At 45.6% G+C, this 131,194-nt stretch overlaps 2 protein-coding genes and 1 long non-coding RNA gene across 3 annotated transcripts; all 3 read left to right on the top strand.

Moving 5' to 3' along the window:
- The first annotated feature begins 9,776 nt into the window (after nt 1–9,776).
- Nucleotides 9,777–83,369, top strand: C3 (complement C3). The gene is made up of 40 exons (XM_060269008.2): nt 9,777–9,863; nt 15,306–15,498; nt 19,371–19,533; nt 20,823–20,893; nt 22,084–22,169; nt 24,446–24,528; nt 24,904–24,994; nt 27,932–28,034; nt 28,385–28,505; nt 31,200–31,315; nt 31,502–31,648; nt 33,152–33,364; nt 34,442–34,636; nt 35,921–36,082; nt 36,201–36,330; nt 36,859–36,930; nt 39,623–39,823; nt 43,861–43,972; nt 45,805–45,890; nt 46,037–46,176; nt 47,401–47,613; nt 53,336–53,402; nt 54,168–54,254; nt 55,310–55,513; nt 56,495–56,570; nt 59,529–59,691; nt 60,174–60,269; nt 62,022–62,172; nt 63,491–63,654; nt 65,593–65,751; nt 67,765–67,915; nt 69,490–69,544; nt 70,539–70,626; nt 71,245–71,334; nt 72,288–72,393; nt 74,237–74,326; nt 76,002–76,088; nt 78,534–78,617; nt 80,784–80,919; nt 83,071–83,369. The coding sequence occupies exons 1-40, from the start codon at nt 9,793–9,795 to the stop codon at nt 83,210–83,212; spliced, it is 4,965 nt and encodes a 1,654-aa protein (XP_060124991.2). The 5' UTR covers nt 9,777–9,792; the 3' UTR covers nt 83,213–83,369.
- Nucleotides 83,370–84,277: 908 nt separating this feature from the next.
- On the top strand, nt 84,278–87,523 carry LOC148683361 (uncharacterized). The gene is made up of 2 exons (XR_015947227.1): nt 84,278–86,310; nt 86,922–87,523. It is a non-coding gene; the product is annotated as an uncharacterized LOC148683361 (long non-coding RNA).
- A 3,187-nt stretch (nt 87,524–90,710) lies between these two features.
- On the top strand, nt 90,711–106,009 carry TNFSF14 (TNF superfamily member 14). Its single transcript, XM_035141229.3, has 4 exons — nt 90,711–91,006; nt 94,473–94,509; nt 101,700–101,744; nt 103,883–106,009. Exons 1-4 carry the CDS (start codon nt 90,794–90,796, stop codon nt 104,302–104,304), a joined length of 717 nt encoding a protein of 238 aa, XP_034997120.3. The 5' UTR covers nt 90,711–90,793; the 3' UTR covers nt 104,305–106,009.
- Nucleotides 106,010–131,194: the final 25,185 nt, after the last annotated feature.

The following is a 131,194-nucleotide window of genomic DNA, read 5'->3' as shown; positions in this document are numbered from 1 at the left end:
CAAGGCTACTTGCCCTACTCACATGAATGGGTTAGTCTACTGACAAGAGTTTGGAACAGAGGGGCCTTCTGTAAAGTAATACACGTGCCAGGGCCGATCCTTCAGAAAGTTTACAAAGCTTTCTTAAGTATAGGTCTGTAATATAACTCCAGAAGAGAGCAACGTCATGGGGGCGGGATGTTTTCTAGTACAACACCCCCCTCCACCCCACCCTGAGAAGGCTTATAAAACGGTGCAGGAGTGGGATTGCGAGGGATTTTTCTGGGAACGAGGTGAAACTGTAAAGCTCCTGTTAAATAGACATAGCAGACAACACAGTGATTTCTCCAAGCAGCACTTTATTAGTAAGCTGGAGCAGAACTGCCTGAACAGCTCAGCCGGCCTGCTTTTATAGGCAGCCTGGTGACAACATTTTAACAGCAGCCCAGGGTTTCCCGCCTAAATTAACTGACGTGGGCCTGAGTGAAAACTATATACTGTAATGTACACACTATACCCCTGCTGGCCAGGGTGAGAAGCTGAACTTCAATACATAGCAGCTTCCTTGTTATTTTTGCTGTCAGATGCTGGATGTTGTTTATAACATTGCTATATTTATAAAATAGGGACCCAGGTGGCGCTGTGGTTAAACCACTGAGCCTAGGGCTTGCTGATCAGAAGGTCGGCGGTTCGAATCCCTGTGACGGGGTGAGCTCCCGTTGCTTGGTCCCAGCTCCTGCCAACCTAGCAGTTCGAAAGCACGTCAAAATGCAAGTAGATAAATAGGAACCGCTACAGCGGGAAGGTAAACGGCGTTTCCATGTGCTGCTCTGGTTTGCCAGAAGTGGCTTTGTCATGCTGGCCACATGACCTGGAAGCTATACGCCGGCTCCCTCGGCCAATAATGCGAGATGAGCGCGCAACCCCAGAGTCGGTCACGACTGGACCTAATGGTCAGGGGTCCCTTTACCTTTACCTTTATATTTATAATACCGAAGTGTTTTTTTTAATGTTATTATATTTGCTATTGTGTTGTTTTGCCGTGTTTTTATGAAATGGATTTAGCACTGTTTGGTTTCGAAATGCATTCCTGTTTCCTTTGTCGTAGTAAGCCACTTTGGGCTGCAATCTTTTTTGTTGCTGTGGTAGAAAAGTGGCATGCAAAAAAACACACACGAAGGAATGCATTATCACCTCAAAAGAGCCAACCCCCCCCCCCCCCGGTAAGATTCTTACACCCAGAGTTTGAAAATACTTAACAGCACAACTGAGAGAGTACAATGTCTTCTGTCTCATGGTGACTAATCTGCGTCACGGGGTTTGCAAGAATGGACGCTGCTGTCAACGAAGGCTCAAGTCGAAAAGGTTACAGAGCATGTGTACTTATGTGAGAAGGAAATGTTGTGTTTCCCCCCAGTTTGGTAATTTATGAGGGGATTTCCCTGTAATCTGTATGGGCTCACTGTTCCCTCCCACCCCCTTTCTGTTGATTAGAATTGTTTGTTTAGCTTTTCTCTGGAAACACTCTCGGCCTTGTTCTCTGGAATTTTAGAAGAAGCTGGCATTTCCCTTCCCTGCGATGTATGGATAAGAAAAAGCATTTTTCTTAAAAGAGAAGGAAAAGTGGGCCAACCGCTTATGCAAATGGGGGACCTAGTTTGCAAATGACCAGAGGAGATGCGGAGGGCATGGGAAGCGATAGCTAGGCATGGTGGTAAATGTAAGGATATTCATGTATGAATAAACTAAAGGTAAAGGTAAAGGGACCCCTGACCATTTGGTCCAGTCGTGTCCGACTCTGGGGTTGCGGCGCTCATCTCGCTTTATAGGCCGAGGGAGCCAGCGTTTGTCCGCAGACAGCTTCCAGGTCATGGGGCCAGCATGACAAAGCCGCTTCTGGCAAACCAGAGCAGCACATGGAAACACCGTTTACCTTCCCGCTATAGCGGTTCCTATTTATCTACTTGCATTTTGACGTGCTTTCGAACTGCTAGGTTGGCAGGAGCTGGGACCAAGCAACAGGAGCTCACCCTGTCACAGGGATTCGAACCGCCGACCTTCTGATCAGCGAGCCCTAGACTCAGTGGTTTAACCACAGCGCCACCTGGGTCCCACCCATGAATAAACTAACCTGCAGCAAATGGTCTACACCAGGGGTGTCAAACTCAAATTCATCGGGGGCCGCATCAGCAGTTTGGTCACCCTCAAAGGGCCGGTTGTATCTGTAGGACTATGTGCCCACTCTTTATTATCATGAATTATTGTCACTGCATTCAATTATTTCTGTTTTTTGTAATAATGTAAGTAATAACTAGCTCTGAAAGCAGAAACATAGTCAGAATAATGGCAAGTAGATATTCAAATGTACAATTATTGTACAATTTATTGAAAAATGATGTTTGGTAACTGCACTGGGTGGTGGAGGCTCGCTAGGGTTTCATGCAGGAGCTTTGCAGAGCTACTGGTACCTGGAGATGCTGGGGTCCTTCTGCATGCAGGACAGATGTTCTGCCAGTGAGCCACCACCCTTCACCAAAGGGACTGGCTGAGGTTGACTCACTGGAGCTGCTCTCCTGGTTCCAGGGTTTAAGGGCCAGAAGTATAGAGCAGCATCCTACCGGTATGTTTCTGAGGAGAGGGAGGGGAGGGAGGGAGGAAGGGAGGAAGTAAAGAGGGAGTGGGAGGGAGAGAGGAAGGAAGGAAGGAAAGAGGGGAGAGAAAGAAGAGTAGGAAATAAGGAAGGGAATAAAGAAGGAAAGAAAAAGAAAGAGGGAGAGAAGATGGAAAGGGAGAAAGAAGGAAGGAAGTAGAGGGAAAGAAAGAATAAGAATGAGGTAGATGAAGAAAGATGGGAAGGACGGAAGGAAGAAAGAAAGAAAGAAAAGAGGGAGCAGGAGGGAGAGAGGAAGGAAAGAGGTGAGAGAAAGAAGAGTAGGAAAGAAGGAATAAAGAAGGAAAGAAAAAGAAAGAGGGAGAGAAGACAGAGATAAAGAAGGAAGGAGAGGGAAAGAAAGAATAAGAACGAGAGAGAGGAAGAAAGAAAGGGAAGGGGGGTCGCCGCCTTGATTCAGCGCCAGAAAAAAGCGCGAAGGGACCCAGGGGCAAAAAGCATTTCCCGTGCAGCGTGAGGCAGCGGGTGTCCGTTTTAGGAGAAGTGCGTAAAGCCTCAGAGTTGCATGTTCGTGAGGCTGAGCCGCTGCTGAGCTCACGTTCAGGAGGAGGAGGAGGTGAGGCAAGAGGAGGAGGAGGCAGCGGCTTGCTGGGTCGGTGCCCGGCAGCGCCGTGTGGAGAGTCCCGAGCCTCTGGGACGCAGCAGTGCTCTGTAGCACTTTGAATCCTCCTCCTCCTCCACGCGGCGCTGCTGGGTGCTTTGTCTGTGCTTCAGCAGCAGCAGCAGCCGTTTCCAGGCGCCGAGCCGTGGCAGGAGGAGGAGGATTCAAAGTGCTACAGAGCACTGCTGCGTCGCAGAGGCTCGGGACTCTCCGTGCGGCACTGCCGGGCACTGACCCGGCAAGCTGCCTCCTCCTTCTCCTGCTGTGGCTCGGGGTGCTCCACGCAGCGCTGCTCCGGCCGCCTTTCTACACCCCCCCGGCCCCAGCTGTTTGTCGGCGCTTTGTCAGCACGGCACTTCAGCAGCAAGGTCCCACTGCTGGGTCCCGCTGGCTGGGGTGCTCGGCGGGCCACATGACGAGGTCTGGCGGGCCGGATTTGGCCCCCGGGCCTTGTGTTTGACACCCGTGGTCTACACCATGGGTAGGCAAACTAAGGTCCAGGGGCCGGATCCGGCCCAATCGCCTTCTAAATGCGGCCTGCCGACGGTCCAGGAATCAGCGTGTTTTTACATGAGTAGAATGTGTCTTTTTATTTAAAATGTACCTCTGGGTTATTTGTGGGGTCTGCCTGGTGTTTTTACATAAGTAGAATGTGTCCTTTTATTTAAAATGCATCTCTGGGTTGTTTGTGGGGCATTCGTTCATATTTTTTTTCAAAATGTAGTTCGGCCCCCCACAAGGTCTGAGGGACAGTGGACCAGCCCACGGCTGAAAAAGTTTGCTGACCCCGGTCTACACATAATTCATAAACATGCAGATATGCCAACACCAGTCACGTGAAGGGTGCTGACCTGGACTGCTTCTTTTTTTCTAAAAGGTGCAAGTTCCCCTGCTATTTTTTTTTTGCAAAATGCAATAAGCTGTTCTCTGATGTCCCCTCTCCTTTCTCCAGCTCTAATCAAAAGCACAGCCATCTCCTTTTAGCGATCAAAGGTCACTTGCTCGTGACTTTATCGCGATGTCAGTGCGTATTTGCTATGGCACTCTGATTTGCATCTGCTTTAGAAATCTCTCTTTCCCCTTCCCATATTGGGAAGGCTAACAAAGGACAGGTTTATGCTTCCAGTCCATGACCCGGTTCCGGGAATCTCCAAGCTAGAATGCCCACTGCAATATTGTGCAAGCTGCATAAACAACTCCAGGGCCACCTCATTTCAACAAACAGTGTCTTTGCAGGGAATTCAGTGTAGCCTTATGGCAATTGTTCCGTCAGTGCAAACATTTCAGCTTCCCAGACAGAACAACTGTCCTCTTCTCCCAAACCTGCCTCCCCCCAGCCCGTTGGAGGGTGCCAGGGGAGGAATGGGGATGGGAAAACCCCTTTGGGCTAGCAGAAATCCTTGTGCGGGCCTCTGCTAACAGCTGAATCCTACCCTGAGTGCTATGGTGTAACCCGTTACAACATTTTATGTTGTATGCTTTTATGTTACATGCTTTTATACATGTTCAGTTGAGGTGTTGTTGTTTTTTAAGTCAGGCCTCCAGAGGAACTTGCAGCCAAGAACTGGTGCAAAGGCAAATAGCATGTAACAATCGCACAACCTGGATTGCTCTGCTGGTTAGAACGTGGTGCTGATAACACCATGGTTGCAGGTTTGATCCCTAAATGGGACAGCTGCATATTCCTGCATTGCAGGGGGTTGGACTAGATGACCCACAGGGTCCCTTCCAACTCTGCAATTCAGTAATTCTATGATCAGTCAATAACTTGCCTTGATTATACAAATGTATGTGGATTTTACAAAAATGCAATGTAATAAAACAATCAAAGATGTCTGTTTTTAACTTTTTATAGTTTTATTGTGTGGCTTTATTGCTGCAATCTGCTTTGTTGTTGTTGTTTTAATGATATAGCCATATACAAATACTTTTTGTGCTAAGATTCTGTCTTCCAGATTTTTGCCACAGAATCTCTTTTACTCGGGGCTCATCCACACTCCCACTTGGCCCGTGCATAGAAACCCAAAACACTTGGACCTGTGCTTAGAAATGAAGTGCAAAAGGTAAGTGTGGATAAACCCTTGGTTAGCTCCATAAGATGCCTTCAACTACAGCTCCTCAAGAGAAGCACCTATACGGAAGGAATTTAAAACTCTAATCATTAATGACATTGGCTCATGTAAAATCAGTGCTATTTTTCTAGAAAAAGAGGTGCTGAAACTGAGTTTCCAGCGAGTTCCGGCTTGGGGGGCAGGGGGAAAGCCCTGTGTAAAAGCCCACTAAAATATAATTCTGTCACACCCTTCTGTGTTGGTTCATTATAACAAAATTGATGAGGATTCACACTGCATACATATTTCCCCTTAATATTTTTTTTTTGGCTCATCTGGAGTCCAGCATTTGTGCAACTTGAAAACACTCATCCTCCTCTGTGAAAAATGACGGGCCTTGATAAAGGTATTTATTGCTGTCTCCACCAATAAAAACAAAACAAAACACAATGCAGCAAGGTCAGGAAGCTGGATCTGAATTCATTGAATGCTGCACCTCCTTTGAGGAATTAGAGCTGTCTTGAAATGCCCTTGGGGTCTCCTGCCTCTCACCTGCAGCACCTAGAGCCATAGATCACTTCTCACTCCCCGTATCAGGACACTTGCTTTAGAGCAAGCTGTACTGAATGTTTGGCTGAAGTAAACATGCAGACATGTTGCGACAGAATGTCTTTGGAGATTGTCCAAGCTCCATTTCTGTACAAATACCGTTGCTAAGAAAATAAACCTGTTACTGGAATCCAGCTGATGACTAGAATTTCCTGATTAACTCTTGATTGATTTGCGTGGATAATTTGTAAATTGCTGGTTTTTTGACATCTTTTTTATCTAGGAACGTTATCTGCTAAGAGCATAGCTGCCAAGTTTTCCCTTTTCTCGCGAGGAAGCCTATTCAGCATAAGGGAAAATCCCTTTAAAAAAAGGATAACTTGGCAGCTATGGCTAAGAGTCATCATAACCCATGCCATTTATTCCTTTTGCCTGCAAAACATTCTTAAGGAAAGGCATAAAGAAGCAGTTGTTGTTGTTGTTTAGTCGTTTAGTCGTGTCTGACTCTTCGTGACCCCATGGACCATAGCACGCCAGGCACTCCTGTCTTCCACTGCCTCCCGCAGTTTGGTCAAACTCATGTTCGTAGCTTCGAGAACACTCATCCTCTGTCGTCCTCTTCTCTTTGTGCCCTCAATCTTTCCCAACATCAGGGTCTTTTCCAGGGAGTCTTCTCTTCTCATGAGGTGGCCAAAGTATTGGAGCCTCAGCTTCAGGATTTGTCCTTCCAGTGAGCACTCAGGGCTGATTTCCTTCAGAATAGATAGGTTTGATCTTCTTGCAGTCCATGGGACTCTCAAGAGCACCATAATTCAAAAGCATCAATTCTTCGGTGATCAGCCTTCTTTATGGTCCAGCTCTCACTTCCATACATCACTACTGGGAAAACCATAGCTTTAACTATATGGACCTTTGTCGGAAAGGTGATGTCTCTGCTTTTTAAGATGCTGTCTAGGTTTGTCATTGCTTTTCTCCCAAGAAGCAGGCGTATTTTAATTTCGTGACTGCTGTCACCATCTGCAGTGATCAAGGAGCCCAAGAAAGTAAAATCTCTCACTGCCTCCATTTCTTCCCCTTCTATTTGCCAGGAGGTGATGGGACCAGTGGCCATGATCTTGGTTTTTTTGATGTTGAGCTTCAGACCATATTTTGCGCTCTCCTCTTTCACCCTCATTAAAAGGTTCTTTAATTCCTCCTCACTTTCTGCCATCAAGGTTGTGTCATCTGCATATCTGAGGTTGTTGATATTTCTTCCGGCAATCTTAATTCCGTCTTGGGATTCATCTAGTCCAGCCTTTCGCATGATGAATTCTGCATATAAGTTAAATAAGCAGGGAGACAATATACAACCTTGTCGTACTCCTTTCCCAATTTTGAACCAATCAGTTGTTCCATATCCAGTTCTAACTGTAGCTTCTTGTCCCACATAGAGATTTCTCAGGAGACAGATGAGGTGGTCAGGCACTCCCATTTCTTTAAGAACTTGCCATAGTTTGCTGTGGTCGACACAGTCAAAGGCTTTTGCATAGTCAATGAAGCAGAAGTAGACGTTTTTCTGGAACTCTCTAGCTTTCTCCATAATCCAGCGCATGTTTGCTATTTGGTCTCTGGTTCCTCTGCCCCTTCGAAATCCAGCTTGCACTTCTGGGAGTTCTCGGTCCACATACTGCCTAAGCCTGCCTTGTAGAATTTTAAGCATAACCTTGCTAGCGTGTGAAATGAGCGCAATTGTGCGGTAGTTGGAGCATTCTTTGGCACTGCCCTTCTTTGGAATTAGGATGTAGACTGCTCTTCTCCAATCCTCTGGCTATTGCTGAGTTTTCCAAACTTGCTGGCATATTGGGTGTAGCACCTTAATAGCATCATCTTTTAAAATTTTAAATAGTAAAGAAGCAGTTAGAGCATACCAGAAGATGCTGGTCTTTGTAACTTGCAAAGAGCCAGCTGCAAGCCTTCCACCTGCGAACTTCAGCAGAAGAGCCAAAATGTGTTTGAAAAACACATCTGACCATTCACAAATTGTGATTATGCAGTTCCCATTTGCACTTTTAAGGAAATGGATGTACATGGAATTTTTGGAGGACCCCCCCCAATTGTTCCCTAACCATGGCTCTTTGCAGACATGATTTTCCATATGGGATTGTATTTAGGGGCAATTTGGGGACTCACTTTGGACTTGCAGGACATTTGTGCACTCCCTTCCAGGTTATTTATTTAATAACTTTACATACTGCACCTCCAACTCCCTAGAGTTTCCATGGAGAGCAAACTGTAAACCCCGTTGTTTTTTTAAAAAATTAACAAATTAAAAGCAGAATATTCCTTGGCCATGTACGAGTAAACCCTATTAAAGAGATTGCCATCTCTACAGCTGTGTGTAAGTGGTCTCTCAAAAATTTCCAATGGGGTGACTAGACATTGTCCTTACCTGGTACACTTTTTGTTGGAATGCCTTCCGCATGAACACCTGAGGATCTGATATCGTGAGCCCCTTGTTGCTGTGGGATTAGTGACAACTCTCCTTTAAGCAAACATTTTGTTCATATTGGCTGGGAAATATTGTTCTGTGTCATATAGGACTGACTTGAGGGAAACAGAAGTCGCTTACCATGTTATTATATGTTGGTATCTGTAGATGAGTTACTGAAATGGCATAATCTTTAATCATATTTTTGTATGGTTTAATGTATTCTAGCTCCGAGGGCCTCCTGGCGGTTCCCTCACAGTGAGAAGTGAAGTCACCAGACAGAGGGCCTTCTGAATAGTGGCACCCACCCTGTGGGACACCTACCTGTCAGATGTCAAGGAGATAAACAACTATATGACTTTCAGAAGACACGTGAAAGCAGCCCTGTATAGGGAAGTTTTAAATGCTTGATGTTTCATTATGCTTTTATATTTGTTGGAAGCCACCCACAGACCCTGATTTAGAGAAGCCATCCCGGTTTCTGATTTGATCCTGGAATGTACCGCTTTTCCTTAAGATGTCCCTATTTTGATTGAAGAAATGTTGGAGGGTATGGAGTTATCCAATCCCCAAGCCATCAGAAGGCAATCCTGTATAGGGGAGGTGTTTTTTTTAAGGTTTTTAAAAAATGTTTTCTTATGCTTTTATATCTGTTGGAAGCCGGCCAGAGTGGCTGGGCAACCCAAAAAGATGTGTGGGGCATAAATAGTAAAATTATCATTATGGAATGGGAAGTCCTTATTTTCTTTGGAGGTATGTTGGAGGGTATGCACCCAGAGTGGCTGGGGGAACCTAGTCTGATGGGTGGGGTACAGGGAGGATGATGACGATGTTTGTATCATCTGGTAGACCTGTTGTCCCTTCCGCACACTTGAACTTTTCTCCTTACTAGTAGTGAGATAAGTGGGGGAGGAGAGGGGAGGCAATGGGTGAGCCCAAGACCCACTCACAGTCTCTCCCAGGTAGATAAGTAAATAATTGTGTGTAATAAGTAAAAAAAATACAAGTGCCTCAAGCCAGGATGCCAAGAAGTTCAAAGCAATTGGAAAGACCTCTTGTTGCCATTGACCATGCAAGGCTTCCTTCTTAGGGGATAGATACTGGTTGGGAAGCTGAGCCCCAGGACTGGACTCTTCAGCGGGGTGTGTGTGTGCGTGTCAAGAGAAAGTTTTCAGTCAGCCTTTTGAACCTAGGATTGGCCCAGATCAATGTTTGCATAGTATGCCAACCCCCACCAAGTTTATCAAGAGCAGGCTGCACAAACATACTGTTTAGCTGTTGCTGTAAAAAAAGGGGAGGAAAAAGAAAAACCACTGTCATTTTTGACAGCCTTGCTAATTTCTTTTGAAATTCCCAGGTTGCTCAAACTCCTCCCCATTTACTGATTAAACACAGATTGCAAAAGGGCTTGGACAGGGGCTCAGAGGATAAATACTGAGACGGTAACCTGCCTCTCCTGTTCCCCCAGATCACCATGGAGGGGACAGCTTTCTACCTGGTGGCTGTCCTCTTGGTCTCTTTCCCGACTTCTTCTCACAGCCAACTGTAAGTACAAGTCAGATGTCAGCAGTTCACAGCAGCACCGCATTTCTTAATCAAGGGGAGTTTTCTGCACAGGGAAGCATTTCCTGCTGCTTTCTCTTATGTGCTGAGGAGATCCATCAAATTCAGGAATCCTTTTAGGGGTGATTTAAAATTGCTTCAGATGTAGTGTGAAGAGGTTTTTTTGCTTAGGGGGGGGGGAATTGCCTGCAGCAGAAAATCCAAATATCACTCTCCCCCGGCCCCTCACCACCATAGTGATGGAAATATCATTTAAAATAATCATGAACTGGCTGCTTCCAACCATACTCCTAAGTCTGCTGCCTGAAGCAAGCCACTTCACTGCCTGGTGGCAGCGCCGGCTCTGAATTTGTGACATGCAGAAATGTTCTTTGTACAAGAAGTGTGGAAGCCATGGAAGAACAGAAGAATCCTGCTTTAGCAGTGTGTCTCTGGGTCCATCTGATCTCGCATTCTGCCTCCCTGGAGTGGCCCACCTTTGGAAAACTCTCCATTAGGGCATGAAGGCAACAGCCCTCCCCTGTTGCTCGTCTCCAGTTTCTGATCACCTCTGAGCATGACGTTTCAATTTAGCCATCCTGATTTAGGCTTCATGGCATGTCTGACAATTACATGTGTGTGTGTTCTGTTGCGTGTACATGTGTTGGAGTGCTAGTCAGCTGTGGTGTAAAATGACTAATTACCAAGACATTTTATTTACCAAGATGTTTATTATGTTTTTATATGTGTTGGAAGCCGCCCATAGTGGATAATAATAATATAATAATAATATAATACAACATATATAATATGTATTATATGTATAATATAATACAACAACAACAATTCTACCTGAGGCAAAGGGCAAGGCAGCATCCCCTATAGCTCTGTGTAGAGAAGCTTGCCAAATTGCCAGGATTAATCTTATTTTTTACACTAGTGACTGGACCTCCATTGCGCCGAGGGGCAGCAGCAGGCTAGTTTAGGGGTTACACACAGCTCTGTCTTCCAACATTTTGCCATTGGCACTCGCCCCCTGCCATCTGTCTCCAGAGATGGCCACTTCACTCTGCCTAATGATAGGACCAGTCCTGCATTTACGCACAATCAAAAAAGAGAAAACGCATCACCTTAAAAGAGGACACTGATTTTTCATACAATCTGTATATGCTGCTGTCTATATAGAGATGCACCTTTAGCAGTGATTACTACAAATTATTTAGAAATAAAATACCTCTCACCATAAGGTGGGAGAGGAAAGTATGACAAGGTGAACTCTGTGCCTGTTTCCTGTGCTATTGATGGGCAATCTTTGCAAGGTCCTTGCTCTCCCTTGTTAGGTTCATTATCATTAAGACAAACTTTGACCAGATAGCTCAGGGGTCAGCAACCTTTTTCAGCCATGGGCTGGTCCACCGTCCCTCAGACCATGTAGGGGGCTGGACTATATTTTGAAAAAAAGAAGTACAAATTCCTATGCCCCACAAATAACCCAGAGATGCATTTTAAATAAAAGGACACATTCTACTCATGTAAAAACACGCTGATTCCTGGACCGTCCGTGGGCTGGATTGAGAAGGCGATTGGGCCGCATCCAGCCCCCGGGCCTTAGGTTGCCTACTCCTGAGATAGCTCTTTGTATAGAGAACTCATTCAAATAATAGAGGGTTGTCCTCCAACAGCCCTTCAAACAGGGAAGTGTCCTTGGCACACTGACACCCTATGATAGAGCATGAGACTCTGAAGCTTAAGGTTGTGGGTTCAAGCCTTTCGTTGGGCAAAAAGATTCCTGCATTGCTACCACATTGCAGGGGACTTGGGCTAGAGGAGCCTTGCGGTCCCTTCCAACTCTGCAATTCTATAATTCTGTTGTATGCACAGCTACATGTTGTTGATGCCACCTGTGATCAACTCAGCATTTACGTGAGCTGACTTTTGTCAGATGCCATCACTCTGTGTCAGCCGTGATGGGATGTGGGGAGGGTATGGAGTAAATGTGGAAATGTCCTCATCAGGCATAAATCAAAAGTTAGTACAGCCCAAAAGGAAAAGTTACAATCAAAAAGTCGCTGAACCTGAACTCAGATTTATTGGTTTAGAGAGGGTTTTTTGAAAGTGAAGTAGAATTTAATCCAAACCTAAAATATTTTTGTTGCCTTAGACCTGAATAGGAACCCAACCTCTAATTCTAAAAAAAAAGGTACACGAGAGCACTCACATTAGGGAGCCAGACCCTTTTCCTTTTCTTTGCTGACCTCCTTATGTTTGGCTAACATTGGAAGGAGTCAGGGATTTCATGAAGGGACCCCAACCTTATGTTTATATACCGCGCTTAAAGGCAAAACCTTCTCAAAGCAATTTATAAAACATAAAACAATAAAATATGCATCATATACAATCAACTAAAACAGCAGCATTATCCAGAGTGCTAGTAATTTGTAACCAGGTGGTTACAAATTACAAACATAAGAGGAAAAAGCAAAGTGCAAAATCTAATTTCAAGACTTATGCATTGAATGACAGCTGGTGTCCACGTCCAGATTACTGTTCTGCGATTCCGGGACAAATTGTGGTGTGATCTCATAGGAGGAAGTCAGATGTTGATTTCACATTATGGCTGAGGTTAGAAAATAATGATTGACGAGGGCCCTACCGTCTTCCTTGCATAGGAGCCAACTCCTAGGGGCCAATGTTCTGCCGCCGCGCCCCCCCCCCCCAGTTGATGGGCATTGCCATTCAAGTGGTGTGTGTGCCATGTCTTGTGATCAATTATGTGGGATGGGACGTACTTCCTCCCCCCCCCTGGATTTTATTGAAGTTGGCACCCCTGATTCCTTGGAATCTTTAAAAGATATCGTATACATGCCTTGGAGGTCACATGGGCAGCATCCTCTTCTGTGAGTAATTTTGCTGTAATACTAATTCAGCCATTCTGTGGCTTGTTTTCCTACTCAATGCAAGTGGACAGAGGATTGCAGGCAACATATATCATTCACCAATATAAAACCACAGCAATTACCCCAGTGTAATATGAACTTCATGGCTGTGTGAGGTTTTGAAGCCAGGATTGGACTCCCAGGCGCTAGCCCAACAATCTTATCTCTGCAATTTCAACAGAAGCCTCCAGAATTCGTTCATCTCTCCCACATGCCACCATTTCTCACAACCACTTAAGTAAAGGAAGAAAAACTGGGTTGCTGTATGAACTTCCATTATGCAGTTTTCTCACCCTAATTTTACAACAAAAGCAAAAACAATAGAACAAAAATAAAAACCCCTTTCCTCATTCTTTTTTTAAATGATATTTATTCATTTTGCACATAAAAAGAAATAACACAAAATACAAAATAAAAAAGGAGCACACAAAAAAGAAGAAAAAAAGGACCTCCCTACCCCCAAAAATAAAAATAAAAATATAACAACAACAATAAAAAAGAAGGAAAAAATAGATCTAATAATCTTATATCATTTTCATAACATTGAGACTTCCCCGGTTCCCCCCTCATTGATTCCCTAATTTACTTCCTCGTAGAGCAATTTTCACATTATACCAAATAATTTTTAATTAATTAACATTTCCTCATTCATTATCACCATTTAATTATATCTATAAACTCAATTTTTAAATACTTATGTTCTAATATATCTCCCCAACTTAAATTTTTTACCAGCAATTAAACTGCATTTTAATGCTTCATTCTCCCCCCCTTCCCCTGGACCCAGATTCCCTGGATACCTCAGCAAATTCCATATTTCGTACCAGTGTCAGACTTTTCCAATCAAACCAGCCTAAAATCACATGATTAAACATTTTATTCCACTCCCACCCTTTCCAAAAGCTTCCAGCAATATTTTTTAAAACCACTCTGCTGTTTCCACACTTTTCTTGCTGCTTCCCAGCACCCCCCTTCTTCCTTCCCCTCGACCCAGAGCTTTCCCTGCACACCCTCTCTCACTGGGTGTGCAGAGACCCCCCCCGGTTCTCCGTTGAAGAGTTCTTTTTTTAAATCCAAAACTTGTCCCACATCTCCCACTTGTGGGGCATTTTGACAATCTTCTTCCTCTTCTCCTTTACAGTTTTGAAGTTCTTCTAAGTTATTACTGTCTATCGTTTTTATTTCGTCCTCCGTGTCATCTGAGCAGGTCACTTCTCTTCCTGAGTCCTTATCCATATCTCCCCTCGTGATCTCAAGTCTTTTGTTAATTTGTCGCCAGTGTTCATTGTTCTTGACCAGCTCTTCCTTAATGTATAAAAGTTCCAAATAGATCTTTTGGTAATATGAATCTTGTGCTGATGTTGAGACTGCCATCGTCCTTGCTCTCAAATCCCGTGGGAAAACAGCAGATAATAAAACCGGATGTGACAGGTGTCAAATTCCCAGATGGAGTCCATTTTAAGTCCAGTTCTGGCTATTCCATAAATCCAAATATCAATAGCATAGTCTTTTCTTAATAACAACAAAATATCAATCCATTCACAGATCTCTCCAGGGACCTAGTTCCAGTCTCCTGGAGGGGTTTGAGAGTCTGATTCCTGGTAAATTGGTTACTTCCTCTCTCTTCCCTTGCTGGGGATCAAATTACTGCTTCACAAAACAATCAAAGTGGGAGACCGACTTCCGTTTTTGTAGTCACCTACCGTGTCAGAATTTTAAAAGAATGTTGCCAATCACGCTTTTTTACTCACACTGAGTTTTTTTCCTGATCGTTGCCTTTTGCGGAAGGAATCCATCGCTCTCTGGGTGAAGGCTCGGGATGTTGCTTCTGGAGGTAATGCTGGTGCCCAAAATGGCTCCCGCGACTGCCACTCCGCTGGCTCTCGGGGGCTCTGCCGAGCTTCCCGGGCAGGGGAGGAGTCACGTCGGGAGCTCCGCAGGGCAAATTTAGCCCCCAGGAAGCTCAACCCGGGGTTCTGTGGGGATCCGCGTGCCCCTGCGGTATTCCCCCCCCTCCGCGAATGCCAGAAGCCTCAGAGCTCGAGGCTTCTGCGTCCTCCCACCAGCGCGATAGACCGGAAGTCCCCCTTTCCTCATTCTTACCTCCATCAAGAAATGTGCCTGGACAAAAATCCTCCCTCCTCATTCTTTCTTAAACTGTTTTCTCTTGATGGGGACAGAGGAGGGATCTTCTGCTAGTGGTTTTTATGACTGGCTAAGCGGAGAAGATGGGTGGAAGCCTCTCTGTCACTGGAAATGTATTGATATTATTCTAGGTGACAGGACAAAGACTGGACCGTGGCTTTGGAGGTTTTTTGGGGGGGTTTCAGAATCTTGACAGGGTGATGCCTATAAATGAGGGCCTCTTAAACCATTTGTTTCTTGAATTTCCCAAAGCAAGAGGAGTTGGCAAAGGAGCATGGAGCATACCAAAGCATGGAGGAGCTGTGGTAAAGGTATTTAGATGCAACAAACAGACTCACTGCAATGAACTTTTTCTCCTTTGTAGCTACTCCCTCATCACCCCAAGTGTCCTGCGAGTAGAGACCGATGAGACGATTGTGGTGGAGGCTCATGGAAGCAACTTTGACACACAGGTCACCATCTCTGTGCATGACTTCCCACAGAAGAGAAACACCTTGTATATGGTCCAAGTTCCCATGAACCCAGCAAATGGCATGATGGTGACACCAGCCATAAAGGTGGGTGCAGAGCGAAGATTAGGGACGGTGCCATAGTGTATGTGCAAAAATCAAGCTCCAGACTTGTGCACACTCAACCTAGAAGCAAGTCGCATTGAACACAGTGGGGCATACATACGATTGCGCAGTTTGTCTGTTACATTTGGGGTGGTTGGATTAGCATATAAAAAGAGAAACTCTGAGAGGGGTAAGGGAAGGGCAAATCATCTGTACTATCAAGCCCAATGATGGGAAATTTAAAGAAAGTACAATGCTGTCTGATCAGACCTGAATATAACACATCAGAAGATTCAGATTGTTATAGCTCCCAGACCAGCTTTAGTAAAATATATTTGTGAGGATTTGTGTGATCGTATGCAATGGTCCTATTTCAGTATCTGCTTTCTGGAAGGGTCAGCAGTAAATTTGGGCTGAAAAATGTTAGGGTTGACAACCTGGATAAAAACCAGTCTCACCCACCTTTGTGCCTTGATCTGCAGATATTCACCTGTGAAACTCATTCTTCGCACAGTCTAAACATGATAATTTGCCCATTGCAGATGTTCAAACTGCTATTAAAAGTGAAAACTGCAAGATTCTTTCAAATGACTGCACTGAGTATTCATGTATAGGGTTGCCCTACAGCTGATTGTAGGGCAGTGTTTCTCAAACTTGAGTCTCTAGCTGTTGTTGGATTACAACTCCCAACATCTCTAGCTGGCAGGACCAGTGGTCAGGAATGATGGGATTTGTAGTCCAACAGCAGCTGGAGACCCAAGTTTGAGAAACACTTTTATAGGGCGTTATTCCTAATGCTTAAGGAAGGATTCTAAGAAAAGTGGTTTACCATTTTGATGTTTCTTCTTAATGGATTTGACTTTGCTAGTGGCTGGATGCAGAGGAGTGGGGGGGGGGGGGTTGGAGGCACCAGCTGGGGAACCCGCAAGGTAAGAAGTCTCAGAGCCAGGGGACTGGTGGTGGGATGATGATGAGTGGCCAGAGGGAGAAGAGGGAGCAGACTGGGAAGAGGAGGTGTCGGAATATGAAGAGGTAGAGCTGGAAGAGGCTGTGGCAGAGAACAGTCCAGACTCAAAGGCAGAAGCGGAGGCTGGAGAGGAGGGGGGCTGATGAGGGAGCCAGGCTGTCTCCCCTTCCTGCAGTGACCAGCTCCCTTCTCCCCTGGTATTTCAGAACCCAAAGAGGCATGAAGAGGGTGGAGCAAAGATAGACAAGGTGTTGGAGTCTCAGATTGCTTGGGAAGAACCAGGGGGAAGAGAAGATTTAGGGAGCTGTGGGAAGCCAGGGACCTTCTGTCCTCACAACTGACTCATTTGGGCAAGATCTACCAGGAAGAGTTGCTGTGCTCACTAGGCCTGGCCTCCTGAGCTGTTTTGTTTCTTTGATTAAAGAGAACTAACTTCACCAACACTATATGAGTTATTTTAGACCTGATAACACATACCCTGACATAGTTATATCAAATTATAGTCCCAGCATTTAGGAAATATTAGTCATACTTTGGTTTTCGAATAGCTTAGTTCTCGAACGTTTACGTTACTCATGGATTTTAAAATGTTACAAACCTTCATGCATCTGGCCTCTTTTGAGAAGCTATCTTCCTCTCTTCCACTAGACTCCAGGGCTCACAAATATAACTTTGGGTGTCATTAAAAGGCAGGAAATTGTTATTTAACGTCTTGGTGTGTGTCCCCCCCCCCAACAGAGAAACCCAGCCAGATGGGTGGGGTATAAATAATAAATTATTATTATTATTACTTCTGATATTTTTCTACATCAAGTGCCAAGGATCTCAACCGGACTCGGATAGTAAGCACTTTGACTTGTTTGGGGGACTGGGGGAGATTTGATGTTCCACCTAAGGTAACAACGTGTTCCTATTTGTTTTATTTCTGTCGGCATCAGTGCTAGATTTACGTTTAAGATGAACAAGATATAGTGGTACCTCAGGTTGCGTACTCAATCCGTTTTGGGGTGCCGTTCACACCCCAAAATGTACGCAGCCCGAGTGGCGCTTTAGCGCATGCACGAAGTGCCAATAGAGCGCTTCTGTGCACGCACAAAGCGCGCAGAACGCTTCTGCACATGCGCGCGCGGCAGACCCTGGAAGCAAACACTTCCGGGTCCGCCGAGTATGCAACCTGAAAGTACGCAACCCACAGCGTATTCAGCCCGATGTATGACTGTATAGCTTAGCCCCCCCCCCCCCCAAAAAAAATTAAAAGGGGGGAAACTGGATGTACGTTTCCAAAATATAAGATAAAAAACAAATAAAATTAAACCTACATACAGCAACAGTGGCAAATGGCTTTAGATACCTATTAGGTCCATAAATGACCATATAGCATATATTCAACACAAGAAACAGCGACAATTTGTTGTTGACAAAGGACAGCCGGACCTATAAAGGGCCCCATTACCTTCAGTAGCTTAGGGCCTCATCCAACATAAATCCGGCCCTGGTTGGTATGGTGAGCAGCATGTATCTTGGTCTTTTATGAATATATACTTCAGGCCTTCTTCTATGATTAGTCACAATTTGGCTCTGTCTTATGGTTTCAGCTGAGGGAACCTGAAATATCTAAATTCTATTTTTAAAGTGCCTTTGGCAAGTTAATGTATTGTCTCTTTAGTCTGGAGTTAATGAAGTGTACAGCCACGTCTCTTGGCTTGTTTGCATTAAGAGCAAAAGAGAATGTCAGACTGTGGACAAACTCTGTTGTCAGCATGTCTATGGCCATTTATTTGAAGTGTTCAGTGAGCCTGTCATGCAAGAAGCACTCCGAGCTGCCATCCTCCACATGCTCTGGGAATCATCTGAATAATAAATTATAGCAACAACTTATTTTCTTAAGGTCATCCAGCTTACTTATGCGCTCCTTAGTTAAATCTCTTGCACACTTCAGTTTTATTTGCCAGTCAGCAGCCATATTTGATGCAGTGCCAACTGTTTGCTGAATGATCTGCATTTACCTTGTCAAGAAAAGGAGTTACTCTTCAATTGGGCTGATCTTAGGGATGTTACAGAATTCTGTCAGACACAGAAATGGGAACAGAAATTCCCACTATTTTCACGTTTGTCTGAGGTCAGGAATGAATATCATGCAATCATATGAGTAGTATTCACTATTGTGGTGCTTTTTTAGTGCGTAAACATTTTGTAAATAATGATGTTGTTTTGGGCAACGAAAAGAGCCAACCAAAGTGGTTAACCTTTTTTGGGGGATTGAAGTTGTTGAGCTTTTTTATTATTTTACCCCAAAGTTTTTGAGCTTTGTTTAGGATTGAAGTTGTTGAGGTTTTTTTTTTTAGGATTTGGTAGTTACACAAAGAAACTGTGAGTTCATCTCTTATGGAGACTGAACTCATGTGCTGCTGGCTGAGAGCCAGCAGACAGCAAAATTACATTTAGATAACAAAATGACTGCAGGAGAGCAGCATGGCAGCAAAAGATCATCAAAAGAGCAATAAGAAACAAGACGAACTGAGAAAATGGCTGCATGTCTCTTTTGTGGAGTCAGCTGGAGCCATGGCCATCTCCCAGGTCACATGCAGGGGGAGGAAGCTCCAGACGTCACACTGACTGGATGTAGTTGAAGCAAAATTCCAAGTATGTTCGGTACTTGGCCAATAAATGATTCCTCATCCTTCCTTCCTTATCCTTATGTCCACCTGCATGTGGCCACTCTAGGGAAATAAGGAATGTTGCATTTGACCGTACCAATGGTTTACATCCCACATAACAAAGTGTCAAGCAAACAGGAGAGTTAAACATCTGAATGAGTTTAGCTGCAGGGCAAGGAGGTCAGGGCATTCTATTCTGCCCCCCTCCAGCCCTTTGACCTAAACAAGTTTTCCTGATTCCCTTAACACAGGTTCCTGCCAAAGACCTGAAGAAGGATTCCAAGCAAAACCAGTATGTGGTTGTCCAGGCCAGCTGTCCTCAGTTCACATTGGAGAAGACGGTTCTGGTCTCCTTCCAGAGTGGATATCTCTTTGTTCAGACAGATAAAACCATCTACACCCCTGGATCTGCAGGTGAAGCCTTCTGCTAGCCCCACCTTATCTGGGACCACAGTAAGGGGTATAGAGTGGATCAGGCATCCCCAAACAGCGGCCCTCCAGATGTTTTGGCCTACAACTCCCATGATCCCTAGCTAACAGGACCAGTGGTCGGGGAAAGATGGGAACTGTAGTCCAAAACATCTGGAGGGCCGAAGTTTGGGGATGCCTGGAGTGGATAACCAGCTTGGGGTCAGCATTTGATTTATGTTTCAGATCTTTACTATTATTAGATGCACCCCTAGTTGCAACTAGAGTTAAACAAATATTAACACTCCTACCACACACACACACACACCTGACAACTCAAGTTGGTCTGAAAAAGTTCTGTGTATTCATCCCTCAGGTATTGTAGGTTTTTGTAGTCTTTAAGCAGAACCAGCAGCCTCTCTTCTGCAAGAGGCAACTGTAGGACAAAGCAAATGGATCTGCACACCATGGGATGTGAGAGTAACAGACAGCTTGTTGGGACTGTGGCACTCACCTGGCCTCCCTCCAGCTGAGTTGTAGCTGCATACTGTCCCAAAGAGGAGGAGAGGGGAGGCTGACACAGTACAGACTACCAGAAGGAGCACTGGATTGGCTTAGCCCCTGCTTCTCTCTGCTGCTATGCGGCAGTGACTCAGCCAGTGGGAGGTCGGGTGAGCAGTGCACCTTCAACATGCCATAGTCCACTACCAGAAATGGATTTGTTTTCTGGTATTTTTATCTTTAAACAATAAGGAAAAAACCCCTGCAAGATTTGTATATCTCAAAATACGGATAGTTACAGGTAGGTAGCCGTGTTGGTCTGAGTCGAAGCAAAATAAAAAAATTCCTTCAGTAGCACCTTAAAGACCAACTAAGTTTATATTTTGGTATGAGCTTTCGTGTGCATGCACACTTCTTCAGATACACTAGAAACAGAAGTGTCAGACCCTATATACTATATACAGAGGGTGGTGGGGGTGGGTGGGAATGGGTGATGGGCTGATGGGAGTGGTAAACCTGTAGATGGCTGTTAATGGCTGCTGATGGCTGCAATTAGTCCTGGGCTGAGGTGCTAAAGAAAGCTTGATCATGCATAATGAGATAAGAATCCGATGTCTCTATCCAAGGAGCAAAATACGGATGTGAGCGTGTGTGCGTGTGTGTGTGCTCCACCAGTACTCCCCCATGCCCCAAAATGACACACACACAGACCAAATGTGTAGGATGGATGTAGTTCATGTTTCCTTTTCTTTCTATTTCTTTTCAAACTCAAATACCTCTCTTTTATTTCTCAGTGCGCTACCGTGTCTTTTCTGTGGGCCACAACATGGAGCATTTGGAAAAGCCTGTGATTGTTGAGTTTGAGGTGAGAGGCACATCTGAAGGCAGCCCTGTTTAGGGAAGCTTTTAATGTTTAACAGACCATTGTATTTTAATATTTTGTTGGAAGCCGCCCAGAGTGGCTGGGGAAACCAGTGCAGCATTGGCCACCTGAAATTGCAGTTGGTGTTTCACTAAATGTTCTGTGGTGATTTCGCAGAAAGAGTGATGGCCATCTTAGGAAGCATATGGCATGGGCATTTTTCATAGCTCCTTAAATGCCATTTCAGACCTTGGCAGTGCTGGCCCATCCCAGCAGTGGTATTATGGGAAACTATCTCACCAAGACCTTGGGAAAATAACTATACTGGGATTTGGGGGGGGGGGGCATCAGGCTGTTTACTTTTTCCCTCTCAGTCACACAACCATTTATATCTCCTGCTCCTCCTTTTAAGGAGCCCAAAGTGGCAAGATGTCCTCCTTCCTCTTCTGTCCTCCTGCCTGTATCTTAAAAGCCAGTTCAGAGTGCCTGTTTTAGCGTCTGGTAGTAAAAGCAATTACTACTAAAGACTGGTGTGGCGAGCGCACAGAAACAAGGGGGAGAAAAGAAAGATTTACAACGGGAATAAGGGTGAAGTCCTATTTGCCAAGAGGTCACTGTACAGCGGTAAATCTGGCCTCCAAGGAGCATCCCACAGCTGTAGCTGCTTCTGTGGCAGCAGGTAATACATTCCTTGGAGACTGGATCTGCTGGTCCTATAGATCCTGCCTCCTGAGGCAATCACCTCACCTTGCCTCATGCGCCGGCCCTGTATTGTTTTTCAGCAGTGCTGGAATATGATTGCTGTAGAGATTAGGTTGCCCCCATCTCTTGTACTACAAGGATAGCTAATTGAAGCAAGGCTGGCGATTCTTAAATGTGTTATTGCTTATTGTTACTGGTTTTTTGTTTTCAAAGATTTGTACTTTTAAATACAGAAAGCCACTTTGTGGAGGAGTTCCTCAAAAAGAAGTGTGTGAATCTCCTAAACCAATTAATTAAATTAACTATCTTCACAACAGTTTAGGCCAGAGCCATCCTGGAAGCTTTGTGTCTAAGCCGAGATCAAGGACCTGGTAGACTAGAACTAAAGCTTTACCTATCTAGAGAATTTGGTTTTTCCACATTATGAATACTGAGTGCAATCATTTTTCATTCCTTCAGCAGCCATTGAAACATGTTTTTCTCCTTCACAGACACCAGATGGCATTATTGTCAGCCAGAGTTCCGTCAGCCCCAGTTCAACAAACATCCGGCCTTACAACTTACCTGAGATTGTCAGGTATTGGACCATGAATACTACCATGCAGCATATTTGTACAGAAAGTGAGCTGAAACAGCAACCTGAGAAGAAAACTCATCAATGTGCAAAGTGCCCTTTATCCTTCTTTTGGGGGTTTCATATGAAACAAAACAAAAAACACTCCAAGCTCTCATCAATATTAGTATATATTTACCATCCACAACCACCCTGTGACATACACATAGCTGGGGTGTGAGAGTGTGATCTCACCCTCCAAATATCCACATCTTAATATTTTTTTGGGTAGGCATTCTGCTTAACACCCAAGCTTAACAGCACAGTCCTTTGCATGTATTCCCCATTGAGCCTAATATGGCTTATCTCAGGGGTGTATGACTAGGAGTGTGGCTGGGCAGAGTAAGCCCAACCCTGACCAGGAAGCAGTGATGTGGCAGATCCAACACTGCACCCAAGGCCTGTCACTCACCCTGGCCAGGGCGGAGGATGGGGAGTGGGTTTTCACACATATTTTGCTGAGCCAGCTCTAGAATGGCGCAGCTGAGAGACCTGAGGATTGGACCCCTTGGGTGGTCCTTGGGGCTCTGGGTTCAAGAGGCCCAAAGTCACCAGTACTCCACCATGCCCCAAAATGGCACTTTGGGGTTCTTCACAGAGTACCACCAGCAAAGAGAGTTGCTGATGCGATCTTGCTGCCCACTTTAATAATACAGTAGTAATAATAAGGGCTTGCTGATCAGAAGGTCGGCGGTTCGAATCCCTGTGACGGGGTGAGCTCCCGTTGCTCGGTCCCAGCTCCTGCCAACCTAGCAGTTCGAAAGCACGTCAAAGTGCAAGTAGATAAATAGGGACCGCTCCGGCGGGAAGGTAAACGGCGTTTCCGTGCGCTGCTCTGGTTTGCCAGAAGCAGCTTTGTCATGCTGGCCACATGATCCGGAAGCTGTCTGCGGACAAACACTGGCTCCCTCGGCCTATAGAGCGAGATGAGCGCTGCAACCCCAGAGTCGGACACGACTGGACCTGATGGTCAGGGGGCCCTTTACCTTTACCTTATATGCTATATGGTAATTTATGGACCTAATACTAATAATAATTTATTATTTCTACCTCCCCATCTGGCTGGAACAAGCATGGGAGGAAAGCTCTACATTGAGAACAAGAAGGGGGAAATCAACTTAATAATAATAATAATAATAATAATAATTTTATTATTTATACCCCACCCATCTGGCTGGGTTTTTCCAGCCACTCTGGGCGGCTCCCAACAGAATATTAAAAACACGATAAAACACCAAACATTAAAAACTTCCCTAAACAGGCCTGCCTTCACTTGTCTTCTAAAAGTCAGAATGTTTATATCCTTGACATTTCATGGGAGGGCGTTCCACAGGGCGGGCGCCAATACCGAAAATGCCCTCTGCCTGGTTCCCTGTAACCTCGCTTCTCGTAGTGAAGGAACCACCAGAAGGCCCTTGGAGCTGGACCTCAGTGTCCGGGCTGAATGATGGGGGTAGAGACGCTCCTTCAGGTATGGGCCAAGGCTGTTTAGGGCAGGGGTCAGCAACTTTTTTTAGCTGTGGGCCAGTCCACCGTCCCTCAGACCATGTGGTGGAAAAAGAACCGATTCCTATGCCCCACAAATAACCCAGAGATGCATTTTAAATAAAAGCACACATTCTACTCATGTAAAAACACCAGGCAGGCCCCACAAATAACCCAGAGATGGATTTTAAATAAAAGGACACATTCTACTCATGTAGAAACATGCTGATTCCTGGATGGTCCATGGGCCGGATTGAAAAGGCAATTGGGCTGCATCCGGTTCCTGCGCGTTAGGTTGCCTACCCCTGGTTTAGGGCTTTAAAGGTCAGCACCAACACTTTGAATTGTGCTCAGAAACGTAATGGGAGCCAATGTAGGTCTTTCAAGTGACCACTCCCAGCCACCAGTCCAGCTGCTGCATTCTGGGTTAGTTGTAGTTTCCAGGTCACCTTCAAAGGTAGCCCCACATAGAGCGCATTGGCACTTGGGCAAGGCTGAGCCCTCCACTGTATCAGAATCTTCCCCCTCCCTCAGCCATGGTGTGTTTCTCTGCTGGCCTCCAGAGAGGACCATAAGCACCATTTTAATTCTGACCACCATCAGGTGGTGGTGGGGAATGAGCATCAAAGATCATAGACCATATCCTCACCTCACCCATGACGAGAATAGGCCCTGCAGCCCATTCTTATTTCACCTTTACTATCATGAGTTGACAAAGCAGAAGCAGTGAAGATCCCTTCCTTTTCCTTCTCTAGTTTGGGGACATGGAAGATTGTGGCCAAGTATCAAGACTCCCCACAGGAGACCTTCACCACGCAATTTGACGTCAAGGAATATGGTAAGGATGACCATCTCTGCTTAGCATTTCCCCTGACCCATCTTAGGCATTGTTTCCTCTTTAATCCCTTGGGTTGGATTCAACAGATGAATCTTGCCAGTGAAAGCCCTGCCCACTTGTGCAACGGGGTTTACCTCCTCTCCCTGCTCCTGAAGTTGGCTTGTGAAGGGGTCGCGAGAACCCCCAGAACAGTGCACTGAGAGGGATTGTTGAATTGACTGTTTCCCAGGGAATACTCCCATTGGTCTTCCACCATGACACTTGGAATTGCTCATACTATTGAAATTGCTGGCATTGACCTGAAAGCTCACTACGCTCAGATATTCTCATCTTTCCATGAATGTTTATATGTTCTTCCCTTATTTTTCCCTCTAGTACTGCCAAGCTTTGAAGTAATAGTGGAGCCATCGGATAAGTTTTATTACATTGATAGCAACAGGGATTTCAGAGTGTCTATCACTGCAAGGTGGGTGCCTGCAACTGTGGGAAGGTAAAGATGAGGTATTACCTGCATAAAATCAAATTATCATGTCCAGAAAAACAAGAATTCACAGAATGATTTTAAACGCGTTTATTTGGAACCTTTTAAACGGTTAGAAATATTAGAATGCAAAATACAAAGCAAAAGAGGAGATATAATAAAGGGGGAGATAATAAGATCATGTTTTCATTATATTACAGAAAAGAAAATATACGATTTAATACCTTCCTGAAACTTATTATTCCAGATTGTAACAATCAATAGTTATCTTTCAGTAGATTTGCTTGCCTAAAAGGGAGTTATAATTTTCCCACTTTGGCTGCTAAGAAACATATCATGTGTAGTTGGGTTGCTATGTGAACCCTTTAAAAACTGTAAATAGCAGCCACTGGGGGCCCCAATCCAGTTGTTTTTATCTCACTAAGAACTTCCCTCTTAGAGTTCAGAACAGCTGGAGAGGGGAGAGGAAAGATCTGTTGGGATCACAGGACAAAGGCTAAGAGTAAAAACCTTATCAACACTCTCCATGGTGCCTGTCCTGACCAGGAACTGCTATTTACGATTTTTAAAAGATTCACAGGGTCACAGCTACAGGCAATGTGTGTAGTGTCACATGTAGTTTGACCCTTAGGGCAAAAATAGATGTGAGAGGGACAGACACATTTGTTCATGCACAAATCTATCCCATTCTTTTATAAAGGGAAGAAGCAGGAAATTCTATTAAAATATAAGAGGCAGATAGGTAAGGGAATTGAACCCTTCCCCTTCCCCAAGTTGATCTCATTGTCATTCTTGTCATTGCTTTTGTAAACAGACTACATTTTCCACAGATAAATCTGTATTCAAAGTGGTACAGTACGTACAAAAAACAACAGCATTCTAAATACAGTACAGTCGTACCTCTGCTTACGTATCCCTCTGGATACGCAAACTTTAGGCTGCAAACGTGGCAAACCCAGAAGCACTCTACGTGCTCACGCATGAGCAGAAGCGCTCTATGGCGCCATGCACATGCGCAGAACAGGCGCCTCCAGTTGCCAACACTTCGGGATGCGTCCGGAGCTCCAGAACAGATCCTGTTTGCAACCGGAGGTACCACTGTATCAGAATAACCAAACATAAGACATATAATATCACTGCAACATAATGCTAATGCTAATGCTAATAATAATAATAAGCAATTGCAGTTCTTTTATTATATCTAAGCATACATCTGCCTATGGTTCTGGCACCGGTCTCCTGCTTTTCATAGTCCTCAGCTCCCTCACACACATACCCCCATTTGACGTCGAAAACAGATCTTTAATTTCCCAAGAAAATAAGATAATAGGTTAATGACACTGATATTGATATTGATAGTTTTGCTTTCTCATTTGGTGAACTAACCAGAAATTTTATGTTAGGAAGAAAAGCAGATGAACTTAGGACTATAAAATGTATGTTGGGTGTCTTACATTTGTCACAAAAAACACATACTCCACCTCTCCCAACAAATGAAAAGGAAATTCAGTATGTTTTAACTTTATTCTCTTCTTTGAGGTTCTTAGCATTAAGGAAATGTGGTATTAACAGAAATGTGTTTTACATGCATTGTGACTGATGTAACACCACCAGGGTGCGACTGACATAGCCCAGAAGAGGGGAAACAAGCCTAGGTTGCCCGGTCCCGTGACTGAGCTGAACATGCAAGTTACAGATAAATTCTGGAGTCTGCAAAACTGTTACATTTGTCTCAGCTTTTAAAATGCAATTACAGTGGAACTTCAGCTTATGTTACCCTCGGGTAACGTAAACTTTGGGTTGCGAAAGCGGCAAACCTGGAAGTATTCTTCCGGTTTCGCCACTTGAGCATGCACAGAAGCGGCATCTCTGGTTGCAGAAACCTTGGGATCCGACCGGAGCTCCCGAACAGATCCCGTCACAACCGGAGGTACCACTGTACAGGAAAGCATCTAAACTGTCAGTGATTTGTTTTTGTTTTTGTAGGAAAGATCAGGGCAGTTAACAAAACAGTATAAGTTGTACTTGGAAGTTGAATGGAATCCATTCTGGAAGTCTTTTTCAACTTCCAAAACGTTCGGAAACCAAAGTGCGGCTTCTGATTGGCTGCAGGAAGCTCCTGCAGCCAATCGGAAGCCACAGAAGCCCTGTCAGACATTCGGGTTCCAAAGAACGTTCGCAAACTGGAACACTCACTTCTGTGTTTATTGTGTTCGGGAGCCAAAACGTCCGAGTTCCAAGGCGTTCGGGATCCAAGGTATGACTCTAATGTTAATGGAAGTTAAATAATATCAGCTATTTACTGTATTATAAATATTATAAATAATATTATAAATAATATCAGCGCGGGTGGCGCTGTGGGTTAAACCACAGGGCTTGCCGATCAGAAGGTCGGCGGTTCGAATCCCCGCGACGGGGTGAGCTCCCGTTGCTTGGTCCCTGCTCCTGCCAACCTACCAGTTTGAAAGCATGTCAAAGTGCAAGTAGATAAATAGGTACTGCTCCAGCAGGAAGGTAAATGGCGTTTCTGTGTGTTGCTCTGGTTTGCCAGAAGCAGCGTTGTCATGCTGGCCACATGACCCGGAAGCTGTATGCCGGCTCTCTCGGCCAATAACTTGAGATGAGCGCTGTAACCCCAGAGTCGGTCACGACTGGACCTAATGGTCAGGGGCCCCTTTACCTTTACCTTTTAATATCAGCTAAAACACAAAACGTTAAGTAAAAAAGCTTGCAAGAGTTACATTGGTCACTACAAAATCACCCAAGAGCAGTCTCCCCAGTTGTGATTCCCAGCAACTGGTAGTCATCTTCATGCTGCCTCTGAAAGTGGAAGTAGAACACAGCTTTCATGGCTAGTACTGTAGCTATTGATAGCCATGTCCTCTGTAAATTGACCCTTGCAATTTATTTTTGTTCTTTTAGGTTTCTCTATGGGAAGAATGTGGAGGGTGTGGCCTTTGTGCTCTTTGGAGTGAAAACAGATGATGTCAAACAGAGTATTCCAGATTCACTCAAGAGAATTGAAGTAAGATAGGTGCCTGTGCAGGGGCGTCTTACCCATAGAGGCTAGGGGCCCCAGGGCGCCAAGTTCTGGAGGGTGCCAGGGAAGAGGCGGAGGCTGGACACAGCGCCTCCCGGAATCAGCTCGCCACCCTCCGCCATGCTGTGCCAAAGCAGTGCCCGGCTCCTGCAGCCCCACTGGCAGCGTCGTCCTCCCTAAAAAACTCTGGGAAATGGGGGGGAGGGTGCCAGAGGGAGCTTTGCATCACGGCGCCGGATATGCTTAAAGATGGCCCTGTGCCTGTGGGTGTGTTCTGTTGTGCACACAAGCAAATGTACCACTTTGGTTACAGTCTTGTTTTCCTTTCTTTTCAGATTACAGAAGGGGAAGGGGAAGCTGTGCTGACAAGAGCAATGCTACAGAAGCGATTTCACAACCTCAACGAGCTGGTTGGGCACTCCCTCTATGTCTCTGTGACAGTGATGACTGAGTCAGGTGAGCTATGATGCGAACAGGGCCGGATTTAGGTTTGATGAGGCCCTAAGCTACTGAAGGTAATGGGGCCCTTCATATGATCAACGCCCAATACTCTCTCAAGAGGCAGCAGCTCAGGTAGCTGCAGAAGGAGCAGGCACAGCGCAAAACTCTGCCAGTCCTGACTGAACACAGAATCTCATGAAGGCAGCCTTCCCCGACCTGGTGAGCTTGAGATAATTTTGACTTCCATCCCGCTTGACCAAAGGCCATGCCGCCTGGGGCTGTTGGAAGTTGTGCCCAGGGCTGGATTTAGGTATGATGAAGCCCTAAGCTACTGAAGGTAATGGGGCCCTTTATATGTCCAGATGTCCTTTGTCAACAACAAATTGTCACTGTTTTTTGTGTTGAATACCATGGACCTAATAGGTATCTAAAGCCATTTGCACATGTTGCCACGCAACCAGTCCATGCAGAATGTAGGCACCCTATATATAGAAATGAGCAAACCAGTGATATTTTAGGGAGCCAGCTAGCAGGCAGGGCCTGTGACTTACATCATAGAAGCCTACACAACACAAAACACTGTTGCTGCATGTAGGTTTTATTTTATTTGTTTTTTATCTTATATTTTGGAAATGTACATCCAGGTTTTTTTTCCTTTAATTTTTTTGTGGGCCCCCAGGAGAGTGGAGCCCTAAGCCATAGCTTGTTTAGCTTATATGTAAATCTGGTACTGGATGTGAACGTCATGATACAGTAAGTGGTTCACACATGGCACACTGGATTCTGGCTTACTTGGTGCAGTTCATAACATTGGTGTAAACAGCTTTGAGATTTTTCTAAAAAATATAAAGCGGTATAGAAATGAAAGAATACTAATAGTAGTAGTAGTAGTAGTAGTAGTGATAATAGCTTTGGGCTATTAAGCCCCTTCTTGGATTGTTAAGAATTCAGAAGTGAAAGCAGAACTCATTTACACTGCAAGGAATTTTGATTAGCATAGAAACTACATTATATATATATATGTGTGTGTGTGTGTGTATACACACTGTGTGTGTGTGTGTGTGTGTGTGTGTGTGTGTGTGTGTATATACTGTATATATATATATAAACATTGTTCATACCATGCTACAGACAGATATTTTATCCTGTAACATTATAATCCAGAAATACTTAGTCTTTAAGTTAAAATTTTTAGCCAGTTCCTGGAAATAAAAATACATTGGTAACTTGGTTCTCGAACTTAATCTGTTCCGGGAGTCCATTCGACTCCCAAAACCGTTCGAAAACCAAGACGCTGCTTCCGATTGGCTGCAGGAGCTTCCTGCACTCAAGCGGAAGCCGTGTTGGATGTTCGGCTTCCGAAAAACATTCACAAACTGGAACACTCACTTCTGGGTTTTCGGCATTCGGGAGCCGATTTGTTTGGGAGCCAAGGTACCACTGTATTGTTATCTGTATATGAATCAGGAAACCTAACCACAATGAATTTATTATTGTTTTTAGTATTCTTTGGCCATAACATGTTCAAACTTGTTTATGTAACTACAAAATCTAGACATTTTTCCTTATTTAAAAAGAAACCTAAAGTTCAAAGGATTCTAGCTAGAATCTATGGGCCCCACTCCCAAGTGTTTTGTAGTGTAAAATATCCTGATCATTGGGTCTACTTGTTGCTTCCACAACAGCTGCTGCACAAGTCCGCTCATCATTCACCAGGCTGTGCTAGGTCTAATATATTTTGCAGTCTGAGGTGAGAAAGGTCAATTGAAGCCAATCAAAATGGCAGTTGAATCCTATTTCAACCCTGGTAGCGAGGCAGCATTCTACATTGCAGCCAGCTAGATTAGGCTAGCTCACCATGGCATACAAAGTGAAGGAGCTCCTGTGCCCCACAAATGAACGGATGTGATCCAAAGATCCATAGGACTCTGGTGAACTTAAGAAGAGATATGGGATCAGGCTGTATCTCCATCATAGTTCAACATCCATTTTTGCTGTGGCAAACCAGAAGCTTATAGGAAGCCTGCCACCTTTGTTCTGGCAAAGTACAGGACATGAGGGGAAGGGATTGGGGGCGATATCCCCCCCAACTGCTGCTGAAATGACTTAACTCATGTCAAAGCTGCAGGGAACTAGAAGTGATGACATGAAAGCCTTGTCCTGGTTTGCTGCTCCTTGGGGGCAGGATAAGGAAAGGGAGCAAGGAGGGAAAAAAGGAAAAGAAAAAAGTGAGACAGTTTCTCCAGCCAAGTTAGCAATCCCTTCCTTGTAGGAGCAGGGGCAGGTATTTGGAAAAAATCCCAAACATGGCAGAGAACGAAACAGAGACAGAGCATGCAGCAGGGTAGAAATACAGGACAAACTGTGCCCTGTATTGAATCAACACAGGACATTGCATTCTACACTGAAATACAGGACGATTCTGTACTGTATTATATGGGACAGGTGGCAACCCTACTGCCAGTACATAGAGCATTGTGTATGGAGGGGCTGACCTGTTCTTTGGCAAGGATCCTATGGCCAATCCGATGCACAGGGATTCCTCGGCAGTCAAGCAGGTGTGTAAAGGATCATTTGAAAGCCACTTGTGTACTGGAGGTATTCCATTTGGAGCAAATGCTGAGAGCCTGGCTCTGAAACACTGTGAATATTTTTCTCTCCCCACTTGGCTTAATTTCTTCTCTGCATCCCCTCTTCTCCTTTCTGCAGGCAGCGACATGGTGGTGACTGAGCGATCTGGCATCAGCCTTGTGACATCACCCTATCAGATCCACTTCACGAAAACCCCCAAGTACTTCAAGCCAGGGATGCCCTTTGAATTGATGGTAATGTTCACCTGCGTCTCTCTTCCTTTCATGGCCCAGTCCCAGGCTCTTAGAAATCGACAGTGGTGAACCTAAGGAGCTGTGGGAAATCTGTTAAATCCATGGATGTCTTGGGAAAAGTGGTGTTGGCTCTGCAGAGGCGGCTGCATCTCAAACTCATTCACCTCTTCCTTCTCAACTGCTTAGGTGTTTGTCACCAATCCTGATGGCTCCCCAGCTTCCCGTGTACCTGTGGTGACAGAGCCAATTGCAGCTGAAGGAACCACTCAGAATGATGGGACAGCCAAGCTGATCCTGAACACCCCAGCAAACAGCCAAGAGCTCAGAATCACAGTGAGTCCCCCCCGAGGCCATGCCAAGTTCCCTTCAAATGCATGAATTGTGCTACTGGCAGTTACTGTGTGTATCTTCCGCACACAGAACCAAAGCAACTGAATTATGATTTTTTTTAGGGAGTGGGAATCTGTATCTCAGTGGGAGAGAACATGCTTTGCATAGAGGTCCCAGTTTCAGTCCATTTTTGATGGATATGCTCTGTTTCCATAGTCAAAGGCTATATGCTTCTGAATACCAGTTGCTGGAAACTGCAGGAAAGGAGGGTGCTCTTGTTTTACGTCGGTGGCGCTGTGGTCTAAACCACCAAGCCTCTTCGGCTTGCCGATCAGAAGGTCGGTGGTTCGAATCCCTGTGATGGGGTGAGCTCCCATTGCTCTGTCCCAGTCCTGCCAGCCTAGCAGTTTGAAAGCACAGCAGTGCAAGTAGATAAATAGGTACCACTGTGGTGGGAAGGTAAATAGCATTTCTGGGTGCTCTGGCTTTTGTCATGGTGTTCCATTGTGCCAGAAGTGGTTTAGTCTTGCTGGCCACATGACCCGGAAAGCTGCCTGTGGACAAACGCCGGCTCCCTCAGCCTGAAAAGTGATATGAGCGCCGCAGCTCCATAGTCACCTTTGACTGGACTTAACCGTCCAGGGGGCCTTTACCTACTTGTGAACTTCCCACAGGCATCTGATAGGCCACTGTGAACAGGATTGTGGATTAAATGGTGGACTTGATTCAGCAGGCTCTTCTTATGTTCCCCTTGAGACCAACAGTCTGACTTGGTTCATGTGGTTTATGGGGGCTTCAGTAGCAATGTTTACTCTTCAACTTTAGATCCCGATAAACTATATTCTAATTTTCTTGTTTCTTTTGATGGCAGTTCACCAATTCCATCTCACCTGCACCTTTGGTATGTTGTTCAGCCATCATTCACACTGCTGACTGGAGTTCACAAGTTACCAGTACTTAAGATGGCTTTCCCCGAAGAGCCAAGATAACTTGTGCTTTAAGGGAGTTTATAATGTGAATCTTCATTGGTCTGAATAGGGTTGAGAGACCACACGGTTCTCTTTTTATCCTGAGGTACTGAAGAGACCCACCATTCTGACCCATTTATGCCAGGCACAGTGCAGAACCCGACCTGAGCTTGTGTGGGACCTGGTAGCTGGGAACGCAGTGATATTATATATATATAATTTTTCCTCCACAACTGCCACATCCTATATTTGAGGAAGGGTGTCCTGAATTTCAGTTACTTCAAACATTCATATTAAAGTGGAGTTATTTCTGAAGATACAGGTTACGTAACAGAGGTGTTTCATAGATCTTCATAGGCCCAAGATTCTATACAATTCCTCCCCACTTGGACATTGCCACCCTGGGCAGGATATAAATATGAATATAATAATAAAAAATACTCAACTGTGCTCCGTGTGTACCTTCTCTCACAATGTAGGGTGTTAAAAGGACTAAAGGGCTAATAGTGTTCTGATCAACACTTTCAATTTTCTGTAGGTAAAAACCAAAGATCCCCAACTTTTAAATGAACGTCAGGCAACCAAGACCATGATAGCTACAGCATACCAGACCCAAGGAGGATCCGGAAATTATCTCCATTTGGCAGTCACAGCTACGGAGCTCAAGGCTGGAGACAACTTGCCTATCAACTTCAACGTGAAGAGCAACAACCAACAAGTATCGAATCAGATCCAATATTTCACCTATATAGTAAGTACTGGGCAGAATGGAAGCCTGAGGGCCAAGTCTCTATACAACTGTTACTATTGAAGGTGTTGGTGAGAGAAGGAAGAGGGAAGTCTTCAGCCATGTGCCTGGTCCTCATTGAAAAGCAGGGAGGTGATATATAATGAAATTGGGGGGGGGGGGTGTATTTAAAGCAGGCATCCCCAAACTTCGGCCCTCCAGATGTTTTGGACTACAATTCCCATCATGCCTGACCACTGGTCCTGTTAGCTAGGGATCATGGGAGTTGTAGGCCAAAACATCTGGAGGGCCGCAGTTTGGGGATGCCTGATTTAAAGGGTATTTTGTAAAAAGACCAGAAGCCTTTCTTTTAGGAATAATAGGGTCAGATGTACCCAGAGATCAAAAGAACTTGTTTCTCTATGCAACTATGGCAGCCTGAACGATATATGCTCATAAATGGAGGGAGGGAACAGTACCAACGAGGGAGAAGTGGTAGCTGAAATTTGTGGAGTATGTAGAATTGGCAAGCTTTAACTAAAAAGAGACCAGGAAGAAAGAGTTTTAAGGAAAATTGGAAAGTGTTTGTAGCATATCTGAAGAATCATTGTAAGCAGGTTAAGGCATTAATGGGATTAGAGTAAATTCAGCAGTATAAATTAAGTAGAGAAATAATGAGAAAAAAATGGGAGTAATTAGAATATTCAGTAGTAATTGATGACTAAAATGAACCATGTTGAGGGGGGAAGGGAGGTCAGTGATCAATGTATTGTTGTATTGGTTAATGTATGAATGTGGAAAATCTAACAGAAAAAATATTTTAAAAAATTAAAGGAAAAGCAGGGTTCAGCAATCTTTCCTACCCCTTTGTGGGTTGAGGACAGTTTCATGTTATTATGGCACTTATACGGAGCCCACAAAAATAAGTAAACTTCCATGTCACAGTTCTGCATGAGGAGGAGAAAAACATTTGTATGGCACTTCTTATGTGAGTTAGTCCAATTGCATGGAGCTTCTCCATGGCAGCATCACATTGTTCAAACAAATCAGTGCTTCTTAACTCCCTTCATGTTAAACAACAATGGCTTCTTCAACCATCAGATCATGACTAAGGGGAAGGTGTTCAGGGTTGGAAGGCAGCCCAAAGCAGCAGAACAAAATCTGGTGACCATTTCCTTGCCCATCACCCCGGATCTCATCCCTTCCTTCCGGATTGTGTCTTACTACCAAGTGGGGAACAATGAGATTGTGGCCGATTCCGTCTGGGTGGATGTAAAGGATACCTGCATGGGAACGGTATGTTGCTCTTCTCATCGATTCCTACAATGTCAGTGCAAGCCTTCCTCTTCCTACAGCCATATCAAAGGTGTAAAGTAACTCTTCCCCTACTCAAAGCTTTTCAGGGAATATGAATTGAGAGTTCCCCCCACAAAACTGTTTCGTTTCTGGCTGGAAAATGAGTAGAACCTAACAACGTGCATGCAAATATATTCAACTTTAATAACTTGTAAATAATCTGACACTAGGGAAGGGAGATGAATTCAGTTCTTAATTTAATGCAAACTTGCTGAATTTGCACTTCCTAACACGATACGAGAACCAAAATGCAGCTATCCTTGGAAATGCACATTTCTCTGAATTTTGTGAGGGAGTTCTCTTTTTAGAAACATAAATTTTATTAGAATTTAGAAAGAAAAATACAAAGATTATTGTCAAATATCTTTTTTTTGGTCCAAACTAAAACATTAATCCAGAGGCAAAAAGAAGAGAGAGATAGAGGAAGAAGTGGTGTAGCGTGGGTGGCTGGAGGGGCCGTGGCCCCAGGCACATTTTTTTGAGGGGGCGCAATGAGGCGCCCCCATGACTGGCTCCTTCATCAAGGCCAGAGCTGTGGGAAGGGAAGCTGTGCCCAAGTCAGGCCTTCAGGGGCTGTCTCCGGCACACAGAGGAGCTGCAGAAGCAGCTTCCTCATGCAGGAGTCAGGCCTGACCCGGGGGCAGAAGTACCAAAGAAGCACCCCAAGTTTTCTTGATTTATTTCTTAACTATCCCATCCCAATGCCTGGGTAAGGGAAAGAATGACAAGTTTATACTGAACTGTGGAATCCAGTTACAAAAGTGGCTGCAATCCTAGCCTCACTTAAGTTGGAGTAAGTCTCACTAAATGCAATAGGACTTACTTCCTTTGTAGACATTGTTAGGTTTGCAGCCATATATGGTTCTGTGATTGGGCCCATAGCCACTTAATAAACTTTGTCTGTGGTGTGCAAGGCTCTTGTAGTTGGAAAATACTAAAAGGGCTATTCCTTTGGGAATTCATTTATTTGGGGATGTGCAGGGAAAGTAATTGATTTGTAAATAACAGTTGATGACTGAGATATGCATGTTTATTGTGTGCTACATATGAAATACCGTAGTTCAAAGTATGTATATTTCCACATCAGCAGAATACAAAACCGAACACAGATTTGTGCAAAATATACTAATTGCAGCTGAGCGGAAAATCCCAGGTGGAAATGGGAATGAATATCTCAGTGGATATGTATGGAACTAAATCACCTGGTTGTCTTTGTCCAAACAGCTGGTTGTGAAAGGTGCAACTGAGGCAGACAACCGGATTCACCAGCCAGGATCTCAAATGAAAATCAAACTGGAAGGCGATCCAAATGCTCGGGTTGGTCTTGTGGCCGTGGACAAAGGTGTCTATGTGCTAAACAAGAAGCACAAGCTTACCCAAACGAAGGTGAGGCAAGAAATTCCTTGGGATGGGAGCACTGGGATTTTGATCCTCCCCTACAACTGGAAACATGCTGGGCATATACATTTATTTTTTCTATCACTGTGTGCCTCCTCCATACCAGATATGGGACTCAGTGGAAAAGAGTGACATTGGATGTACAGCTGGCAGTGGCAGGAACAATCTGGGTGTGTTTGAAGATGCTGGACTTGCCCTGGTGACCAGCAATAAGCTTTCCACGCAACAGAGATCAGGTATTATTGGGGAGGGTGTTGGTGCTGGTGAGATGGCAAAGGAGTTCCAGTGTGAGAAAGACCTTTCACCTAAGAGCAGGGCCTAGACTCTTTTCTGGCTCAAGCGCTATCATAGCATTGTCTGCAGATTATGCCTCACACTGCCAGGCAGAGGGTGTGTGTGTGTGCAGGTTCTTGGACTGAACTGTCCCACTACCCCCCACTGTGTGGTATGGAAATACACGTGACGAATCTCCGAAGACTGCTGTTTCTAAGAAACAGCTTCAACAATCAGGACAATCAGCAATACTCCACATTGCACCCCCTGCAAGATGTCTTAATGAGAAATGGCAGCTATCAGGAGTTCATTGTCAGATGTGTAACATGTAGTTAAGCCTTACATGGGAGTAAGCGCTGTTGGACTCGGTGGGAACCACTTTTACGTAAACACGCATAAAGTCAGTATCCATAGGAATTAGAATTCAGTGGCACTAACATTTTATTTCAGTTCCAAACACTTAGTTTTTGTTCCTCCCTTTTCTACTCCAGATCCAAAGTGTCTTCAGCCTGCAAGACGCCGGCGCCGCTCTGTACAGCTCATTGAATCTAAAGCAAGTAAAGGTATGTAGTGCATGGCAAAGGCTCCATTTACCCCGTGAAATCAAAATAATTTGAGCCAGAGTGAAAAGATAACATCTAATGGGCACAAGAGTGGAAGAATATTGTGTCTGTTCAGCTTTAGCACTGGGGATTGATTGTTGATACTCATGCATGGTCCCCACTGTGAATGGGTTTTCTTCTCCCTTTGTGGTGGCTTCCAGTTCCTGCTCTCTCAAGGAACAGGCTAGTGTCTGACAGAGAAAGATCAATCCATTAAGCCAGTATTTCATTATACCTCAGTATCAACAACAAGAGGAAAGGCCAAGTTCTCCTGTAGAAATTATTGTGGAAGACCTCATTGTGTAGTGAAGGAGCACACACACTGCATGCGGAAAGGAATCAGGCTCAATCCCCAGTAACCCCCGTTTAAAAATATCTCTGTAAGGCTAGGAAAGACCTTGAAGAGGAGCTGCCAGTCAGAGTTGACAGTGCTGGACTGGTGGCCTGACTCTCATTCTCTCTAATATCCACTGCCTATTGGTTTGGAAGTGAACTGGGCAACACACACACACCTCAATGGTAGTTGTTGTTGTTTAGTCGTTTAGTCGTGTCCGACTCTTCGTGACCCCATGGACCATAGCACGCCAGGCACTCCTGTCTTGCACTGCCTCCCGCAGATTGGTCAAACTCATGTTCGTAGCTTCGAGAACACTGTCCAACCATCTCGTCCTCTGTCGTCCCCTTCTCCTAGTGCCCCCAATCTTTCCCAACATCAGGGTCTTTTCCAAGGATTCTTCTCTTCTCATGAGGTGGCCAAAGTATTGGAGCCTCAGCTTCACGATCTGTCCTTCCAATGAGCACTCAGGGCTGATTTCCTTAAGAATGGATAGGTTTGATCTTCTAGCAGTCCATGGGACTCTCAAGAGTCTCCTCCAGCACCATAATTCAAAAGCATCAATTCTTCGGCGATCAGCCTTCTTTATGGTCCACCTCTCACTTCCATACATCACTACTGGGAAAACCATAGCTTTAACTATACGGACCTTTTTCGGAAAGGTGATGTCTCTGCTTTTTAAGATGCTGTCTAGGTTTATCATTGCTTTTCTCCCAAGAAGCAGGTGTCTTTTAATTTCGTGACTGCTGTCACCATCTGCAGTGATCAAGGAGCCCAAGAAAGTAAAATCTCTCACTGCCTCCATTTCTTCCCCTTCTATTTGCCAGGAGGTGATGGGACCAGTGGCCATGATCTTGGTTTTTTGATGTTGAGCTTCAGACCATATTTTGCGCTCTCCACTTTCACCCTCATTAAAAGGTTCTTTAATTCCTCCTCACTTTCTGCCATCAAGGTTGTGTCATCTGCATATCTGAGGTTGTTGATATTTCTTCCAGCAATCTTAATTCCGGCTTGGGATTCATCTAGTCCAGCCTTTCGCATGATGAATTCTGCATATAAGTTAAATAAGCAGGGAGACAATATACAACCTTGGTTACAGGTAGGTAGCCGTGTTGGTCTGGATCGAAGTAAAATAAAAAAATTCCTTCAGTAGCACCTTAAAGACCAACTAAGTTTTTATTTTGGTATGAGCTTTCGTGTGCATGCACACTTCTTCCTTGTCGTACTCCTTTCCCAAATTTGAACCAATCAGTTGTTCCATATCCAGTTCTAACTGTAGCTTCTTGTCCCACATAGAGATTTCTCAGGAGACAGATGAGGTGATCAGGCACTCCCATTTCTTTAAGAACTTGCCATAGTTTGCTGTGGTCGACACAGTCAAAGGCTTTTGCATAGTCAATGAAGCAGAATTAGACGTTTTTCTGGAACTCTCTACCTTTCTCCATAATCCAGCGCATGTTTGCTATTTGGTCTCTGGTGCCTCTGCCCCTTCGAAATCCAGCTTGCAGTTCTGGGAGTTCTCGGTCCACATACTGCCTAAGCCTGCCTTGTAGAATTTTAAGCATAACCTTGCTAGCGTGTGAAATGAGGGCAATTGTGCGGTAGTTGGAGCATTCTTTGGCACTGCCCTTCTTTGGAATTGGGATGTAGACTGCTCTTCTCCAATCCTCTGGCCATTGCTGAGTTTTCCAAACTTGCTGGCATATTTGGTGTAGCACCTTAACAGCATCATCTTTTAATATTTTAAATAGTTCAGCTGGAATATCATCACTTCCACTGGCCTTGTTATTAGCAGTGCTTTCTAAGGCCCGTTTGACTTCACTCTCCAAGATGTCTGGCTCAAGGTGAGCCAGACCTCAATGGTAGTAATTTCTGCTTACTTGGGGGACTCCCTAGGTATGTAGAAGTATATTAGTTGGCACTTGAAAAGGAAATGCAAGTTTTAATTCCTACCTGCAAGATGGCTTATTAAGGACATATACGTAGTAACATTCAGGACTTATGGAAATTTGGAGGCTGTTGGAGTTGAGAGAAAGAGGCTGTGGAAAAGAAGGGAAGGGAATTAGCCTGCCAAGGACCCTGATGTAAACAATAAAGCAGTATCAAAAAATGGCAATCTATAAAAACTAGCAAAAATTCAAAGCACATTTCATATCTCCCTGGAAGCTGACCAGAATAGGACGTGGTGGTAATTTAGTAGCTTATTCATAGCATTTATCTGTATTTTAGCTTTCTTCTGACTCCTGTTATGAGTAGCAGAACAACACTGGTGTGGAGAACAGAAATTCTTTGATATTTCATTATGTTTGCATGTTGCAGCCGGCCAATATCAGGATCGGGTGCTAAGAAAGTGCTGTGAAGATGGAATGCACGACAACCCCATGGGCCACAGCTGTGAGAAGCGGGCACAATACATTGTGGATCAGAATGAGTGCCAGAATGTCTTCCTGGAATGTTGCCGCTACATCAGAACCATAAAGGATGCAAACAGACGGGAAGAAGAACTGCAGTTGGCGAGAAGCAAGTAGAATTTTTGTGAATATAAAAATTCAGGGGCGCAATATTGGGGAGATGGACAACTTGGTTAGTGATCTGTGAAATCCTTTCCTACGAGGGTGCCAATCTGGCTTGCAGTACTGAGACCTGGGCAGTGTTGAGCTGACCCACCTGCGCCCACCAGAATTCAAGTTCTGGGTCCATTTTTGTCACCTCTTCAAGTGACATAGCTTGATCAAGTTGTCATAGCTTGGTTACATAAGGACACAGGTGGCACTGTGATCTAAACTACTGAGCCTCTTGGGCTTACCAATCGGAAGGTTGGCGGTTCGAATCCCCGCAACGGAGTGAGCTCCCATTGCTCTGTCCCACCTTCTGCCAACCTAGCAGTTTGAAAGCATGCCAGTGCAAGTTGATAAATAGGCACTGCTGTGATGGGAAGGTACCGTGTTTCTCATATTTTAAGGCATCCCCAAAAAATAAGCCATGACAGGATTTCTAAGGGTTAGTGAAAAATAAGACATACCCCGAAAATAAGCCATGTCGTGTAGCCCCGACCGAGCGAGAGGCGAAGGCGCGGGACCCAGCAGGAGCTCCCTGCCTGCTTCCCCGAGCCGTCGCGCATCGGGGGACAGAGCCGAAGATCGGCGGGCGCTCCTTGCTGGGCTTGACAAGCCCGGGAAACAGCGCCCGCCGATCTTCGGACCTGTCCTGTGTGACAGGCGGGGGTGGGGGGGGAAGCGGAGATCATGCTCCGCTCTCCCCCCACCCCCGCCTGTCACCGAAGATCGGCGGGCGCTGTTTGCTGGGCTTGACAAGCCCGGCAAACAGCGCCCGCCGATCTTCGGACCTGTCCTGTGTGACAGGCGGGGGTGGGGGGAAGCGGAGATCGTTCTCCGCTCTCCCCCCACCCCCGCCTGTCACCAAAGATCGGCGGGCGCTGTTTGCTGGGCTTGACAAGCCCGGCAAACAGCGCCCGCCGATCTTCGGACCTGTCCTGTGTGACAGGCGGGGGGGGAAGCGGAGATCGTTCTCCGCTCTCCCCCCACCCCCGCCTGTCACCAAAGATCGGCGGGCGCTCCTTGCTGGGCTTGACAAGCCCGGCAAACAGCGCCCGCCGATCTTCGGACCTGTCCTGTGTGACAGGCGGGGGTGGGTGGGGAAGCGGAGATCGTGCTCCGCTCTCCCCCCACCCCCGCCTGTCACCAAAGATCGGCGGGCGCTCCTTGCTGGGCTTGACAAGCCCGGCAAACAGCGCCCGCCGATCTTCGGCCCTGTGCTGTATGACGGGCGGGGGTGGGGGGAAGCGGAGATCGTGCTCCGCTCTCCCCCCACCCCCGCCTGTCACCAAAGATCGGCGGGCGCTCCTTGCTGGGCTTGACAAGCCCGGCAAACAGCGCCCGCCGATCTTCGGCCCTGTGCTGTATGACGGGCGGGGGTGGGGGGAAGCGGAGATCGTGCTCCGCTCTCCCCCCACCCCCGCCTGTCACCGAAGATCGGCGGGCGCTCCTTGCTGGGCTTGACAAGCCCGGCAAACAGCGCCCGCCGATCTTCGGACCTGTCCTGTGTGACAGGCGGGGGTGGGGGGGGAAGCGGAGATCGTGCTCCGCTCTCCCCCCACCCCCGCCTGTCACCAAAGATCGGCGGGCGCTCCTTGCTGGGCTTGACAAGCCCGGCAAACAGCGCCCGCCGATCTTCGGCCCTGTGCTGTATGACGGGCGGGGGTGGGGGGAAGCGGAGATCGTGCTCCGCTCTCCCCCCACCCCCGCCTGTCACCGAAGATCGGCGGGCGCTCCTTGCTGGGCTTGACAAGCCCGGCAAACAGCGCCCGCCGATCTTCGGACCTGTCCTGTGTGACAGGCGGGGGTGGGGGGGAAGCGGAGATCGTTCTCCGCTCTCCCCCCACCCCCGCCTGTCACCAAAGATCGGCGGGCGCTGTTTGCTGGGCTTGACAAGCCCGGCAAACAGCGCCCGCCGATCTTCGGCCCTGTGCTGTGTGACAGGCGGGGGTGGGGGAGAAGCGGAGATCGTGCTCCGCTCTCCCCCCACCCCCGCCTGTCACCGAAGATCGGCGGGCGCTCCTAGCTGGGCTTGACAAGCCCGGCAAACAGCGCCCGCCGACCTGTGCTGTGTGACAGGCGGGGGTGGGGGGGAAGCGGAGATCGTTCTCCGCTCTCCCCCCACCCCCGCCTGTCACCGAAGATCGGCGGGCGCTCCTTGCTGGGCTTGACAAGCCCGGCAAACAGCGCCCGCCGATCTTCCGACCTGTCCTGTGTGACAGGCGGGGGTGGGGGGGGGAAGCGGAGATCGTGCTCCGCTCTCCCCCCACCCCCGCCTGTCACCAAAGATCGGCGGGCGCTCCTTGCTGGGCTTGACAAGCCCGGCAAACAGCGCCCGCCGATCTTCGGCCCTGTGCTGTGTGACAGGCGGGGGTGGGGGAGAAGCGGAGATCGTTCTCCGCTCTCCCCCCATCCCCGCCTGTCACCGAAGATCGGCGGGCGCTCCTAGCTGGGCTTGACAAGCCCGGCAAACAGCGCCCGCCGACCTGTGCTGTGTGACAGGCGGGGGTGGGGGGGAAGCGGAGATCGTTCTCCGCTCTCCGCCCACCCCCGCCTGTCACCGAAGATCGGCGGGCGCTGTTTGCTGGGCTTGACAAGCCCGGCAAACAGCGCCCGCCGATCTTCGGCCCTGTGCTGTATGATGGGCGGGGTGGGGGGAAGTGGAGATCGTGCTCCGCTCTCCCCCCACCCCCGCCTGTCACCAAAGATCGGCGGGCGCTGTTTGCTGGGCTTGACAAGCCCGGCAAACAGCGCCCGCCGATCTTCGGCCCTGTGCTGTGTGACAGGCGGGGGTGGGGGAGAAGCGGAGATCGTTCTCCGCTCTCCCCCCACCCCCGCCTGTCACCAAAGATCGGCGGGCGCTCCTTGCTGGGCTTGACAAGCCCGGCAAACAGCGCCCGCCGATCTTCGGCCCTGTGCTGTGTGACAGGCGGGGGTGGGGGAGAAGCGGAGATCGTTCTCCGCTCTCCCCCCATCCCCGCCTGTCACCGAAGATCGGCGGGCGCTCCTAGCTGGGCTTGACAAGCCCGGCAAACAGCGCCCGCCGACCTTTGCTGTGTGACAGGCGGGGGTGGGGGGAAGCGGAGATCGTTCTCCGCTCTCCCCCCATCCCCGCCTGTCACCGAAGATCGGCGGGCGCTCCTAGCTGGGCTTGACAAGCCCGGCAAACAGCGCCCGCCGACCTGTGCTGTGTGACAGGCGGGGGTGGGGGGGAAGCGGAGATCGTTCTCCGCTCTCCGCCCACCCCCGCCTGTCACCGAAGATCGGCGGGCGCTGTTTGCTGGGCTTGACAAGCCCGGCAAACAGCGCCCGCGTGCACTTTATTAAAAAATAAGACATCCCTCAAAAATAAGCCATGTCGTGTTTTTTTGAAGAAAAAATTAATATAAGACATGACTTATAACATGAGAAACACGGTAAACAATGTTTCCATGCGCTCTGGTTTCTGTCACGGTGTTCTGTTGCACCAGAAGTGGTTTAGTCATGCTGGCCACATGACCTGGGAAGCTGTCTACGGACAAACACCGGCTCCCTCGGCCTAAAAGCGAGATGAGCACTGCAACCCCATTGTTGCCTTTGACTGGACTTAACTATCTGGGGGTCCTTTACCTTTAAAAAGGTAAAGGACCCCTGACAGTTAAGTCCAGTCGCGAACGACTCTGGGGTTGCGGCACTCATCTCGCTATACTGGCTGAGGGAGCCGGTGTTTGTCCACAGACAGATTTTCTGGGCCGCTTCTGGCGAAACCAGAGCAGCTCATGGAAATGCCATTTACCTTCCCGCCGGAGCGGTACCTATTTATCTACTTGCACTTTGACGTGCTTTCAAACTGCTAGGTGGGCAGGAGCTGGGACCGAACAACGGGAGCTCACCCCGTCGTGGGGATTCGAACCGTCGACCTTCTGATCGGCAAGCCCAAGGCTCAGTGATTTAGACCACAGCACCCCCTGCGTCCTCCCTTTACCTTTACCATAGATAAATCTGTGTCTCCTGTTTCCCCAGGTGACTTTGAAGATGAGTTCTTATCGGACGACGAGATTGTCTCTAGGACTGAGTTTCCAGAGAGCTGGTTGTGGCAAACAGAAATCCTGACTGCACCTCCGAACGATGAGGGGTATAAAGTTTTTTATGGCTGCATTCTCCTTTGGAGAACACTGTCTGCTCTATAGACTTAGGCAGCAATCCTATACTCCCTTATAGGAAGTAAATTCCATTTAGCACAATGGGAATTGCTTCTGGGTAGACATGTACAGGATTGTAATGTATACCTAGTTTGGAAATAATTCCTTCTTCCCAAAGACTAGGAATCTTGAAAAGAATAATAATCAGTGCCTTCACCGAACTACAATTCCCAGGATCCTTTAGAGAATGCTATAAGGGCTAAGATGGGATAAAGCTGATGTAAATGCATCATGTAAATTCAGCTTTCAGTTCATCAAAGAGCAGGAGCAAGGATGATGCAAAATTTAATTGCTCTGCTTTTGAGGCAAATTTCCCTGTCTCACACAATGTAAGCATGGGTGGGAAATCAGTCTTGTCTCTAGAGATGGCTCTGCTTCCAGGTTCCTCATCCTAGAAATGAAATGAAAAGATCCTGAGTTGAGCAAAGGTTTATTCTTCACTTCCCATAGAAGTGTGAATATGTTTGCTCAGTTCTGAGGGCAAAAACTGTCTGCCCCTCCTCCCTGACTACATGAAAGGGAAGGAAAGTTGCTGAAAGTATTGCTCCTGAGCTCTTGCCTGCTAGCCTGGACACCAAGCTTTGGAAAGGGTGGATTTCAGTTAAGTGTGGGGAAGAAATTTGGTTCAGTTTCAAATTAAAACCTACCTAATTTAGGGTTAGGGACGCGGGTGGCGCTGTGGGTTAAACCACAGAGCCTAAGGTTTGCCAATCAGAAGGTCGGCGGTTCGAATCCCCGTGACGGGGTGAGCTCCCGTTGCTCGGTCCCAGCTCCTGCCAACCTAGCAGTTTGAAAGCACATCAAAAGTGCAAGTAGATAAATAGGTACCGCTACAGCGGGAAGGTAAATGGCGTTTCTGTGCGCTGCTCTGGTTTGCCAGAAGCGGCTTAGTCATGCTGGCCACATGACCTGGAAGCTGTTTGCGGACAAATGCCGGCTCCCTCGACCTATATAGCGAGATGAATGCACAACCCCAGAGTCGTCCGTGACTGGACCTAATGGTCAGGGGTACCTTTACCTTTTAATTTAGGGTTGCCATATTTCAAGAGGTAATAACCCAGACACAATAAGTTATTGATCTTTTTTTAGGGCAATCACACCAGAACCACACGCAAGAAATTAAAAACTTCAAATCCAGGACGTTTCCTTTAAAATTCCCCCCAAATGGCAATGTAGGACCCCCCCCCCAAAGAGGACATGCCTGGGGATTCCCAGATGTATAGCAACCGTCCCTAATTCACACTTCCTGAAACAATATGGAAAGCAAAGAATAGCCATCCTTAGCAATTCACACTTCTCCAAATTATGCATTGTGGTTCTCTAAACAAGTAATGCGTACACGATGCACATGCTAGGTGAAGTATGCATAAAAATGCCTTTATGAGGGAAAATCGGTTGCAAAAATGTGTATATTAGGATAAGTTTGCATTAAAATGCTGATGAGTTTTTATGGTGACTTAAATGCGACAACAACAAAGAATGGTGTGGAAATGTGGCAACTGAGAGATACTGAAACTGGCCGATTTGCCCATCCCTAGCTTCTGCTTGCTGGTTAAAAGCCCCTGGGATCACAGGCCACCTGAGCCACTGTGTCCCTTCCAGCTGCCCTCCAGCTGGAGGGCACCTGAGAAGGACGCAGTCGTCCCCTGTCACACAGCGTGGTGTGCGCCCCTGCGGCTGCCCAGGCAGCTTCCCGTGTTCTTGTTCCCATCTTAGTCTTCAGCTGCACACAAATATGACGCAGCACCTTTCTCTCTGAATCTAGGGTCTCATCCAAGACAGTGTCTCTTTTCCTGAAGGATTCCATCACAACTTGGGAGGTGGTGGCTGTGAGCATTTCAAACACAAAAGGTAAGGAATTCTCGACAGCAGGTGGAAGATAGGGGCTGGGGAGATGAAAGCAGGCTATGTCCACCTCAGTAAACACCTTAGGTAGGTGTTGTTCAGCTTCTTTTCATTTTTCAACCTCCTTCCTTTCCTGTTGGCCCCCCTTGCAGGGATCTGTGTGGCTGACCCTTATGAGATAACCGTCATGAGGGACTTCTTCATGGATCTACGGCTACCCTATTCAGTAGTGAGGAATGAACAGGTGGAGATCCGAGCTATTCTCTACAACTATGGGAATAAAGAAATCAAAGTAAGTGATTACCTTTCAACCAGCAGGGTTATTTGATAGTGATGATTTTATGTTTTGTTTTGTTTTATGCAGTTTCTTTTGTGGTGTATTGTGTGTTTAGTTTTACACTGTTATCCGCTCTTGGGTTCTTAGTGAAAAGCGGCTTAGATATACTCTAAATAGGTAAGTTTGTACTACTTCTGATATTTGTGTTGGTGCCCCATCTAAATGTTCTTTTTTATTGTACATTCATGATTTGTGTTTATGATGCTAGCACAGCAGTCATATGTTAAAAAGTACTGTTTGCGCCTGCAAAGATTTCAGGGCAGTCACACTGATTCATTTCCAATCAGAGCCTGTTCTGTAACTTCTTCTTTTTTTTTACTTTATTCCCCCAAGCATTTGATGAAGTCAGTTAAGATCCTATAGAATATGAACTGAAGAAAAATATCTTGCTAGCTTTAAGCACGAAATGTGGAAAAGCCCATTCTTCCTCTTCCAGTGGTGAGGAAGTTAATAGTGCATACACTATCCCACCTTCTGCCAATCCCTAAAGGTTAAAAATGTAAAAAGTAAGATGAGCGCTTATGCATAATCACACTTACGTGGTGTGTCTCTGTTTTTACATCAGGCAGCACTCCTAGCAAAGACCTCAGAGGACTGACTCACTTGCTGATCCAGCATTCAGTTTGGTGGCAAGTGTGTTTGTATCACCAGCTGCGAAGTGGTGGTACAAACATGGTAGAGCTGATGCGGGTGGTGCTGTGGGTTCGAATCCCCGTGACGGGGTGAGCTCTCGTTGCTCTGTCCCAGCTCCTGCCGAATTAGCAGTTAGAAAGCATCCCAGTGCAAGTAGATGAATAGGCACTGCTGCAGCGGAAAGGTAAACGGTGTTTCCGTGTGCTCTGGTTTCCATCACGGTGCTCCATTGTGCCAGAAGCAGCTTAGTCATGCTGGCCACATGACCTGAAAAGCTGTCTGTGGACAAATGCCGGCTCCCTCGGCCTGAAAGCGAGATGAGCACCACAACCCCATAGTTGCCTTTGACTGGACTTAACCACCCAGGGGTCCTTTACCTTTACCTTTTACAAATGTGGTGATTCATGGTGCAGCAAAAGAACCTATAATGAAAACAATTTGGTTCACTAAGGGGAAAGCAAAGGAGACACAGAACTGATCCAAGAGGGAACACTGCCTTGGCAATGGACCTAGTAATGGATCACTGCCCTTTCTCTTTCTCCTCAGGTGCGGGTGGAGCTGATACACAACCCAGCCTTCTGCAGCGCCTCTACCGTCAAGGAAAGATACCGACAATTGCTCACTATTAAACCCCAGTCCTCCAGGGCAGTGCCATTTGTGGTTGTTCCGCTACATCTGGGACTGCATGACATCGAGGTCAAAGCAGCTGTCTGGGGACAGTTTGTGTCTGATGGTGTGAAGAAGAAGCTGAAAGTTGTGGTATGTAACATGTCCAGATCCTTCTTGGAGAAAAAAAGCCAGAGGACTAAGCTTCTGAATGCCAGCTGCTAAGAATCACAAGTGGGGCGAGTGCTGTTATGTTCATGTCCTCCTTGCACACTTTCATATGCATCTGTTTGGCTACTGGGACTAGATGGGCCTGTGGACTGAGCCAACAGGGATCATTTTAGGGAGGCAGTAGGATGGGAAACAATGGCTTTAAACATGTGAAAATAATTGGGGAAACATAGGTGGTGATTACAGACTTTTTTGCACCTTTACAAAAGTATCTGAACACCATGGAAATTCAGTAGAACTCTGGTTTGTACCATAGTGCATGAGCCCATGAGCTTATTCAATTCTAGGCAGCACATTCAAGCCATCACCTATTTTCCAATGCTTGTCATCTGTCAGTTGACCACATGAGGGCACACCTGCCTTTTCTTTTTTAATCCAAGGAAGTACGGTACGGCAGATTTTGCTAATGTTGGCTGGGGCAGTTTAAGTTTAACTGGATATTTTGGAGAGAAATTCTGTTTTTGTTCATTGTAGCCCTCCGTAATTCCATATCAATGCTACTTCCTCAGTGTTGTCACATTCTGTTATTAACTTTTTTTTTTAGTGCCATGCTGCTAATTTAACACACTATCCTCAATGGCCATGGAACCTTTGTCATCAGTCCATAAGCCGGGCGACACTCTGTTCTTTCACTGATTCCAGCAAAAATAAGTACACATGTGATCTGCTTGCTTCTCTTTCCCCCCACGTATTTCCCTGGCATTATTTGATTACTGCTGAACTTCGACTAAACATTGTTTCCATGTAGCTCAGAAGTTGTTGTTTAGTCGTGTCCGACTCTTTGTGACCCCATGGACCATAGCACGCCAGGCACTCCTGTCTTGCACTGCCTCCCGCAGTTTGGTCAAACTCATGTTTGTAGCTTCGAGAACACTGTCCAACCATCTCGTCCTCTGTCGTCCCCTTCTCCTAGTGCCCTCAATCTTTCCCAACATCAGGGTCTTTTCCAAGGATTCTTCTCTTCTCATGAGGTGGCCAAAGTATTGGAGCCTCAGCTTCACGATCTGTCCTTCCAGTGAGCACTCAGGGCTGATTTCCTGAAGAATGGATAGGTTTGATCTTCTTGCAGTCCATGGGACTCTCAAGAGTCTCCTCCAGCACCATAATTCAAAAGCATCAATTCTTTGGCGATCAGCCTTCTTTATGGTCCAGCTCTCACTTCCATACATCACTACTGGGAAAACCATAGCTTTAACTATACGGACCTTTGGCGGCAAGGTGATGTCTCTGCTTTTTAAGATGCTGTCTAGGTTTGTCATTGCTTTTCTCCCAAGAAGCAGGCGTCTTTTAATTTCGTGACTGCTGTCACCATCTGCAGTGATCAAGGAGCCCAAGAAAGTAAAATCTCTCACTGCCTCCATTTCTTCCTCTTTTATTTGCCAGGAGGTGATGGGACCAGTGGCCATGATCTTGGTTTTTTTGATGTTGAGCTTCAGACCATATTTTGCGCTCTCCTCTTTCACCCTCATTAAAAGGTTCTTTAATTCCTCCTCACTTTCTGCCATCAAGGTTGTGTCATCTGCATATCTGAGGTTGTTGATATTTCTTCCGGCAATCTTAATTCCGGTTTGGGATTCATCTAGTCCAGCCTTTCGCATGATGAATTCTGCATATAAGTTAAATAAGCAGGGAGACAATATACAACCTTGTCGTACTCCTTTCCCAATTTTGAACCAATCAGTTGTTCCATATCCAGTTCTAACTGTAGCTTCTTGTCCCACATAGAGATTTCTCAGGAGATAGATGAGGTGATCAGGCACTCCCATTTCTTTAAGAGCTTGCCATAGTTTGCTGTGATCGACACAGTCAAAGGCTTTTGCATAGTCAATGAAGCAGAAGTAGACGTTTTTCTGGAACTCTCTAGCTTTCTCCATAATCCAGTGCATGTTTGCTATTTGGTCTCTGGTTCCTCTGCCCCTTCGAAATCCAGCTTGCACTTCTGGGAGTTCTCGGTCCACATACTGCCTAAGCCTGCCTTGTAGAATTTTAAGCATAACCTTGCTAGCGTGTGAAATGAGTGCAATTGTGTGGTTGTTGGAGCATTCTTTGGCACTGCCCTTCTTTGGTATTGGGATGTAGACTGATCTTCTCCAATCCTCTGGCCATTGCTGAGTTTTCCAAACTTGCTGGCATATTGGGTGTAGCACCTTAACAGCATCATCTTTTAAAATTTTAAATAGTTCAGTTGGAATATCATCACTTCCACTGGCCTTGTTATTAGCAGTGCTTTCTAAGGCCCATTTGACTTCACTCTCCAAGATGTCTGGCTCAAGGTCAGCAACCACACTACCTGGGGTGTATGAGACCTCCATATCTTTCTGGTATAATTCTTCTGTGTATTCTTGCCACCTCTTCTTGATGTCTTCTGCTTCTGTTAGGTCCTTACCACTTTTGTCCTTTATTATAGTAATCTTTGTGCGAAATGTTCCTTTCATATCTCCAATTTTCTTGAACAGATCTCTGGTTTTGCCCATTCTATTGTTTTCCTCTATTTCTTTGCATTGCTCATTTAAGAAGACCCTCTTGTCTCTCCTTGCTATTTTTTGGAAATCTGCATTCAGTTTCCTGTATCTTTCCCTATCTCCCCTGCATATTGCTTGCCTCCTCTCCTCCGCTATTTGTAAGGCCTCGTTGGACAGCCATTTTGCTTTCTTGCATTTCCTTTTCCTTGGGATGGTTTTCGTTGCTGCCTCCTGTTACGAGCCTCCATCCATAGTTCTTCAGGCACTCTGTCCACCAAATCTAAATCCTTAAACCTGTTCCTCACTTCCACTGTAGGCATCACTAGGTGCACAGGGGCTTCCTTCCAGGTAAATCTACCCAGAGAAGAGAGTAAGTTGCCCCTGGGAATGAAGAGTAGCAACAATAAAAATGAAATGGGATGGGGCATTGTGCACTATGTGGCATCGTGGTGGGCACAGACAAGGAGCTGGGGGCATGAAAGCCCGGAAACCTGATATAATCCAAAAACTATGATATGCCAAATGCACACTACATGGCACAGTGGAATGTAATTGTTTTAGAAAACCTTTTTGCACTGCTATCAGTGACAGGCCTTAGCTCTAGGAAAACCGAAATTTCAGTAGGAAAGTGTAAACATTGTATGCAGGGCTTATGTTTTTAAATCCAGAACTCACCGTAACACAGTTCTCTCAGGTGGGTGCCATTGCCATTTTAAGAGAACAAGGGAGGCAGCCATGGCGAGTTTCGGCACCTCTTTTTCTAGAAAAATAACACTGAGTATGGTTCATACCCTAAAAACACAGGAACAAGCAACCTACAATGCAGGTTTTGAGACCTGGATAAGCCCAGGATGTGTGCACTGAACGTCAATACTGTGCATACTTAAGACAGTTTCTACTCACTCTGAGCCTTTGGGGTGGTATATCAACTTAATTAAGAAAATAAATAGGAAGAAAATAAATGGGAACAACTTTAGCTATTCAGGGTATTTAATGATAACTGCAACCTCCACTAGAATAGCTAGGTGTAGGAAAATGTTTGCAAAACATCCGATGACTTTCTGTGGGGTTTGCTCAGGATGAAATTCTGCTGCACTGAATACACTGTTAATTGGTGTGTGGGTGGGTGTTTTGCAGGGGGTGTAATTTGGATTTCCCAAATTTAGATTACTGCCATAGAGGATGATGCTTTTCACAAGTACCTCAGGGTCTGAAAAGAGCTCTACCTTCTCCTGGTGGGCTCTGTCAGCTTGCTAGGACACAGGTGGGCTTCCTAGGACATCAGGGCTGACCTAAGAGTTGACGGAATGGAATCTGTTACTATCCAGCTGTGGTGGCAAAGCACTATTAAGGACAGGTTGGTGCTGCCTATGGATGAGGGACTATTGACCCGTTAACTAAGGATTGCTACAGTGCCTTAGCTACTGGGGATCTATGGGGCTAACCTGAACCTCTTCCTGTGTTATATTCAGGTACAAACATGTGACTGAACCATACTGCATTTGCAACAGAAGCTAGATCTGTTGCATATGTTTGCCCTGTCCTGCTGCCTTTTTGAATTGCTCTTTGCGGCCATGTTAAGTAATATTTGCAGTAATTGTTATACTTATTTCAAGTAATTCCACTACCCATCAGGAAAATATGGTTTAAAACATGGAACAAGGCATTTAAAAATTGGATATTTGGGGGCAAAAGAGTGAGAACCCCAGACATAGTAAATTATGCACTGCAAGAAGAGATGGGATGGGGAATACCGAACTTAGAACTTTATTTTGAAACATTCCAATTAAAAAACTTAATAGATATTGGATATAAAGATGGGATTAAATGGATCAGGCTGGAGAACGAAATAAACGAAGGAATAGGAAGAGAAGGGAGATTTAATAGAGACATCAACATGGCTTGGAAGAAGACAATAGGCCCAAGAAAAACTGGGTTAGGAATTTGGAAAAAATGGAACATGAAATGGATGCCATTATATTCAAGGTGGATTCCGTTAAAATATATGCAGAAGGGCCAAAGGGAACCCAGATGGTGGAAGAAATTAGAAGACCAGGGATTTTACAAATTGAAAGATATATTTTATGAACAAGGGAATTTAATTACAAAAAAGCCCTTTTAGAAAAAATAGGAAAACAATTCTGGCTGAAAGTGGAAGGACTTTATGATTTAATAAAAACAGGAAGAGCAGAGGAGACAATGAGGACAGAAATGAAAATAGGTATGGTGTTAAACAAAAGACAAATAACAGAGAAAGGGATAGCAGGGCTGATATATAAACTGATCATAGGAGACAAAGACAGAATGACAAGGATAATCCAGATAAAATGGGAGCAGGAAGGTACAATACATTTAAATACGGTACAAGAAATGATGAAGAATATAAACAATATTAAAATAGAAAAGTATAAGGAATTAAGTAGAATTTTTTTTACTAAAATGGTATAGAACACCGGCACAAATGGCGTATATAGTGAAAGGGTTTAGCCCCAAATGCTGGCATTGCGGTCATGAAAAAGGACTATACTCACACATGTGGTGGGAATGCAACTTGTTTAAGGAATATTGGCAAAAGATCATAAAGGTAATTTCTGGACTATTCCAAATAAACATAGAAATTAATAGGGACTTGCTATTTTTGGGAATACTGGGAAATAATAAAGTAAAAAGTAATAACCAAGAGCTGTATAAGATCATGATTCTAGCTGGAATGGCAGTTATTGCTCTAGGATCGAAAGAAAAAACTAAATGGAATATGAAAAAATTGAACAACTATGTTTTTGAATACGTACAATCAGAAATATTTGCACAGATAATGGTAGAGGTTAGATGGGAAAATAAATGCCAAAAAATCACAAATAAGTGGGCATTTTACAGGAACTGGATAGAAAGGGGGGAAGCCAACCCGAATATACAAGCACAAATGAATAGACTGTGTACATGGCTAAAGATCTGAAGAAGGAAGGCCCGACCAGGGAAGAGGGTGGGAAGGGAGGGGGAAAGATTAGGGGAGAAAAATGGACTTTGTTATAGCCTTTGTTATGTAAGCCTTTACAGGAACTATATACAATAATGTTATATTGTTATGCATACTAGTATTCAAATTCAATTAAAAAAGAAAAGAAAAGAAAAAAAGTAATATTTACAGTGAGACTTGTTTTGTTCTGTTCTTCTTGCCCCAGCCTGAAGGGATGCAGAGAAAAATTGTGAACGTCATTGAGCTGGATCCTGCTACGCAAGGGAACAGCGGTAACACTCATTCTTCAGCTTCCCTTTTCCTTCTCTTTCTTCATCCTTGGAAAACTGGATTGACTGGAACCCAAGTCAATTCTAGACTTACCTTAAATTGTATATTTCTCTGCTGCTGCTTCCTCCCCTGTTTTCCCCTTCTTAAATAAATCTTTATTCATTAACATTTCTAAACAGTTTTTTTACTTTCATTTTAACCCAACTCTTAAAGTTTCAAGTTAGTGCCAATGTATTTTAAAAACTTAAATATTTATCCATAGTTAGACTACTTATATTTGTAATAGCTTAACAAAAACTAGTAACATTTCCAAAGAGCATAGCCCTATACAAGCCACACTGAACATCCTGGGACTTATTTCTGTGTGACCCAGAATGTGTATTACTATGACGGGCAATTGCCCAATTTATTAAAACAAGAAAACAGAACTGACTCTAGATCCAAAAATTCATTATATCCGTTGTTTGTTAATCAAAAAGCTTGAATTCTGTCATAGCAGCTTAGGGGTTACAGTACTGGTCACATATTCCTCTAGGTGAAGGAATGCTCTTTGAGTGGGTCAATCTCCATAGAACCATTGAATGTTAATAACTGCACATGCAGAAACAAGTCAACCAATCTAGTTCTTGGAAACATTAAGAGGGAACATGGGAAGATGAGGATTTCTGACCACATGGGGAGCCTCCACAGATGCAGTAGGCTCCCCACTGCAAAAGCAACTAATGTTTCTGTTTCATAATTTCCCTCCTTTTCCTCCCTTTCTTCAGATGGAGTCCAGGAACAACAGGTCCAAGGCAGAGATTTAAGTGATATCGTTCCCGGCACAGAGCCTGAGACCAAAATTACTGTGCAAGGCAAGAACCAGTTATTTTAACATACAGAAGACTAGGCTTGTAGAACTGAGAATGATCACAACCCCACCCTGCTCTACCTGTGCCAGCAGCCCACTGGCATAAGGAATACCCTTGGTGCCTGAACTGATCCATACAGCAGGCAGGGCCACCCAGGGGCGTAGCCAGGATGAAAATTAGGGCGATCGCGGAGGGGGAGGAGGGGATCAGAGCAGCCCGATTTCGGGCTGCTCCAACCCCCTCCTCCCACTCCTCAACCAGCAAGGGCGAGAGGGCGCCAGGATCAGCCCGAAATCGGGCTGCTCCGACTCCCTCTTCCCCTTCTGCGATCGGCAGGGGCGAGGGGGCGCCAGGATCAGCCCGAAATCGGGCTGCTCCGATGCCCTCCTCCCCCTCTGCGATCGCCGGGGCGGGTGGAGGGAAAGCCCCAGAGCCGCGCAAAGCGGTTGCCTGGCTTTCCCTCCGCCAGCCCCACAGCCAGCCGGCTAGAAGGGACGTCTCCCTTCTCCCTGGCTGGCTGTGGGGTGGGCGGAGGGAAAGCCAGGCAACCGCTTTGCGCGGTTTGCTAGAAGGGACGTCTCTCTTCTCCCTGGCTGGCTGTGGGGCGGGCGGAGGGAAAGCCAGGCAACCGCTTTGCGCAGCTGTGGGGCTTTCCCTCCACCCGCCCCATAGCCAGCCAGGGAGAAGGGAGATGGCACCGGGCGGGCAGCGGGGCAGGCTGGCCAGCGGCCCTGCTTCTAGGGGGGCAACTGCCCCCTCCTACCCCCCTGCCTACGCCCATGGGGCCACCTCTCTTGATCTCAGTGAGTGTGGCAGGTGGACAAAGTTTTAAAGGCTTTCAAGGGAATAGCCCTTGAATTAGTCCTGGAAGCTAACTGTACCAAGCTCCTGATGCAAAGGGACAAGGATGACAGAGAAGAAAACTAGCTGGAAGAAGGAGGCAAGAGCCGTCAAGAGCTGTCTGTGCTTAGGATCCAGCTAGGCTAAGATTGCAACCCACGCAAGTCCCTGCTGCATGCTTGTGTTCACATGTTTGCTATCATTCTTTTTGTGGCCAGGAGACCCCGTGGCTCAGATTGTTGAAGACTCAATTGATGGGGCCAATCTGAACCACCTCATTGTAACACCCTCTGGCTGTGGGGAGCAGAACATGATCACCATGACGCCATCGGTTATTGCCACCCACTACCTTGACATCACAGGGCAGTGGGAGAAGCTTGGGGTGGATCGCCGCTCTGTTGCAATCAATCAGATCATGCAAGGTAAGACAACTGGGTTTCTCCAGAGCTGTTCTTCCTCCAGCTCGTGCAAAGGTCTGTCCATGGCTTATTGAGTTGTTCATCAATAGAAACACTGAGTTCAGGATCCTCCTAGATCAAGAATGCCACAGAATTGCCTATGCCTCATAGTGGCGGTGCCTATTCTGCTCTGTGTTAAGGTGCTGATGGGGCAAAGTAACCCTGTTCCTCAACTGGTGTTCTGTTGAAGCTACAAAGAGACCAGAAGCGAAAGCTGAAAAGGACACAAGGAAAAAGGCATATGCAAAGGAAAAGCAGATGAGGCAGTGCAGCAATTAAATAAAAGGGGGATAGAGCAAAGTTTCTTTCTGTGCAGGGTGAATGCCACTTGCCTGTCTGGATGCATTCATCTAAGCCAAGCATGTCCAAAGTCCATTTCGGGGGTCTAATCTGGCCCACCAGCCGGTTTAATCCAGCCCCTGTGGCAGTTTATTTCCTGGGGTAAAATCCTAAAAAAACAAAACAAAACCACTTTAACAACTTCAATCCTAAAAAAAAGCTCTACAACTTTGGGGTAAAATCATAAAAAAGGTCAACAACTGCAATTCAAAAAAAAGGTCAACAACTTAGGTTGGCCACTCATTTCATCAAATCTGGCCCTCTTTGAAAAAAGTTTGGACATAACTGGTCTAAGCCATGGGTAGGCAAACTAAGGCCTGGGGCCGGATCCGACCCAATCACCTTCTAAATCTGGTCCACGAACAGTCTGGGAATCAGCGTGTTTTTACATGAGTAGAATGTGTCTTTTTATTTAAAATGCACCTCTGGGTTATTTGTGGGGCATAGAAATTCATTCCTATATTCCCCCCCCCAAAAAAAAATATAGTCCGGCCCCCCACAAGGTCTGAGGGACAGTGGACTGGTCCCCTGCTGAAAAAGTTTGCTGACCTCTCTAAGCAGCTGGAGCAGCATTACAGAGTTCTGTTTCTCCTCCTCTCTTTCTAGGTTATGCCCAGCAGATGGTGTACAAGAAAGCAGACCACTCCTATGCTGCTTTTAAAGACCGCAAGGCTAGCACTTGGTAAGGGCGCTATTTGTATGGCAGTATATTTTCAGATCACCAGTGGGCTTTGCAACAGCCAGGGCTGGCTCTAGGGGTAGGCTGGGTGGTGCGGGGCGCCAGGGCGCCGCCGGAGTGATCTCCGCGCCACGGCGCCACGGCGCCTGACATGCTTGAGACAGCCCTGGCAACAGCTTTCCCCCCTTGCATACTATTGACCTTCTAATATTTTCATTCTCTTGCTCCCACTAGCTAACTCTTCACCTTTTCCTTCCTTTTCACTCCTTTTGGCATGCTTTGTCCAAAATGCCAATTCCCTTTTCCCCAACTGTGCCGTTTTTTGTCTCGCTGCTCCCTACCATTGGAACAATCAAATATTTCATACCAAAATACCTAATAGAGCATCCATATTTCCAGCTACTCAGTGTTCCAAAGCCCTGCCCCAATGCTAGAGGTGGGGGACATATTTGTCTAGTTTGAATTTTAATGTGAACCTGCCAAATTTTCACTTCCCATTCCAATATGCATTGAAACAAAAGCTTTTCATGCTTTTCCAAGTTTTGCTACTGTTCCCCAACCAAGGAATGAGTAAAAAAGAACCTTGGAGAAAAGTGCATGTAACGGTGAATTGGGTTAGGGTACTACAGTGGTGCCTCGCTTAACGAATGCCCTGCTTAACGAAATTTCCGCTTAACGAAATGATTTTTCGAGCGGAGCTTGCCTCGCTAGACAAATGCATTTTACGAAAAATGCGTCTAGCGAATCGCGGTTTCCCATAGGAATGCATTGAAATTCAATTAATGTGTTCCTATGGGCAAAAAAAAATTCAAAAAAAAAATTCAATGCATTCCTATGGGATTTGCTAGACGAATTTTTTCGCTATAAGAAAAGACCCGTGGAACGAATTAATTTCGTCTAGCGAGGCACCACTGTACTTACAAAGATGTGTTCTATCCAGGGGAAACGGCTTGCAAAAAGCACATGCTAGGCAAAGTTCTCACCAAAATGTATACAAATATTAATGTAGACATCCTTAAAAAAGCAAATCACCAAACATTTGTGGAAATGGGTCAACAGAAACCAACAGATAAAAATACAGTAGAAAGGAGCTAAAAAACATTGTGGAATACCCCACAAATTACTCATGAATTTTAAAAATCCATGTTTTTTTTTAGAAGGGTCTGGTACCATCACAATTAAACTCACCCCTCTCCACTGAAATACTTTTTCTTTCTCTTTTTTTAAGGTTAGTCATGAGGTGGAGGGCAATCAGAGCTGATCATTTATTGACAATGTGATTTAAACACAGCACCTTTGTGGACTCAAGGCTGGCAATACTTAGCATTTATGTAGCATTTTTGAGTATTAAAAGCATTTCATGTATACATTATCTCAATTTTTTTTGCAACACTCTAGGGGCAGTCACTATTTTTAACTTCTGGATGCAGTTAGTAGCTGTGATTCCTGCACTGCAGGAAACTAGATGACCCTTGGGATCCCTTCCAACACTACGATGTTATGATTCTATGAATGTTACATTTAACATATATATGAAGCCATAGGGAGTGGCAATTAGGAGAACAGGGGTGCAGTATCAGGATGATGACGATGATGATGGTGATGATGCAGAGCTATATTTCTCTGTTACATCTGAATCAGGAGTGGCTGTTCAAGCTCTGAACCAGTTCCTAGATGCAGTGTTAGGCTGGAAGATGGCCAATAAGCTGGATCCACATCTTAATGGGACAATGGAATGGGACAATACGCCTGTTCTAGATAGGGCTGCACTCCCCTGACTTCACAAAGTAAACAGTTCAGGGGTGCTCATTCACCCATCTTTGTCACCGGAAGCCGTTGGCTAGCACAACAGCTACATCCGTACTTGTGCAGGGACAGCCTTGCCACAGTAGCTCAAGGACTGGACTTCAAGGTTGGACTGCTGTAATGTGCTCTGTGTGGGGCTGCCCGTAATGCTGGTCCAGAGCTACAGCTAGTAAAAAAATGCAGCATATAGGCTACTCAGTGGGGTAGTCTTATTTTATGGACCTTACAATATGGACCCTTACTCTTAGCATTGGCTGCCAATAAGTTTCTGGGCCAGGTTGAGAGTTTTGGTCTTAGCCAGGGCTGGTCCACCATCCCTCAGACCATGTGGTGGGCAGGACTATATTTGGGGGGGGGGAATATGAATGAATTCCTATGCCCCACAAATAACCCAGAGATGCATTTTAAATAAAAGGACACATTCTGCTCAAGTAAAAACATGCTGAACAGGATTGAGAAGGTGATTGGGCTGGATCTGGGCCCTGGGCCTTAGATTGCCTACCCCTGGTCTTGACCTACAAAGGGCTAAGCAACCTGGGATTAGGATATCTGAAGGCATCTCTCTCCTTACTGTCACCCATGGAACCTCAGTTAGCAGAAACCAGGGGCAGGGCTCTCTCTGTGGTGGTCTGCTACTTCCGGAACCACTTTTCCTCTGAGTTTTGGCAAGCCCTCACATGAATGGAACAGCCTTTTAGTGCCTATTAAAACCACACCTGTGCTCCCAGGCCTTTGCTTAATTCCATAATGTTATTATATATTTATATTTTTAATTCTGTTCTGGGTCCGCTGCATTTTATTCTGTGCCATGATTTGAATGTTGGATGGTTATTTTTAAATCATTCCATCTGGAAGGTAGTCTAGAAATGTTTTAAGAAATAACTACCGGTACTCCTATTTTCCTAGAACTAGTCTGGATTTTATGTGTTTTATGGGTTTCATTTCCTTTTGACCTCACTGTTTACAATATTCCCCCCCCCCCACGCACACACCATGTGTATTTAAACCTACACTGCGGGATAGGACAGCCTGCATCTGATGAAGTAGACTCTGATTCACAAAAGCTTGTGCCACAATACATTTGTTAGCTAAAAGGCACTATGCCATTCATGTTCATGTTCAGATGGTTGAGCTGAGGCATCATATTCTTTGCAGGCTAACAGCGTACGTTGTAAAGGTCTTTGCCATGGCTTCCAAAATAGTAAACACTATTGACAGCCAAGTGGTCTGTGGAGGTGTGAAGTGGCTAATTCTGGAGAGGCAGAAACCAGATGGAATTTTTCATGAAGACGCCCCTGTGATCCATGGAGAGATGGTGGTATGCTTTCTTTCTGCTGCTAGTCCTTTCTGATAACAAATCCATGTATTTTCCAGTTCCTAATTCAGAAGAATCAGTTAATAGACTGTATTGCAGGCAGATGGTCCCTCAAGCCTTTTGTCCAATGACAGTTTCCTGCAGGCCAGGTTCTTTATAGAGGGGTTCACAAAGAAGACATGGTGGTGAGACACACCCCTACCTACCACTGCTGTAGTATTATTGTTGTGCAAACCACAAAGGCAAATAACTTCCCAGGGGATATGCAGTCTGCAAAAAATGGGGGAAAGGGGAAGACATATATGTCTTTTAAAATCTTGTGGGTTCTTAATTTTCTAGGCTTTTCAAATTCAAATTTCTGATATGTTCAGGCTTGCTTCCCCTGCCCCCAACTGCCAGTACTTCTGAGCTATGTTTTTGGTGGGAGATCTGTTTGTGTGAACCAAACACATTCAATTGTTCTTGCCCCCCCCACTTCCTTCCAGGGAGGTTATAAGGGCGCTGAACCAGATGCGGCATTAACAGCTTTCGTCCTGATTGCATTGCTGGAGTCCAAAGACACCTGCAAGGATCAAGTCAATGTAAGTAGCCCTGAAGTGGCAAGAGACATTATAAGATATGGTCACCTTGTAAATCAATGACTTCCCTTCTTCTCTTTCCGTGGTTCATATTTTACATGAACTAAACCATTCGGTAATCCATTGTTACATCCATCAAAACTTATTTACACTGGTGAATTTATCTCAATGCTACCAGCATTTTTAAATCAACATAATTTTCACCCATATATTTAGTAAACATGTTCCAATCTTCTTTAAAAGTACATTCTTCTTGTTCTCTTAATCTATAAATTAAATCTGCAAGCTGCGCTTATTCCATCAGTTTAAGTTGCCATTCTTTTTTAGTTGGGACTTCGCTTGCTTTCCATTTTGGAGCTAACTAAACAAGGGCTACAGTAGTAGCATACATAAATAGTCTTTTTGACACATGGAAATTTCCCTCTGAATTATCCCCCAATTATAACCCCCCTTTTTTTGGAAAGGTACTTTTAATTCCCCCCCCCAATTTATTATATATCATTTCCCAATACTCTTTTACAACATAATCACATTCTCAGCTCTTTCTCACGTTATCCACTTTTTGCTACTTTCTCCCTGTTAACCTAGGGACGTGGGTGGTGCTGTGGGTTAAATCACAGAGCTGCTCTGGTTCACCAGAAGTGGCTTAATCATGCTGGCCACATGACCTCGGCCAGTAAAGTGAGATGAGTGCCGCAACCCCAGAGTTGTTTGCGACTGGACCTAATGGTCAGGGTTCCCTTTACCCTGTTAACCTAGTCATAAGGAGAATCACAACCTTAAAAGCCTGTGGGACCCAAGGGAGCGACTCAACTAGCACGGCTGTGCTGTATCATGCCTTCATTTCAGTAAGGTTTTGGGTGCCTTTTACTGAGTTGCATAATTGCTCTTCCCCCCATGCGCTAGCTCACAGTTTAGGGGATGGGGAGCTGAAAGGAGAGCAGAAATTGGAGACCACTTGCAGTGATGTAGTGGTCGATAAGCAGCCAATATGGTGAGGTTGAACCATCTTTTCAACTCCAGTATCACTGCAGTTTACCTGGATGGGGTTAGGCAGGGCAGCAGCGAGGTTGAGGTTGCTCAAACATGCCACTTGAGCCAATCCTGTGCTTCCACCAGTGAGCAGCCCAGATCCTGTCACCTCCCTACCTGAACTGCATCCAGGTAAGCTGCAGTGACAGTGACACAGGCTACTGTTTGTCGATGGTGGTGGTGAAAATTGCCAAAAAGGTTCAGTGTGTATGTGTGTTTCTAACTGATGGGTGGCAGCATGGTTTTCTGTTTAGTTTTGGTGATGGAACTCCTCATTTCCCTTCGGAATTTAGCATCATTCCAGATAAGAATGTTATCTCCACTGATGACCACGTTTGATGACCATACAATTATGATACCTGCAGATATTTGTGTGTTTTACATCTGGTTAGGTGTGTCTTAATTGGCTTTTGCTTATGGAAGTTGTCTTGGGCATTTCTATTGGTTTTGAAATTGGAACGTTGGGGTATTACTCTGAGATAGCTGCATAAGCTGGTCTCTGAGGATCTGCTGCCTGCTGTAGGAGTGCCCGTTTGTTCCTATTACTGTATGCTTTGCTTGTATATTGCTTGTATATTGCTTGTATATTTCTAAACCAAAGGAGACTCAGTTGTGCTTCCCCTGGAACATCTTACTGCTCAGAAGCGCAGGAGCACATAACACTGTGTTTGCTCCCCCAAACACTCCTAATATATCTACTTCTCTTCTTTTCTCTTCATCCAGATTCTAGAGAGCAGCATCAGCAAAGCTTCTGAGTATTTATTAAAACAATATGGGACGTTGCAAAGACCTTACACCGTGGCCCTCACGGCTTATGCTTTAGCCCTGGCAGGAAGGCTCAATGATGACAGAGTACTCATGGCAGCATCAAGAGGTACATTTGTGGCAGCACACTCAATGCAAGAAAAAACATGGTCAGGTTTTGAAGATCAGCTGCTTATGTAAGGAGCAGCTTGGAAGACTTCTAGGAAGGAGGACAGTGGTAGCAGCCAGGCCAAAAGCAGCCTGTAAGCCAGGCATCCTCAAACTTCGGCCCTCCAGATGTTTTGGACTACAATTCCCATCATCCCTGACCACTGGTCCTGTTAGCTAGGGATCATGGGAGTTGTAGGCCAAAACATCTGGAGGGCCGCAGTTTGGGGATGCCTGCTGTAAGCGGCTGCCCTGTGTGAACTGGCAATGCTCTCCAGAGTACCAAGGGAGTATATCCTGACTCCTTGCACCCTTCCCTCTCCCTCCTGGCTGCCTTGTTCCTTCTGCTGTTGGGGAGAAATGGAAAGTCTGCAGAGCAGCATGAGAAGGAAAGGGACCCATGGTGGTTGTGGGTGCCAAGTGAAGCCAAATACAACAGTGGAGGGGAAAGGGACTTTTTGCATTTGCTTTACTTGCTGGAAGGGGATGCTAGAGCAGGCGAGGGGCAGAAGCAATGTTTGAGTCCCAGACTCTACATTTATGGAATCAGTGTGTGAAGCCTGAAAGAGAATGGCTGAAATGCTGTGTGGATGAGCCCCAGGGCTGTCTTTTAATTGTTGCTGGCTTCTTCCTTTAAACAAGGGGGGGGGGTCGAGATGACACTTGGGATCCCTTCCAATCTACCATTCTATGACAAACAGATGTTTTGTTTCTTGCACTGGTTTTCAAAATTCTGTGACTCGTTAATCCTCTTCCATAGCTGTTGTAAATTTGTTCTTAAACATACCATAGCATCACAGCAGCTTGGCTAATGGCTGGGGGAGGGAGAATGCTTGCAGGCAAGTGAGAGGTGACAGACAGTTTTTAATTTATAATGTATTCTGTAGTACATTCAAAATAAAAAAATTCCTTCAGTAGCACCTTAAAGACCAACTAAGTTTTTATTTTGGTATGAGCTTTTGTGTGCATGCACACTTCTTCAGATACGGTATCTGAAGAATACTGTATTTAGATATTTCAGATACGGTATCTGAAGAATACCATATTTTATTTTTCATACCAAAATAAAAACTTAGTTGGTCTTTAAGGTGCTACTGAAGGAATTTTTTTAATTTTGCTTCAACTCAAACCAACACGGCTACCTACCTGTAACTAGATCTGTAGTACATTGATCATCTCTTAATGGAAACTGGTGGGAATTGGGTGGATCCTTAGGGCATTGAGCTCATTTGCCCACCAGGATCTATTTAATGAGGATCTGTTTCATTGCTGATATATAGGTAAGAATCGCTGGGAGGAATATAATGCTCGCACCTACAACATCGAAGGCACATCCTACGCTCTGCTGGCCTTGCTGAAAATGAGGAAGTTTGATGGTGTTGGTCCCATAGTCAAATGGCTGACAGAGCAGAAGTATTATGGAGGGACATATGGACAAACCCAGGTGATTGTTTGCTTTATTCCCATTCTGCAGCTGCCAACAGCAGTTGGACTGCATAAAAACTGAACTGTAGCCTGTATTTGCACCTAGTTCTGAGTGATCAATGTGTGTGGGCTATACCATTTTAGTTTGCTGGTGGAGGCTCTTATGATAGAACTAGTGTCATTCAGCCCGTTTAGAAAATGGGCGCTAGAAGATATGTGAGAGGAGCAGCGGGGCCACGGCCTTCCCTCTCTCTCTCTGCGCTCGGCCACGGGGCGTGCCGGGAACGCAAGTAAACAAACTCGCTCTCCTGTCGTGCCCCACGGCCGAGCACAGAGAGGGAGCTGCCAAGTACCCCGTTTTCCCCGGGAAACCCCCCGGACTTGGAAGGTAAGGCTCCTCCGTCGCTGCTTCGCAGCCTCTAGACGCCCATGGAGGCCGGCCCCCTGAGGGCGAGGAGCTCAGGACGGGCAGAGGCCAGGGAAGGTGAGGCACGCTCAGGCCGGGCTGCTCCTGCTGCTGCTGTTACCGTCGCCGCCTCCGCCTCCTTCCTTCGCCAGAACAACGGAGGCTGGTGACAAAGGTGGCTCCGGGGGCGCCCATGGCTGTCGCGGGGCCGAAGCCGGGGCGGAGGGGGCAGGGATCCTCTAGGCGCCCATGGAGGCCGGCGCTGGGAGCGGCCCGCTAGCACAGCCTCCGGCGCCGCATGAGAGTGTCCTGGGCGCGCGACCGAGATATTGTCTCTGCGTCCAATCCCTGTGTCCATGGGGCACATGCACAGTAGCGCGGACACAGGGACTGGACACAGAGACACTTGCATATTATTATATAGGATGCTTTACCTGCAGAATAAAAGGGACACGGGTGTAGCTGTGGTCTAAACCACTGAGCTTACTGGCCTTGTGATCAGAAGGTCAGCGGTTCGAATCCGCACAGTGGGGTGAGCTCCCATTGCTCTGTCCCAGCTCCTGCCAACCTAGCAGTGCAAGTAGATAAATAGGTACTGCTGCGGCGGGAAGGTAAAAGGCATTTCCGTGCACTCTGGCACTTGTCACAGTGTCCTGTTGCGCCAGAAGCTGTTTAGTCATGCTGGCCACACGACCCGGAAAGCTGTCTGTGGACAAACGGCTTAAAGCGAAATGAGCGCCATGCCATACCCCAAAGTCGCCTTTGAGTGGACTTAACCATCCAGGAGTCCTTTACCTTTTTACCTTTACCTGCAGAATACAAAACAATTCCCTGCCTACTTGCTCTGATTTAGCACTAAGGAGCAGGTTTTCCTTGGGGAAGGACTGGGGCAAGGGAAAGACTGCTCAGACCCATGCTTTCTAGGAACAAGAACATAAGAAAGTGTAGAGGAGCCCTAAATTATACATGCCTATTAATTTTGCTTCTCCAACCAAACAATATGGCCTGGATTCAACTAAGATGCTGCATGTGTGTAACAAGGTTTATTTGTTTGTGCAGTGGGACTTTTCTAGAGGATTCAGGGAACTCACAGAACAGGTTTAGGGGGAACAGAAGAGGGGGAGTCCCATTATACGAGTACAAATGGTTCTGTGTAGTCACTTAGAGCTTCGTTGAATTCCACTCTGTGTACAGAAATTCATATATTAGGGGAAAGATGGCAGGAATATTAGTAAAAATATTAGTAAAAATAATACACAAACACTATATTAGGAGAACCTATTTGTAAAAATGTTTCAAAACACAAAAGTTTGTCAGTTAGGAGAAATTTTCACCAACTTGCAAATTGCTGTGGAAATGTGAAGAACTGAATTTAAGTTTGGGGAAATGAAACTTGTGAGAAACTTGAGAGAGACCGTAATTGACATATTTGTCCCTGAGTGTGCTCCAGTTTCCTGGTAGCCTCCATTAGCAAACTGTCATTTCCTCTATGTCTAGGTGGGCACTGCAAGCTCAACTCACTGAACTCCCATCTTCTTCCTCCCATTTCAGGCAACCATCATGGTATTCCAAGCACTTGCCCAGTATGAGATCGACGTCCCTACCCATAAGGACCTGAACTTGGATGTTTCTATTAAACTGCCAGAACGTCAAAATCCTTTTATTATCAGGATTGATTATGAGAATGCCCTCATTGCCCGGTCAACAGAGGTACAGCATTGTTTTTGCTTCCATTGTCTCCTAAGACAAGACGGATGCCAGCCATGAACATTTTTGTTTATTACTCTGTGGTTGGATTTCTAACGTACCTTGCAACGTAAAGCTCAATGAAACAAAACCATAGCAAATGCCACAGTGAAAGTCTATAAACTACTGTCTACAATGTCACTTTGAAGTGACCCCTGCCCAACACCATAACTGAGGGCTTATACACTTACTTTTCCTCTGCTCTTTCCACAGTCCATACTTTAAAGTTCTGTGTCCAAGTTCCCCACTCCTTTTTGTTGCTTTGAAGCTTTCCCAAAACCTGCTCTTTAGTGCTTAATTGGCGCAAACTGCAATCTGCAGAAAAACCAAATTAACGTTTGCTTCAGGTGAGCTCTGAAGAGTGGATTTTCACGGGGCAAACAAAACAAAACAAAACAAAAAACTTCTCAGTCATGTAACTTTTAAGTGCAAACCTTTGCCTGGCAAAAGTCAAGTGTGGATAAGACCAGACTCAATCCCAGCTATTAAAAAGTACAGAGCAATAATTCCCCAAATTCCTTAGCTGGGAGGGTGAATCTGTGGTCCATCTGCAAAAAGGGGTTGCGCTGTGTGTGTGTGTGTGTGTGTGTGTGTGTGTGTGTTTATATTGTGGCATGTCACCCCAGTCTCTGAGTGGTGTGAGATTCCAGGGGTTCCAGGTGCTTACCCAGGCTCCATGATTCTTTTTGGAAATGAGGCACAGCAGAGACTGTAGTGTATTTATGATGTATGCTTTATTTACACAAATATATACACATCATTAACACCACAAGAGGGACTTGCTTCTCCCATAGTGCTCTGACCTTCTTTCCAGCTTGCTGCCTTTACAAGCCTGCAACACGCCCCCCCCCCCAAGTCACACCACAGCCAAACTCGCAATTTTAAACTCTGGCTTTTGTTCTTCTATCTCAAAGCTGCAGGAGGGGCTCCACCCATTCCCTATCAGGCACATTAATGGCTCATTACCTTTCCTTTGTCCTCTTAATGGCCCATCTCTCAGGCAATCGCCTGAACACGAAAATCTGGGTCCAGGCATTAGGCATCTGGCATCTGCTTTAACTTCCCAAGCCCTGATTAAATTCTAACACCTACTGGACCCAGGAATTTAGGGGAGACTGGCACCCGCAAAAGCCTAACTATACTTGGGAGTTCAGGTTCTCTAACGCTTTGCCCCTCAAATGACACACATACTTCCTGCAGATCTGGTGCTGATTTTGCTTCTACTCCCCATGCTTCAGGTGGGCTGTCCACTTTTTAAAGTTTCCCCCCCAGGAATTTTGCAAGTTTGTCAGATTAACATTTGCTTGGGGCTTTTTAATTATTCATTATTGTGCACAGTTCTTTCAGCTGCAAGAGGATGCGCTTCCTCTGAACTCAATCTGGGGAAGAATATTATACATCTGCCTGCTACTTGGTGATTCAAGAGCATTGTTAGCACCCAAAACAGAGTTCAGGTTGTCTTGAAATTCAGAGTAAATATAGCTAGCTATATATAGAAGACAGAAGTGCCTGGTGTGCTCTGGTCCATGGGGTCACAACGAGTCAGACACGACTAAACGACTAAACAACAACATAGCTAGCTCTTCAGATCTCACTGTCTAAGTTTTTAGAGTTTCATTCCCGTTGCTGCTAGCTAAACCTACCTACTCCATCTTTTTTATTTATTGCAACATTTACAATAATAATTGTGAGTTGTGCACAGTAGATCACTTTCATATTAATGGGTTGTGTACTGGGAATACATCATGTCCTCAGAAAGCGAGAAAAAAGGGTGTCTTTTCTTCTTGATATAAACTTCTTCTTTCCCTGCATGCTGACTGCCACGCGCACACATTAAATGTTTATTTATTTGTATCCCACCTCTAGTTCAAGCCACGCTACAACAGAAAAAATAAAACAGTAACAATAATCAGTAAAATGACAACAGTCAGGAGAGAACACAATCCAAAAGCATACTAACCCTCTTTGTTTCTTTAGACCAAGCTCAATCAAGATTTTATCGTGAAAGCAACTGGCACAGGAAAAGCAACTATGACTGTCGTGACTGTGTATAATGCAAAGATACGGGAGGAGGCAGAGCAGTGCAAGAATTTTTCTCTGCAAGTTTCTGTTGAAGATGTCCCACTGCGTAAGTTTGAGTGGTGGGTTTAGATTTTCTAGAAATACATGTGCTTCCTAGAAGACTAATGGACTAGGAGTTTGTTTCTGAAATCAGTAGAATAATAGAATTGTAGAGTTGGAAGGGACCACAAGGGTCATTTAGTTTAACCCCCTGCAATGCAGGAATCACAGCTAAAGAATCTACGACACATAACAACCTCTCTTTAGAAACCTCAAATGAAGGAGAATCCACCACCTTCTGAGGTAGTCAAACAGCTACCACCATCAGAAAGTTTTTCATAATTTTTAGTCAGAATTCCCTTTACTGTAATTTGAATCCATTGGTTTGGGTCTCACCCTCTGGAGCAGGAGAAAACAAGCTTGGTCCATCTTCCATGTGGCGGCACTTCAGATACTTGAAGATGGCTATCAGATCATCCCTCAGTCTTCTTTTCTTCAGGCTAAACATAGCCAGCTCCTTCAACCGTTCCTCATAAGGCATGGTTTCCAGACCCCTGGTCATCTTGTTCACCCTCCTCTGCACACATTCTAGCTTGTCAATATCCTTCTTAAACTACGGGACCCTGAACTGGGCACGGTACTCCAGGTGTACCTGTACAAAGAGTGGTTTTGCTTGTTTATGTACTGCTTAAAGAAATTCGTATAAAATTAACCAGGTGAATATGGGTAGAATGGTGCAAATAAACCCATTTGAAAACTACATCAGGGTGCAGAGGGAAGAAAAAGGCAAAAGGGCTTGGAAAATGAAGGTGAGACAATGCCAGAAGGAGGGATAGTGCAAGATTTACCCAAGAACAATCCTATACTGTAAATAGTTGTATCTTAAAAAAATATTAGGTAGAACAAAACAAACAAAAAAAGAATTCAGACAGTGATGAATCGTAGCGTGCCCTGTATAATCTGCCAGTCTGAACTGAGACACTGCTTGGCTTGTTCAATACATCTCACTCTAATGATCCCAGAAAATGAACTTTGAACAAGTCCTCCACATCCCACTCCCTTCCTTATGAGGCCACATGCTATAAACAACATTACAAAGCACCTCCATCGAAGAGAGCACTGCAGACTTCAGATTGCAACATGTCCAAGTTGAACAGCAATTGCAAGGGCCATGCTAGATGTGACAGCAGCAAATGTTTGTCTAATCATGTGTCTGGGATGGGTGGGTCTGATGTTAAAATGAGTAGGGATATGAGGGTAAAGGAAGCTGCATGGACCCGCTCCTTCCCCTCCCCTCATTGCCCCATTTCTTTTCCCCTGACCCTGTCCAGTTGTGATACTGGAAGCAAGCTTTAGACCAGAGAAGTTGATGGACTCCAAGTCTCATCAGCCACAGGCAGGTTGGCAAGTGGTCAGGGATGAAGGCTTGTGGTCCAACAACATCTGGAGAGCCACACATCCCCAGTAATGGCCATGACATTCTTTGGGAAGAATGGATAGTGGATAGACCAGCAATGGCAAGTATGGATCTTAGTTGGACAATCAAGCTTGTTACTCTTTTTTGAAACAATTCTAAGAGTCACACAGCAAAGAATTTCCACAAAGTGACCGATTCCTTGTGCTTTTTCCTCCAATTACAAGTTAAAGGGCATGAAAAGGGAGCCAAGGGAGCAGTCAAGATCAACATCTGTGCCAGGTGAGCATTTGGGGCTTTCAAGATAGACGTGGGTCACCATCACTGAACATTCAAAGCAATGACTGAGAGAAGCAGAAATTGTTGCTTAACAACCAAAGGCTTCTCTGGTTTCAGGAGTTTGAGATATTTGGAGTTTGATTTGTAGGGTGGTTGACTGCACCATACCCTCTGGGCGTATCTGCAGTTATCTATCCTCCATGCTTTCCAGGCATGGTTTGAACTTTATAGCTTCGTATCCAAGTGCTCTTTCTTTCCCCTCTGGAGATTTCCCCGCGAAAACCCACTTTTACCACTGAATTGGAGCAAAACCACAAAGCTCCGGGGAGGGAGCACTTGGGCACGGGGCTTTGAAGCCTTGGCCTGTGCCTGGAAAGTGTGTGGCAAAAGGAAAGCATGGATAAGCCCTCAGCCTGCAAAAGGAACACAAGCGAAATGAATGATTCCAATTTTGAACACCAGAGAGTCTATTGAAATAGTTAAACAATCAAGATTTTAAGCCACAGTAGATTGCTCAGTTGTCGTTTTGCAGTTTGTATTGCACACCTACGTAACCACTGTGCATCAAGCAAGCTGTCCAAATTTTTTAAAAGAAAAAAAGAGCACAAACATGAAATGTTCAATGACTTTTGCCCCAAATAACAGAAAGAACACCTCCTCCCATGCCAGCCTGCCTGTTTGTTAAGATCTGCAGAGAAAGCCTGCTTGGTGGAGTGAGGTTCACATACAGTGGCCCACAGAATGGCCTTGTGAGGCACACCTTGCCTTTACATTATTTTCATTTAGTTGGGAGGGAGAGGCACACCTTTTTGTCCAGATGAAGTTGGCAGCAATGCTATATTTTCACTTCTGCTGCTGCCTGTTCAGTGATTGCAATCAACTTTAGCATGCTGGTTGACATATTGTTTTAAATTGTTATTGTTAATTCTGATGTTAATGCTATTGTTAATGGCAATGAAATCCATTCTGAAATCATTTTCCCTGTCCCTCATTCTAGGTATCTTGGAAAGGCTGATGCTGCAATGTCAATCATTGATGTCTCCATGCTTACTGGCTTTGCACCTGACACTGAAGATCTTAAGAGGGTAGGTGAGCTTTCCTTGGCGCTGGAGATGACTGCTTAAGTTGTTCTTTGAGAATATGAGAATATTGCACTAGAAAATTCACTGCGGTCAGCAAAAAAACTTGGAATTGGATCCACAGGGAGAATGGGTTAGGGTTTATCATAAATGTGCCAGCAGTTCTCCTGCAGCAGCTTACTGGGTTGGATGCAACAGAGGATCATAGAATCATAGAGTTGGAAGGGACCCAAGGGTCATCTAGTCCAGCCCCCTGCAATGCAGAAATTTCAGGTAGAGCATCCATGACAGATGGCCATCCAACATCTGCTTAAAAACCCCCAAGGAAGGAGAGTCCACCACCACTTGTGGGAGTCTGTTCCATTCCATGCAGGAATTTCAACATTTCTCCTGCCTTGGGAAAAATGACTGAGGGTTCTGTGAAATTTCCCTAACAAATTTCTTTAACCGTATGAAAATTCATCCTACCTCTCTTGAAATCCCTCAGATACATATATTGAGCCTGGCACATCCAAATTTCCTTTAGATGAAAATGCAGGGGCAGCTCTACCCTGAGGGGTTGCCTGTTGGGTCACCTGCAACTCCTGGTGCCAATGATGTCAATTGTTCTCTTTCTGTGTTCAGCTTTCCGAAGGAGTCGACAGATACATCTCCAAGTTTGACATCAATGACGCCATGTCTGAAAGAGGGAACCTCATCATCTATCTGGACAAGGTAAAGACTTGTGGGAGAGGTTCTGGGAATAACTGGCATAACTTAAAGTAACCATAGCTAGACTAGCACTGGTGTGCATCTGTGAGTTAGAGGGTGGGTTATGTGTATACAGGTGAAACTTGGAAAATTAGAATATTGTCAAAAACTGCATTTATTTCAGTAATGCAACTTAAAAGATAGATGCATGACATGCAAAGCAAGATATGTCAGGCCTTCATTTGTTGTAATTGTAATTATTTGTCATTAGGCAGGTTAATTATAAATGGAATGTAATTAATGAAATGCAATAGTGATGTTTATTTTTGTTTATTTTTGTATTATTATAACTATTTGTTTTATCACTGTGGAATTTCCAAAAGAAAGCATTTGTAAAAATTAAATAATAATAATAATAATAATAATAATAATAATAATAATAAGTTGCATTACTGAAATAAATGCACTTTTCGACGATATTCTAATTTTCTGAGTTTCACCTGTACATTTTACAGGTTTTTTCTTGAGCTGGCACGAGAAGCATTTTATCTTCATGGGCATACACACTAGTCCCCACATAATTTGAGAAGGTGTTATCATTCTGTATTTTGAATTATGAGGTAAATTATTTGCTTCAGGGTGCCTAATAAGCTTCGTGGTTCAGGCAAGCCTTAAACACAGACATTCCCAGCCCAATGTCAAGACCATTGTGTATCTTTTAAGAATAGCTTAGAACTTAGAATTTCACTATGTGGCTTTTCCTATCTTAGAGCTGTGTAGTGCAGGGGGAAGCTACAGTTGGTGGTTTTTTTTTTTTTACACATAACTCTTAAAATTATAGGAGCACTCTCAGGTTCAGTTTAGGTATACAGTCTTAGGGTTTAGGAATCATGAACGTATGGAGCTTCTATGGATTATCTTCTCTGGTGGAAGACTGGCACCCAAAGACTCGTTCTTTTTTTCTCTTCCCATCCTAGGTTTCTCATAAAGAGGATGAATGTTTGCAATTTAAAGCTTACAAGTATTTTGAAGCTGGTCTCATTCAGCCTGGATCTGTCAAGGTGTACAGCTATTATAATCTAGGTACTGTAATGGCAACCTCAGCATAAGTTGAAAGGTGCCCTTGGTTGTGTATCTTAGGGACTGATCCCTACAGCTTTGTGTAAAACTAGGACTTCGGGCTCTGGTGAACTTGGACAGAAAATACAAGCTGGATTCTCTTAACATTACATACAACTCTCCCCGTGGACCCTGCCAAATAGGTGTATTTACCAAATAGGATGCACATAACTTTTCTGAAAGTCTTTTTGGCCCCATTTTATGAATCCAGAAGTGAGCAATAAAAACATCAAAAGGTCATAGCTGTCAACATCCGGATTGGAAAATAAGGGATCAGCAGCCTCACCTAGCGGGGCGGCACCGGAAATTGGTTCTGCGCATGCCCGGGCATGCGCAGAGGCGATTTCCGGCAGCACTCGGCAAGTGAGCAAGCAGCCAGCCACTAAGCGAGCTGTTTTACTGGGCAGCTGCTGGGCGCTCGCTCGCGAGGAGGGGGGGGCGCCAAGTGGAGCCTCCCTGGCTAGCAGGGAGGGAGAGGAGCTGTTTCTTTTGAAATCCAGGAAATTTATGGGATATCTAACAATCCGGGATAGCAGCGGAAAACGGATTGAAATAAGGGAGTTTCCCGCAAAAAAGGGAGGGTTGACAGCTATGCAAAAGGTAATGAGAAGAGAGCAGAGAACTTTACCTCGAAAACATAAATTGTGCGGTGGCAGCAGGAGGCCCCATTAGCTAAAGTGGTACCTCAGGTTAAGAATGGTTTCAGGTTAAGAAGGGACCTCCGGAATGAATTAAGTACGTAACCAGAGGTACCACTGTATACTGTATTTTTCCGTGTATAAGACTAGGTTTTTTCCCTAATAAATTATGTCAAAAATTAGGGGGCGTCTTATACAGAGATAATGCTGGGGGCATTTTCTTAAGTCTGAATCCCCCAAAATAGGGGGCGTCTTATACGTGGGGCATCTTATGGACTGAAAAATACGGTAATTTCCTTCCAGGGGCAGTGAACAAAACCAGGGTGGCGTGGCTCCTGGTTTCCTCTGCTCTAGCACTAACCCACCCAGGGTGTGTGTGCTCATAGGAAAGATAGAATACTATAGAAACGTGGGTAATCCTAAGTAGCTTTGCTGCAGCATGCAAGAGTGGATTTTTGGGTGCCTTCTTGGGCAGGATGGGCCAGTCCCAAGGTATTTTGCCATGCCAGAGAGCTGACCTGCTTGACGGGATACCTGCTCTCTCTTTAAGGTCTCTTGCGGTGTTATAGGGCCAGGGAGGGTGAGCTGGCTATGGACAGGGTGCTAAGCCCTTTTATCTGAGCACTGGTGGCTCCACCAAACTCAGATCAACATCTGCTGTAAATATTTGCCCACAGTCTCCCCTGTAAGGCAATTGTAAGAAAGAACAATAAGCCACATTTTCCATGTGACTTCTGAATTATATCTGCGGTTCCCTAGCCATGCTTAAGCACAGGAAATCAGAGGCCCTTCATGTCAGCACTGTTTTTACTGAGGAGCCTGACAATTTGTGCATAGGTCAATTTGTGCAGTAAAATACACTTCCAGCCTCAGACCATTACTTAAGAGTACAGAACTTGAAGGGGATACTGGGGTAATACTCTCTCCTTTCCAAGTGACCATTTAAAGAAGCCCTCTTGATGGGTTTCCCTGCATTAAGTCAGGGTGATGTGTCACTAATATTCCGCTTGGGAGAAATGGGTCATCCACTTCTGCTCTGTGCATTTCCTAAGCCTTTCCTTTTAGAATCAACCCCCCCCCCAAAAAAACCCCCAACAACAGGGAATTGGTGAGCCGCACAGGCGTGTCAGTGGGGAAGTAAGGACCTCTCTTTTCATTCCTCCTTTCAGATGAGCAATGTACCAAGTTCTACCATCCCTCCAAAGGGAGTGGCCTCCTCGATAAGATATGCCATGGCGATGTTTGTCGGTGTGCAGAAGGTAAGAGATGCTGATTCCAGTCACCCAAACACAGCTTTGGGGATGCGGGGAAGGTTGGTCAGCATGGAAACAAAGGTCCTGTACACATTTGTGGTTTCTGAATTATAGGAATTAATCTAGGGTGTATCCATGATCGAAGGTGGCATAGCGAGGGATGGGGTTGCTATTAAAAGAACCAGGTCTTTACAAGGTTTGGCAAAATCACTAATGGTGGGTTTCGACTTGGTTTGAGCTCTAGCACTTTATATTATCTGATAAAAAATAGCAAATTTTTCAGCTCGAGGGAGTACCAAATATATATTAGAATGTATAGTATATTTATAATACTAACAGGTAATGCACCATAAAAATAATCTAAAATACAGTCAAATGCCAAGTCTCTACATACCATCTCTTAAACTATTATAACCCTCCCAACAATTTCATTTCAGCAAGAAGGTGTCAAACTTTTGTTTGATAAATTTAAAAGAGGGATTTTTCAAAGCTGAAAATTCTTTTTAACAGGCAAAGACGCCACTAGCCTCACAGTTATATATATACATAAAATCGTAGGGCTGTCATCAGGGTGCAGTTTGAGTGGATGATAACAGGCAGCTGCTCCAACTCCAGTATGATGGCAGTCAGGCGAATGGGAATCATGGGTGGCTAGCGGCTCAGGGGAGAAGCACTTGCCGCAGCCTGTAAAATGTGACTTCAGCAAGGTTTGATGGAGGAGGGTTGGTGTTTCAGAAAACCGCTCTCAGAAACTCATGCCCACCTTTAAAAGGTAGGATGAGCTGTGAAGGACGAGGGAGATGCTTGGACGGCTGTGGAAGGAGGGGGAGCAGTTTGGGGCAAGCTACGAGAGGAGAGGTTGGGACGAGCCATGAAGTGATGTTTGGGTGAGCAGAAGTGGTTTTAGAGTGATGTGACCATTGCGGTTGCACCGTCCGCCGCACTGCAGGGGGCACCAAAACAATGCTGTAGAACGGGATACGGCAAGCAGGGGGTGCCAGATTTTAGCGGTGCACAGGGCTCCGCTGAAATTTGGGAGCCCGAAGTCTGCCACTGCTTTGAAGGGAGAGATGGATGAGGTGGGGTTTGGTTGTATTTTAATAGTGAAATACAATTAAGAAGAAGTATATTAATAGTGAAATAATTATTAAGCTCTAACTTAAAATGATTGGGGGCCTGTTACTTACATCATAGGAGCCTACACAACACAAAACACTGTATGTTACTGTATGTAGGTTTTATTTTATTTGTTTTTTATCTTATATTTTGGAAATGTACATCCAGTTCTTTTTTCCTTTAATTTTTTTTGGCCCCCCCAAGAAGTGGGGCCCTAAGCTATAGCTTGTTTAGCTTATATGTAAATCCGGCACTGATGGCACTGGAAATGGGGTTGGTGGATAGGTGAGCAGAGCCGCAATTTGCAATCAAGGAGGTCATGTCTCCTCACTAAGTTCTCTCTGCAGTGTCTTAAAATCTCCTGGGGTAGACTATGCAAAGATGATCGCATTGGTGAATAATTGTTAGGGCTGCTACTGGAGCCCAGCCTTAATTTGGAAACTTGGCACCTGTAATGATCAGTCTCTATCATATCCGTTTAATGATACTCCCAGAAACAATTGGGGACTTCTAGGGAAATCTTCCATCTCTTCATTCATTTTCTCTCTCTGCTCTTCTCCCAAAGAAACTTGCACCATTTACAACACTGCAACGAAACCTGTGGACCTGCAGCTACGAATTGCAGAAGCCTGCAAGCCAGGAGTGGATTATGGTAACTAAAGTTTACTCTGCTTAATGAGGCAATGGCTGTGCTTTGATGTTAATAGCAGCTGCATTTGCAGAACCCTGAACATTGTGGAGTGTTATGTCTAAGGAAGTGGCTGAGCTATCACTCCCATGAGTCTGTATGGCCAGTGTTCAGGAATGATGGGAGTAGTAGTTCAGCAACATCTGGAGGTCAGCCCCCTCTGCTTCAAAGTCCTCATGGGTTTCAGTTGAAGAATTAAAAGCATACCTGTTTTTTATAGAACAGTTGGGCTTTAAGAGTGCTGAAACTATGACTGCATCATGTCCTATTATTTATTTAAGATTTTGAAAGACTATAAGGAGATTCAAATCCTATACCCACTTGTAAGAGTCAGTCTTGGTGAACTCAATAGGGATGACTTCTGTGTAGGCATGTATAGAGCATGTATACACAGCAAAGGGAGAAGATTAAATTCAAGAATTTCTCCTCCAAATCTGAACCCACGTACCTGGGAGTAAAACCTACTGAACTCAGTAGGATTACTGCAGAGTAGGGAGAGTAGTCAAGAAGATGGTTTTTGCACATGCTGTAGAGGGAACAGAGGGGCAAATTACCTTCAACCTGGGAAGGTAACCCATCTCAGAGAAGGAAAACTCTGATCCTAAACCTCTGCTGCCTTGCGGGAGTAAACCCTACACAAATCCAGAGTGGAGTCCCTAAGACGGTTGGATGGTGCCTTGTAACCCTCCTTCTGGCAACTCCTGCAGCCAAGCTGGTGCCAAACATATTGCTCTACTTTCCTTTGGACCATCATCAGTGAGGCCAAGAGGGGTGTTGTTGTCTGGGCAGCCCAGGACCTCCATGCACACTGCCCAGGCTTGCACCCAGGGAAGGTCACTTTGGTGCTGCTAACACAGCGCTCTCTCAAGACAGACAGATGTGAACAAGAAAAGACAACGTAGAGCAGGCATGGCCAAACTTGGCCCTCCAGCTGTTTTGGGACTACAATTCCCATCATCCCCGGCCACTGGTCCTGTTACCAGTAAATATTTTTTTAAAAACAAACAAATACGTAAACCTGTGAAAAGCAGCACTTGAAACACCTAAACACACAAATGCACAAACCCTCCCCAGAATGTGCAACATTCATCCACAGAAGACCTTGCCACAACAGCCAGTTAGTGGCCAAAAGTGGGCTGTGTAGACAAAAGTCTTTGTCTGCTAGCAGAAGGAAAGCAGAAAGGAGGAGGCCAGGAGGAAAAGACCAGGGGTGCATATACACCATTGCCATCCCCCCCAAAAGAAAAAGCTTTTAGAAACACACACCAGAGCCCAGAGCCCCAACCAGTCATAGCAATAGCTGACGAGTTACCTGGGGCTCAGTGTCTTCTGTCGATGATTGTCTCAAAGATAAGCAATCCTGATGGTCACATCTTGTGACTGCACGTTACTGTGTTTCGTTTCTTCCTTGGGAACTATGCGGGGTGGGGTGGGGGCTGGCCATGGGAAAGTTTTGAGGGGGTTGGCTGGGAGTTAAAAACAGAAAATTGGCTGATTTGAGTTAATGAACAGAAGCAAGTTAGAAAGTGTGAATTCCGCTCTCAGCAGCTGTTAATGGGAGGATTTAAATGATGTGGACAGGAAAGGGACACAGAAATATTCCGGGGCAGTGCCCTGGTAATCGTAATTGGCCAGTCTTCATGGGTTAATGGCCTAGAACACCACTAATTACTTGAGGTTGCTGCTTTGCTGCAGCACAAAACTCATCTGTGATGGCATTCTCTGCAAACAATGTATTACAGTTTGGTGTATGTAGTGCTTCCGGTCTACCACAAAAACATGTATTCTAGAACTGGACCTGGATCATTGAGGAGGCTCTGTATTTACTGGTGCCAAAATGCAGTGTCTTTAGCATCAGTGATTATCAGATTATCCCAGTACATTTCCGAGCACAATTCAAAGTGTTGGTGCTGACCTTTAAAGCTCTAAATGGCCTTGGTCCAGTATACCTGAAGGAGCATCTCCACCCCCATCGTTCAGCCCAGACACTGAGGTCCAGCTCCGAGGGCCTTCTGGCAGTTCCCTCCCTGTGAGAAGTGAAAAGTGACATTACAGGAAACCAGGCAGAGGGCCTTCTCGGTGGTGGCACCTGCCCTGAAGACATCTGAAGATAGGGAAGTTTTTAATGTCTGATGTTTTATCGTGTTTTTAATATTCTGCTGGGAGCCACCCAGAGTAATTCGGGAAACCCAGCCAGATGAGCAGGGTATAAATATATTATTATTAGTAGTAGTAGTAGTAGTAGTAGTAGTATTAGTATTATTATTTGATTGGAGTTAAGTTTTTTTTTTAGGTGGGGAATCATACAAATTATGCAGAGTCATGCAAGTTCACTAGCAAGGTTAAGGCATATATGAGGAAAACATGCAGCCATCTTAATTAAAATCTTTCTCTGTCTTTGTTTTTAAGTGTACAAGACCAAGCTGGTTCTAATAGAAGATGAAGGCGATTATAGCAACTATGTCATGGAAGTTCTGGAAATCATTAAATCAGGTAAGAATTTGCACCCTGAAGGGAAACTGGCCGTGGATCCAAAAGTAGCAACATTTACTTCAAATAAGTATTGATTAAAAGTCTCACTTTAAGTCTCTAGGCCATTGATTTTCAGTCATTCCAACAGGCAACTCTGGGTCTCATCAGAAGCTTCCATGAAAGATGCCATGCCCAGCAATAGGAACAAAGGAAACTTCTATTAGCAAATGAGACCATTGGCCTATCTAGTTCAATATCATCTACACTGACTGGCAGCAGCTCTGCAGGGTTTCAGGTGTGGGGGGTGTCTCTCCCAGATCTACCTAGATTGGACTAGGTATCTTCTGCATTCAAAGCAAGTGCTCTACCATTGAACTCTGCCCATTTCCCCATCACTGCTAGTCTTTTCTTCCCACCAGAGGTTGTTCCAGAATGTATGTGTTCTGCATCAGGCAAATCACGAGGAAAGAGTTTTTGGTAGCTAGAAACTCTGAAAACCACGGGCCTAACTTACTAAAAACGATTATTTATATTAAATGAATACCACACTTTTTTCTGATATGAGTAATGCTCACCTTGATTCACCTAAGAGCAAATGTTGATAGAAATGTGTTTCTGTTTATGTCTCTTACTGGATGAAAGGCTGAGGGTGCAAATAGGTCCAGTCCAGAAAATAAGCCTAGCTTCGATCAGACCATTGGCATTGCCAATAACACTGGTCCTTTTTAAAAAAGATTTACTAGATTTACTCTTCTCTGCTGTTCCATAATTTTTTTAATTTTTTTTTTAAACACTTTGCTCTACAAGTGACAGATTAGAGAACAGATTAATTATCCTTTATTGTTCTGATGCTTTTGTTTTTTTCATTTGGTGAAATGACAATAAATTTTAGGAACAAAATTGGAGGTGCTTAGGTTGGGAAAAGGTACATTGCTTATGCATGTTACATTAGTTGCAAAAACACACCCCCTTTTTTCTTCCTTAAAAAATGAAAAGATATGTTGGTATGTTTACTTCTGTTCCCTTCTTTGAAGTTCTTAGCATTAAGAAAACGTGGTGAGCTATTAACTGAAATGTGTTTTATATACAACATTTACTGTAACCAACGTAACGCCACTTGTTCAATTTAAAGACTGTCATATATTTTCTTCCTGATAACATAATAAAGGATCAAGGGAGAAATTCTGTGCCTGAGAAAATAGTATAAAGCAAGCTAATATAAGTTAAGCTGAAGTAAAGTTACACCAGAACCAAATTCTGTTCAGCAGGGAAGTTGTTGAAGTTTCTCTGCCTAAGCCCAGCACAGGGAAAACAAGCCTTTAAAATAGTATTCTGCTCCAGATTGCCAGGTCACGTGGCTGAGCTGAACAGACTTGAGATCCAGCCTCTCTGCTCCCACCTTTGGCACACCTCCAGAACTTCTTGGACTTACACATGTGTCAGCTTAGTCAACTTTAGCTCAGCTGACCAAGCCCCTCTTGAACCAACAATAGCAAGTTATGCCAGCATATCTTTGGCTGAGTCAGGGTCAGGGACTTCATGCTGATTGAGATCCACTGCATGATCAGTTGCTCATTCCAGTGGATCTTGCCCCCAAAGCCAGATATGTGAGAACCTGAAGGATAGTGGCTTGCATATTGTTTCTGACTAATCATGAACCCAAAATTAAAAGGACATATGGGAGGCCCCTTAGACAAGCCACTCCCTGAGCCTTGATCCTTTGCATATGAGAATAGTACTGTTACTGACCTACCTATTAAGAGTGTCTCCACCCCCATCAATAAGCCCAGACACTGAAGTCCACCTTTGAGGGTCTTCTGGCGGTTCCCTCACAGGGAACCAGGCAGAGGTCCTTCTCGGCGCTAGCACCCTCTCTGTGGAACACACCCCGCCCCCATCAGATGTCAAGGAGATTAAGAACTACACAACTTTTAGAAGACATCTGAAGTTTTTAACTTCATTGGGAAGTTTTTAACGTTTGACGTTTTATTATGTTTTTATATTCTGCTGGAAGCCGTCCAGAGTGGCTGGAGAAACCTAGCCAGATGGGCGGGGTATAAATATTAAATAAAATTATTATTATTATTATGCAGATTTGATGCATTCATCTTTAAATGTGCATTGGATCCAATTTCTGCTCATAGACCTGATTCAAATATTTCTCCATGTTCTGTCTGGTTCCTTCAGGGAGCGATGCAAATCCACAACTCAAGCCCCGCAAGTTTATCAGCCACAAGAGATGCAAGGACTCTCTGAATCTGGCAGTGAACAAGGAATATCTGATCTGGGGTCTCAGCACTGACATGTGGCATACCAAAACTGAGTATGTATTTAATTTCATTTATTCATTATATGCATAGCCTGCTTCTCCACCATCAGGTACACAGAGTGCCTAAGAACTGAAGATTCAGTAACAGTTAAACTGCAACTTTTAAAAACAGCAATCAGCCAATGAAACAAGCAAGAAAAAAGAAGAAGAAATGGGGGGGGGGCACTTCCATAGATCACAACTTTGTGATCACAACTGACATTTTCTTGGTACTTAGATGGGATTGTTAAAGTCACCTTAACCATGCTGCTGCTAAGAACCCTTTATATATACAGTACCAGGCTTGGATTCACACCCTCATCATGGTTGCTTCCATGCCGTCTCGCTAGATATCTGGAAATACAGAAAGCTTTCACCCATGTGCTCCTGCATTACAGTGCCTATATGAAACTCAGGTGCTGTGTCTTCTCCCAGGGGCCTCAGGTCCCATATCCCTATCTCCTAGTAAGGATGTGGGTGGCGCTGTGGTCTAAACCACTGAGCCTCTTGGGCTTGCTGATCAGAAGGTCGGTGATTCGAATCCCCATGATGGAGTGAGCTCCCATTGCTCTGTCCCAACTCCTGCCAACCTAGTAGTTCAAAAGCACGCCAGTGCAAGTAGATAAATAGGTATCACTGCAGCAGGAAGGTAAGGGGAGTTTCCATGCGCTCTGGTTTTCGTCACGGAGTCCCATTGCAGCAGAAGTGGTTTAGTCATGCTGGCCACATGACCTGGAAAGCTGTCTGTGGACAAACGCCGGCTCCCTTGGCCTGAAAGCGGAGATAGGCGTTGCACCCCATAGTCGAATTCGACTGGACTTAACCATCCGGGCGTCCTTTACCTTTACCTTTTACCTTATCCCTATCTCCTACATTATTATTTACACCTTTGCTCCCGCAGAAAAAGCATGAAGTGTGAATTGCAAATAGTTGTTCCTACCTTAACATTACATACCAGTATGTTTCCGAGCACAATTCAAAGTTTTGGTGCTGACCTTTAAAGCCCTAAATGGCCTTGGTTCAGTATACCTGAAGGAGCGTCTCCACCCCCATTGTTCTGCCTGGACACTGAGGTCCAGCACCGAGAGCCTTCTGGTGATTCCCTCGTTGCGAGAAGCCAAGTTGCAGGGAACCAGGAAGAGGGCCTTCTCGGTAGTGGCGCCCGCCCTCTCAGATGTCAAAGAGAAAAACAGCTACCAGACTTTTAGAAGACATCTGAAGGCAGCCCTGTTTAGGGAGGCTTTTAATGTTGAATAGATTATTTCATTTCATTTTTCTGTTGGAAGCCGCCCAGAGTGGCTGGGGAAACCCAGCCAGATGGGTGGGGTATAAATAATAAATAATATATTATTATTATTATTATTATTATTATTATTATTATTATTATTATTATTATTATATACCAGGTAGACTTGATCGACTGTTGCAGGTTTCTCTGTAAGAACATGCACCTCTCACTTCACATATTTGCTTTGGGATGCACCAGTGTAGCACCACTGCATCTGCAAAATTCAGGTGTAAAGCTCTTTGTATTCTAAAATTTCCTCTCTCAACCTGCATCTTCTTGGAGACTGTTCCTGGGTTTCAGCCCTCTAATGGAAATGGAAATGTTTATTGGTTGGAAGCTACAGTTGCCTTAGTTGGAACAAACCTGAAATTTGGTCCCCTTGACTTACAAGGCCCATCTTGGCTATGATTCCATTAGAGGGGCCTTTTTTCCTTTTGTGTTGTACCTTTGTAAGATTGCAAGAGGTGTTAAGGCCATTGAGCATGCCTGCTGACAGGACTGGCCCATCCATGAGGCAGACTGAGGCAGCCGCTTCAGACAGCAGTGAGGAGAAGCAGCTGCGGCAGCTTCTGGGTTCCAGTGAGATCTTGTGAGAGCCCCGCAAGATCATGTCGAGAGACCCTTGCTTACTGGAGTCTCGGGAAGGTCGTGGAAGGCCTCTGGAGGCCTCCTTGTAATCTTGTGGGGCTCTTGTGAGATCTCCCTGGAAGCTGTAGCTGCATGACCCAGGTAAGTGAGTCTTCAGGGGTGGGCAGTGCCTTCCTATTTCGCCGCCTCTGCCTGCTGATCTGCGATGTCTCTAGATTCACCTGCAGCACTTGGGCCAGCCGGTTTGCCTGTGTAGCAAAGATTCAAAGCTTTCCTTTTCCCCTTTCCAGGGTCAACTACCTCATTAGCAAGGACACCTGGATCGAGAGATGGCCAAATGAGGACGAATGCCAGGATGAAGAATTCCAGGACTTGTGCAATGACTTCACTGAGTTTTCCAACTCACTGATCATTTTGGGCTGCCAGGTCTAATGGCAGAGGCATCAGCGGCAGCAAATGATTCCCATGAGATGGGTTTGAGTCAGGATTTCAAAGACACCTTCCCTCCTGAAGTTCTGCTTCCTATTCTTTTTGCTCTCCAAGTTCCTCTTCAAATTGTTTATATTGAAAATAAAGAACCGATTTCTTACTGTTGGGTCAGGTTAATTATTTTCATACAACCTCAGGTTGTTAAGGCTGTTCTTGCGGTATTTGTTTCTATAGTACCATCAGTGCGAGTGACCCTCGCAGTCTAAGAGCAGTCTAAAATTTAGCACAGGGGAGTCAGTCCATCTATCAGTCAAACGTTATTTGCTAAAACCCATAGGTAATCAAAAATGAAAACAATCAAACTGAGAGATATGTTTTAACAATACAAATATACAGGATACGTCCATAAGTGTGACATAAAGATACTGACTCCAGATGCATATCTGGCAATCAAATGGTCCAAAACAGGGCACAAAGGAAAGAATATATAGCATGGTTTCAGTATCCTTAGGCTTGGTTACAGCTTATTACTACTTAAAAGGACCAGTGAATGGTCTGGAAGCACCATTGATATTCTTGTTTGCATATTTGCGGCTTAGGGGTGAGAGGCACATATACAGTATATAGGGAGGGCATTGCAAGCTGTTGCACTAGTCCCTGATTTGTTGGAGAGGGGAAAGGAAGAGAGGCCCTCCTTTTGCAGGGGGGGGGGGACAGACTTCAATTCTCTTTTTCATATGAGATTCAATCCCATGCTGGCAAATTAGGTTGCCCAGTTAAAGCTGATATGGAGTTCTTGCACATCTAGCCTGTTTCTTGAAATATCAGACTTCTTGCAATAAGGGTTATGGAGAACTGCACTGGAAGAGTGGGAGAGCCCTTGCTTGACACAATTTCATGTAATCTCCCTGTACCACAAATCATCATATGATCAACAAACGAGGCACCTGGAAGCAGCGGCGGAGCTTCATGCTTCACCACCGGGGGCGGAGAGCAGGCACGCTGCCCCCAGGGACGTGGTACGTGTTCTGGGGGTGGGGTGGGGCGGGGCGGGCGTTTGGGGGGCGGGCATCCGCGATGGCACCCCTGGGATCACGCTGCCCGGGGCACCCCGCCGCCACTGCCCCTATCTTCCTACGCCCGTGCCTGGAAGTGACAAGTCCTATTCCTCATCATCTGGATGTTTCAAAACCTCATCCCTTTATCTTTGGACTACAGTCTGAAAAACTACAGCATCTGCCAAAGGGACCTCCAAGAGGTTCGCAGCAAACAAACAACGTTTTCTTAAAATGGAAATGCTTGATTTGGAGCTTACGGGCTTAGTCCTCTCGGCTTGCAACACCTCATCCAATTTGTAAGGAAAGGGCAAGTCATCCTCCAGAGTCCTGGCCTTCTGAAAGAGAGACAGCCACTGATCCTGAAGGCTGAGGTTTGGTGTTGTTCTCTCCTTCCCACTTTTCCACTTGAAAACTTTTGAGAGGGTTATCCAACCCCCTTCCAGATTCAATCCGTGTTCAAGCAAAACCTTAAACGCATTCAGAACTAAAAAGTACTATCAGCTGCTAAGTAAACCACAAAATTCAGGCAGATACCCACCTTTCCTCCCTACAGAGAAGGAAATTATTACGATAAGCACCAATGTTCATTTCTTCTGCAGGGAGGAAAGGGATCCTCTGTGGGATACACTGCAGAAGTTTCCAGAGCAGGCAGGAGCCACTGTGGGTTGTATCTCGGCAGTGTTCCCTACCTGTTGAAGTTGGTTCACCAAGTGTTTTCTTTTATTTCCCCTGCCAGCAAATGGTTAACAAACAGCAGCTTATGATTGGCCGGGGTTCCAGGAGGGGGAGTTGAAAAGGAGAGGGTTGGGAGAATAGGTTGAAAGAGAGGAGAGAAAGTTGGTTCTGGGTAGAAACATCCACTCTGAGGGAAATATTACAAGCTAGAGAAAGAAGTCTCTGAGCTTAGTGTGAAGGGCAGTGTGTGGTGTCCTGTAAGAGCAATTAGGCCAGGAATTAGCTGGGAGGAGGATGCTGAGCCAGGAGAAGTAGAAGCTGTCAAGACAGGGGCGTTGCTAGCCGCTTTGGCACCCGGGGCGTCAAAGCAGTGACGCCCCTCGCTGGCACGCCCCTCGCTTCCATCCAGGGAGAGCGTGCATTGGCTGAGCAAGCCCTGCAGCGCCTAGCGAGGTTTTCGCCGGGCGGCTGCCAGAACCAACTTCCTCCCTCGGCCGACACGCACTCTTCCTTCCTGCTGTTATGCGCACTCTCCCTGGACGGAGTCGAGGGGCGTCACAAGCATCGACTCGCTGGCCCGCCCCTCAACTCCACCCAGGGAGAGCGCGCAGCAGCAGGAAGGAGAGCGCGCGTCGGCCGAAGGAGCAAGCCGGTCCTAGCAGCCGCCCAATGAAAACCTCGCTAGGCACTGCAGGGGCTTGCGGTGTGCACTCTCCCTGGACAGAGGCGAGGGGCGGGCCAGCGAGGGGCGTCACACCACCCACAAGCGTGACGCCACCTTGCGTGTGTTTTGGGGTGGGGCGTGTGTTTTGGGGTGGGGTAGGCAGCATACCTGCCAAGTTGCTGTCAGAGAAATAAGGGACCGGGCCGGAAATAGCAGACCGGAAGTAGCGCTGCCGCCATTTTGGAACTGGGCGGAGCGCCAGAAGTCGCACTGCAGCCATTTTGGAACTGGGCAGAGCAGCATCAAAAGTCACTTCTGAGCATGCTCTGCCCAGTTCCAAAATGGCCGCCACGCCAGAATAAACCGGGGAAAAACAAAAATTCCATTTTTTCAGCTAGGAACAGCTGGAAAAACGGGGATTTCCCGAGGAAAACGGAAGACTTGGTGCCCCTGGGATCGCGCCGGCCTGCCCCCATTGCCCCATCTTCCTACGCCCCTGTGTCAAGAGACAGCTTAAGACTGGACATGGGGGCAACCAATACCTTGTCAACCAGTGAGGCATTGCCCATTGCTCTGATTGACCCACTTAATTTTAACTTTTGGGCAGGTAGTCCCACCCTGCGGCCCAGGCGGCCAAACTTGTGTGTTGCTGGGAATGGTGGCCAGAGGTGAGGGGCCGCAACCACTGCCCACCCAGGAAAGGGGTAAGCAGTCCTATGCAGCAGTGTCACACCCTCAGAGGGAACTGGTGAGCAGCACACCCTCCACTGTTGGCGTTAGCTCTCAAGAGGGCACAGCCGCCTCTCCCTTTTGCCAGATTCAGTTCTTTGGCCTAAGGACTTCCTGGGAAGTGCGCCTCCATAGCCGTGCTTTAGCCAAGGCTTCCACCTGTCACTGTAAAGACAAACTTATACTGGTTCTTCTGCCAGCATTTAGGCAGCAGTTGAGTAATAAATGGAGTGTATGCTTTAAAGTTTATTTGTTTTTACTTCTTTTTTTGGACAGGTCGTCCTTCTGGAATGGCTTTGAAGGTGTTTATAAACATCAACACATAAGAATAAGCTTTTTTCACTCTTCCTCTCTAAATAACAGGGGAGGGGGAAGCTGTCTGGAAGATCCCTGAGGGTGTTGGGCCCTCTTACCCACACCCACACCCTGGCTTCACGTGTAATTCCGTTCCCAAAAGCCCCCACATTGTGGCTACCAGTATGAATCAAGTCTCACCCACCAGACCTCAAGACCAGCCGAAAGAAACAGTTGATCAGCGGAGATATTTGAGCAAATACTAATTATAAAATGGAAAAGTTCCCTCCAGGAAACTGCAATCAATAGCTCTCCCCACCTTCTGGAACTTAACATGCTCTGCGCACTACCACCTAACAGTGAATGTCTATGTCCGCAGCCAGAATTTTAATTGCAACGTATTGGAAAAATGAAATGACACCTACAAAATCAGAATGGCAAGTAAAACTGTTAGAATATCTGCAAATGGCAAAAATGACAGGGAGGGTAAGAGGGTATTCAATGCAAAAAGTAAATCAAGAATGGATTATATTCAAGGAATATCTGAAAAATTACTGTGACAGCAAAAACCTGGCAGATCTTGAATGAGTCTTGCAATGTATAGATAATATATGTAAATTTAATGCTTCTATTTACCATAATTTTTCTTTTTCTTTTTTTCTTTTTCCAAAAGACTTAAGAAAATAATATAATAATATGATACTGTGTAAAATATAACAAGTGCGATTCAGGGTTGTTGTTTTTAGAACAATCAGAAGTTTATTTTAGGTCTTTTAAAAATTTAAAATTTTTATTTTTTTGCTGTATGAACGGGATACAAATTGTAATATAGTATATAGTATATTGCTGAAAATTTTGTGAAATATGTTTAATAAAGATTATATTTTTAAAAAACACAGTGAATGTTTATGTTCTTTCAGTCCTTTGGTGGCTGTAATATAATACATATCAATGTATTATATTATGTGGGATGGTAACCCACAGGTCCAAATTTATTTGCTGTGCTGACCCATCACTCTATTGCAGCATGAATTCTGAAGCTTATGGGCTTTAGTAGCTGTCCATTTCATGCATTTTTAACTGCAAGCTTGCCTACTTTGTAACTGGGACTGTCCCTGGAAAACAGGGACACTTGAAGGGTCTGCTTCTGCCCATTGATTGTTAACATCACACGTGGAGTCCCTTCAATCTTTGGAGCGTGACTATGTTCTGATTCTCTCTCTCTCTTTTAACCAACCTAATAAGAGCTCCCTGGACCAGACCAAATGTCATCTACTCCACCTCTGAGACTTGAAGTAATACACAGCCATTGTGGCTAGTGGACCATTGATTGTCAGGAATGAGCCAGCTCCAAGCGAAGGTTTGCAGCCAACGACAGAAAGCAGCCAGGAACAGAGAGGCTTAGATGTTAGTCAGACAGGGGAGAACCAGCACCTGCAGCCTTCTGCTCTTCCTGACCTCGATGCACAAGCTAATAAGGCTGGGAGCAGGCTAGAACACAGCCAAAGCTGGCAGGAATCACAAACATGAGCGAACGGACAGAGACAGCCTCTCAGAACACGAAGAGGTAGGAGCTGATCCAGTAAGTCCACACAGTCGGCGAATGGGAGGGCTGTTAGTCAGGAAGCAAAACAAGAGACGTATGGTGCGAACGTTCAATGTATTCTGTAGACACAGGAAGGAATCTTCAGAAGGGTCATCTTGAGTAATGATGCCAAAGGCTTTGTTAGAGCTGTCTGGAGCTATCTGTTTGTTTTTGCAATAAATCCTCCTTTTTAATTACCTACGCTTACTGTGTTATCAAGCTGGGAATCTGGACTCCTGACATTGATCCTCCATGAATATATCGAACCCCCTTTAAAGCCATGCCATGGACTACACCTGGTGGAAGCAAATTCCATAGTTTAATCATGTGCTCCTGTCTGAAGAAGTACAGTCATACCTTGGTTTAAGTATGCTTCGGTTTGAGTACTTTAAGTACTCCGCGGACCTGTCTGTAATGGATTAATCCACTTTCCATTACTTTCAATGGGAAAGCTCGCTTCAGGTTAAGTACGCTTCAGGTTAAGTACGGACTTCCAGAATCAATTACACTCATACTTGGGGTTAAGTACGCTTCAGGTTGAGTACTCCGTGGACCCGTCTGGAATGAATTAATCCACTTTCCATTACTTTCAATGGGAAAGTTCGCTTCAGGTTAAGTACGCTTCAGTTTAAGTACTCCACGGACCATCTGGAACGGATTGATCCACTTTCCATTACTTTCTATGGGAAAGTTCGCTTCAGGTTAAGTACGCTTCAGGTTAAGTACAGACTTCCAGAGCCAATTGTGTACTTAAACCGAGGTACCACTGTACTTTCTTCCAACCTTAAACTTCATTGGGTTACCCCTGGTTCTTGCTTCATGAGTGAGGGAGAACAACTTCTCCCTATTCACTTTCTCCATGCTATGGCCCCTCTTTGAGCTTATCCACACTTAACTTCCCTCTGCTCTTTCCAGGCACAGTCTGGTCTGCAACTTAAAGCTCCATGTCTGGGAGCCCCCTCCCTTTTTTTTGTTTTTTTGTTTCTGCCACCAACCTTTATTTCTGCCCTCACATTGCAGAGGGTGACCAAGTGAGGCAAAAAACAACAACCCTCATACCCCTCTTTCCTGGTTTCCAGGTTTTAGAACATGGGGGGCCTCCACAGATACAAGAGACGCTCTGTTTCTCTCATACCACCAGTTGTGGGCAACAAAATGAAGATTTGGAGGGGAGCAGACCTAGCCTGTTTACCCTTGCTGGCTCCATTCAAGTGATTTCAATATCTGAAGAGGATTCTAGACACCATAGCTGCCAAGTTATCCCTTTTTTTAAGGGATTTTCCCTTATGCTGAATAGGCTTCCTCGCGAGAAAAGGGAAAACTTGGCAGCTATGCTAGACACACATCAATACAGTTGGTTCCCCTCGCCTGTCTAATCGTAACCATGAAAGGAATACCAATCACATTGATATCGCTCAGGACTTCCCACATATTGGGAAGATGTAAATGCAGCACTGTGCACTATAACAAGACTTAAACAATGGTTTGCTGTTCTAGAATTTCTGGAGGGTGGAGTGGCTCTCTTGAAAGTGAGGGAAGTTCCTCTCATGGTAGAGAATAAGAAAGCCGATGAGAGAGGATGCAGGGAATGTGCATGCCATGGTTTGTTTAAAAAAGGGCCCAAATTATGCTTTCAAAATGTCTTGACGCCCCTCTTCTCCATCCACCCTTTTCTATCCCTCTCAGAGTTATTCTGGCCAGATTTCTCATTCTTTTCCTTTAAACAAACAAGCAAGTGAGCGAAAATGCTTTTTCCCTCAAGCACAATTTTCTGTTCTTCTGAACCAGTGTTTCAGTTTGGTTTGGTTTTAAAAAATAATAATAATAAAATGCAGAAGTCTGGAAAGGGAGACAAGAGTATATCCCATACCGTCCACAGAAGCACACAAAAAGGACAGAGGGAATCCCCCACACCCGTACAGAGTCTTTCAATCTGAAGCCAAAACCAGATTATTAGTTTTGTAAGATAACCTGATGTTCCTCTTCCATGAGAGACCATAAGGAGAGACAGGGAAGTTGGGTGCACAGAAACCAAAATCACAGTTGGCAGATACCCCAGATGCCCCCCCCAAAGTGTTTCCGGGGCAAAAGGAGTATTTGAAAAATGAGCGATTTTTGTTCCCTAAAATGGCTGATAGGAACCCCACCTTTCACTTACCTGCAAGTCAAAAATGTTTCTCTGTCCATGGTCATGAACTCAGTTTTTACTGACGGCTGGCAGTATGAACAGGTAAAGCTCCTGACTGGGGGAAGAATGGGAGCCAGCCTTCCTGAACCCTTCCCCCTCCATGGCAAGATGTGTGGGTGCTCAAACAGAAAGTTGTGTACACCCACTCAGGAAAGGACCAGGAGGGGCGTGGCTTCCCTCGAGGAAGTCCCAGCCCACCAAAGCAAGCGTAGAAACCTAGTGTGTAGAGGCCAGTTGGGTAAGATTGTGGTTTCCTCTCCAGGGATGTGGGCGTTGCACTCTCTCATGTACATAACTCGGGCCACAGAGAAGCAACAAGCCTATCTGCTCGGCAACACATCCCCCTCGTGCCACAACCATCCTGCTGCCAATCTATTGAGAGACAAGAGTTATGGAAGACAGAGTAGGCTGCCCCTCTGTTTTTGTCGTGGACGTGCCACAGAGGGATGCCCCCTTTGTGCCACCCGTGCAGAAGACCCAGAAGAAACGGTCGTATGGCCAGCTGCTGCTGGGAATCCTGGTGCTGCTGGCATTGGCTGGTCTAGCCATAGAAGCTTATTTCCTCCTCTGCTTCCGCAAGGAACTGGACAAAGCCACATCAAAGGTCATATCAAGTGCACAGAGAGCAAGGGGCAATGGGGAGTGGGAAGCAGAATGTGGAGGGTTGCTCTGGTTGTGGATGTTAAATAGTAAGGACGAATAGAAGCTGCAAGGATGCCAGGACGTGTGCATTGGGGAGTTAGATGCATTTTGCTTCTTTGTTTCTCATTGGTTCGGATTAGAGATGGTAGAGAATTTTGTCTGGGTGACATTTTAAGCACTGACCTAATTCACCACCTCCTGGAGAAATATATGAATCGGAAAGTAAATTATGCTTTGGTTTTTTCTCATCTCTGAGTTTTGGGATATGGTTCTCAGATTCCATCTTTAAAAGAGATGCCAATTAATCCAGAAATGAGATGGAACAGGCTTATGAATAAACACATGGCAAAAATTGACACAGAGCAGAGGAATGTAAAGATCCCTAGTGAGGATCTTGTGTATGTAGAGTCAGCCCAGGTTTTATGTAGGGTTAGGGTTAGGAATCAGGATGCGGGACTAGATCCTTTGGTTTGATCCAGTATTGCTATTCCTATGTTCTTTTGTTTGTGTGAATTATGTACTTAGAGTTCAGTGCATTGTGTGTGTGTGTGTGAGGGGGGGGGGCGGGATACATGCTCAGGTACTATGGGTGCAATTAGGTTTTACAGGAACAATTTCTATGAGACAATGCAAAAGTTAGCTTTTAAGATCTGAAATGCTTTGCATTGCACAGAACGGCAAGTTTGTAGCTATAGAGCAGGCACCCCCAGACTTTGGCCCTCCAGATGTTTTGGACTACAATTCCCATCTTCCCTGACCATTGGTCCTGTTAGCTAGGGATCATGGGAGTTGCAGGCCAAAACATCTGGAGGGCCGAAGTTTGGGGATGCCTGCTATAGAGACAGTATAAATAACCAGATGAACCTCAGACCAGTTCATCTGAAGGATTTAGACTTAAAAGTTGATTATGGTTTCATTTAAGAACATGCAGCTGCTCTAAAAAATGAATTTAACTTTCTTCCAACTTACCAGACTAAATAGTATACGGACCTTCCTTCCTTTAAGGATACCTTATGCAGAAAGACAAGGGGATCTCTTAATTTAGAAGATGTGGGGATGTACATGGAGTGTGGAAACTAATAATTGTCTCACACTTCATCTGATGTGCTTGGATGCTCTGTGCCAAGAGAGAATGGCACAGCTGTTGGGGCAGTGTGCCCCTTATTGGTCTGGGGCCCTGACAAAGGCCCAACATCACTGCCCCCTCGAGCCGGCTTTAGTGGCAGCTGTGGTTGGTCACCTATAGAAATGATTTTAGTGCCTTTTAATATACAGTATCACACATAATGGGATGCAGGTGGCGCTGTGTGTTAAACCACAGAGCCTAGGGCTTGCTGATCAGAAGGTCGACGGTTCGAATCCCTGCGACGGGGTGAGCTCCCGTTGCTCTGTCCCTGCTCCTTGCCAACCTAGCAGTTCAAAAGCACGTCAAAGTGCAAGTAGATAAATAGGTACCGCTACTGCGGGAAGGTAAACGATGTTTCCGTGTGCTGCTCTGGTTCGCCAGAAGGCGGCTTAGTCATGCTAGCCACATGACCTGGAAGCTGTACGCCGGCTCCCTCATAACGAGAGATGAGTGCCGCAACCCCAGAGTCGGTCACGACTGGACCTAATGGTCAAATTGTCAGGGGTCCCTTTACCTTTACCTTTATCACGCATCTAACCTATTTATTCAAATGCTTTGTGCTACTGCCACAAAGATTGTGTATCATAAACTTGTACTGAAAGGGAGTGGGGTGGTGAGTGGTGGGTATTCCTTCAAAATGTTGGTCATGGGAAAGATTTTATTGTGCTTATTTTGGTATACTAAATTCTCTGGAAACAGGGAAGCAACTAATACCTGTGGCAATAAGGAGGGATGTTGTAAATTGAGCTTTAAGAATGCTCCCCACATGGAGATCTCTGGTGCAAAACTCTGAACGCTGCCAGAATTCTCTCTTCCCCTAATAACGTCATATTTGATTTCAACTGCTAATCTGAAAAGCACTTCAATGACAGAACGAAAACCCAAAACCTTTATCTAGCTATCTACAAAATTATACAAAATTATCTACAAAATTTTCTAGCTATCTACAAAATTAACTCCTGCCAACCTAGCAGTTCGAAAGCACGTCAAAATGCAAGTAGATAAATAGGAACCGCTACGGGAAGGTAAACGGCGTTTCCATGTGCTGCTCTGGTTTGCCAGAAGCAGCTTTGTCGTGCTGGAAGCTATACCTGGAAGCTACACGCCGGCTCCCTCGGCCAATAATGCGAGATGAGTGCGCAACCCCAGAGTCGGTCACGACTGGACCTAATGGTCAGGGGTCCCTTTACCTTTACCTTACAAAATTATAATCTGCCTTGATAACTTTAGGGCGTGCATTTCAGATCTAAATGATACTTGAAGTATTATGAGTTTCTGACATGGAACACTTATAGGAAAACTGAATGCCAACTGGTGGGTTATCATGTGACATTTACATCCTAGAAAGCTGCAACTTGCCCCTAGCTTCTAAGTGCATATAGATTGGATGCAAATGAAGCAAAATTCCCATAGGTGCAACCGGGGCCGTCCCTGCCATGAGGCAGAATGAGGTTGCTGCCTCAGGCGGTAGATACTGAGGCGCAGGGAATGAGCAGAGCTTTTTTTGACCCGCTAAGCTAGGCCACATTCACACCATACATTTAAAGCATTAGGACACCACTTTGAGCAGTCATGGCTACCCCCAAGAATTTTGGGAGCTGTAGTTTGTTATGGGTGTTGAGAGTTCTTAGGAGACCCACATTCCCATCACAGAGCTACAATTCCCACTGTGATTTTAACCATCAATCCCTCTTCACATGGAACTCTGGGAATTCTAGCCACAGGAGGGGAATAGGGGTCTCCTAGCAACTCTTAGCACCCTTCACACGCCACAGCTCCCACAATTATCTGAGGGAAGCCATAACTGTCCAAAGAGGTATGACAGCTCTTTAATGGGAGGATGACGCCATCTTGTTGTTGGCCTCAGGCAGCGTAATTTCTTCAAGATTATCTATCTGTGGTTTCAGCTCTTTTTCATGCCTAACATGTTTTCCAGGAAGGATGTCTGCAATATCTGAAGTGGCCCTACATCCATATATGTTGATATTACAGACTTTTCACAGAAAACGAAGAACAGCCATTCCCGAATTATTATTATTTTTTAATAGATTCCGAATGTATGTTAGAGAAGCAGTGGGAGAAGGTAGGAAGATGTGAGGTCCAAATTGTGATTCATTGGCTTACTATGTCTATCCAGCATTTGTTTCCTGTATATTGATGAAAAACAGAGAGAATTCTGTGAAAAATATTTCAGAGATTGGACCTTTGTCAGCACTATAGTTGTTCAGACATGAGTGGAATGCTTTTTCAGGCAGCTTGACTGGGAATTAACTTCTGGGTTTTATTTTTTCCTTTTTTAAAGGGACATGCCGATGCAACATTTGAGAAATCTGTACAAGGTAAGTTTGTCTTGCCCTTTATCTAGAGCCTTTTAGTGTTCCTGAGGCATTGCTTTTCTGCAGTTAGCTAGAAATGGAATTAAAAGTTTCACACAGTATATTAATGTAGCGGCATATTATCCAGCAAATCCTTTCCCCATGGTCATGATGATATCATAATGTCTTCTCACAAGTACCGTGTTTCTCCAAAAATAAGACACCGTCTTATATTCATTTTTCCTCAAAAAAACACACACCATGGCTTATATTCAGGGGGTGTCTTATTTTTTTCCTCCTCCTCCTGCCACGGCTGGCATTGCTGCTGCACCTATCACGATGTCTTATTTTCAGGGTATGGCTTATAGTCCTTGAATGCTTAAAAATCCTGCTATGGCTTATTTTATGGGTATGTCTTAAAATATGAGAAACAGGGTAGATAAGAGATCTGCAACTAATTCTGTCCCATTTCAGTCAAATTAGCACTCAAACATATGTCTATTCTGTCTCATTTTGATAGATATTTTAAAATGCAATTATATTGTACACTTTTTTGATACACTTTCCCCACAAAATACTACTTCTCGAACATAAAACATGTAGTCCTCAAGATTAAGATATACCCTTCTCAAAATGTGTACTTCTAAGTGCTTTGCAAAGCACTCATTCATAAAATATGCAACTGAAATATAAAACATGTATCTTGTTTGTGCTTTTCCAAACTGAAACCACATTGCAAAATCTGAGGAAGTGTTTAATTCAACGGGGAGTTGCATTCCAACCCACAGGGCCACCGCAACATTATTGAGTCAGGAATGGTGTGCTGTAAAAAGTGGACCAAATACACTCCTCCCTCATCCCTGCTCACAAGTAATGTCCATGCAACAAAATTAATTTCCAATGCTAATTTGCAAGTGTAACCCATTTTGTTGTGTCTCGGCTTGGTGAGGCAGAGGAAAGAATGCTGAATTGTCCCTTATCTGATTTTGTTCAGATTCAGATTTGCGGTGTACGCGATTCAGATTACCAGTTTATTTCCATTATTTCCTTCCTTCCTTTCTCTTTTAGTGTGATTTTGCAACAAAAAGAAACTAAATAAGATTCACCTGACCTTGTTCACCAGTGGTTCACTAGGGTAGCAAAACAACAACAACCCATGGCTGTGGGTACCTGCTAACATTTCATCTCCCCTCAGTCACTACTGCACTTTCTTTGATTACTGTATATGCTATTTTACCCAGTGCCGGATTTACGTGTAAGCTAAACAAGCTATAGCTTAGGGCCCCACTCTCTTGCCCCCCCCCATATACTTCTTAATTATATTTCACTATTGATATACTTCTTCTTAATTGTATTTCAGCTCAACAATTACTTTGATAAAATACGTACTTAGTTATGTGCAAATGGCTTTAGATACCTATTAGGTCCGTAAATGACCATATAGCATATATTCAACACAAGAAACAGCGACAATTTGTTGTTGACAAAGGACAGCTGGACATAGAAAGGGACATAGAAAGCTACCTTCAGTAGCTTAGGGCCTCATCCAACCTAAATCCGGCCCTAAATTTTACCCCTTCCGTACTATAAGGGAATGTTGCATAACCCATTTGTGGAATTAATTACAATAGCTTAGTTATAGCCACAGATAAATGTAGTGTTGGTGTGTGTATCGAGGTCTGTAAATCAAGATGAAGGAAACATTGAAACTTGGAAGTGTCCACAGGTACGTCATTCCCTGCTTTCGACTAACTGAAACCACAATAGACATTTAATCCCAGCTATAAATAGCATTGGATTCTAAAACTGTTGTGTGGTCATGCAGAGGTTTCTCTCAGATGAGGAAACGTAAGATTCAGATTTGTTTATTTGTACCTGGTCATCAGACTATCATAGACTTTGACAAATAATAATAATAATAATAATAATAATAATAATAATAATAATAATAATAATATATTATTTAAACCCCGCCCATCTGGCTGGGTCTCCCCAGCCACTCTGGGTGGCTTCCAACAGAAAAATAGAACACAGTAATCTATTAAACATTAAAAGCCTCCCTGAACAGGGCTGCCTTCAGATGTCTTCTAAAAGTCTGGTAGTTGTCTTCCTTTTTGACATCTGTTGGGAAGGCGTTCCACAGGGCAGGCGCCACCACCGAGAAGGCCCTCTGCCTAGTTCCCTGCAACTTGGCTTCTCGCAACGAGGGAACCACCAGAAGGCCCTCGGTGCTGGACCTCAGTGTTTGGGCAGAGTGATGGAGGTGGAGATGCTCCTTCAGGTATACTGGACCGAGGCCACTTAGGGCTTTAAAGGTCAGCACCAACACTTTGAATTGTGCTCGGAAACGTACTGGGAGCCAATGTAGATCTTTCAAGACCGGTGTTATGTGGTCTCGGCGGCCGCACCCAGTCACCAGTCTAGCTGCTGCATTCTGGATTAGTTGTAGTTTCCAAGTCACCTTCAAAGGTAGCCCCACGTAGAGCGCATTGCAGTAGTCCAAGCGGGAGATAACTAGAGCATGCACCACTCTGGCTAGGCAGTCTGCAGGCAGGTAGGGTCTCAGCCTGCGTACCAGATGGAGCTGATAGACAGCTGCCCTGGACACAGAATTGACCTCCATGTACAGCTGTGAGTCCAAAATGACTCCCAGGCTGCGCACCTGGTCCTTCAGGGGCACAGTTACCCCATTCAGAACCAGGGAATCCTCCACACCTGCCCGCCTCCTGTCCCCCACGAACATTACTTCTGTCTTGTCAGGATTCAACCTCAATCTGTTAGCTGCCATCCAGTGTTCCAGCTCACATTAGAGGGTCACAATCCAAATGAGATTACATACAACCTAAACAAATGTCAAACATTGAATTTCCCTGGCAAATCACAACATCCCCCTTTAAAAATCAGGTAAAGGGCCCCCTGACCATCAGGTCCAGTCGTGTCTGACTCTGGGGTTGCGGCGCTCATCTCGCTCTATAGGCCGAGGGAGCCAGCGTTTGTCCGCAGACAGCTTCCGGGTCATGTGGCCAGCATGACTAAGCCGCTTCTGGCGAACCAGAGCAGCGCACGGAAACGCCGTTTACCTTCCCGCCGGAGCGGCCCCTATTTATCTACTTGCACTTTGATGTGCTTTCGAACTGCTAGGTGGGCAGGAGCTGGGACCGAGCAACGGGAGCTCACCCCGTTGCAGGGATTCGAACCGCCGACCTTCTCATCAGCGAGCCCTAGACTCTGTGGTTTAACCCACAGCGCCACCTGGGTCCCGTCCACAGCCAAATCAAAGCATAAAAAGAGGGTGGGTGGGTTGGGAGAGCTGGCGAGGAGGCGAGAGAGGGAAGCCCTCGGCTGCGCCATGGTTTAAAACACCTGAGGCCATGCCCCCCGCCAGCATAGATTGCTGCGACAGGGCATCAATCCCCCGCCCCCGAGCCGGATCACAGCCAGGGCCAGGGCCAGGGCCAGAGGCCTGGCCACAACACCGCCCACCACGAAAGGTGAGCGGTCCTCTTAAGCAGGGCAATCCTTCATCCCATGGGCCAAACGAAGCTCAACAAGGATTCTGTTCAGCCTGTGAGGTCAAAAAACCCAAGACACCTGCCCTGCACTTTGGGACATAGCTGCCAAGTTTTCCCTTTTCTCGCGAGGAAGCCTATTCAGCATAATGGAAAATCCCTGAAAAAAAGGGATAACTTGGCAGCTATGCTTTGGGAGTTCCCAAGTGGAACCAATATCTTCTGCCATCCACTCAGTTCAGCTGCATTTGGGAGTTTTGAGTACTGTACAGCCTTTCCCTCCTGAATGTGAAGCTTTTAGTCAGCGCTGATGAAAGCCCCACTTGCAGCAGGCCTCTGTCTTTACTGCCTGGTTTGAGTTCAAAGGAAAGGTTGCTGGCCTTGCCTGGCCTGTCTGAAGCCAGAGGCAAGCACAGGCTGAGGAGCAGGATCTGACTGGTGGGCTGGATCCTGAACTCCCACCACCACGGTAGGGCCACTTTACGGGTGGGGCCACTGACTTATCCATCATCTCCTGATGTCACCTTAATGCCAGGTAACTCAGTTTCAAAGGAAAGAGTCATTTCTTCCTTTGCTGGTGTGACAACATCCATCGAGGTGTTAGAAGATAGAGCTGTAAATGCCACACAGCCTCTTCTGGACCACTCCAAGGTGTGGAGAAGATGCTATATTATCACAAGCGCTGAAGAAAGATTCAACTGTTGCTCTGTTTGTGGAATGGAGCAAGTGCCATCTTGTTCTTTGCCTCAAGGAGCAAGACGACTTGGGTTGGCCCCGAGTACAGAAGCCCCACTGGGTAGGGGGCTATATAGAACTCTTCTTGAGAGTGAAGATATCTGATGATCAGAGCCAACTGGGGCAAAATGGGAGACTTCAAAATTCCTAGGGGCCCACTTTTGGAGGAGGTGCATAGGAGAAGCTTAGCTTAGCATCTCCTCAAGGGTTTCACTGAGAACCTTCCGATATCCACTGGCTGCCTACAGCATTGCCCCAGTTGTGAAAGGGAAGAATGTAAACAAGTGAAAATAAGAAAATACAGTAGTATATTTGGCTGTGCACACACCATACATACATTAAAGACTCCCAGGAGCTGGAGTTTACCCCTTACAGTGCAACCGTTCCCAGCACTCCTAACAAACCACAGGATTCATTGCCGGGGGGGGGGGGAGGGAATGCTTTAAGTGTGCTTTAAACGTATGGTGTGTGTATGAAGCCCTAGTCAATTCTGGATGGTGTAATGTGCTGTTACAATGCTTCTCACTCCCTCAGAAGGTGGTGGACTCTCCTTCCTTGGAGGTTTTTAAGCAGAGGTTGGATGGCCATCTGTCATGGATGCTTTAGTTGAGATCCCTGCATTGCAGGGGGTTGGACTAGATGACACTCAGGGTCCTGTCCCACTCTACGATTCTATGATTAGAGACAAGGGAGTAGCAACATTTTGTTCCTCTAAGACAGGCATGTCCAACAGGTAGATCGTGATCTACTGGTAGATCACTGGACGTCTGTGGTAGATCATTGGCTCCCTGCAAAGAAGCTGAACAACTGTGGCTCCCCTTAAAAAAGCTCAACATTTTACCTCCTCCCTGAAAAAAACTCAACAACTTTGACCCAAACTACCCCAAAATGTGCACTGCCAGTTTTTAACTCTGTGAGTAGATCGCAGTCTCTTGGGAGTTGGCCACCCCTGCTCTAAGAAACGCCCCCCCCCCAAAAAAAACCATTGGGCTGTTCCTTTTAATGACGCCTACACCACCCTCCATTCCCCACCCCCTCAGACTACACATCACTTCCTCTGGTTACATGCTGCATCAACCCTGCCGTGTGGTAAGGAAATATTGCACAATGCATTAGTAGAATTAATTGCCATCGTCTATAGGCGCGGGGGAATCTTGTGGGTCAGTGGCTCTAGGCGCGTGTGGATGTCTATATATCAAATGCAAACCAGGAAATGTCTTTTAGAATGAAAAACCACACTAGCTAACACTTTAGAGCAAGAAAGCACACAATTAATCTCAACTTTAAATAGCACAGAGCTGTACTGAGTATCCATCTTTTTCACCGCGTGATCATGCCTGAGATGTGGCTATGTGAGGGAACCTTTTCGGATGACAGATGGTGTGTTACTTCCCTTAAGAGCAGCAGAATGGATGTGACAGAGAAGGTCTGATTCCAAGAACGCAAGCCACTGGGGAATTTTCTGCACGTGTCCCACTGAAGTTGTACAAATAATCTCTCTCTCTCTCTCTCTCTCTCTCTCTCTCTCTCTCTCTCTCCCTCCCTCCCTCCCTCTCTCTCTCTCTCTCTCTCTCTCTCTCTCTCTCTCTCTCTCTCTCTCTCTCACACACACACACACACACACCAATTACACCCATAAAACAATCACACATAAAACAATTAAAAAGAACAAAAAGGAATTGCAAATATAAAAACAGTTTCAAAGCCAATAGCCAATACAGATACGCAGGGTTGATGCAAGGCATTTTGCTGCCTGAGGCAAAGGACAAGATGCTGTTTCCCCAGCACATACATAAGCCAACTGGACTGGTAACTGAATCTTAGTCCAATACTAGTGTAAGGATAGCATCCTTCACAACACTTGAGGGCTAGAGTACCGGGTCGGGCACATGGCACTCACATTTTGTCCCCTCCCTGCACCTTGGCATGTGCCACCTGAGGCAACTGCCTCATCATAGGGCCGGCCCTGCAGATACCAACTGGGGTAACAATCTCTACTTCAAAGGCTTGTTGAAAGAGGAACGTCTTCACCAAGCATCTAAGAGGCAATAGAAGTTAAGAATTGTCTGATATATAATGGGAAGCACTTTCCCCTCCAGACTCTCAATGTCCGGAAGCTACCATACCTTTGTGTTTCTGCCATTTGGCCATCCAGGGCATGTCACATGGCACAAAGGGCGGAGAACCCTCTCCAAACTCCCATGCCCCTGCTGGCAGAACTGGGTCTCAACTGGAGGGAGGGAGAGACTAAGCAGGCAAGTGAAATGGTGAGCATCAAGGGAGCAGCTGCAGAAACTGGTCTGCTAGCGTGGTAGCCGCCTGCCTCAAGGAGGTCAAATATGCTCTTGCTGTCATGCCACACACTCCTAGTTCATTGCTGGCTACAGGGAAGCCTAACAGCTTGAGATGGTGACAATAATTAACTAAAATTTTGTCTTTTTTAATGATGTGATAATCTTTTAAATTTTTTCTGCCGCACGTATCCAGTTTCTGTGATGAGAAAAGTAGGGCCTTGGTGCCTGTATCAGTTACGTAAACTGGGCAAACGTGCACAGTTTTTCTTGTGTTGCATAATCTGTTCTGCAGTGTTCACTCTTCTGTGTCATTTATTCTGGCTTTGCTATAGAGAAGAACAAAAAATTATGCAAGTTACCAAAGCCCCCAGCATCCTTTTAGGGCTCTGAGATTTTAGCCAGCGCTGCCCACACACTTTCAAGCATTTCTTTGCATCCCTTGGCACTAGATTTGTGCTTTTAGAATCCCCACCAAAGGATCGCCTGAGATTCTTTGCACCCAGCAGTACATTTCTATACTTGTTCCACACTCCCACAGAATTGCAGCGCATACAAATCCCTGATCACGGTTACCTGGTGCTCAGACGAGTTGCTTCACATGTGCCTTTGCTATGCACAGCTACCTGCAGACAAAAGGAACTAGCAAAACTCACTTTTGCCTTACTCATTTCCACAGGTCACAAACCTACCATTGAAAAGCCAGCTGCTCATCTGACACTAGGTAAGAAAACTCTCTAAGTGAATTAAATTTATACCTACAGGTAGGTAGCCGTGTTGGTCTGAGTCGAAGCAAAATAAAAACATTCCTTCAGTAGCACCTTAAAGACCAACTAAGTTTTTATTTTGGTATGAACTTTCGTGTGCATGCACACTTAGTCAGATACACTGAAACAGAATCCACCAAACCCTTATGTATATTCAGAGGGTGGGGGTGATGGCTGTTAATGCATGATCAAGCTTTCTTTAGCGCTTCAGCCCTTGCTTCCCCCCCCCCCCCAGGACCAATTGCAGTCATCAACAGTCGTTAACAGCCATCTACAGGTTTACCACTCCCATCAGCCCATCACCATTCCCATCACCCCCACCCTCTGAATAAAATACCAAAATAAAAACTTAGTTGGTCTTTAAGGTGCTACTGAAGGAATTTTTAAATTTATACCATTTGTCAAGTTTTTCCAAGAGGCTGAGTGCCGTGGGCACGATCCAGAGCCAGTTGACTGGAGGGGTGCAGGGTGTAATGGTTTAGAGTAGATAACCTTGCAGCCAGGCCAGGCCGCCTGGAGCCCATAGTCAGGCTTGTGAGGTGGGGACAGACTAGTAAGCACAAATGAGAAGGGCTATAAAGTTGCCTAACAGAACCAGGAGCACTGGCAGGCTTGAGTGGGCCCTCACTATGGTGCTACTGGCTCCTCAACCTGGAGCCCTGTCACCACTGGGCTTCTACTGCTGCTCCCCCCAAGCCGGTATTGCCATTGCTGCCACCAATTGCCATCCACCATCACTTGGGGCCCCAAGACATCACTCCCCCAGCCAGGAGTGTCGCTTCTGGATGGGTTCTACGCTCAGCTCGGATGTCTAGCACTGCATTTAAGATGGTGGATCAGAACCAATGGCCAGCAGGGCAGTAGGAGAGTAGACATTGGCTTAGGGCAAGCGGGGCAGATTAGGGATCCTGTTGATGTACTGCCCACCTCGCTGCCCAGCAGTCTTCCTGCCCGAGCTGGCGGATGTGGCATTGATATTCTACTGGAGATTTCAGCGTCAATGCCATTGATCCTGATTCCAAGGCAGCTCAGGACTTCATGGCCTGTAAGGCAGCCAGGTGTGTAGAAGGGAACCTGGGATGTATCATGGTCCTAAAGGTAAAGGTAAAGGGACCCTGACCATTAGGTCCAGTTGTGACCGACTCTGGGGTTGCGGCGCTCATCTCGCATTATTGGCCGAGGGAGCCGACGTACAGCTTCCAGGTCATGTGGCCAGCATGACAAAACTGCTTCTGGAGAACCAGAGCAGCACATGGAAACGCCGTTTACCTTCCCACTGTAGTGGTACCTATTTATCTACTTGCACTTTGATGTGCTTTCAAACAGGTGGGCAGGAGCTGGGACCAAGCAACGGGAGCTCACCCCGTTGTGGGGATTCGAACTGCCGACCTTCTTATCGGCAAGCCCTAGGCTCAGTGGTTTAACCCACAGCACCACCCACATCCGCATCATGGTCCTACTCTTTCTTAAACCTTGCCCCGCCCCCCCCAGCTGGAAGGTATCCAGAAAGGCAGGGTGGATGAGTATTCAAACCATAATTTTTAGGTTTGATTTAGGGGTGGATGAGACTGCCCCTGTCAGTTTCTCTCTAGTCTACCATTTGTCTAGTCTTACATTTGGTCTGCCCCATGGCAGAAAATTTCTGCAATTTTAAAATAAACGTCCCCATGAGAATTTGTAACATCCTCAAGTACATTTCTCTTTGTGTATGCATTTTCCCATGAAATTTTGTCTAGTGTATGCGTTTTTGCAAGCAACACGTGCCCCCCCCCCGGGAGAATGCACTGCTGTGTGTTATTTTCAACAATATATGCATTCTTGTGTGCCCTCTTCACAAAGATATGCATCTTGTGTTTACTCTGGAGAGCTGCATTGCAAAATCTGGGTAGATTTTGAAGGAGAGCTGTGTTTGCTTCACTTCTTGGCTTGACAAGTGTGGACTTGAAAGGTTTGCATTAAAACATGAACCGAATGAAGTTCTCCCCCAGGCCTGGTTTGATCCCATTATCGTTTCACTGTTGAAAGGGACAGGATCTGTTTGTTCACCCCGACTTCATTCACCACAAATGAAGATACACGGTGTTGTGTTTTGCAGGTTCCTCTGTCACTGTGGCTCCGAACGGATCTCTGCAGTGGGAACCCATGAATGGCTTGGCCTTCCTACAGGACATGAACTACAGTGGGGGTTCCCTGATTTGCAGCAAGCCTGGACACTATTACATCTATTCCAAGCTCTACTTGGGGCATTCAAGCTGCCCAGACATGCAGCAGAACAGCCAGTTTGTCGCTCACACCGTTTACAAGAGGACCTCTCAGTATCCTGATGACATGGTGCTGTTAACCAACAGCATTCCTTACTGCAACTGGAAGAACAGCAAAGATTGGAGGCATAATAGCTTCCTCGCTGGAATGGTGCAGCTGGAGGAGAAGGATGAGATATTCATCAAGGTGTCTCAGCGGCAGCTGCTGTGGGTCAAGGATGATTCAAGATCATATTTTGGAGCCTTCATGATCTGAGAGAGCTAGTAGAGCTGTGTACAGACAATTGAATCTGTGGAACAACCAGATGGCTTCCTTCTTATACTGCTGTGGCAGAATTAGCCTCAATCCTGCTTCAATAGCTTGGTAACTTTTCAAATATTATGAAGGTGAAGGGGAGCCTTACTGGGGAGCTGGGTGGGGTCCACCTTGCTGAAAGGAAGAGGCCTGTTCACTCCTTTTGGATAGAAAAAGATGTTCCCTTGTGCTGGATAACAGCACACTGACCAAACGTTTGAAAACATTTTGGTGGTTGGCAGGAGGGTTTCTGGGACACTGCTGTGAGAGGGAGGGTAGCTTTGTACTTATCCGCTTTTGTGGATAAGCCCTCATACTTCCCCAGACTGCCAAAAGAGAAGAAGAAAAACACGAGACTTCCGGTCTGCTGCCATCACCGATAGGCGAGGGAAATCTCGGGCTCCGAGGTCCCTAGCGGCTCTGAGGAGGGGTGAGCTGCGTGAGCGACGTGGCCACCCAGAGAACCCCCAGATTGGGCTTTCTGGGATCGTGGAAATCCAGCAGCGCTCTGCAAAGTCCCGTTCGCTGCCCGGCAAGCTCTTTTTTAGAGCTCCGAGAGCAGGCTGAGCAGGACAGAGCCTTGGATCAACTCGCTACCTCAGAGGCGCAAAGCTCCATGCCGAAGGTGACAGAGTGACAGATACCTCCCAAAAAAGAGAGATTGGACTGTAAGTACATCTCCAAATATTGATTAAAGAAAATTTGGCCAAGGGAGGGGAGTAAAAAAGGAACTGAGGTCGCTCCCCCCCCCACCGAGAAGTCTGCATTGCGGCTAACTTGCCTTCAGTCGACTATAAAGACAAAGTCCTTAATTTTCCCCAAAATCTAACTAGAATCCTTCCCATTTGGTAGCAGACCCAAGGGAGGGATGTTTGGTAACTTTGATCTCTGCAAATCTATAATTTGAACAAGAAAGAGCCCACCTCTGACCTGGAGATGGGACCCAGGAGGCTCTGACTAGCCGCCATTATGTCGTCATGGGAAGGAAACTATTAAATGTTGCGAGACTTTGAACTTTTGAAACATTTATATGAAGTGGTTAAATTGCTTGATACAATATCAACAGGAGTACTAAAAGACAGTGGATTTAAAGAGAAAGAATTCTTTAAAAAAAAGAAAGAAAAAGAAAAAATAAGAGCAAGACCCCAGTTCAGACTGAAAATTAAATATGGAACCCTGGGAATAAGAACAGCAGCACCTCTGGCACAACAACCCATGCCAGTCACTGAAATATGAGAAGACAAAGGATGGAGCCAAACAAAGCACTGAGTCTACAGACACATGAAGAACGTTTACAATATATCTTTGACCAGGTGCAAGAGATACTATGGGAAATGCGAGAGAACAGAAGACAGACATTGGCAGAAGAACAACAACATCTACCCCCAATGGAAAATTTGGACCCACAAGCAAGAGACATTGAGGACAAAAACTTTAAAATATTTGAAGAAATAGAACAAGAGGAACAGGAAAATCTGAATCTAGTGCAACCGGTGAGAGAGGGAGCACAGAACTTTTATTTGAACCAATGGACTTTAGAAAAAGAAGACATCTGGGAGAGAGGGAGAACAGAGCCCGGATAGAGACAATTATGCTTGGGTAAAAGAAGTTGATTGGGCATGGAAGTGTGCACCCCTAGTGAGAGAGGGGGGGCACAATCCATGCAATGGACAAGATATCTTGGGGGGGAAACGGGGGGGGAAGGAAGACTGGTGTGGGAAAGGGTTAAAGAAATGCAACAACAGAATGGGAGAATGGGAGAGTAGTGTGGGTTGGAATGGGCTAGAGCTGGTGTGGGATGAAAGGTGTATTGGAATATAAGAAAAGGACGGATTAAAAAGGTCTGAACTGGAAAGTGTATAAGGGGCTAGTCGAGACATCTGGGGAACTGTAATCCAGGGGAGGGAGGGCTGATGCAGTTTGAATGTAATTAAATATTTATTGTGCACACAGTTTGAATGTAATTAAATTAGGTATCATAGAAGGCCATTTATTTTTATTTGGAAATTGTGGTGTATTTTAGGGGGGAAATTATAGGCTGAGGGATACAAGTGATTTAAATGTTAACCAAGATATAATATTAGGTAAAGACTAAGATATAAGATTGAATTATTATTATGAATGAATAGTAAAGTATAAATGATTGTGGGTAATATGGTTATAATTTGAAAGCTGTGTAATAATTGGGATACTATAAAGGCTCGGAAAGGGAGGGACGGGGAAGTCGAAGTAGAGCTATGAAATGAATTTATAAAATGATAAGTTCTTTTTTAATGTTTTGTTTTTCTGTATTTTTTCTATTTCCTGTGTTTTTTTGTTTTTTGTTTTGCTTTTGCTATTTTTTGAATTTTTGTGTGTCAGTTTTGTATTTGTCAGAAAAACCCCCAATAAATATATTTTTTAAAAAGAGAGAGAAGAAGAAAAACAGGTGTGTTCTTTATCACCATAGGCACTAGCCAACAGGCACTCATGACTGCCATACCACAAATATGCCAATAAGTTGGAGCAGTGCTGCTTGTTTTTCCAGGGCTAGTTTTGCCTTTTCCTGGTTACACATTGGAATTCTACAAAAATCCAGTTTGACCAGGAACTATGGTGGGACACAGAATATGAAAACGTAAGGTGCCACCTCAGAGTCTCTACAAATTGGAAATCTTTGTACACAGCCTCATCATTGGCGACAGAATAGGATGGTTTTATTTTTATTTTGTTTGCTTGCAACTGAATGCGTACGTCTTAAATGGGATACCCTAGCGCAATCCAGAATACTGCTTTACAATTTCAGCTTGTTGCTCAGCTAAGGAAGATCCTGTGCTGGAGACCATATCTGACCTCTGATGTGAAAGGTGGAGCCTTCTTGCTAAAACATGAGATCTGTAGTCAGCTATCAAGACACAGCATTGTGATCTCTTGGAGCCCAAAAAACAATCTGACCCTTCTGTGCTTTGCGCCGTTATACCTTGTTTATTTTAAGTGTCTCCTCCTGCAACCAACCTCCTTCCCCAAGTATCCCAGAAGGGGATTGTGCATATTATTATTATTATTATTATTATTATTATTATTATTATTATTTTAAAAAGCATCACTTTATGAACTCTCCTCCTTGTGCACGTATCTGCTTTTCCTATAAGATATGACTGTAGAATTAGATTTGACAATGGGATGGTGTCAGTAAGGGCTACTGAGGCTTAGGGCAGGCATCCCCAAACTTTGGCCCTCCAGATGTTTTGGACTACAATTCCCATCTTCCCCGACCACTGGTCTTGTTAGCTAGGGATCATGGGAGTTGTAGGCCAAAACATCTGGAGGGCCTGGCTTAGGGCATTCCTTCCAAGATTAGTCATTCCTTCCAATCAGGGATCAATCAAGCAGTGAGAAGAGCATCTTTACAAGACAGTACAAAGTAAACAATAAGATTTGGCTGTGTGAAGTCACTGAGGGCAAGAGAAGGCAACGTTCATGAATGGGTCACTGTTTTCGTAGGAAGTGCTGAAAAACCCTTGTGAAACGGAGGCAGTGTGTCATGGCTCGTTAAAAACTGCCCTACTAATAGAACGTATGAAATGAAATTAAAATATCTGCCAACAAACGGTCTGTTTGCCCATGTGTTTGGGATAGGAAGGGAATTGACAAAGGAAAAGGCCTTTGCTATACTGGGAGAGAAAGTTTTTTCTTTTCTGAGGAAAAGTCATTACATTGATACTCGAGAATTTCTGAGCCAGATTAAGCATAAGCCTCAGACAACTCACAAACAATTTTAATGGGGTGGCTTTGCGTGTTAACTCAGAAGGTAACTCCCACTGACTTCAATGAAGACTTCATTTTTAATAACAATGTTCCTGTTTTTCCTCCAGAGACCTCAAGGTCTTTTATCCTCAAAAAGTTAGGCTGAGGTTTAGTGACTGACTCAAGATCACCCGGTGAGATTCCTGATTGAGTAGAAATTTGAACCTGTGATCCACACTAACCACAATACCACAGTGGATTTCCCAGTAAGGGTACCTCATCATAGTCTGCCTGGTACTGTTCTCTCACCCACCTCTGAACATACCTGCCACATGTTCCACTGCTATTTGGATTTGAGAGCTAACCACCACCGCCACAGCAACCACCAGCTAGGTCTCTATGTGTGTACTGTACAAAAGGCTTGCCTAGCAGGATCACTGCTCTGGTGTGGAAGTTTCTGCCTAATCAGAATAACTATAGTTACAGGTATGAATAAAGACATCGGATTCTTATCTCATTATGCATGATCAAGCTTTCTTTAGCGCCTCAGCCCTTGCTCCCCCCCCCCAGGACTAATTGCAGTCATCAGCAGTCGTTAACAGCCATCTACAGGTTTACCACTCCCATCAGCCCATCACCCATTCCCACCCACCCCCACCACCCTCTGTATATATATAAGGGATTGACTTCTGTTTCAAGTGTATCTGAAGAAGTGTGCATGCACACGAAAGCTCATACCAAAATAAAAACTTAGTTGGTCTTTAAGGTGCTACTGAAGGAATTTTTTTATTCAGAATAGCTATGATATAATAGCAATAGCGACGACGACGGCAATCGGGTACCTACAATTTTACACATTATATTCCACTTCTCCAGATGCCAATGCTTCCAACGCAGCTTAAATGCCATAATAAAGTAGCAATGAACAATATCAAAAACATAGCAAGCCATTGGGATCCTTCCTACAGGACAGGTTTTGTCAGAGGGGGGGGCATTTAAGCAGACACAGAGACCCCAATGTCTTCTTTGCCTCCCTCCCTCCCTCTCTCTCTTGGAATCGTTCCCACAGGACCACTGGTGGTAAAAGGGCCTCGTGAGAGGGAAAGCAGTCCAGCTGGAATAGGAACAGGTGCTCAACATTGAACCTCACCTGCCTGCCTTCCTCTCTCTCGCCTGGAAATCTTCCCACAAGGCAGCGAGTGGCAGATGGCTCCTGGGGTATTATGACAAGCAGTGCCATAAAGCACACACTCCTCCTTTTCTGCTCTTGAAAAAGCAAGCAGGTGTGTGTGGGGGGGGTAGGGTTGTCATTTCAGCCCTGCATGGCCATTTTCTCTGGGCACTTTGGCTGCACAGCTGCCAATAACCGCCAACCTTCTCCAATTTGGGGAATTAGGGAGGTGGCAGATATGGGGGGGGAGCTCTGCCCACTTCTGCGTCTTCAAAGTCAGAAAGAAGACGGTCTGTTCGTCACAGTTGCCAGAGGGCAGCCCCATGCGAGGTGATTGAAGCCTGAGAGAGCTGCCTGAATGCCTCATATTCCAAGAGAAAAAGCAAACTGTTCAGACAGCGGCTCCCATTGCTTGCATTATTCGAGAGGTGCGGACGGTGGCAACATGAGAACGGGACCTTCTCTGCAGTGGCTCCCCGTCTCTGGAATGCTCTCCCCAGTGAAGTTTGCTTGGTGCCTTCATTATACACCTTTAGGCACCAGGCAAAACCGTTCCTTTTTAACCAGGCCTTTGGTTGATCTGATTTACATCCTATGCCTAGGGTTGCCAGACTCAATAGAGGACAGGACTTCTGTGCCTTTAATTGCCCTGTTCTCTTTTAAGTCTGGAAACCTTAAAGAGAAACCAGCAGACCCTTTGCTTGGAAATTAAACAAAGGGTCTGCTGGTTTCTCTTTAAGGTTTCCAGACTCAAAAGAGAGCAGGGCAATTAAAGGCACAGAAGTCCTGTCCTCTAATGAGTCTAGCAACCCTCCCTATGCCCTTTTAAAATACGTTTTTTTTGGGGGGGGGAGGTTATTGGGTTGTTTTTGCTTTTATTAGGTATTTTGTGGTTTTATACCTTGATTTTCTTCTGTGAATTGCCCTGAGACCCCCCGGATATAGGGCGGTATATAAATTCAATTAACAATAACAACTACAAAGTTCATTTTCATCCGCCATTTCCATTTTATCAGCATTAATTCTGCACCCTCACAATTTGCCAGCGCAGTGGGGGCATGGCTAGCTCAACACCTTTTGCTCTCACTTGCCCAGACTCAATGCCCAAAGGAAACTTACATGCCGTACTAGCTGAGTCAGCAAAGGAGGGCGAGGGGGTGTGTGGCTTATTGCTTTCTGTATTACATTGTTATTGACACTCAATAAACAGCAAGGGCCTTGTGGGGCATCTGTACAACTACGGGTTGTATAGAAAGGAGAAAGGAGCATTTGGGTCACTCATACGACTTGAGGAGTCACATGAAACTCTGCGGCACAGAAAGCTCTCGATACCTTGGATGCTAACACCCCAGCTTCTGTAGCTTCTGCGCTGCCTCGTGCAGGCTTCCTTTCAGCCAAACCGCACTGGAGGGGGTTTGTTAGCATCACGAAGAGGATTTCCTGTGGCCTGTAACACTTGGCTGGAGATGCTTCAAGTGGGGGCTGCTGGGTAGGTGAAGAGCTGCTTGCATTCTTGGAAGCTGTGCTGAAAATTAGGCATCTTTAGCACCGACACCATCAGACGCATGGAGACATGCGGTGACCTCAGCTGGAGCATGACTTACTGTGAAGCTGCACAGATCCCTGGAAGAAGAAGAGATCGACAGTTCTTAGCATAGCTGCCAAGTTATCCCTTTTTTAAGGGATTTTCCCTTATGCTGAATAGGCTTCCTCGTGAGAAAAGGGAAAACTTGGCAGCTATGGTTCTTAGGAGTCAATATTGGTGCAGGTTCACAAGCAGGTCTGGGTGAGGCAAGGTGAAGCAGGATCCACGGGCAGCAGGATCCACGGGGGCAGCTGATCTGGCTGCCCGTTGTCACTTGCTGTCTCAGATTTGCCGTTATCCTGCCGTTCATTTAAATGGGAATCCCCACTAGTAAGGGAATCCAACTGCCTCCAATGCTGCTCTATAGGCATAAAAGGTAAAGGGACCCCTGACCATTAGGTCCAGTCATGACCGACTCTGGGGTTGCGCGCTCATCTCGCATTATTGGCTGAGGGAGCCGGCGTACAGCTTGCAGGTCATGTGGCCAGCATGACAAAGCCGCTTCTGGCAAACCAGAGCAGCACATGGAAACGCCGTTTACCTTCCCGCTGTAGCGGTTCCTATTTATCTACTTGCATTTTGACGTGCTTTCGAACTGCTAGGTTGGCAGGAGCTGGGACCAAGCAACGGGAGCTCACCCCGTCGTGGGGGTTCGAACCGCCGACCTTCTGATCAGCAAGCCCTAGGCTCAGTGATTTAACCCACAGCGCCACCTGGGTCCCTTCTATAGGCATAAAGCACACCTTTTACCCAGAGTCTATGGACAAATATCTTGGGAAACATCCAGAGGAGTTTTGCGTGGACAGGCGGAGTGCTATGGGATTCAAATTGGCCACAACTTTATTCAAATTCAGATGTAGGGAGACCTTGGCTTCAGGCATTGGGCATTATCCTTCCCAGTCTCCCAGTTCTGGGAGGCTTTGGGGTCATCCACATGTATGGGGGTTGGGGCTGGCTCTGGAGAACATATGTTCAAGCAGAGAGAGCCCACCCCCTGTTCGCTGCCACTGGTAGGGGGAAGTGATGACACCTATTGGCATGGTCAAGACTTCCCCCAATACCCCGATCTTGTCGCCGCAAGGGGGTGAGGTCTCCGCCTCACGCCCCTCCCTCTAGGAAAATCGCCAAAGAATTCCGCCCAAGGCCTGACCTGCCAAGTTGTGACGTATTGCTACGGGAAAGGCGAAACCTGCCAATGCAGGGGAATTCCTTTCCGACCCTTCAACAGCGGCCTTGACGTAGCAGCACCTGAGAACCTGTAGAGAAAAGGTTAGCCTGCAAGGAAATTGAACGAGGGTGTGGAGGGTGGGAGAAGCTCTGGAACCAACTGGTGCTTGGAGGTAAGATTCAAATGCTATTGTCTGAGCTGGTTTTGTCCCTCCCCTTACCTGGCCATCCCTTGGCAACACCTCCTCAGGCAGAATTGGATGCCAGGCTTGCGTAGGCGGAGACCCCTGGCATCCTACCTGGGAAGGCGGTGCCAGTCCTGAACTTCCAGGGAGCTGCCCTCTGGGATCAGGGGGCTGTGCGCGTCCACGCAAAAAGCGCCCCCCATTGATGTGTGGAACGGTCATTGCCATGTTTTAGCTTCTGCCGGTTGTGTGGTGCCTTAAAAAAATCAGTTCTTTTTGTTGGTAGCATTCAGACTTACGCACTGTATCCCCGGGAGCATCTCCTATGTTGCCTCTTGAACCCAAGACCCTATGAGCCTTACAGTGGTGAGGGGGTGCCTAAATTCAAAGTGGCTAACCAATCTGCAATGAACTGGGACACAGCTTCTCCCTCTACTTTCTCCAGAAGGCTTCTCAAGCGGAAATTCCCAGAAAACTCTTCCCATTTCAGTTCCAGATCATCAGCTGCCATTTGCAGGAGTTGTCTCTCTGACTGATGACTTGGGCTTACATTTAGGGCCTCATTCGCCATCTGAGAAATGTCTGAGATCTAGGCTGTTAAAGTCTGCTTTTCTTACTTTTGTATATATTTTACTTATTTGGGAAAGCTTTCCTAATCTTGTTTCCCGCCCCCCCATCTGCAGTCCAATTCTCCTGCGTATCACAGGCTGTTTTCACTCCCTTTTGTCAATGGCAACCTCCCCTCGTCATATCAGAGTCAGAGGCCTCACCCAAGAGCTCTGAGTAAACTCACAAAGTTTACTTTGATGGCCAAGAAATTCCCACATCATCCGCCTGCTGAGAATATATATATTTTAGGGCAATAAAGCACTAATTCCTACCATGTGCATACATGTGTTTGGGAAAGAGGTTTCTAAAGCAATTTTCTAATCTTTACGTAATTTAGAGAGAGAGAGAGAAAAGTCCCCATAAGTCCTCCATGCTCATTTATTCTTACTTTCCGATTCCTACCATATATATATATATAGCTGTATATATTTATACACACACACACACACACACACACACACACACACACACACACAATATATATACAGCACAGCTGCATATTGGCTTTTTTCATATTAAGGGCAAGGGGACAACCTTCCCCCCAAGAAAACTTCCCACAAAATCTTGTCTCTTTTGAGTCAAAATTAGATAGTCCTACAGACTAGATAGTTCACAGTCCCTATTTTCCAGGGATATCCCTGATTTAGAGAAGCCGTCCCGGTTTCTGATTTGATTCCAAAATGTCCTGTTTTTCCTTAGGGTGAAGGTAAAGGGACCCCTGACAATTAAGTCCAGTCATGAACAACTCTGGGGTTGCGGCGCTCATCTTCCTTTACAGGCTAAGGGAGCCGGCGTTTGTCCGCTTTCTCAGACAGTTTTTCTGGGTCATGTGGCCAGCATGACTAAGCCGCTTCTGGCAAACCAGAGCAGCGCACGGAAATGCCGTTTACCTTCCCGCCAGAGTGGTACCTATTTATCTGCTTACACTGCATGCTTTCAAACTGCTAGGTTAGCAGGAGCTAGGACCGAATAATGGGAGCTCACCCCATCGCGGGGATTCGAACTGCTGACCTTTCAATCAGCAAGCCCAAGCAGCACAGTGGTTTAACCCACAGCGCCATCCACATCCCTGCTTTTCCTTAAGTATCCCTATTTTCATCGGAGAAATGTTGGAAGGTATGGAGTTATCTGACCCCTGAGCTGGCAGAAGGCAATCCTGTATAGGGAAGTTTTTTTAAAAAAAGTTTAATGTTTTATTATGTTTTTATATATGTTGGAAGCAGCCCAGAGTGGACAAGGGGGGTGAATACTATCCAGAGACTTTGGAGAAGCGGGGGGTGAATACTATCAAGAGACTGTGAATCTGTAAACTCTCTCTCTTCTAGTGTTTATTCTGCTAGCTGTTCCCCATCCAGTATTTCCTAGCTTCTGCCTTCTGAACTATGCCCCTCTGCAAACCACTGTTCTAAATCTATACTGTCCTCCTGCTCCTGGGAACATTCAGGATCAGGAGGAGGGGGTGGCTCCCACCATTCCTCCTCAGTGCAGCCCTCCTGAGCATAATCCCTGACACAGGGTAACTAGGTGTGAGGTGGCAGGAAAATAGGGGGAAGACAGGCTGGCTGAAGATGGGATGGGAGAGATGCCTTAGACTCCAGCACTGCCTTCCCCACTGTGGGGAATAAACCCCTTGAGATGACGATGCTGCCATTCCCTCAAGCCAAACTCAGAGCTTACTGGGAAATGATATATAATGAATTGAAAAAGATGTTTTAAATAACATTTGTAAACAAAAAACAAACAAACAAAACACCCAGAAGCTTTCCTTTTGGGAATTATAGGGACAGAACTACGTAAACTGTATAGGAATTTATTCATGTATGCGACTACAGTGGAAAGAATGTTATTTTCCCCAAAATGGAAAGAATAAGAAGTCCCAGCGAAAGAAGAATGGATACAAACACTGATGGAATACGCAGTGCTGGCGAAACTTACCGGGAAAATAAGAAATCAAGATAACAAACTTTTTATAAAAGAATGGAAATGGTTTGTTGAATATTTACAAGAAAACTGTAAACAGATAAGAACATTGGCAGGATTATATTTTGGAAATGGGCACAGCGGCATCGGAAGTCACTTCTACGCATGTCTGGAAGTGCGTAGAAGCGACTTCTGGTGCTGGCGCGGCACCAGAAGAACATGGCCGCCGGCAGGAGCTCCGTAATCCGGGGGAATACGGGGTATTTTGCCATTCAGGACACCTGCGGGAAACGGTAAGAAAATATGGGGGTTTCCCGGGGAAAACGGGGTACTTGGCAGCTATGATGGAGTCTGACCAAGGCAGAATAGAGCATGGTTCCTAGTATGGCATTTGCCCTTATGCCGGGTCAAAATTAAGTTTTCTCTGAGACTTTACTGACCATAAAGGGAGGAAACATCAGATATTCACCCGAGCCAGCTATCCGTGCTGGTCCTACATGGGCCAGCAAAAAAGCAAAGGGAAAATTTATATACTAAATCCTATATAAGGGGTCAGCGTGAATCTAAGCTGAAGGCCAGGCGGAACAGCTCCGTCTTGCAGGCCCTGCGGAAAGATGTCAAATCCTGCAGGGCCCTGATCCCCTGTGAAAGAGAGTTCCACCAAGTCGGGGCCAGTGCTGAAAAGGCCCTGGCCCTAGTTGAAACCAATCTAACCTCCTTGAGGCTCGGGACCTCCAAAGTGTTGTGATTTATGGACCTTACGTTCCTTTGCGGGGCATACCAGGAGAGGCGGTCCTGTAGGTACGTTGGTCCTAGGCCGCATAGGGCTTTAAAGGTCAAAAAAGGTTTACACTTGTTTCATTTGGAGGTTTGGGAACTTGAGCGTTTCAGAGAGGAGTGAGTTTTTATCACTGCGCACTGCAAACGGTGCTACTAGCAAACCTCAATGTGGGTCAGGGTTTGCATGAAGTTCGCTCAGAGTTGCATGCAGCAGGAACAGCCACAAACCATTAAGAGTGCCTGAGGCCAACTTAACTCAGAGTGACAACTAGGGCTGAGCCGAACAAGGGGTGCTATTCATGAGCATTTTCAGTCATCCTGGAAAGTGGGGTAAGTCTACTTTAACCCCATGGGACACCATAGCTGCCAAGTTTTTCCTTTTCTCGCGAGGAAGCCTATTCAGCATAAGGGAAAATCCCTGTAAAAAAGGGATAACTTGGCAGCTATGATGGGACACCCACATCCAAGGAAATTTGCTTAGGGGTTGTAAGTTAAGGCCTGCATGCATGGGAGCAAGTCCGACTGAATCCAGCAGAACCAACTTCTGAGTAGACATGCACAGGATTGCTTATGGCCTAAAAATATTGGAATCATAGAGTTGGAAGGGATCCAAAGGGTCATCCAAAAATGACGAAAACTGGGGCTAAATTGTGCTGTAAAAAAAGCTCCCAAACTCAAAATTCTTGTAGTTTTTACTAAAAAAAATGCTCAACAACTTTGCCCCCCCCCCCAAAAAAAACCCTCAACTCAATACTCAGCAACTTCTGGCAAAAAACAACTACGGCACAACAACTTTTGCAGATATGGCAACCCATATCAGGGTTTCACCATGGCCAAATTTACCCCTGTCCCTTTCCCACAATATATCCACAAATGCTTCTTGTGAGAGAAGCAATGACAAACCTAGACAGCATCTTTAAAAGCAGAGACATCACCTTGCCAACAAAGGTCCGTATAGTTAAAGCTATGGTTTTCCCAGTAGTGATGTATGGAAGTGAGAGCTGGACCATAAAGAAGGCTGATCGCTGAAGAATTGATGCTTTTGAATTATGGTGCTGGAGGAGACTCTTGAGAGTCCCATGGACTGCGAGAAGATCAAACCTATCCATTCTTCAGGAAATCAGCTCTGAGTGCTCACTGGAAGGACAGATCGTGAAGCTGAGGCCCCAATACTTTGGCCACCTCATGAGAAGAGAAGACTCCCTGGAAAAGACCCTGGTGTTGGGAAAGATGGAGGGCACAAGGAGAAGGGGACAACAGAGGATGAGATGGTTGGACAGTGTTCTCGAAGCTACGAACATGAGTCTGACCAAACTGCGGGAGGCAGTGCAAGACAGGAGTGCCTGGCATGCTATGGTCCATGGGGTCACAAAGAGTCAGACACGACTAAACAACTAACAACTAAGACGTTCAGGCACTGTCTCCTCTCCGTACAGGGTTAGAGAACCATTGTTTTCAGATCAAGGACAACATTTCCCTGCAGCTAACCACCCAGGGGCCACCTGGGTGGGGCCAAAACCAAAGGAGGGGGTGTCCAGAGCAGGCAGTGGTCACTCACAAACGTGCAGCACATGGGAGGAGGCAGGTGCTACTGCTCACCTGGCCCTCAGTTGGTCACATGGATGCTGCTTACTGGAAGGTGGGGGGTGGGGGAGGCGGTGGCAAGGTCTGCGGTGCCACCAGAGCCAATCCAAGGCTTCCGCTGGTGTGCTTGCACAGTGCTGACCTTGCTGCTGTTTCAACCTTTGGATAAGCAGCAACGATGCAACTAACTGGTGGCCACAGGAGCGACAGAACCCCACTGTACTGTTCACTACTGCACATGGGCATACAAACAGCAGCCACGTGCCACATGCACACATTACTCTAAACTAGATTATCTCAAAGAGGAATCTCAAACTGACTTGCAGGGACCGAAGATTATCCATGATGTTCAGCAAATGATCAGTTTCAGCAAATGACCAGCTGTGCCATCTGCAAAGTCACTCTATTCCCTTCTTTCTTGCTGTGTTTCCTGTCCAGCGCAGATCCAGTATTCTGTGGCTACTTAGCACACCCAGGGCTTGCCCATATTTCCACTTGTCCTGTGCCTTGCACAGGTCCGAGCAGTTTTCCTCTTGCAGTTTTCCCAGGAAAAACCTAGTTTTAAATCAGAACAAACAGCAATCTGCAGAAAAAACTGGTCACTGTTTGCTCCGATTGAGTGCTAAGGAGCTACCGTATTTTCTCTGGGGGAAAACCAGAGGAACAAGAGGAAATGTGGGTATACCCTCAGTCTTCGCTAAGCAGTGTTTTTTGGGGAGAGAGTTTGCCCCCTTAGTTCTTCTTCTTCTTCTAACCATTTCTTGGTACTCCTGTAAACATTGAGCTTCTTCGGAGCCTATTGACAGCAACTTCTCGTTTCACAGGCTCTTGTTTGGTTACAGTCCTGCCAGTACACAGCAACCGAGTTCACTGTTAGAGAAAGATAGATCTTTCCAATATGGATTCTACTTAGAGAGCAGAGGTGGAGGACATTTCTGCTATTGCTGCTGAACTGCTTCTTCCGGCGGAGACAGCTGAGTCCAAACAACAGGTTGGAGGTCCAAACAACGGGCATTGTAATGCTAAGGGTCCGTTCTTCACCTGGAGCTTAGAGTGGAGGAGGAGCAAGGCTATAAAAGCCACCAGTAGGTCCTGGGGCTCACATCCCTGCTGGGCTAAGCAGAACAAAACATCATGAAAGATCTCTTCAGCCATTAAGAAGAGTTTGGATTTGATATCCCGCTTTATCACTACCCAAAGGAGTCTCAAAGCGGCTAACATTCTCCTTTCCCTTCCTCCCCCACAACAAACACTCTGTGAGGTGGGTGGGGCTGATAGACTTCAGAGAAGTGTGACTAGCCCAAGGTCACCCAGCAGCTGCAAGTGGAGGAGCGGAGACGCGAACCCGGTTCCCCAGATTACGAGTCTACTGCTCTTAACCACTACACCACACTGGCTCTCATAGTTTGCAGTGGACAGCAAGCCAGGGCAGAAACTAGTCACCGAAACCAAGACTGCATCCTGGAATCCTTTGCAACGCGAGACAAGTTTCCCTCTCTGAATTTGGGGGCTGCTGCTCCAGTTTCCACCAGTAGGTGATAGATTGTGGTCACAGCAAAGAAGAGCAAGAGGATGTGGGGAAAGCCACTGACTTTCAGCCTTTCTCCTATCACCATCATACACCCACTGAGTTTAGGAAAGGAAAAGAAAAGGGGGGGGGGAAATGGTGCGGTTTGAGCACAGAAAACTTTGTTCCTCTTCTTTGTCGTGTCATGGGATGGATTCTTTTCTTGATTTATAGCAGCTGGGAAGTTCCACTAAGCAAAGATCGGTCAGTCACGTTCCTCGTGAGGTTGTTTTTTTTGGGGGGGGGGGGTCACCAGACTATTCCTGCGAATAATTCCCGTGATCAAATAAAATAAAACAAATGAGATGATAAAGTTGAATCTGGGCTATATTGTTTGATGCTACAGGTGCAGGTTCATATAACTAAATGTTCCTTCCAAATAAAAAAATAAATACTGTAATATCCCTGCCACCCCCTTGGAAAAGAATGTGCATATCAGAGACGGTGCAGTTTTAGCCTAAGTTTTTTCCCTGACAAGCTGGTTTTCTATTTGCAGTGAACTTCTTTTCTCTGGAGGAACATTTCCTCATGTGAGCATCCGCTGGCAATCTGAAGTGGCACGGTCTTGTCAGAAAGCTGGGCCTGTTGTCTCCTAGCAGAGCAGGTGTGGATGTTTATAGAAATCAAGGATCAAACTTAATCCGTTCCGGAAGTCCGTTCCAAAACCAAAGCGTTCCAAAACCAAGGCATGCTTTCCCGTACAAAGTAATTCAAAATGGATTAATCCGTTCCAGACTTTTAAAAACAACCCTTAAAACAGCAATTTAACATGAAATTTACTATCTAACGAGACCATTGAGTCATAAAATGAAAGCCACAATCAATGTACTGTACTATACTATAAAATAAATAAGACAGTATTGTAGGTGATAAAAATTTAAAATTATTATTATTTTCTTCCCTGCACTGGTGATAGCCATTGTTTGGATTGGGGGCTTTTATCCATTTCCGCAGTCACACAATCAGTCAATCAATCAGTAGCTGAACTTGGTTCCACACAGTCACAAACACAAATTAACCGAAAAAGCTTCAAAAGCAGAAACGTAAAATAAATAGCAAAAACAAAAGTGCCAAACTTAATCCATTCTGGAAGTCCGTTTGACTTATGAAATGTTTGAAAACCAAGGCGCAGCTTCTGATTGGTGCAGGCGCCCCGGAAACAATTGGTGACAGCCGCATTGGATGTTTAGCTTCCAAAAAACATTCGAAAACCGGAACACTTACTTCTGGGTTTTCGGCGTTTGAGAACCAAGGCATTTGAGTATCAAGGCGTTTGAGAGCCAAGGTACCACTGTATTGAATTTGCAAAACAAAAGTAGCACAGCCGCCATAAAGTGATTCACTTTTACAATGTGGCACAGTTGTGTTTGCAATTTTAGTGCAATGTACAGTGGAATCTAGGTTTATGAACACCTCGGTTTACGAATTTTCGGTTTACGAACGCCGCGGACCCATCTGGAACGGTTTAATTCACTTTCCATTACTTTCAATGGGAAAGTTCGCTTCAGTTTATGAACAGACTTCCGGAACCAATTGTGTTCATAAACCGAGGTACCACTGTATTGTGAGCAACACTATTGGAATCCATTCCTCCTTTCCTTCTGAACACTTGTGGCTAACATGCCTTGCCAAGTGCTAAATCATAAGCAGTAAGTACAACGTGCACACTGATAGTTTGTGGTGGGATTCATGTGAAACCAGGAGTTTATTTTAAGTGCAATTCTGCAATGAGACACTAGAGGGACTCTTAGCTGCACAGCATCCATAGGAGTTTGGCACTGATGGGTAACCTGAGGCCAAGAAATCCACTCCAAACGGACAATGGCAGAGCTTCCGGCACAGGGGGCAGAGAGGAGGCAGGGACGTGGTGTGTGCCCCGGGGGCATGGTGCGCCACCCACATGGGGGTGGCATGTGTTCCGGGGGCATGGCGCACCACCCGCGGGGACGTGGCACGCGTCCTGGGGGCGTGGTGCACCGCCTGCGGGGGCATGGCACCCAGCGCGGGGAGGTGCAGCCACGATGGCACCCCATTGGGATCGTGGTGCAGGGGGCGGTGCCCTCCCTCACCCCTTCTTCCTCCGCCATTGCAAACAGATTTTCCCTCGGACTGCAATTGCATTTACTGGGTCCAAAACCCTATCTAAACAGTTATGGGACAACAGTGTTATGAGGGGGGAAAACCTGCTCCTTTATCCCTTATGGGGTACCCAAGAGCCCTTATAGATTCCTTATGTAGGTTTGCTATTGGTAGGAGGAAACAACAGGCCAACCAGAGAATAGGTAAAGGTAAAGGGACCCCTGACCATTAGGTCCAGTCGTGACCGACTCTGGAGTTTCCAGGTCATGTGGCCAGCATGACAAAGCCACTTCTGGCGAACCAGAGCAGCAAACGGAAACGCCGTTTACCTTCCCGCTGTAGCGGTTCCTATTTATCTACTTGCATTTTTGATGTGCTTTCAAACTGCTAGGTTGGCAGGAGCTGGGACCGAGCAACGGGAGCTCACCCCGTCGCAGGGATTCGAACCACCGACCTTCTGATCAGCAAGCCCTAGGCTCTGTGGTTTAACCCACAGAGCCACCAGAGAATATTGAGAAGCAAAGCAGCTAGTAAGCCTGATCTTTATTAAAGCTGTTGCAACAGGGCTCCCACCATAGCTGCCAAGTTATCCCTTTTTTTAAGGGAAATTCCATTATGCTGAATAGGCTTCCTCATGAGAAAAGGGAAAACTTGACAGCTATGGGGAGGCTCCCACTCACCACACGCAGGGAGGGAGGAGAGGAACTCAGAACATTTTGTGCAAGCTCTTATATAGACTTTAGAATTTGCCTACCCTGTAGCTCGGGACCCAGGTGGCGCTGTGGGTTAAACCACAGAGTCTAGGGCTTGCTGATCAGAAGGTCGGCGGTTCGAATCCCTGCAACGGGGGTGAGCTCCCGTTGCTCGGTCCCAGCTCCTGCCCACCTAGCAGTTCGAAAGCACATCAAAGTGCAAGTAGATAAATAGGGACCGCTCCGGCGGGAAGGTAAACAGCGTTTCCATGCGCTGCTTTGTCATGCTGGCCACATGACCCAGAAGCTGTCTGCGGACAAACGCCGGCTCCCTCGGCCTATAGAGCGAGATGAGCGCCACAACCCCAGAGTCGGACACGACTGGACCTGATGGTCAGGGGCACCTTTACCTTTACCTTTACCCTGTAGCTCAAGACCACCCCCCAAAACATCACACATACAGAGGCTTCCGGTTGACCGCGCCATCTTTGCTCAGACGGGGGTCCAATCAGCGGAGCGGACCTCGGCGCTTCAGAGGTGGAGGGAATTGCTCCAGCGAAGCAAAACCTCCTTAAAAGCCCCAAATCGAGCTTTTTGGGGACGGATTTTGCCTGGCGGCGCCAAAAGCGGGCTCTCTCCTCCCCGGATCGGCTTTGTTTAAGCCCCCGAGAGCGAGGAGGTGAACCGCGGCGGACAGGCTGACACTGCTGCTCTGAGAGCGCGAAGCTGCGAGTCTGGGAAGTGGAGGCGGCCAATTCTTCCAAGAATAATTAGCAAATGACTAGACTGTGAGTAATTTGAATTGTTTGGAATTTAAATTAAGGCAATTTGGATTTGGGAGAGAGGGGGAAAAGAGGAAGCCACCCCCCCCCACGGTAACATAAGAGACAGTAAACAGAAACCCGAAGCCGTAAACAGAAGATCTTAACTTAAAAGGATCCCTCAAAGGCATCAAAGAGAATCTCCCCTAAATGCAGGGTGAAAGGGGAGAGAGACTGTGGTTGTGAGTGCCCTGCAGCAAGAGGTAAAGACTAAGAAAAACCTTTCTTTTCCTCGGGAGCCGGCAGCCCAGACAACCCAGTGAGTTGATCAGGATTTATAAGTCAATTTTTATTTCACTGTATTTCTGAACTTTGTGGAAATTCTTTTTTGGTTTAAATGTTTGTGAAATGTGAGTTCGAACTTTATTGTCAATAAGACTTGAAGAATGCAGCCAGCTTGTTAAAATGGAGTCGAGAAAATAAACTGTGATCATATTCCACCCCACGTGACAAGTTTTGACCTTGGCAGGATTGAACTATGTCAACAAAAAAGTGTTCCCCTGAGTTCCAGCGGTCTGTTTTGACCTTAATGTGGGAAACAAGAATAGAACTATGTCAAGAGGAGACAAAACGGCAAGAGTTACAGCAACAATTTCAGATGGTGATGGCAGAATATGATTTTCTAGAAGATGAAGCTTTTGAAACTGAAAAAGATGAATGTGAGAATGACAATGATGGTGACTGTGATTTGGAAGAAAAAGATGAAGATGAGGACTGTGATGATTCAACACAAAATGAAGCACACCACGAAAAAAATGATGACTTTACTCTACAAAAAGTTGGATGGAGTGCCCTGCATTTGAGGGGGGCACGATTGGTATTACTGGAACTCCAGAACACCCACAGGGAAGAAGGAAAAAATATGCAGAGAAGAGAAGAAATTCAGGGGTCTTGTATGGTGGCCTGGATGGCAAAAGACTGTAAACAGGGGGTGGGGTGAAGGGAAAGTGATGTTGTGATTATAAGGATGGATTAACAGGTTTATAACTGGTCTGCTGATTATGGAATTTGCTGGATTGGGGGGGTGGAGCCGGTAATCGGGGATGTAAGGTTAAATTGAGAATAGTTATAGTTTTAAAAGTGAATGGATTTTGGAAAAATGTGAAAATATGGAGGCTTATAGAGGGAGTAAAAATTAGGCACGGGAAGATAAAATGGGAGTTTGATTTTTCAGTGATTTGAACATTAGGTGAAAATGATAATAATTGATTTATAAGTTGTATAAGATATAAAGGTGTATTTTTATAAAGTAAGAAACTGTTAAAGATGATAAAAAAGGGATGAAAACCGGGGAAGGGGGGGGAGGGGAAGCCCACAAAATATGGTTTTACAATTATGAATATAAGAAAAAAAAAATTCTGTTTTGTACTGTTCTTTTTCTCTTTTTTTTTTCTCTTTCTTTTTTCTCTTTTTTCCTATTTCAATTTTTTTCTTTTTTTGGTATGACAATAGATGGTTGGATGGATGTCCTCCTGCGTACTGCCCTGGTTTGCTGGAGCTCCCTGGTGGCAGGGGGGGGCTTTGGGGTCAGGGGAGGGGGAGGAGGACAGAAATCCAAGCATAAAATGGACCATCTCTGACTGTTCACCTACATGAGATACTTCTGTGGCAGGGGAGGATCCATGTGGGTGGGTGGGAAGGAGGTGGAAAAGGTGTTTATGTATGTACCGTTTTCTTTTTTGCAGTTTGTAAAATTAATAAAAAGTATTTTTTTTTTTAAAAAAAAAAACCATCACACATACATCACAGAAAGAGGTGGTCCCCAGCAGAAATTTGAGTGTGTTGCTTCTCTCCTGTCTGCCAGGATACCTGATTATCTGATTGCCTTTTCCGGGTAGCCTGGCGATTCCTTTGAGATGGTAAATAGTTCCTGAATCTCTTACACATATTGATATTTTGCTCAGCTTAACAGATACTTGCCAGACTGTATTTACAGGGAGGTGTGAGCCCCTAAGGTCCAAAGACAATGGACAATGGGAAAGCTTTTCCCATTTCCTTCCTCCCTCCTTGCAGAGAAATATTTGAGGTCAATTTGGGAGAGTCAAAATGGCTTCAGGATTGCTCTCCTGTACTATTTCAGACACGTGGTTTATATACTTATCTAAGTGTTTGCCTTGTACATTTATGTACATTTGGTTTTTTTTATAAATAAGACCTTAGAATTCCTATAACTAACAACAGGAAAATTTCATTTTACAAATCATTTCTCCCGAATGCTGAAATAAAACTATTCATAAAAGTATATTGTAGTGCTTCAAACACACACACACACACACACACACACACACACACACACACACACACACGTCTGCTACCTGGGGAAAGCAGTTCATGCACCAGATGAAGTGGGTACTAGTTTGCAAAAGTGCATGCTTGTCTTTGTGAGTGTTTATATGGCTGGCTCTCTGTAAAATATATATGAGGGTCTTCAAATGCACAAATGTTTGATATCCATATTGTTCTCTTTGTCATTGAATGCTAAGGAAATTTTACGGGAAAATGCATCTCTCTCAGAGACTATTGTTCTCCCCTCTCCCCAAACTACTTTATAATGATCAAAGTAGGCATTTTTCCTTTCCCCCAGTCTGTGCACCTGTGATGCAATAATAATAATTTTGCACCACACCACGTGCTGGGAAAGAAAAACCTCAGTGCTTTTTCTTTTCCTAAACTCAGTGGGTGTCTAATGGTAAGAAGGGACCGGTTGAAAGTCACTGGCCTCTCCACATCCTCTTTCTCTTCTTTGACGCGACCAGAGACTAAACAAATTGCCTGCTGGTGGAAACCAGAGCAGCAGAAAAGAAGAGGCAAGTCAGACCCGTCTGGTACACATACACATTGCCAAATGATGAACACAAAAGCTATTGTTATTGTGTTATTGTATTATTGTTTTTATTCAGATTTTATATATTGTGATCTTTTCCGACCTCTGGCTATAGGGTGGTATAAAAAGGTAAAGGTAAAGGGACCCCTGACCATTAGGTCCAGTTGTGACCGACTCTGGGGTTGTGTGCTCATCTCGCATTATTGGCTGAGGGAGCCGGCGTACAGCTTCCAGGTCATGTGGCCAGCATGACAAAGCCGCTTCTGGCAAACCAGAGCAGCACATGGAAACGCCGTTTACCTTCCCGCTGTAGCGGTTCCTATTTATCTACTTGCATTTTGACATGCTTTCGAACTGCTAGGTTGGCAGGAGCTGGGACCGAGCAACGGGAGCTCACCCCGTCACAGGTATTCGAACCACTGACCTTCTGATCAGCAAGCCCTAGGCTCAGTGGTTTAACCCACAGCGCCACCTGGGTCTCATAGGGTGGTATATAAATTCAATAAATAATAATAATAGTAGTAGTAAGGATTTAGCCTCTTGGTACCTAAGTGGCTTTCTGGCATGATGGACTGAACTCAGATGCACGACAGGCGACCCTTGAGTGCATCCTGGATTTAGCTGGAGAAAGAGCAAAGCCTCTTCTGTCCTGGATGATGCCCCATCCACACAAACCAAAGGGCTGGGCGATTTTCTTCGCCCCTGCCCATCAGGGAAGTGAGCTCCAGGACCTCTCAGCAACTGGGATTTAGCTGAGCTATTCTCACTCCTCACAAGATGGCCCCAGAAAATCCAACTGGCTGCTGAAGCCATATAACAGAGTCTGTGGTGGGCATTTAGAGGCAGCGAGCCTGCAGTCCTCAGGTGGCTGGTTCTGACTGACAGCGCCAGAATGCGGAAACATTGCATTCTAGCCCCACAAACTGGATCAGATGGGTGTCAGGAGTATGGGCAGGAGTCAGGCTCTGGGGCCTGTAATGCTTTGCAGGACTGGGGCCTGCCTCAGCTTGTGCTGGAGAAGCAAGGAGTGGCCACTCAGGTGAGGCCACTTGATATCTCACTGCACCTGTTGGCAGGAGCTGGGAGGGATAAAAGCTCAGCATTTCCCTTCAGCTCTTTGCCACAGCAACGCTATCCCTGCCTGGTCGCATCTGGCCTCTTGCTCCTTGGACCCTCGCCTTGCCGACGCCTTGCTCCTTGGACCCTCGCCTTGCTGACGCCTTGATCCTCGACCCTTGGACCTCTGCCTTGCCGACGCCTTGATCCTCGACCCTTGGACCTCTGCCTTGCCAACGCCTTGATTCTCAACCCTTGGACCTTTGCCTTGACATCGCCTTGATCCTTGACTCCCAGACCTTCGCCTCTGCCTTGCTCCTTGACCCTGCAACTGCCTGCTGCTGGACCCTCAGCCCTGCACCTGTTCCTGCTTCTGCACCACCATCTTGCCTCTGGTCCTGACATCCTCAGCCAGGGCTTCAACTGCCTGCCGACCGGACCGTGACAATGGGGTGCGTTGCCACTATTTTGCTTGAGCCCAAGGTGGCATTTCAGATATTGCTCACGGTAATCCAAAACATGTACTGAATCGGAGCAGATATCAACCAGGTTTCCAGTGGACTGATGTTTGCTCTGATTCAGTGGTAAAGAGCGGGTTTTCTGAGAGAAAGCAGCAGCCAAACAGAAAACTGCTCAGGGAGCCATGCCTGAGCCATGAGATAAGCGGGAAACCTCTTGGCCTCATGCTTTCTAGGCATAAGAGAAAGCTTTATTCTAATCAGGCCTGTCTTACCCATAGAGGCTAGTGGCGCGGGGCACCATGGCGCCAAGTTCTGGAGGGTGCCAGGCGAGAGTCCGGGGAACACCGAACGAGCGCACTGAGTGAGTGAGCGAGGGTGCGTGCGCCGCTCCCACTGAGCATCGGCTCAGTTTTTTCCCTTTTAGCCTGCAGGCGCCGAATTCTGCAGGGCACCAGAAGGCTAAAAGGGAAAAAACCGAGCTGGCGCTTGGCGGGAGCGGTGCACCCACCCTCGCTCACTTGGCACAGGCCTAACGTGGCCACCATGGCACAAAGCGGCCAGCTGAGCCGGGAAGCACTGCGTCCAGCCTCTGCCTCTTCTCCGCTGGAAGAGCCGCCCTTCAGACGCTGCCCGCCTCCTCCAGCCCTAAAAACGAGTCAAAACCCCTGGGAAGGTGAGGGCGCCGGAGCAATTTTTGCATCACAGCGCTGGATATGCTTAAAATGGCCCTGTTTCTAATTCAGTCCCTGTGAATCATTTATAATCTTGCATTTGTGATCTTCCATGTGTTTTATGTTTTGAGTTTTGTTATATGGTCTGCTTGCCAAATGCTTTCCAAACATCTATGCAAGTAGACGAGAGAAAAGCACATATGCACACATGCCATGCTGCTGAACGAATCAATGCGCTGGGGGGGGGGGAACACGCCTATCTCTGCGCCTGTTTTTGATCAGATTAGTTCATCCTGTTGTTTTTGTTGGCATTTGTCTACTTATGAATCTGGAAATGTCTTGGAAGGAAAAACCCATCAGAATTATTGAAAATCTTTGCCAAAATCTCCCACCGCAAACAAATACCAAGCCAATTCCCCACATTTTTCAGCCCACCCATTTCCAGTGAAGTACTGTATGGAAAAACAACCAATTTAGAAGAAGAGGAGGAGGAGGAGGAGGAGGAGGAGGAGGAGGAGGAGGAGGAGGAGGAGGAGGAGGAGGAGGAGGAGGAGGAGGAGGAGGAGGAGGAGGAGGAGGAAGAGGAGGAGGAGGAAGAGGAGGAGGAGGAAGAGGAGGAGGAGGAAGAGGAGGAGGAGGAAGAGGAGGAGGAGGAAGAGGAGGAGGAAGAGGAGGAGGAAGAGGAGGAGGAAGAGGAAGAGGAAGAGGAAGAAGAGGAGGAGGAGGAGGAGTTTGGATTTGATATCCCGCTTTATCACTACCCAAAGGAGTCTCAAAGCAGCTAACATTCTCCTTTCCCTTCCTCCCCCACAACAAACACTCTGTGAGGTGAGTGGGGCTGAGAGACTTCAGAGAAGTGTTACTAGCCCGAGGTCACCCAGCAGCTGCATGTGGAGGAGCGGAGACACGAACCCAGTTCCCCAGATTACAAGTCTACCGCTCTTAACCACTACACCACACTGGCTCTTGACAACAGATTGTCAAGTATTTAAACAAATTAGTTAAATGAAGAGCTCATCTTTCTTTATTTCTTTATTACATAACCTGAAGTCCTTGTTTCCAGGGGTTCCTATGCCCTTTTAAAATGTGGGGTTTGGGGGGGAGTGTTATTGGGTTGTTGTTTTTATTTTAATTACATATTTTGTGGTTTTATAGTTTGATTGTGTTCTGTGAACCATCCTGAGACCTCCGGGTATAGGGTGGTATATAAATTCAATAAACAATAATAAATAAATAATCATAAATAATAATGATAGGTTGCTAAAGTTTAAAGCCATGTGTTTTAGATCAGGCATGGCCAAGTCCCGAGAGACTGTGAAAAAACTGGCAGTGATTGACCAGAGTTGTTGAGCTTTTCGGGGGAAGCCAAACTTGTTGAGGTTTTTTTTTTGTTTTTTTGTTTGTTTTTTTGTTTTTTTGTTTGTTTGTTTTTTAGAGATCGATCAGGATCACACGATCGACCAGGATCGACCAGGGGTGCCCCACGATCGACCAGTACCGTAGATCGCGATCAACCTGTTGGACATGCCTGTTTTAGAGAATGGTTCTCAACACCTTTCCAGAAAGTTGGGAGGTGGGTGGTCATAGTGTTAACCAAGGCAGGATTTCCCCCAGATTTTCTTACCTCCCTTGCAAGGTTTCTCTGCCTGTATATTATGATGGGAGTGCTACACGCACTGGGCGATCTGAGCACGCTGATATCTCACTCCTTTTTCTCAGCAGCCCCATTTGGGCTACAATCCTGTTGGCATTCACCATCTGAGTTTGGGGACTACAGAGCAGAAGTGGTACATTGATCTTTTCTGTCAGTTTACATATGAACTAGGCAGTCCACATAGAGTAATTCTGTTTGGGGTTTTTTTCCCCCCCCAGAAAATTTTGAACTGCAAAACAGTTTTTTGTTTTTTTGTTTTAAAAAAAATGCAAATAATGTGCGCTAGTAAGTTTTCAGTTTACATTGGAACATTTTTCTGGTGCTCTAGACAATGATCTAATTTAGCATGCATATTCTGCTTGTTTATTCTTGACAAGCAAGCTTCCAAGCTTGCTTAATATTGTATTTGCAATAAGCATCTATTCATTGTCACTAATGGATTGATGAAATGGATTTTTTCCCCACAGAAACACAAAGCACTAAAAAACCTCCTGCACATAATCTCACCACCACCGTAGCCCATATGATATCTTCATCCATTTGTAATCCTCCCATGATCTCCCACTGCTTATTTGTATTTTTTTTTAATTGTAGGTAAGAGAAAGCTGGAAGAGCAGCACGATCTCAACAGATGTAAGTGCTCTTAGTTCTTCATGTCCATCTTTTTAAAGAGGCATCGTTTTGATATCGGCAGTGACAAAGCGGGGAATGAACTTATCACGGCTCAGCACAGATTCACTAGGACCTTTTGGGGTGGGCGCCTGCTTTTTAAAATAAATGTTAAAAAATGATGTTTTCATTGGTGCTAAAACACATTGCTGGCTACATATTTCTAATACTAAAATTTTGACAAAATAGTGCTTAAGTGAAATGCTGATTTTTTAAAAAAAAACACCAGAAACACTTTTTAGGCACTATCCAATGTTTGCCCCGCTCCTACAAGAAGTTTCAACCTGCAGTTCTGATCCAAAGCAAACATTAAACCAGGCATCCCCAAACCAGATGTTTTGGACTACAATTCCCATCATCCCTGACCACTGGTCCTGTTAGCTAGGGATCATGGGAGTTGTAGGCCAAAACATCCGGAGGGCCGCAGTTTGGAGATGCCTGCATTACACATTCCGGATTGGATTTAACTAATGAGCTGTGCCAGTAGGTGACGTGTCGGTGGGTTCCCATGAGGCAAGACACAGTGATAACAGCAATAACTTTTGTTGAACTAACAGAACTGGACAACAGGGGCAAAGCAACTACTTATATACATTTCTGCAGGCCTGGGCCATTCCCACTCCCAACGTGATTGGCTGTCTAAACTTCCAAGCTGCCAATCATGACTCAGAGTTTAAGGGCCAATGGCAGAGGTCCAAATTCTGAAATGTTCTGTGATTGGATCTCATGCATTGAATCAGAACACAGGAGCTCAGATTTCTTAGTCCAGACTCAAGCTCAGGCAAACACAGACCACTGAATACATAACAGTAGGGGCCAGAGATTTCCCTCCCTCTCTTCCCCCAAGTCCCAGCTAATCAATGGTGGGTCGGGTGTGTGTGTGTGTGTCCTGGAGAAGCTCTAGAAAAGTTTACAGTGGGAGAAGAGATCATTCAGTCAGGTAAGCCAAAACACTTGTACAGGTAGAACAATAGTTAACAGTGTCACATGGACTCCACCCTCTGTTTTTCACATTTTGTGGGTAGCGTTTGGCAATCACACTTAAATGAATAAATGCATAGCACACAAGAAATAATTTTTTTTAATGATCTCATTAATCTAAGCTCTCCTTTTCTTTTCAAAGGGTAGCTCAGATGAATGGGACCTCCCCCACCCACAGCAGCTCTGTCACGCTCAAGAGCCTGGGCGAAATATAGTGAGGTGGCCCTGCAGAAATAGCCCTGATCATGTGGAAAGTTCATTGCAATTCCACTTATAGCAGAAGAACGACTGTTTTATTTGTCCAGAAGCAGCCCGCTATGCAGGTGTGCCGGCCTTAACTTTTAGAGACAAGGGGCTGAAACCTGACACACTTCAGGGCACGACTGCGTGTTAACACATTGCAAAAAGTGTGTGTGTGTGTGTGTGTGTGTGTGTGTGTGTGTGTGTGTATGAAATCCCCAGCATTTCCCCACAAGGCAAAATAGGGACCAAATAATGACACTGTTTTATAACAGGTTGAAAACAGAAAGTAGGGGGACTCCCCCTAGATAAGCTCAAAGTAGAAGGCAGCAGCAAAAACTAGAGTTTTTGGTTCAGCTCACTGTCATCCAAGCCGAAACTCTAAACTTTTTCTTCCCTTGCCCACCAA

The sequence above is a fragment of the Zootoca vivipara genome, chromosome 15, assembly GCF_965207765.1.
Source record: "Zootoca vivipara chromosome 15, rZooViv2.hap1.1, whole genome shotgun sequence".
In the NCBI taxonomy this organism is placed as follows: Eukaryota; Metazoa; Chordata; class Lepidosauria; order Squamata; family Lacertidae; genus Zootoca; species Zootoca vivipara.
Note: the sequence above shows the minus strand (reverse complement) of the source record. Positions and strands in the feature narration are given on the sequence as shown.

What these genes read in the sequence shown, in the direction of transcription:
- TNFSF14 (XM_035141229.3), top strand. Translation starts at nt 90,794, where the DNA reads ATGGAAGACAGAGTAGGCTGCCCCTCTGTTTTTGTCGTGGACGTGCCA. An exon ending in ATTTGAGAAATCTGTACAAG is followed by an intron (nt 94,510 to 101,699) that starts GTAAGTTTGTCT and finishes TCATTTCCACAG; the next exon opens with GTCACAAACCTACCATTGAA. An exon ending in AGCTGCTCATCTGACACTAG is followed by an intron (nt 101,745 to 103,882) that starts GTAAGAAAACTC and finishes TGTGTTTTGCAG; the next exon opens with GTTCCTCTGTCACTGTGGCT.
- C3 (XM_060269008.2), top strand. Translation starts at nt 9,793, where the DNA reads ATGGAGGGGACAGCTTTCTACCTGGTGGCTGTCCTCTTGGTCTCTTTC. An exon ending in AACTTACCTGAGATTGTCAG is followed by an intron (nt 22,170 to 24,445) that starts GTATTGGACCAT and finishes TTCCTTCTCTAG; the next exon opens with TTTGGGGACATGGAAGATTG. An exon ending in ATGTGGCATACCAAAACTGA is followed by an intron (nt 80,920 to 83,070) that starts GTATGTATTTAA and finishes TCCCCTTTCCAG; the next exon opens with GGTCAACTACCTCATTAGCA.